At 37.4% G+C, this 120577-nt stretch overlaps 2 protein-coding genes across 5 annotated transcripts; both read left to right on the forward strand.

Annotated features, from left to right (window-relative positions):
- The first annotated feature begins 8708 nt into the window (after positions 1-8708).
- On the forward strand, positions 8709-53501 carry LOC133650704 (HMG box transcription factor BBX). 3 transcript variants are annotated; one of them, XM_062048268.1, is made up of 13 exons: positions 8709-8881; positions 24121-24296; positions 24417-24671; positions 29325-29526; positions 29604-29671; positions 35577-35642; positions 39028-39805; positions 39894-40026; positions 43942-44087; positions 44282-44350; positions 44614-44805; positions 52026-52197; positions 52801-53501. In XM_062048268.1, exons 2-13 carry the CDS (start codon positions 24135-24137, stop codon positions 52877-52879), a joined length of 2322 nt encoding a protein of 773 aa, XP_061904252.1. In that variant the 5' UTR covers positions 8709-8881; positions 24121-24134; the 3' UTR covers positions 52880-53501. The 3 variants fall into 3 exon arrangements, with proteins under 3 accessions (XP_061904252.1, XP_061904251.1, XP_061904250.1); XM_062048267.1 differs by having other exon boundaries at positions 8710-8881; positions 24420-24671; positions 44611-44805; XM_062048266.1 differs by having other exon boundaries at positions 8711-8881; positions 44611-44805.
- Positions 53502-83155: 29654 nt separating this feature from the next.
- vps11 (VPS11 core subunit of CORVET and HOPS complexes) lies at positions 83156-115810 on the forward strand. 2 transcript variants are annotated; one of them, XM_062048269.1, is made up of 16 exons: positions 85701-85896; positions 86176-86324; positions 88991-89126; positions 89217-89380; positions 92110-92357; positions 92556-92751; positions 96015-96166; positions 98485-98671; positions 98788-98931; positions 99985-100185; positions 102890-103051; positions 104650-104783; positions 109912-110114; positions 110232-110403; positions 112644-112866; positions 115431-115810. In XM_062048269.1, the coding sequence occupies exons 1-16, from the start codon at positions 85755-85757 to the stop codon at positions 115593-115595; spliced, it is 2778 nt and encodes a 925-aa protein (XP_061904253.1). In that variant the 5' UTR covers positions 85701-85754; the 3' UTR covers positions 115596-115810. The 2 variants fall into 2 exon arrangements, with proteins under 2 accessions (XP_061904254.1, XP_061904253.1); XM_062048270.1 differs by lacking the exons at positions 85701-85896; positions 86176-86324 and adding an exon at positions 83156-83303.
- Positions 115811-120577: the final 4767 nt, after the last annotated feature.

Raw genomic sequence — 120577 nt, forward strand, 5'->3', positions numbered from 1 at the left:
GGATCAGTGGCAGAAAAAAACCCCAAATGATTATAATGCAGCTTACATAGTACAAACCCCGTTTCCATATGAGTTGGGAAATTGTGTTAGATGTAAATATAAACGGAATACAATGATTTGCAAATCCTTTTCAACCCATATTCAATTGAATGCACTACAAAGACAAGATATTTGATGTTCAAACTCATAAACTTTATTTTTTTTTTGCAAATAATAATTAAATTAGAATTTCATGGCTGTAACACGTGCCAAAGTAGGTGGGAAAGGGCATGTTCACCACTGTGTTACATGGCCTTTCCTTTTAACAACACTCAGTAAACGTTTGGGAACTGAGGAGACACATTTTTTAAGCGTCTCAGGTGGACTTCTTTCCCATTCTTGCTTGATGTACAGCTTAAGTTGTTCAACAGTCCGGGGGTCTCCCTTGTGGTATTTTAGGCTTCATAATGCGCCACACATTTTCAATGGGAGACAGGTCTGGACTACAGGCAGGCCAGTCTAGTACCCCCACTCTTTTACTATGAAGCCACGTTGATGTAACACGTGGCTTGACATTGTCTTGCTGAAATAAGCAGGGGCGTCCATGGTAACGTTGCTTGGATGGCAACATATGTTGCTCCAAAACCTGTATGTACCTTTCAGCATTAATGGCGCCTTCACAGATGTGTAAGTTACCCATGTCTTGGGCACTAATACACCCCCATACCATCACAGATGCTGGCTTTTCAACTTTGCGCCTATAACAATCCGGATGGTTCTTTTCCTCTTTGGTCCGGAGGACACGACGTCCACAGTTTCCAAAAACCATTTGAAATGTGGACTCGTCAGACCACAGAACACTTTTCCACTTTGTGTCAGTCCATCTAAGATGAGCTCAGGCCCAGCAAAGCCGACGGCGTTTCTGGGTGTTGTTGATAAACGGTTTTCGCCTTGCATAGGAGAGTTTTAACTTGCACTTACAGATGTAGCGAGCAACTGTAGTTACTGACAGTGGGTTTCTGAAGTGTTCCTGAGCCCATGTGGTGATATCCTTTACATGCTGATGTCGCTTGTTGATGCAGTACAGCCTGAAGATCCAGATTCTATGAACCCTTTGATGATATTACGGACCGTAGATGGTGAAATCCCTAAATTCCTTGCAATAGCTGGTTGAGAAAGGTTTTTCTTAAACTGTTCAACAATTTGCTCACGCATTTGTTGACAAAGTGATGACCCTCGCCCCATCCTTGTTTGTGAATGACTGAGCATTTCATGGAATCTACTTTTATACCCAATCATGGCACCCACCTGTTCCCAATTTGCCTGTTCACCTGTGGGATGTTCCAAATAAGTGTTTGATGAGCATTCCTCAACTTTATCAGTATTTATTGCCACCTTTCCCAACTTCTTTGTCACGTGTTGTTGGCATCAAATTCTAAAGTTAATGATTATTTGCCAAAAAAAAATCTTTATCAGTTTGAACATCAAATATGTTGTCTTTGTAGCATATTCAACTGAATATGGGTTGAAAATGATTTGCAAATCATTGTATTCCGTTTATATTTACATCTAACATAATTTCCCAACTCATATGGAAACGGGTTTGTACATATATACTTTCATCATGTATATAAAACCTTAACGGAGATGTTTGGATGCTTTTTCAGTGGCTTGATGGGCATAATTTAATGGCTCCCATAGACTCCAATGTAAGCAGACTTTTGATTTAATGTATTTAATATTCAGAATGCATTAAAAAAAATCGATCCTCATGTTTTTCATAATGATTGTGAATGATAGGCAACATTTAAAAATTAAAGTGCAGTTCCCCTTTAAGGTTTAAAATAAATACTGTAAATATATGTATTTCATAACAGGCACATTAAAAATAATATTTAATATTTACATATTTTGATAATTTTGAGCATACTCTGCGCATTAATATAAAAAACGCTTCACAACGTTTTCTTTTTTTCCAACGTCACTCATTATTACTCACTACAGACTTCATGAGAGCCAACAAACAAGATAAAACATCACTTACTGTAAGTGTCTGCTGTAATTAGGATGCCAACTGAATATTGTTATATTCCCATATCAGATGCAAAATTACTCCTAATCCTTGCAAAGAATAGGGGTGTGAAACCAAGTGTCTTTTCATGTCGTTAATTTAGTTTCCAGGTGTAAATTGGCTGTCAAAGTGTTCCAACTTGTCAGAATACGTCCTGGTTCTTCTTCTGTCAAGGTGAGAGGCCTTATTTAGGATCTACAATAAACTTTCACGCTGCTGATTCCGATACGATTAGCCATGAGTGAAATCGGCAGATATCGATACCAATCACATGTATTAATTGTAAATTGTTCAATTTATGTATGTTGAGTGCTGTTGACAGTACAACAGCACAATATGTATACTAGTTCTTAATATTTTTTGTATTACATGCAATTGTTTGAGCAAAACAAAGTTAATAGTACACAAAAAGTAAACAAAAGCAAAAAATACTATCTACAACTCAAAGTCTTTCTGTGTACAGGGAATTATTGAAAATATTTTGAGAAAATAAAATATCAATCTTACTCTAGTATCAATCATATACTGATACTATCCTTCGTGTCGACGTCCCCAATTTCTGGATCGATCCTCCCTCCTCTTACGTGTTGTGTACTGACTGTGACAATGCTGACACACCAACATTAGTTGTTATATTATCCATGCTCTATACTCTTATTAATCTACTTGCTAATCTCCTGTTAATTTTGTACCAAATGTAATATTTTAAGACTAGACATGGGGAGACCCAAAAATAATACGTTACAGTAATCGGGACGAGACGTAACGAACGCATGAATAATGATCTCAGCGTCGGTGGTGGACAAAATGGAACGAATGTTAGTGATATTACGGAGATGAAAGAAGGCTGTTTTAATAATACTCTTAATGTGTGACTCAAATGAGAGAGTTGGGTCGAAGATAATACCCAGATTCTTTACAGAGTCGCTTTGTGTAATTGTTTGGTTGTCAAATGTTAAGGTGGTTTTATTAAATAGTTGCCGGTGTCTAGCAGGACCGATAATCAGCATTTCCGTTTTCTTAGCATCGAGTTGCAAAAAGTTAGCGGACATCCATTGTTTAATTTCATTTAGACACGCCTCCAGGTGACTACAATCCGGCGTGTTGGTCAGCTTTAGGGGTATGTAGAGTTGGGTGTCATCAGCATAACAGTGAAAGCTAACACCGTATTTGCGTATGATGTCACCAAGCGGCAGCATGTAGATGCTGAAGAGTGCAGGGCCAAGAACCGAACCCTGTGGAACTCCGCACGTTACCTTAACATACTCCGAAGTCACATTGTTATGGGAGACGCACTGCATCCTGTCAGTAAGAAAGGAGTTCAACCACGAAAAGGCTAAGTCTGACATACTAACGTGTTTTGATACGTTCTAATAAAATGTTATGATCGACGGTATTGAAAGCAGCGCTAAGATCAAAAAGCAGCAACATGGATGACGCATCAGCATCCATAGTTAGCAATAGATCATTAGTCATTTTTGCGAGGGCTGTCTCCGTAGAGTTATTTGCCCTGAAACCGGACTGAAAGGGTTCACAGAGATTGTTAGACGCTACGTGTTCATTTACCTGCTGTGCAACCATTTTTTCGAGGATTTTCGAGATAAAGGATAGGTGGGTCACCGGCCGATAGTTTACCATGAGGTCAGCGTCGAGGTTAGGTCTTTTGAGCAGAGGATGAATAGCTGCTTTTTTGAATGCTAGGGGAACAGTGTCAGAGGAAAGTGAAAAGTTATTAATATTTAGCACTGATGGTACTAATATTACAAACAGCTCCTTGGTAAGTTTCCCAGAAAGTGGGTCAAGTAAACATAGATAGATAGATAGATAGATAGATAGATAGATAGATAGATAGATAGATAGATAGATAGATAGATAGATAGATAGATAGATAGATAGATAGATAGATAGATAGATAGATAGATAGATAGATAGATAGATAGATAGATAGATAGATAGATAGATAGATAGATAGATAGATAGATAGATAGATAGATAGATAGATAGTACTTTATTGATTCCTTCAGGAGAGTTCCCTCAGGAAATTTACAATTCCAGCAGCAGTGTACAGAATTGAGATTGAATTTAAAAAAGTAAATAATGGGGGTATAAATGAAAACAAAATAGAAAAATATTACAATAGAATAAAAACAAAAAGCATCAATGAGAATATTGTTTATTTTGTCCCATTTACACGTTGCAGGAGTTCCTCTAATGTTACTTCATCAAAAAGAGAGAGATTATTTTGGAGGGCAATATCCATCGTACATACATTCGTATCTGTGTTATTAGAACCTAGTTGTAGCTGGAACGTGTTGTCTTTAATCTCCTTTCTAATGAGTTAAATGTTCTTATTAAATAAATTCATAAAGTTGTCAGCCAAGTGGGTGGAGCTACTGAGAGGAGTCCCTTGTTGGGTTAGCAACGCTACTGTACTGAACAAATATTTAAGATCGTTTTTATTGAGGTAGATGAGAATGGAGTAGTAATTAGTTTTGGCTAAGGTAAGCATGCGTTTATAAGTTATTAAACTATCACTCCATGCTTGATGGAAAACCTCAAGTTTAGTCGCATACCATTTGCGTTCCAGCTTTCTACATTATATTTTAAGAGCTCTAGTTTCTTCTGTAAACCAGGGGGTACGCCTTTTAGAGACCTTTTTTAGCTTTAGCGGTGCTATACTATCAATGTCGTCATGCAAAGCATCGTTTAAGTTCTTAGTGAGGTTATCGATAGAGCCCACATAATTTGGGAATGGCGTCATTACCGAAGGCAGTAGGTCAGCAAGAGTTATAGTTGTGACAACATTAATGTTGCGGCTACTAAAGCAGTGGTTATTTTTAGCTTGTTGACAATGAGCCAGAACTTGGAATTTTATAAGGTAATGATCGGACATTACTTTAGTGTACGGGAGTATCATAACTTTGGAGGTGGTGACACCCCGGACAAGGACTAGATCTATCATATTACCATTGCAATGCATGGGTTCATTTATTATTTGTGTAAGCTATCAATTATAGTCTGGGTCTGATGGGGTATTCATATGGATATTAAAATCCTCATTATAATTATACTATCTGTGTGCGTCTCTGGATCAGCGATAAACTCTGAAAATTCATTGATAAAGTCTGAATAGGGCCCAGGAGGGCGGTAGATAACAGCCAGGTAAAGAGGTAGCTGTGTGACAGACCTCATAGTTGTCAGGCTTGTCACTGACAATTTGTTTATGTTTTGGTTTTTCCTCTGTGTGTTTTATTTCCTGTCAGCGCTCTTATTTTTGTTCAGTTTCCTGCTTGTCTCCCTGAGCACTGTTTCCCCTCAGCTGCGGCTGATTGGCTCCTGACCACACCTGGTGTCAATCAGCCGGCTGCTATTTATACTTGCCTCGCCCTCCAGTCAGGGCTGGAGTATTGTAAGCTACTACCTGTTTGCTGTGAGCTGTTCCTGTTTGCTGGTTCCTGATAGCTATTTGCAGTTTGCTGTCTCCTAGCTCCTTGTTTCTTGGTTTCCTGTTAGCTGTATCCTTTTGGCTGTTAGCTGTTTCCAGTTTTCCTGTTTGCTGGTTCTTGATTCCTGTTTTCCTGCGTTTTCTTTTGGACATTAAATCATGTTTCCTTGCATCCAGCCTGCCGTCTCTGCAGCTTGGGGTTCGTCACCACCAATACGTGACAATAGTAAGCACCTCAAATTATTCATATTTATTACTTAGGTCAGGGATAAGGTTAAGGTTTTCATTGTATTTTAGTGCGACTCCTCCACCCGTTTTAAGGGGATGGGCAATATGTGCATTCATATAGTTAGGAGGCGATGCCTCGTTAAGCGGGAAAATTTAATCTGGTTTGAGACAGGTTTTGCTGAGACCAATGATGTTAAGATTGTTGTCTCTAATGACCGCATTAGCTAATAACGTTTTGGGAGACAATGCTCTGATGTTTTAAAAGCCCATATTATAGGTAGTGGGCTGTTTTGAGGAATTTTTGTTAATGGTATCCGTAGTAGTGATATTAATAACATTATGTTTATTTTGTGTAGTGCGCCTTAAATAATTTTTTATCACATCTAGGAATTGATATGATGAGGACCTTGAGATTATTTGTTTGCTGCTGCGATAGATTGAATGCGTCATAATTGTCCACCTCAGTACAATGGATTTTCACCTCTGGCACAGTCACTTACAGAAAAAACATTATGTGAGTTGTGTATTTTTTTCTACGAGAAATGCCATGTGTGCAGGAATTGCCAAGCCTGGCGATGGTTAGTACTAGCTTAACTGACTCCTCACCCGGACTAAGAGACACTGTAATTGCCTGTGTCCAAGCTTACTCTAGTGTAGTTAGTCAAGCGTGACTCAGCCAGTAATGTATATTCCTAGGTAGAGTGATGGCACCTTCAGGGTGAAAGCCGTCCCTCCTCAGCAAGCCAGGTTTTCCCCAGAAAGAGGGCCAATTATCAATAAACGTTAGTCCCTGTTGTCTACAAAAACGAGCCAGCCACTTGTTAAGCGAGACTAATCTGCTGTACCTCTCATCATTCCCCGTTGCGGGCAGGGGGCCAGATACAAGTACTCGATGCCTGGACATCTTTCTAGCGGGATTAGAAGTCCTAGCTAAATTCCTCTTTGTAATCTCTGACTGTCTCATCCAAGTGTCATTGGAGTGTACAACTATGTTTGCCTAGCTAGTGGTGTAATTAGCCAGTAGTACGTGTTTACCAGTGGTGGGCCGTCAGGGTCAGCAAGGCCTTCTCTGCTGGCCTAACATAACCAGAAATCATGACCATAATTAAAGATAAAATATTTTTTTTATTTACTTTCCCTGAATATCTGCCAGGGGCCTTCAGAATTTACAATGCGGGCGTTCGTGCACTGTAAGTGAACGGGGACATAGACTTGATAGACAATTGCGATAGCCAATCAGATCACAAGTTGTTGATATTAGCCTATCCAAGTAGACTAATGTTAACGAGACTGTGATTGGATACTCACTTGTGATTCCAAAGTGAGTATCCATTCACACGTTGCAATTTAGCAGGAAGCAGGAAGTATTGCGCTGTAGCCATACCGGGATAGCAGAGAAGGAGAACAAAATGTTGATTAGGTGACAGATATATATTTGCAAGGCCATTTTAAAGAAGTTGTATTATATACAATATGTTGAGGGAAATAAATCAAATGGAGCAAAATCACTAAACATTAACAAAAACTATTACTGATTTAAATTTCTAAAGTATTGTAAACAATAACAAAAAACAACCCAAAAAAAGGTTTTGATATAATAAACAATATTGATGTTATCACTGTAGTATGGATCATATACTGATACTGTACTTGGTATCATTACTATCGATATTTGTATCAATCTGCTCACCCCTGTTTACATTCAAGAGCGCTAGCTTAGCGGTTACCATGGCTTTTTAATCCTCCTATCGTGTGTAGTGCAGCATTAGCTATTTTTTGTCCTCTCGTCCTCTAGTGATAATGCTACTTGTAAAAAACATGTTAACGTTTTCCCGCCACGGAAGCGAGAGTTAGTTAATCGCTATATTTTTAGCATGGACGCTACGTTTCGTTTAGGACACGTTTATTTGCTTGTCGCTGTCAAATTTGCGAGACACAGCTTGAATGTGTCATCAAAATACATAACCACGAATATAACTATATTATTAAAAGCTTTATCGTCGGTCAAATTTAAATAATCTTGTAAACATCGTCTGTATTGAACAACCCGATGTTGAGGTCATTGATTACTAATTTATTGTTAAAGTTTATGTTGCGTGCAGTTAAACTAGTTGGAGGTAGTCCTGAAAAAGAAGTGTCCTGATCAATATCATTATTGTAATGCAGTCTTAGTCAATCATTTATCCATCCCTTGTGTGTTGTACCTTTTAATGTCTTTGTAGTCGAGATGATGTGATCTTAGTTTTTTGTCCAGTTCCTTAATGTCTTTGATCACAAGTATCAGATGCTCCTTGATGTGCATGTTTGTTCCTTTCATCTTACATGTCTGTTGTTGCAAAGCTATTTGTGTGTGTGTGTGTGTGTGTGTGTGTGTGTGTGCGCGCGCGCGTGTGCGCGTGCGTGTGCGTGTGTGTGAGTGTGTGTGTGTCTAATAGGTTAGGTTGGACTTTCTTTATTGCACAATAGGGAAATTCTGTGGTTGCGGTGCAGATTTTACACACTTAAAACAAAAAGGTAAAAACTAATAAAAACAATAAAAAAAACTAAAAATGAGTAATAGTAAAATAACACCACTGGGTAGACATATACAAACGATTGCACCGTATATAAAAAATTAAATCAAATTAATGTATAACCTGTTTTTATCATTTCATTCTATCCCTCTAAGTTAGAACAGTTTTAGACTGTTCATATCTTTTTAGGAGGTAAACTTACAAAATGAACAGGGGATCAAATACTTATTTTCCCTCCTGCACTATACTGCCGCCTGTGCTTTGGCCCTTAAAGATGTATTCAAACTTTTTGTTTTCCAAGATGGAATGATTGCAATATTTCTCAAGTATAGCTAAAGGTGGGAATTTATTTAGTTTTTTCTTACGCAAGATCAAAATTATTCATACTCCAATACATACGTATGTACATTTGTACACACAATAAAGGCTATTCAACTGGTATAAATGATTCCGGATGTGTCACGAGCGATGTGGTGGGTTTTAATTTGGTAAGCAATATCCTTACTTCCGGTTATGTCTGTGCTACTCGGTGCAGTTGTGTTGAGCACAGCCCGTACTGAAGAACTGTTAGGTTGTGTCAATAAGTTAAAAAGGTGGACGACACGAATAATGAGAGGCCCTCGCGGTACTTGAACAGGAAAAAAGGTTAGTGAACACATTAAAATAGGCCATGACCCCACAACATTGTCTTTCATTGATTTTCCGTTAAAACACGGTCGCTAATTCATCATCGCCCTCGCAGTTTAATCAACGTGAAAAAAATGGAGATGATGTCCGCCCGATTTTTCGCCGACAACGAATGTGATAGTTTGTGTGCTCCACATTGTGATGTTTCAATCTATTCCCCACCACTGTCCGAAACTATTGTAAAACATCGCACAGCAACTGTTTTTGGTGACATTGTATAACTTACCTTTTCTCTCGGTTCCTGTATGCGTTCCACGTCAAATGTGCAATACATGTAACGCAGCAGCCGCGTAAGTGCGGACATTACAGTGAGTTTTGTTCGCGGATTTTGAAGAATCCCGTCTTGTTATCATTCGATCTCCAAACAGTGACACGTCCAGTTAGCAGGCTGTAGCGTTAGCACGCTAACTAGCTACTTTATTCCTAGTAACACGCCTGTAAACAAATGTTGCCCACCGGTGTGTACACTTTTACAGAATACCCTCGGTTTAATTCATCGGCGCCGATGTTTTTACGCGACGATGGATACATTTCGACGCAGAGTTTGACGGTGTAAAATGTCCATATTAGTTTACTGTACTTGGTTTTTCCTCTTCGCAACCGAAGCAAGATGGACTCTCATCCAGCTTGTCAGTCTTGCCGAAGCGAGCAAACATATAAGCTGAAGAGGACTGTATGTGCAAACATGTCGCAGATTCGTTAAGTCACAAATCCCGGGATGTTACCGAAGAGGAAAAGCTAATATAGATGATGAACTGGGCCAAACATATTACCTTTGATCTCAGTTACTGGAAGTCTCCTAACGCTGTTAAAATATACCTGCGTGAATGACATTCACACAGTTGTTGTAGGGGTTGGGCCTACACGTTATGTTTTGGTCAGACTCAATGAGTGAAGTGAAGCAAAATCAGAATGTTATCAAAATGTCCCACAGATGTTGAACCCGGTGTGATCTTGCACTGTGCAGCCTAATTCAATCTATTCCATGGTGCAGAAAAAGTGACCATGTCATGCCTGACAGTACTCTTTTGTAGATTATGGGTTATCATTGCTGCACGGCCCAAAAGGATAGGCTCTGGCAGTATCGTCTTAATGATGTAAGCAATGCCATTTCTATACACTCAAAGTTGGATATAGTGCCATCCTATATAACGTGACGATCTATATAAAGCGTTCGAGCCGCGGACCCGGGATTTTTTGCCCGTTTCCATCAGGACATCTTCGCAGACATCACGGGCCTGGAAGACCCACCATTTGGACATTGTAAAGATAAAGATACTGCATTTACGGAACATTATTGATTTCGCAAGGTGCCAACTAAATGGACCTTTGAAGCAACGCTCAATAAAAAGCTTCTTTACCTCATAAAGCACCCAGTTTAAACTCATGTATACTTAATCACTAAACTTTCTATTGGACAAACTTAAACATTCTTTCTGTTATTTTTTACGATACCATTTTGTCTATTACTACTTTGATAAACAACACAAAGTTTCAGGATAATGCATGTTTTGTCAAATGTTGTCTTTTTCTATATAAAATTTAGTTTGGGATAATTTTTTGTATTTTTTTTTAAAAGAGAGGGGTATAAAAATAAGGATCTCACGGTCTCAGGTATAATACGATCTGTATTTTTTTGACCAAAACGACCGTGGTATATAAAAGGGAAAAGCACTTTTTTTTGCAATTTTGCCTATCATTCAAAATCCTGAAGACAAGCACACATTTTTCCTTTTCGTATGCACTCTAACTAGTCAATAAATACCAGCAAAAGTCTGCTTACAATGGAGCCTTTTGGGAGTCACCTACTGTATATATTCTGCCTATAAAGCGCTTTAAAAAACATCCAAACTCATCAATGTTTTAACACACTGTAAGTATACATATAATGTAGTAACAGGCACATGAATAATACATGTAATATTTATGTATTTTGCTCAATTTAAGCATACAGCGCCATATCAATTTCACAAATGCATCACAACGTTCACTTTTTCATTCAACAACTTTGAGATGGACAAGCAGTTGAAAATGGGTGGATGGAACAACATTGATTACTACTCACTGCAGACACGAGAGCCAACAAACGTAATTAAACATCACTTACTGTACAATGTCTGGGATGCCGACTGTTAGGATGTTGATATATTCCCGTTTTGATAAAGAATGACTCGCTAAGAAAAATAGGAGTTGAACAAAGCATCTTTTCTGGGCTTTTTCTCCATTTCCGGGTCTAAGTTGGCTGTCAAAGTGTACCAACATCTCATTTTATGTCCACATCATTTTATCAAAAAGGTAAGAGGCATGATTTATAATCTATAATAAACTTTCACAAGCTCCGAGGCAAGAAAGCAGCTCACCAGCTCATGATGTCAATACAGCAGCATAAAGTTAAAGTACCAATGATAGTCAAACACACACTAGGTGTGGTGAAATTATCCTCTGCATTTGACCCATCACCCTTGATCACCCCCTGGGAGGTGAGGGGAGCAGTGAGCAGCAGCAGCGGTGGCCGCACCCAGGAATAATTTTTGGTGATTTAACCCCCAATTCTAACCCTTGATGCTGAGTGCCAAGCAGGGAGGTAATGGGTCCCATTTTTATAGTCTTTGGTATGACTCGGCCGGGGTTTCAACTCACGACCTACCGATCTCAGGGCAGACACTCTAACCACAAGAAGGAAGTTACCTCTCTCTGATCAATGTGTCGCTAAATGTAAGTCTTTAACGTTAGTGCTTATAACAATATATCTAATACTTGGTTAATCTTCAGGTCACGAAATGTAAAAGGAGTATTGTTGCCACTTTTTGGATGGTGATTTATTGGGTTTTTTGGGCGGAATACTGTAGACGCAACGACATCATGTCTTCATGGCTCCCATTCACTCCATTCATTGAAAGCAGGCTTTTATTGAACGTTATTTACGAGTTAGAATGCATTAAACCAAAAATGTTCTTGTCTCATAAGGATTGTGAATTATAGGCAAAATTCCAAAAAAAGAGCAGTTCCCCTTTAAATAGTTTCACCTGGAAGTACTATTGTTATGCATTTAGTTAATGGAGGCAAACATTGACACATTCTCTAAGTTGTCTATGAAAATTGTATTGAATAAACTGGCAATTATAAATGTTCCCATAGTACACATGCGGCTAGGGCTGGTCGATATATCAAAAAAAAAATCACTCTAATTTTTTTCATATGATCCGATCTGGATTAATATCAAAACATTTTTTGTTTGTTTTTTACTACAGGTGCAAAGGTACAGGTAACCCACGCTACGGTCCATACCTGGTTTTAAACCCATTGTTTTTGCTTTTTTTTTTTGGTGCGTTGTGTGGGGTTATAGAGAACAACTTTTTTCCTGTTATTTATTTATTTTTTTTGCTTGTCAACACAAACATTCTACATTAAACACAGTATCATTGGTGTAGTGAATACTATAATACTTTTATTTCAAGTTAACATTTACTAAACAACACTTTCAAATGGTAAATTAATATCTGTATTCTTTAATTACTTGTATACATCTGGGGCCGTACTTATCAAGCTTCTTAGAATTACTCCTAAGAAGTCTGCTAAGAGTTGACTTAAGAGTAAATAAATTCTTCGCTGAAAGCTGCACTTAAAAGTTAGTTATCAAGCGTCTTACTCACACTTTCAGCGAAGTGTAGGACTGAATCTTAAGTGTCACACTCAGAGCTGAATTACGACATTACTATGTGCCGTAAACGGAATTTTAGGTGACGTCATTTCTGTGTCCATAGAAATGACCAATCACGGAAGGGAATCCGTTGTCTAAGAATAAAGAAATATCTTGGAAATATTTAAGTGGACAATGGGAGTGTATATTTTGACAATAAACTACAAAATAATACAAAACAAACTAGTCCCCGCCGGCACTCACGCTACCGCTCCCTCTCTTCTCTCGCCCACACACTCACTGACGTCACTCACCTCACGGCCACACACATACGCTACTCTCATAACATTTTCTTTCCAATTCATTAATTAGGCAACTAATTTGAAAGTGGTGTGGGTGGCTCTATATATACTAGCCCACTGCAGCCACATGCAGAAATCAACAAGGAATCGAAAAGTATTAAATCTGTGACAAAAATAATACCCGCTCTGTCTAAACGATACCGTTTGATCAGCTGCTCGTCATCAAACAAATCCAGGACATCGTTCCGCTCCCTGAACGTTCGGCCACGTCTCTCTCGCCTCAGTGCCATCCCCTGCTGGCAACTCCTAACCACTTAAGACACCTCTGAAGGTCTCTTAAATATCGTGGAGAGTAGGAGTGATTCTTAGACTTAAGAACGTTGATAAAAAACTTTTATTTTTAAATTTGAGAGTAGGACTAAATTTCGCAAATTCTCAGGACTTAAGTGTAAAATGGCACTCTAAGAAGCTTGATAAGTACGGCCCCAGTGCTTCTAACCTGTGCTTTTGCAAGTGCTGACCCATATTGTGGAGCTTTTAAAACTCAAATTCTGTATCTTATATTGAATGAAAATACATTAAAGTGCAGTTTGAATTTGAGGTACTGCAAAAAATGTGTTAAAAAATGTAATCAAATGTAATGATTATAGCAGGATTTTTTAAATTTATTTATCCACAAACAAAAAGAACACAGTGTCTGCAGAGATTTATGCAGACACTTTGTATTCATCAATCAATCAATCAATGTTTATTTATATAGCCCTAAATCACAAGTGTCTCAAAGGGCTGCCTGCACAAGCCACAACGACATCCGCGGTACAGAGCCCACATAAGGGCAAGGAAAAACTCACCCCAGTGGGACGTCGATGTGAATGACTATGAGAAACCTTGGAGAGGACCGCATATGTGGGGAACCCCCCCCCCCCCCCTCTAGGGGAGACCGAAAGCAATGGATGTCGAGTGGGTCTGACATAATATTGTGAAAGTCCAGTCCATACTGGATCTAACATATTAGTGAGAGTCCAGTCCATAGTGGATCATGTACAATCGTGGTCAAAAGTTTACATACACTTGTAAAGAACATAATGTCATGGCTGTCTTGAGTTTGCAATAATTTCTACAACTCTTATTTTTTTGTGATAGAGTGATTGGAGCGCATGCTTATTGGTCACAAAAAATATTCATGAAGTTTGGTTATTTTATGAATTGTGTCTACTGAAAATGTGACCAAATCTGCTGGGTCAAAAGTATACATACAGCAATGTTAATAACGTTTGGTTACATGTCCCTTGGCAAGTTTCATTGCAGTAAGGCGCTTTTGGTAGCCATTCAGTACTGTGGTGTCAAGAGGAGCGGTCAAAAATTCAACCAGAAGCTTGTGCATGGCTACCTAAAGCGCCATATTGCAGTGAAACTTGCCAAGGGACAGGTAAGCAAATATTAACCAAAAATAAGAGTTGTAGAAATTATTGGAAACTCAAGACAGCCATGACGTTATGTTCTTTACAAGTGTATGTAAACTTTTGACCACCACTGTATGCATGCATGCATGTATGCATACATGTATGTATATATATATATATATGTATGTATATATATATATATATGTATATGTATGCATGCATGTATGTATGTGTGTGTATGTATGTATGTATGTATGTATGTATGTATGTATGTATGTATGTATGTATGTATGTATGTATATATATATGTGTATATATATATATATATATATACGTGTGTGTGTGTGTGTGTGTGTGTGTGTGTGTGTGTGTGTGTGTGTGTGTGTGTGTGTGTGTGTGTGTGTGTGTGTGTGTGTGTGTGTGTGTGTGTGTGTGTCCGTGCGTGCGTGCGTGCGTGCGTGCGTGCGTGCGTGCATACATATGTATGTATGTGTGTATACATATGTATGCATGCATGTATGTATACATATGTATGCATGCATATGTATGCATGCATTTATGTATATATGTATGCATGCATATGTATGCATGCATTTATGTATATATGTATGTATACATATGTATGCATGCATGTATGTATATATGTATGTATACATATGTATGCATGCATGTATGTATATATGTATGTATACATATGTATGCATGCATGTATGTATATATGTATGTATACATATGTATGCATGCATGTATGTATATATGTATGTATACATATGTATGCATGCATGTATGTATGTATGCATGTATGTATATATGTATGTATGCATGCATGTATGTATATATGTATGTATGCATGCATGCATGTATGTATATATGTATGTATGCATGCATGCATGCATGTATGTATATATGTATGTATACATATGTATGCATGCATATATGTATATATGTATGCATGCATGTATGTATGTATGCATGCATGCATGTATGTATATATGTATGTATACATATGTATGCATGCATGTATGTATATATGTATGCATGCATGTATGTATGTATGTCTGTATGCATATGTATGCATGCATGTATGTATGTATGTATGCATATGTATATATGCATGTATGTATATATATATATATATATGTATATATATATATATATATATATATATATATATATATATATATATATATATACCAATGTGTATACATATGTATGTATATGTATGTATGTATGCATGCATGTATGTATGTATGTATGTATGTATACATATGTATGCATGCATGCATTTATGTATGTATACATATGTATGCATGCATGCATTTATGTATGTATACATATGTATGCATGCATGCATTTATGTACGTATACATATGTATGTATGCATGCATGTATGTATACATATGTATGCATGCATGTATGTATATATGTATGTATACATATGTATGCATGCATGTATGTATATATGTATGTATACATATGTATGCATGCATGTATGTATGTATACATATGTATGCATGCATGTTTGTATATATGTGTGCATGCATGTATGTATATATGTATGTATACATATGTATGTATATATGTATGTATACATATGTATGCATGCATGTTTATATATATATATGTATGCATGCATGTATGTATATGTATGTATACATATGTATGTATACATATGTATGTATATATGTATGTATACATATGTATGTATATATGTATGTATACATATGTATGTATATATGTATGTATACATATGTATGTATACCAATGTGTATACATATGTATGTATATGTATGTATGTATGCATGCATGTATGTATGTATGTATACATATGTATGCATGCATGCATTTATGTATGTATACATATGTATGCATGCATGCATTTATGTATGTATACATATGTATGCATGCATGCATTTATGTACGTATACATATGTATGTATGCATGCATGTATGTATACATATGTATGCATGCATGTATGTATATATGTATGTATACATATGTATGCATGCATGTATGTATATATGTATGTATACTTATGTATGCATGCATGTATGTATATATGTATGTATACATATGTATGCATGCATGTTTGTATATATGTGTGCATGCATGTATGTATATATGTATGTATACATATGTATGTATATATGTATGTATACATATGTATGCATGCATGTTTATATATATATATATGTATGCATGCATGTATGTATATGTATGTATACATATGTATGTATATATGTATGTATACATATGTATGTATATATGTATGTATACATATGTATGTATATATGTATGTATATATGTATGTATACATATGTATGTATATATGTATGTATACATATGTATGTATATATGTATGTATACATATGTATGTATATATGTATGTATACATATGTATGTATACATATGTATGTATATATGTATGTATACATATGTATGTATATATGTATGTATACATATGTATGCATGTTTGTATACATATGTATGCATGCATGTATGTATATATGTATGTATACATATGTATGCATGCATGTATGTATACATATGTATGCATGCATGTATGTATATATGTATGTATACATATGTATGCATGCATGTATGTATGTATATATGCATGTATGTATATATATATGTATACATATGTATGCATGCATGTATGTATGTATACATATGTATGTATGCGTGCATGCATGTATGCATATGTATGTATGCATGTATACGTATGTATGCATGCATGTATGTATGCATGTATACTTATGTATGCATGCATGTATGTATGCAGGTATACGTATGTATGCATGCATGTATGTATGCATGTATACGTATGTATGCATGCATGTATGTATATATGTATGTATACGTATGTATGCATGCATGTATGTATATATGTATGCATGCATTTATTTCTATATGTATGTATACATATGTATGCATGCATGCATGTATGTATGTATGTATATATGTATGTATACATATGTATGCATGCATGCATGTATATATACATATGTATGTATACACATTTATGCATGCATGCATGCATGTATATATACATATGTATGTATACATATTTATGCATGTATGTATGTATGTATGTATGCATGTATGTGTATATATATATATATATATATGTATGTATACAGTACATATGTATGCATGCATGCATGTATGTGTATGTGTATATGTATGTATACATATGTATGCACTATGCATGCATGTATGTGTATATAAAGTTAAAGTACCAATGATTGTCACACACACACACTAGGTGTGGCGAAATTATTCTCTGCATTTGACCCATCACAACTTGATCACCCCCTGGGAGGTGAGGGGAGCAGTAGCGGTGGCTGCGCCCGGGAATCATTTTTGGTGATTTAACCCCCAATTCCATCCCTTGATGCTGAGTGCCAAGCAGGGAGGTAATGGGTCCCATTTTATATATGCATGCATGTGTGTATATATTAGAGATGCGCGGTTTGCAGACACACCCGCGGGTAATCCGCGGGTCGGGCGGGTGAATGACGAAAAAAATAAATTTTAAATAGATTCGGGCGGATGGCGGTTGAACCAATTCGGAAATATATATACATAGTTAAATGTATAAAGAGAATCCTTCCTATGTGTCCCAGCAACAAGTGCCGCAAGTGAGCGCTCCTTCAGCGCAGCAGGGGCATTTTAGAGAGGGCGCATTTTAGCGGCCAGGTGCTCTCGCCTGCATGAATCCTGGCACTGTAGATGCCATTTTATTCCTGCATAGTGCTAAAAAAAAAAAGTAAGTAGACATACGGTTGGATATGTTAAACGAATTAGTCTACGTTACCTAGGCTATACCAAATAAGCCCATGTCTAACCTATATTGAGTTCGGTCAGCTGAATAATTTTGATGGTTACGTGTTGTTTGGGCGCACTACAATGCAAAGGAATTAAGGCAATTGCGTTGTTTATTGTGTTTTTTTTCTATTGGAGATATACTACTGTGTGTTAATTATTTGGCCTCGCTTTCAAGTGAAGCGCATCTCTGATTGGCTACAATGTAAGGCCATTTAGCCTGCTTAGTTAGTCGCGACCGTCTATTTTCATTATAATTCAATTATTATTATTTATTTAATTTATTTTTGTTTAAATAGGGATGACATACATATGTTGTTGTATAATTTAAGTTTGTGCGCGTGATTGACAGCCTAAGGCTTATGAGGCACATTTTTTTTAAATTTTTTTATTTCAACTTAAAAACATATGAGCTTATGCCTATGCCTACAACATAGGCTATGTGTTCATCTTTATTTTCCTGCTTGTCGTTGACAATGGAGATTTTCTGATATTTTGTCATGGCTGCAGATCAATCAATAATGGTTCATCTTTGTCGCAAAATTTTTCACTGTGCACCCCGCCCTCGTCCCTATTTGAGCACTTTAACGTTAACAAGTTAATATTCATTGAAATAAATTCAGAACATTTTTTTTACCTAACGAAAATATAGGCCTTGTCTTTCTAAAACATTTTTTTAACTTCTTAAAAGCATTGTTCTGCTTGCTGCAACTGCGCACACAAAGTGTGAGGAACGCACTCCTGACAACAATAGTCAACACTTTCTTAATGGAAATGACAATAATATTATAATAATGATAAATACCGCCCGGGTGGCGGGCGGTTGTGGTTTTGATAAAATGTTGGTTCGGGTGTATGGCGGGTGGATGACGACTTTCGTGATGCGGTTGCGGATGAAATAATTGCCTATCCGCGCATCTCTAGTATATATGTATGCATGCATGCATATATGTGTATATATACATATGTATGCATGCATGCATGTATATATGTATGTATACATATTTATGCATGCATGTATATATACATATGTATGTATACATATTTATGCATGCATGTATATATACATATGTATGTATACATATTTATGCATGTATGTATGTATGTATATGTGTATGTATGTATGCATGTATGTGTATATATATGTATGTATACAGTACATATGCATGCATGCATGTATGTGTATATGTATGTATACATATGTATGCACTATGCATGCATGTATGTGTATATAAAGTTAAAGTACCAATGATTGTCACACACACACACTAGGTGTGGCGAAATTATTCTCTGCATTTGACCCATCACAACTTGACCACACCCTGGGAGGTGAGGGGAGCAGTAGCGGAGGCTGCGCCCGGGAATCATTTTTGGTGATTTAACCCCCAATTCCATCCCTTAATGCTGAGTGCCAAGGAGGGAGGTAATGGGTCCCATTTTATATATGCATGCATGTATGTATATATGTATGCATGCATGCATGTATGTGTATATATACATATGTATGCATGCACGCATGTATGTATATATGTATACATATCAGTGTTTCCCATAAACTGTCAAGATACCTGTGGCGGTGGGGGCGTGGCTATGGGCGTGGTCACCTTGACATCATTGATTAATTTGCATAATTTACTACATTGATATGATTTTCTCTAAAAAGGCTAAAAAATGTATACTTACTAATTAATTATAACAGTTTTGTTATAAACGTCCATCCATCCATCCATCCATCAATTTTACAATATAATTACAACACTTTATGTACATATTTATATACAGATTTGAACAATAAGTTATTCACTCAAATATATTTATTAATTGTGGTTCTTTCAAAAAATATATATTATAAAATATAAAAGCTAAAATGTCTCTTAAAGCTCTGCCCCTTTATTTAGTGCATACTAAATAATTTAAAATTAGCCTACTACTACAACCATATTATTTACCAGCAACATAAAGTGAAACCGAGGCAGAGGTGTCCTGCCACAGTCAGTAACAAATAAACAGAAAGCAGTAGTTGTCAAATACAAATAAGGCAACAAGAGAAGTATCCTACACTTCTCTTTTGTAAAGTAATTCTGAACAGCCTATATGGGCATCTACATCAACTATATGATTTGCCTGAGAAGCTGGACAGGACAACAACAAAAAAAAAAATCTATTTGTGGCGGACGTATTTCTTTCGTGGCGGGCCTCCACAAATAAATGAATGTGTGGGAAACACTGCATATGTATGCATGCATGCATGTATGTATATATGTATACGTATGTATGCATGCATGCATGTACCGTATGTATACATATGTATGTATGCATATATGTATGTATATATGTATGTATGCATATATGTATGTATATATGTATGCATACGTATGCATGCATATATGTATGTATATATGTATACATACGTATGCATGCATGTATGTATGTATACATATGTATGTATACATATGTATGTATGTATGCATATATGTATGTATATATGTATGTATGCATATATGTATGTATATATGTATGCATACGTATGCATGCATATATGTATGTATATATGTATACATACGTATGCATGCATATATGTATGTATACATATGTATGTATACATATGTATGTATACATATGTATGTATGTATGCATATATGTATGCATACATATGTATGTATGTATGTATGCATACATATGTATGTATGTATGCATATATGTATGTATATATGTATGCATATATGTATGTATATATGTATGCATATATGTATGTATATATGTATACATATATATGTATACATATGTATGTATATATGTATACATATGTATGTATATATGTATACATATGTATGTATATATGTATACATATGTATGTATATATGTATACATATGTATGTATATATGTATACATATGTATGTATATATATGTATGTATATATATGTATGTATGTATACATATGTATATATGTATACATGTGTATGCATATGTATGTATATAAGTATGCATATGTATGTATATATGTATGCATATGTATATATGTATGCATATGTATGCATATGTATGTATATATGTATACATATGTATGCATATGTATGTATGTATGTATGCATATGTATGCATATGTATGTATGTACTGTATATATGTATACATATGTATGTATGTATGTATATATGTATGTACTGTATATATGTATACAAATGTATGTATGTATGTATGTACGGTATGCATACTGTATATGTATGTATACATATATGTATGTATATATGTATACATATGTATGTATATATATGTATATGTATGTATATATGTATACATATGTATGTATATATATGTATATGTATGTATTCTTTCGTGGCGGGCCTCCACAAATAAATGAATGTGTGGGAAACACTGCATATGTATGCATGCATGCATGTATGTATATATGTATACGTATGTATGCATGCATGCATGTATGTATGCATATATGTATGTATGCATATATGTATGTATATATGTATGCATACGTATGCATGCATATATGTATGTATATATGTATACATACGTATGCATGCATATATGTATGTATACATATGTATGTATACATATGTATGTATGTATGCATATATGTATGCATATATGTATGTATATATGTATGCATATATGTATGCATATATGTATGTATATATGTATGCATATATTTATGTATATATGTATACATATGTATGTATATATGTATACATATGTATGTATATATGTATACATATGTATGTATATATGTATACATATGTATGTATATATGTATACATATGTATGTATATATGTATACATATGTATGTATATATGTATACATATGTATGTATATATATGTATACATATGTATGTATATATATGTATACATATGTATGTATATATATGTATACATATGTATGTATATATATGTATACATATGTATGTATATATATGTATACATATGTATGTATATATGTATACATATGTATGTATATATGTATGTATATATGTATACATATGTATGTATACATATGTATACATATGTATGTATACATATGTATGTATACATATGTATACATATGTATACATATGTATGTATACATATGTATACATATGTATGTATACATATGTATGTATACATATGTATGTATACATATGTATGTATACATATGTATGTATACATATGTATGTATACATATGTATGTATACATATGTATGTATACATACGTATGTATACATATGTATGTATACATATGTATACATATGTATGTATACATATGTATACATATGTATGTATACATATGTATACATATGTATGTATACATATGTATATAGGTATACATGTGTATGCATATGTATGTATATATGTATGCATATGTATATATGTATGCATATGTATGTATATAAGTATACATATGTATGCATATGTATGTATATGTATGTATGTACTGTATATATGTATACATATGTATGTATGTATATATGTATGTACTGTATATATGTATACAAATGTATGTATGTATGTACGGTTTGCATACTGTATATGTATGTATGCATATATGTATGTATATATGTATACATATGTATGTATATATGTATACATATGTATGTATATATGTATACATATGTATGTATATATGTATACATATGTATGTATGCATGCATGTATGTACAGTCGTGGTCAAAAGTTTACATACTCTTGTAAAGAACATAATGTCATGGCTGTCTTGAGTTTCCAATAATTTCTACAACTCTCATTTTTTTGTAATAGAGTGATTGGAGCACACACTTGTTTGTCACAAAAAACATTCATGAAGTTTGGTTCTTTTATGAATTTATTATGGGTCTACTGAAAATGTGACCAAATCTGCTGGGTCAAAAGTATACATACAGCAATGTTAATTTTTGGTTACATGTCCCTTGGCAAGTTTCACTGAAATAAGGCACTTTTGGTAGCCATCCACAAGCTTCTGGTTGAATTTTTGACCACTCCTCTTGACACAATTGGTGCAGTTCAGCTAAATTTGTTGGTTTTCTGACATGGACTTGTTTTTCAACATTGTCCACACGTTTAAGTCAGGACTTTGGGAAGGCCATTCTAAAACCTTGATTCTGGCCTGATTTAGCCATTCCTTTACCAGTTTTGACGTACGTACGTACATACTGCCAACGATGTGAAATCTAATTTCCCCTCAGGGATTAATAAAGTATTTCTGAATCTGAATATATATATATATATATATATATATATATATATATATATATATATATATATATATATATATATATATATATATATATATATATATATATATATATATATATATAGATATATATATAGATATATATATCTATCTATCTATCTATCTATCTATCTATCTATCTATCTATCTATCTATCTATCTATCTATCTATCTATCTATCTATCTATCTATCTATCTATCTATCTATCTATCTATCTATCTATCTATCTATCTATCTATCTATCTATCTATCTATCTATCTATCTATCTATCTATCTATCTATCTATCTATATATATATATATATATATATATATATATATATATATATATATATATATATATATATATATATATATATATATATCACAGATACTGTCTAAATACTTGAAGGTCTGATCATTTGACAGAATGCAGTTACTTAGTAGAGTAACAACCCTGAACCCAAATGTTTTCACCTCCGTATGCATTTGATTTGTGTGTGATATTCAGCATGTTTTAGCTTTTAAACGATTGAGTTAATGCCAAAGATCTCAATTTTGGTCTCATCTATACACTTGACATTCTTCCAAGCAATCTGATACAAATGTTCTCTTCAAGATTTCTGAGTGTCTATCCAGAAAAAAACATTTATAAGATTTTCATAAGAAGATAATTAATAATAAAGGGAACATGTTGTGTAGTCTAACTCCTGATTGAATAGTTAATTGATTTAAAAAGTGTTTCTGGCTAAACATGTCTCTATAGTGTACATGTTGTTATTTTACAGTTTTTGTATGTGCATGGTCTTTTTCTGTTGTTATTAGGTGCGGGAAATACAATGAAGGGTGAAGGAAGGTGTAAGGAGCCACCTGTTGTACGGGAGGTCACTGGAAAGCGACCCAAACGGAAGTGCCTGCAGTGGCATCCACTGCTCTCTAAAAAGGCACTGGATTTCTCTGAGGAGGAAGAAGAAGAAGAGGATGAAGAGGATCTGAAGAAGGTGATTTGTTTTCTCAGACTGATCTACAGTATTTATATTTACTAAACAATCTTTATCAAAAGGAAGTGATTGGCAACATGTTTCAGTTAAGAAAGTATGTCTTCACTGTTGTATGTTCAGCAGGCACTGCTGTGTGACCAGGATATGATGTCTCAAGCCCAAGGTGGAGACACACCAGAGGAAGAAGAAGATTCAAATGAGCAGCGGGCTCGCAGGCCAATGAATGCTTTTCTTCTCTTCTGTAAACGCCATCGTTCCCTTGTGCGACACGAGCACCCTCGTTTGGACAATCGTGGGGCCACCAAGATCCTGGCTGACTGGTGGGCCGTGTTGGAACCCACAGAGAAGCAGAAATACACTGATATGGCCAAAGAGGTAAGCTAACTGGTTGGCCATTTTCTATATATGAAGCAATATGACTGAATGTACTGTACAGTAGTTGCAGAGGTTGGCTGATGAGCCAGCAGATCTAGTGCGTGATGCAGCAGTATCACATGCTAATTGCTGCGTTAGTGTCCAACAATAAGCTGACCGGTACAAAACAGAAGAAACTGAGGGACTTACTACCATTACCGCCTGATTTTCTAGAAGCCATGAAGATGCAGTAATGAAAAAAAAACTAAAGCACACTTCTGGCCATCACAATAAAATCTTTGTGCGTTATATCCTGTCTGACTGCGCTAACAAAAAAAGTGTCTGAGATAAAATAGCGACGATATTTACTGCTATTAGTCGTGTCTCGAGATCTTGCGAGAACATGAAGATACACTTGTAAAGAACATAATGTCATGGCTGTCTTGAGTTTCCAATAATTTCTACAACTCTTACTTTTTTGTGATAGAGTGATTGGAGCACATACTTGTTTGTCACAAAAAAGTATAGTTTGGTTCTTTTATGAATTTATTATGGGTCTACTGAAAATGTGACCAAATCTGCTGGGTCAAAAGTATTCATACAGCAATGGTAATATTTGGTTACATGTCCCTTGGCAAGTTTCACTGCAATAAGGCGCTTTTGGTAGCCATCCACAAGCTTCTGGCAAGCTTTTCGTTGAATTTTTGACCACTCCTCTTGACAAAATTAGTGCAGTTCAGCTAAATGTGTTGGTTTTCTGACATGGACTTGTTTCTTCAGCATTGTCCACACGTTTAAGTCAGGACTTTGGGAAGGCCATTCTAAAACCTTAATTCTAGACTGATTTAGCCATTCTTTTACCACTTTTGATGTGTGTTTGGGGTCATTGTCCTGTTGGAACACCCAACTGCACCCAAGACCCAACCTCCGGGCTGATGATTTTAGGTTGTCCTGAAGAATTTGGAGGTAATCCTCCTTTTTTATTGTCCCATTTACTCTCTGTAAAGCAGCAGTTCAATTGGCAGCAAAACAGGCCCAGAGCATAATACTACCACCACCATGCTTGACGGTAGGATGGTGTTCCTGGGATTAAAGGCCTCACCTTTTCTCCTCCGAACATATTGCTGGGTATTGTGGCCAAACAGCTCAATTTTAGTCTCATCTGACATCATATGGACAAAGATAAGACCTTGTGGAGGAAAGTTCTGTGGTCAGATGAAACAAAAATTGAGCTGTTTGGTCACAACAGTATTGTGCCCTGGGTCTGTTTTGCCGCCATATTGCAGTGAAACTTTCCAAGGGACATGTAACCAAGTATTAACATTGCTGTATGTGTACTTTTGACCCAGCAGATTTGGTCACATTTTCAGTAGACTCATAATAAATTCATAAAAGAACCAAACTTCATGAATGTTTTTTGTGACCAACAAGTATGTGCTCCAAATCACAAAAAAATAAGAGTTGTAGAAATTATTGGAGCCATGATATTATGTCTTTACAAGTATATGTAAACTTTTGACCACAACTGTATTTCTTGTTTAGAGAAAAGCTGTCTCGCGGAGAGAACACAGCCAGAAGTTGTTTTTTTGTTAGTTTAAATAGAAGCATATCTGTCTGGCCGCACACAAATGATTGGAACTGCACATGAAGTGAAACAAACAGAGCTAGGAAACAAACAATTTAGCCTTGAAGTTCACAGAGCCAGAAGCCGCTCTCCTTAATTTGAGGTACACAGCCAACTCATGCCATATTCCAATCATGGATTCCAAGACGTGACAAAAAAACACCCCGGACACACTGTATTGCTTCCCCACTCCAGCAACCCAGAAATATGACGGTACAGCCGAATCGGTGATACACTTAACAGCTGCGTTATCAGAGATGGAGAAGACCACGCAAAGATCTTCAAAATAGACATAAAGTATTTACATATATTCACTCTATATTATACCATTTTTCATTTTTGTTTTTTTGTGGAAACAAGTGCAAAGGTTTTTAAAGACTTCAGAGTGCACCTGCATAGTTTTGTGACACAGACACATTGAAAAATGTTTCCTTGTCCGGTTATATACCTTGTCATAATAGTTTTCTTAAAGCAGGGGCGCTGTCAGGACTATACCTCGCACACTCAACACCTGCGAGGCAGGGGCCCTCGAAATTGTCCCAATTCTACCCCCCTAAACACCGCCCCTGCTTAAAATTAATGTTAAAAATATTTTCTGTTCTTATGAACCCAATATCGTCAAACCCCAAGGTATTGTTTTTTTGCACTTAAAGAAACAATAACTTATAGCAATTTGCAGTTATGGAATTTTGCAGCAGAAGTACACTTTCACTTGCAAGTCTTTTCTTATTTCAAAATGGCATTTTTGAGACTTGAGAAAATCCTTTTACAGTTCAAATTTAAGCGGACCAATTTACAAGTTTGCACTTAAAACCTGTTTATGGTAAAGAAAACACATAAAGTACATTTGTCTTTAGTGAAAGAGTTGAGACACTTTTATTTTTTCTGTGCATAGTCTTATAACCACTTGCAATGTCTACAAAAAGACAAGTGGTAGCTGCATTCAATACCAAATATTTATTTACATGTATTTATCTGAGGACCTAACATGAAACAAAGTAAGTGTTTAGCCAGGCCACTGACAAAAAGGTTGCCACAGCAAAGCAACACACTCAGAGGAAGGACAAATATCCAAGAGCCAGCAAAAAGGTTAAGCGGATCACTGAAAAAGTTGTCAAAAACTGTTGCTTCTGACAACCAGCCCATCTCTGTCATTGAGAATGTGAGTTTTGTTCCCCATCTTTTAGACTGTACTGTATATGGGATATGGATGTGTGATGTTACTACTTTTGAAAAATATTAAAGGGAAGCTGACCATTTAAAGGGGAACTCCACTTATTTGTCTATCATTCACAATCTCTATGTGAAACAAGAACACATAGGGACGGCGTGGCGAAGTTGGTAGAGTGGCAGTGCCAGCAATCGGACGGTTGCTGGTTACTGGGGTTCAATCCCCACCTTCTACCATCCTAGTCACGTCCGTTGTGTCCTTTGGCAAGACACTTCACCCTTGCTCCTGATGGCTGCTGGTTAGCGCCTTGCATGGCAGCTCCCGCCATCAGTGTGAATGTGGAAATACTGTCAAAGCGCTTTGAGTACCTTGAAGGTAGAAAAGCGCTATACAAGTATAACCCATTTATCATTTATTTATGTCTTTCTTTTTTTATGCATTCTAACTCGTAAATAAAAACCAGCAATAGCAACAATGCAGGATTCAGTATGTCTGCCTATAAAGCGCTGTAGAAAATCTCCATCAATGTACACGCTGTAAGTATATACTGTATGTGATAGAGTAACAGGCACATTCATAATAACATTTAATGTTTATGTACTTTACAGATTGATTTCAGACGCACAACGTTCGCTATTTCGTCAACATCAACTACTATTCATGGCAGACTTCATTAAGGTCAAACAAGACTACTTTGGGACAATTGATGATCCAGGACCTTATTTTTTGGGGCCTGAATATACAGTGATTAGCTGCAAGTTTTAGAAGCGAGTAACAAGCAGATCCAGCAAGTACCACTATGGCTAAGTGTTAAACAAGAAATAATAACTCCAAACATAATAAAACAAACACTTAATGTACAATGTCTTCTTTCCGTGGGATGCAGACTGATGGGACGTTTAGATTTCTCAGCACTGAGCTTGAGTCCCCCGACTAGATGATTAATTAATCATAATCCTCACTTCAGACGTTAAAAATAATAATAAAATAAAAAAAGTGGCCGCAAGCGGGCGTCTTTCTCGCAATGTCGGGGTCTAAATTGAATTTCAAAGTTGACCAACTTTTCGACCTATGGCCACAACAACCTTATACTATAGGATAGGATAGGATATACTTTTATTTATCCCCCAATGGTGAAGAGAGATATGATTTATAATCTAGCACAAACTGTCAGCAATCTAAAGGTGATGCAGTAGCTCACCGGCTCAGATGTCAATGGCTGCATGAGCTAGTAACCTTTCTGTGATCAAGGTGCCGTTTTTCTGGGTTAGCTGTTACAATAACAATGTCGCTCATACCTGGTTAATATGAAGGTCATCATATGTAAATGGCTTAATGTCTGTGATTTTGGATGCTTTTTTTGGAGGGCTCTATAGATCACTCTCATTAGCTACATTGTTACCCATCTAGTATGAGTTGGTAACTTTACGAGTTAGAATGCATAAAAAAGAGGAAAAACATGTGTTCTCGTCTCATAAAGGGATTGTGAATGATAGGCGACTTGTCCAGGGTGTACCCCGCCTTCCGCCCGAATGCAGCTGAGATAGGCTCCAGCACCCTCCGCGACCCCAAAATAATAAGCGGTAGAAAATGGATGGATGGAAGTATCTATTTGAGACTTGAAATTGGATCGGATATGAGACCAAAAAATCTGATTGGAATTGGAGGCCATAATTGCTGACTGGGACATCCCTAGTTATACATCCAGCTTTTGTAATGTTTGCAATGCAAAAGAATTGTATGCACAAATCATTATTCAAAATACACTATTCATATACAGTACATATATCTTCATGCTTATTTCGAGGAGGTTTTGTATTAGTTTTTTGGCAGTGACTCTATATTTAATGTTATCCAAACATACTTCTTGTAATTTCAGTACAAAGAGGCCTTCATGAAGGCAAATCCAGACTATAAATGGTGTCCTACCACCAGGAAACCAGTTAAGAGTTCTTCATGTCAAACAGTTTGCACTTCCCGCAAAAAAGTGTGGTCCTGCACATCAAACACATCCAAGGACTCACTCACTGCCAAAAACATGCCCAAAACTGATGTCCCACAGCTGAACTTTGCCATGGCTGGTAGGTACAAACCACATTTGTTTTGTGTGTGTGTATAGAATGAGGCATGTTTTGCTAATGCGATCTGTCATTATCAGATCCTACTAAAATGGGAGGCCTCAGCATGCTGCTGTTAGCTGGAGAACATGCCCTTACAAACAGAGAGGTAAGCTGTTGTTAAAAGTTACCATTTTTTATTTTAGATAGCTTTTTAGAGGGCATGCCAAAGGTATTCAACTAAGGCTTTTCGGGGCCACATTTCCATAAAGCTAAGGACCAGAATATTGGTCTTATTTTGTATATTCCAGAGAACCAGCAATATACTTTTTATTTTGGTCTATTTATTTTGTCAAAGTTACAGGAGCGCTCTGCTGTTTTAAGGACGTTCTGCAAAAAAGATAGTCAAAATCATTTTTATGACAGCACTCTTTAAAGATCTGCTGCAAAAATGTGAGTCTCTCACATGTTTTTTTAAAACTTATGACAAAGACTGGACCTAAAAGAGGACCTTGAGGAACACTACTAGTGTAACTAAAGTTGAATGACTACTGACTGAATCCAAAATAAACAATGTACAACACACCTTAGTTACATAAATCACATTATGAACAAAATAAATGTAACTGTCAAAAAGAGGATTCAAAGGGGTGCCTTGAAGATAGGGCTTGACCAGGGGTGTCAAAAGGTCCGCGAACAGGTTTAATCCTACCCGCGGCCCGAAAGATCAATTTGCTAAATATAAAAATGAGGTGCATTTTTTTTAATGAAAGAAACTGCTGTTCTAAATGTGTCCACTGGATGTCGCAACACTGCCAACACTGTCATCCGTGTTTAATGATAACGTGTCAGCTGACTTTAAGCGCCCTATGGATTGGCTGCCACTACTCCAATCAATGCAGGTGCAAGTTATCAGCTGCTCCTGTTGTGGCTGAAGGCAGACTGTTGCGGTATCAAAGCACGATACCTGCTTTCATTGTAAATTATCCACTCAACGGATAAAATAACGAAATGGTAAGATGCAAAGACTGAAGTCAACTTGACCATCAACTTTTTAGTTAGACTTAGACAAACTTTATTGATCCACAAGGGAAATTGTTCCACACATTAGCTCAGTTACAAAGGATGGAAAGGGGAAGGATGGAAAGGATAATGCACACAAGAGCACAAAAAGAGGGCGAAAACAAAAGGTATAAAGTAGACTAGAAATGTACCATAGTAGCAATATCAAATATAACATATATTTAATATTTACATATTATACTGTATATACAGTATATAATATATACTGATATATTATACTATTATATAATATTTTTATATAATAAATACAATATATAACAAATCCCAATTACCATGTACAATTTTACAGTATATGTAAAAGCTGCAGCAAAAAAAAGGGCAGCATAAAATAGAGAGTAGATATAGCAGGAAATATACATTATAAACAAAGAGAGGTAGCTAACATAGAAGTGGTCAGGTAATGACAGATATCATCTATTGCTGTATGGCGAGTGATTATACAGCTGGAAGGAGTGCGGAATGAAGGAGTTCTTGAATCGACCAATGTGGGAACGAAGCTGAAGGAGTCTTTTGGAGTATGAGCTCCGCTGTCCCTCAATTGCTTGGTGGAGTGAGTGGGCAGGATTGTCCATGATGGCGAGCAGTTTGTCCAGTGTCCTCCTGTCCCCCACTGACACAAACGCCTACAACTGCGTGCCAATAGTTTGGCCAGCTTTTCGGATCAGTTTGTCAATTCGGTTTTAGTCCCTTTTGCTGGTGCTACTCCCCCAACAAACCACTGCAAAGTACAGGGCACTGGCCACGACAGACTGAAAAAAGATTTCCAACAGCTTGCTGCATACATTAAAGGACCTAAGCTTCCTCAGGAAAAATATTCTGCTCATGCCCTTCTTGTATACAGCTTTGCTGTTGTCCTTCCAGTCCAGTCTGCTGTTCAGGTGGACTCCCAGGTACTTGTACTGCCCCACTACTGCCACCTACCGACCCTGGATGTTGATGGGCTCCACAGGGGTCATTTTCTTCTTGATTTCAATGACCAGCTCCTTGGTCTTGTCCACATTAAGGAGCAGATGGTTCGCATGAGACCACTCCACAAAGTCAGCGATCAGTGTCCTGTACTCCAATTCCTGTCCCTCTCCAATACACGCACAGCAAAGTCATCAGAGTATTTCTGCAGGTAACAGGGCCTGGAACTATACCGGAAGTCTGAGGTGTACAATGTGAACAGGAAAGGAGACAGGACAGTCCCCTGTGGAGCACCTACACCACTGACCACAGTATCCGACAGGGGCCTATCAGACAAGTAATCAGTGATCCAGGAGACAATGGATGAACTGACACCCATCCTGAGCAACTTGTCACTCATCAGAATTTGCTGAATTGTGTTAAAGGCACAGGATAAATCAAAGAACATGATCCTCATAGTGCCCCCCCCCCCCCCCCCCACCATCCAGGTGAGAGTGAGCACGATGCAGCAGGTAGATAACAGCATCATCCACCCCTACATGTGGCTGATACGCAAACCGTAGAGGGTCCAGGGAAGGAGCCACCAGGGGTCTCAGCTGAGCCAGCACAAGTCTCTCAAGAGCCTTCATGACATGAGACGTCAGGGCAACCGGTCTGAAGTCATTCAAGCCCGATGGGATGGGCTTCTTGGGCACCAGCACTATGCAGGGTGTTTTCCATAGCGCTGGTATCCTTTCTAAGTAGTTAGAGTTCCATGCAGCGTTTGCAGTTGGTTGAATGCGAGATACGCACCCTGAACTCCATTGTAAAAATGTGTCTTTCTATATTTGTTGTTTGTTCCATTTTATTTTATGCATAAATCTACTATGTTGACATTGGTTAAGTTTGTAGTTATGTTACCTTGATTTTGGCTTTGGTGTCATTTTGATAAATGTTTTGTTTATATTATAATTGTAATATTTGAATGATGATAAATGAATGTGTTGTGGCAGTTGTGGATTTCACCGCAAGGAAACACCTGATTGCTTTTTTTGTTTTTAATGGTGAACTGCCAACATGAGAATCCTGAACAGGAAGTGTTTTAAAGTTTAATGGCTTTGAAAAAACAATGAGACAAGAGTCTAATTTCATTGTTCTTCATGTTTTTTTTTTAAACTGCACCATTTTTTTTCCTCAGAATTTTCAACTAACTCTATGTGTTTTGCCAAGAGGTTTATTTGTAATATGTACACTTTCAGAATGAGCTTGTTCTATTTTTGGCCAAAGTAAGACAAAGAAAACAACCTGAAGTTGTTTTAATGCCATGATTTTACCAATCCGGCCTGCATGGGAATAGATTTTCTTTCATGCGGCCCCTGAGCTAAAATGAGTTTGACACACCTGGGCTGGACAATTAATTGATTTTATATTGTAATCCAATTATTTATGACAGTGTTAAGAAGAATCGAGAAGTATGTGTAGTAATTGTTAAATAATGTTTAAAAACGCTAGTTTGTTAAATATTTATTTTTTCAAAAACCATACCTGTACTTATATTTGTCTCAAAACAAAATTAAAGTCAATTGTAATATTTTAATTGAAAGATTAAAACTATTTGATAGGTAGATAGACTTAGGGCATGATTTGCTAAAGGTTTGCGTGTACTGAAACGCATGCAAACTTTATAGCTCACGCAAAGCTGATATACTCAATGTGTCCAATTTGGATTGTGTCTGTTAAGCAGGGGTCCCCAAACTACAGCCCGCGGGCCGGATCCGGCCCGCCACCGTCCAAAATCTATATATACTGTGTATATATATATTATTTTTTTCTGTCTTTTCTTATCCACTTTGTACCGCTTGCTACTCTCGGTGTCTCCTAGCCGCTCAGGCAAATCATTTTGTCTAAAAATGCATTTTCTCATCGATAACGTGACATCATCGCGCGTGCGGAAAGTGCGCTATATATATCTAATATACAGGTAAAAGCCAGTAAATTAGAATATTTTGAAAAACTTGATTTATTTCAGTAATTGCATTCAAAAGGTGCAACTTGTACATTATATTTATTCATTGCACACAGACTGATGCATTCAAATGTTTATTTCATTTAATTTTGATGATTTGAAGTGGCAACAAATGAAAATCCAAAATTCCGTGTGTCACAAAATTAGAATATTACTTAAGGCTAATACAAAAAAGGGATTTTTAGAAATGTTGGCCAACTGAAAAGTATGAAAATTAAAAATATGAGCATGTACAATACTCAATACTTGGTTGGAGCTCCTTTTGCCTCAATTACTGCGTTAATGCGGCGTGGCATGGAGTCGATGAGTTTCTGGCACTGCTCAGGTGTTATGAGAGCCCAGGTTGCTCTGATAGTGGCCTTCAACTCTTCTGCGTTTTTGGGTCTGGCATTCTGCATCTTCCTTTTCACAATACCCCACAGATTTTCTATGGGGCTAAGGTCAGGGGAGTTGGCGGGCCAATTTAGAACAGAAATACCATGGTCCGTAAACCAGGCACGGGTAGATTTTGCGCTGTGTGCAGGCGCCAAGTCCTGTTGGAACTTGAAATCTCCATCTCCATAGAGCAGGTCAGCAGCAGGAAGCATGAAGTGCTCTAAAACTTGCTGGTAGACGGCTGCGTTGACCCTGGATCTCAGGAAACAGAGTGGACCGACACCAGCAGATGACATGGCACCCCAAACCATCACTGATGGTGGAAACTTTACACTAGACTTCAGGCAACGTGGATCCTGTGCCTCTCCTGTCTTCCTCCAGACTCTGGGACCTCGATTTCCAAAGGAAATGCAAAATTTGCTTTCGTCAGAAAACATGACTTTGGACCACTCAGCAGCAGTCCAGCTCTTTTTTCCAGGGTCAACGCAGCCGTCTACCAGCAAGTTTTAGAGCACTTCATGCTTCCTGCTGCTGACCTGCTCTATGGAGATGGAGATTTCAAGTTCCAACAGGACTTGGCGCCTGCACACAGCGCAAAATCTACCCGTGCCTGGTTTACGGACCATGGTATTTCTGTTCTAAATTGGCCCGCCAACTCCCCTGACCTTAGCCCCATAGAAAATCTGTGGGGTATTGTGAAAAGGAAGATGCAGAATGCCAGACCCAAAAACGCAGAAGAGTTGAAGGCCACTATCAGAGCAACCTGGGCTCTCATAACACTTGAGCAGTGCCAGAAACTCATCGACTCCATGCCACGCCGCATTAACGCAGTAATTGAGGCAAAAGGAGCTCCAACCAAGTATTGAGTATTGTACATGCTCATATTTTTCATTTTCATACTTTTCAGTTGGCCAACATTTCTAAAAATCCCTTTTTTGTATTAGCCTTAAGTAATATTCTAATTTTGTGACACACGGAATTTTGGATTTTCATTTGTTTCCACTTCAAATCATCAAAATTAAATGAAATAAACATTTGAATGCATCAGTCTGTGTGCAATGAATAAATATAATGTACAAGTTACACCTTTTGAATTCAATTACTGAAATAAATCAAGTTTTTCAAAATATTCTAATTTACTGGCTTTTACCTGTATATGTATCTAATATATATATATCTATCTATATATATATATATATATATATATATATGTAATATATATATAAATATATATATCAAATATATAAATATATATATATATATATATATATATATATAAATAATATATATATATATATATATATATATAAATAATATATACATATATAAATAATATATACATATACAGCCCGGCCCCCGGCCAAATTGTTTTAACCAAATGCGGCCTCCGAGTCAAAAAGTTTGGGGACCCCTGCTGTTAAGTGAGCAGAATAAGGCGTGCAATTCATTTTGCGTCTCTGTCTTCAATAACATGCAAAGTATATGCTGATTAGCAAAACTCCCACAATACCCAATGCATATCAATCAATCAAAGTTTACTTATATAGCTCTTAATCACAAATGTCTCAAAGGGCTGCACAAGCCACAACGACATACTTTGCTCAGACCCCACATCAGGGCAAGAAAAAACTGAATCTAATGGGAACAACGAGAAACCTTGGAAGGGACCGCAGATATGCTAAAACATGATATCTTATGTTTACAGTCATCTGTATCTGTGGTGTCAGACAGAAAACCATGCAGACAGTCGGCTCTCTTTCAGCTTGCAGAGGTAAGTTTTTTACCTCAACTTTCTCCTAACGGGGGCATGCAGTATCAAATTCTCTGGTAAAGTTTTTTTCTGATGTGTCTGGTGAATATTGGTTTTCGATCAAGTAATCAAGCACATATCCAAAAAGATACTGCATACAGCAGAGGTGTACGTGGACTTGAGTTATGCCACTTGGACTTGAATCAGATTCGAGTTGCAATTTTGCTGACTTTGGACTAGGCCTGAGCAGTATATCAATTTTATTAATATATTTGAGTTTTGTGTTGCACACGATTTAAATAACAAGTAATCGATTTTTCTCTCCTTTTGCTCCGGCATACTTATCCCCCTTACTTATTTAGTGGCACACATTGAAAAACATGGCTAATGCGAAACATTTGTTCCAAAAAAAAAGAAAAGTGTTGTCAGTACCTTGGTTTTGTGGCAACAGGCTTGGAACAAATGACTGCACACGGCAAATTGTTTAAAAAAGGCAGTAGCACAACAAAGTTATTACTGCATCTGAAACCGAAGTGTCCAGCCAAGTGTGGTATATACATCTCCTTTACGAGGCGAACAGGACCGCAACAACAAAGTCTCGCTAAAAAACAGCTTACAGTGGTAGAATCATTTACAGCAGGTATGTATGATGATCAGTGTTCTGATATAACGTGGCATGATACTTTTGATGTGGTTTCATGTAAACATGACAGCGTCAGAAGCACAGCACGTTCAATGCAGGAAATACAATTTTACTAATGAAAGCAACAACCAGAACAAAACAAGAAAATTAACATGTTAAAAAAAGTAGAAAGAGGCAACACCACACACATCAGACAAGAAATACACGCACACATACACTACTACTATCTACGAGTAAATGAATCAATGATTGAAGTGACAAGCTTCAGCTTGCAATCCAAACAATACCCCCTTTGTGGACCAAAAGATGTGACAACCGTGGAAGCACATTCAATCTCTTTAATAACCAGAACTAACACAATCCAGTGAAAACATTCAACAGAGCTGCTGTAACTACCGACATCCTGCCACTGCTTAGCTAACAAACACAACTGAGTAAATGCTGCTCTGTCTGGGTGCTGACGTCATCACTTGGCAACAGGCACCGCCTTTTAAAGGCACACATGCACACTCGGTTCTAATGTGAAACGTCTTGTCAACTGCACAAGCCACATATTTGAAGATGTTCTTTTAAGTAACACAATTACTTTCCCTAGTAATTAATTACATTCATAAGAGAGTAATTCCTTCAGTAAATCAATTACTTTTTTTTATAAAGTAACAAGAAACTATGATTAAATACTTTTTAAAAGTAATTTTCCAAACACTGATGATGATACCATGTATGATGAGAAAGAAACACAGTGGAGAACACTCACTAAAGCACATCACCAAGATGTGTGAATGAAAAGGTTTACGTTTATCCACTTGATTTACTGAAACTATAGTCTTCTATATGTTTTACTTGATTATTTATTTGCATACAATGTATAATACGTTTTATTTACAGAAGTATTTTATTCAAAGCTGAAGTTTTAGGTTTTCACTTTATTAATCTCTATATTGGAGATCATTTATTTGCATGCAGTGTACAATGCAAAATTTTTGTTCACGGAAGTATTTTATTCAAGACAGAAGTATTGCTTCCCAAATGAAGCTCTTTATTTAGTTAATACATCATAAAAAGCACAATTTATATCTGGTCTAAAAAGAACAACAATATTCAAATTAGAATTTTGCTAAGAGGAAAATGCAGTGTCATTTCAAACTACTCGTTTTTTATCCAAAAAAACCAACTTGTTTGGAATTATGTCTGTCATTAGTATTCAATGTTTTTTAAATTTTTTTATTCAAAGTAGGGGAAATAATCGTAAATCCAATTTTTTTAGAAAAAATCAGAAATTTTATTTTTAGACCATATTGCCCAGGCCTACTTTGGACTCGACTTGAAAGTATCATCAAAGACTTGCAATTGGATTTGGACTTTTACATCACTGACTCGGAACTTGACTCAGATTGTGTTATTACAACTTCATAAGACTTGAGAAATTAGGTGGTTCAGCAAATGTGTCCTGGGCCATAATATACCAATTTTTTTATGAAGACAAACTTGATACAACTATGAAAATCTTCCCCATGTGACAAGTTTGCAGTGCACCATAATCTTCAGGTCATGTCCAAGCAACTGAAAAACAATGTCAAAGATAGCCAACAGTAATGTGCGCGTACTTCTTGTCTCTAAAGTGCATTTTCTCAAGCCAGAAATTCCTTTGCAATTACATTTGACATTAACCGTATACAAGCTGTTGAAAACAGACGAGGAATTGACTACACAATAATTTGTCTAAATTTACTGTACCACAAAATTAGAACACAACACACAAAACAAAGGTAAGTAAAACACACACCAATTACTGCTGTGGTGGGAATAATAAACAATAACTAACAATCAACACATCATAAATCAAAACTTTATACTGTACAATTTGCGATGCAAAGGACAATGGGAAACCAAAACACCCCAGATACGTTAGTGAACGTGCTTGAGCAGCCTGTCATCACGTGTCTATGTGGCGGCCATCTTAGTCAGGGAAACGATCAAATTGAATGCAATGCATGTATAATGAAAATAAATCACAACTTGCTCATTTTTCAAACAATGTTCATGTGGTTTACGTTATTAATGCAAAAAATATTTTAATTTAAGTTCTATTCTTACCGATGAAACTAGGGATGTCCGATAATATCGGACTGCCGATATTATCGGCCAATAAATGCTTTAAAATGTAATATCGGAAATTATCGGTAACTGTTTCAAAAAGTAAAATGTATGACTTTTTAAAACGCCGCTGTGTACACGGACATAGGAAGAAGTATAGAGTGCCAATAAACCTTGAAGGCACTGCCTTTGCGTTCCAGTCCAGTCACACAATATCTACGACTTTTGACACATTTACACGTGAATGCAACGCATAATTGTTCAACAGCCATACAGGTCACACTGAGGGTGACCGTATAAACAACTTTAACACTGTTACAAATATGCGCCACACTGTGAACCCACACCAAACAAGAATGACAAACACATTTCGGGGGAACATCCCTACCGTAACACAACAGAACAAATACCCAGAACCCCTTGCAGAACTAACTCTTCCGGACGCTGCAATATTCGACCTGTCTCGTACCTATTCGAAACTGGACTTGATCTGTCTTATCTTTAGACTTGACTTGACTTGGGGATTAAAGACTTCAGACTTATTTGAGACTTGCAATACATAGTCCCACTTTTGCTAGTAAAACATGAACTTATTATTTAAGATACATTAAAAATACATCTAAATTGCTAGGGGTTTATATAATTGTTTGACTTGTTTCTGTTAAGATGTGTTTAGCATCTGAAGCTGGGAAGATGGACACAGTGGTATCTCAGCCAGGAAAAAGATCGCCTGCAGACTCTTTCCGAGAAACTACAGAAATGCTTTGGGTAAAAGAGGAGAAATTGGACACTGTTGGGTGCCTTGTCTCCTCAAACACAATATCAACTTCCCTCTCTACTACTATGACTAAGAACATTTCCTCCGAACTTCATAGCCAAAATCAATCTGTCGAAAAGAGCAGGATAAAAGAGGAGGTCCTGTTGAATGACAATGACGAAAACATACTTTTCGCCCAAAAAGTCCTCATAAACCAGAGCGATGCACAGTCAAATATTGAAAATGTCTCTTGTAAAATTGAGACGGGGACTAAAGATGTATGGAAGGATTCAGAGGCATTCAAGTCAAAAATCCAGAATGTTTCCAGTGGTGAAAAGTCATGTTGCCCTAAAAAGAAGAGCAAACCCAGGACTAAGACTTCAATCAAAGACCAAGAGGAGCTGGATGATAAAAGTATTTACATGACTCCTGAGGCAGAAATAGAAGAAACAAGTACAGAAAGGACAGAATTTCAGGGCAGCATGGAAAAATGCCAAGAGGTCTCTTTCAGTAGTTTATCTGTGGGGTTTAAAGAAGACGACGATAGAACTGAGGGTTCCGTTGAAGCAGAGTCCAACACAGAGATCCGTGGTGCAAGGAAATCTGAGAGGACCTGTAAAGGTGCCCTGTACAAGACCCTTGTTTCTGAAGGAATGCTGACATCGCTGAGAGCCAATCTTGACCGTGGTAATTTTTTTGTTGTAAGGAATTCATATCCAATGTGTTTACAATTTCTTGTTGAACAATATCAGTGATATGCTTGCTTTATCCCTAGGTAAAAGAGGTGCATTTCGTGCTTCTGAACAAGAAGCAAACTGGGGTGATGATAGCTGGACAGTTCCCCAATTAGCACCTAATAACACCAAGAGACTGAAAAAGGCAAAATCCAAAGATGACTCTTCTCAGGGGTGAGTCCAATCATCCAATTCATAGTGATATGAGTAACATATACACGTCTACACAATTTTTAATCTACTTATTTTTCTTCTTAATCTTATTCCATCAGTTTTTTGTCTGTGGTTTTTCATTTCCATCTGAAAATCACAACATCTCATTCACTACACATATCAATATCAATTTTACATTTTAAAACAGTCACCTTAGTTGGCAGCTAAAGGTTCTTGAGCAGCTAAGGGGGTCCTTCAGGCAGTACACATCAATGTAATGAATTAGTAAGTGAAAATATATGTAAGCCCAAGAACAAGTTTTTTCTTTATCTAAGCCACGATACCTGTTCTGTTAACACGTGCAGCGCTTGCATGCACGCACACACACACACACACACACACACACACACACACACACACACACACACACACACACACACACACACACACACACACACACACACACACACACACACACAGCAGCTAAGCCTGAACAACAACTGTTATTAACAACCCCATCGGACCGTGATGACACTACAATATGACATCTAAACAATAAAACTTTGAATGTTAAGATTATGTAAAAGTTTGACTCCTACCTTGTTTACTTTCCTGACAACTTTCTTAACATTTTGCAGAAACATCAAAGTCAGCTAAAATGCGCCAAACATGGGGAAGTGTGGAAAGAGTGATTTGGATATTACCCATCATGCTTTGTAGTGACATTAGATGGGTGTAATGTTGAATTGGGTATGGTGCTTAGACATTTTTGTGCTCAAGGTTCAGAAATTTTGTGACATTGTGTGGCACATGTCTGTTGACTTAATGTGTTGGTTTTAAATGATTTGCACCAGGGGTAGAAAAGGTTGTTTGGACATATAGATATATGCCATGCTTTTACAATACAGAATACAGTCGGAGCAGGTAGAACTGTAAGGGGGAACTCAAAAGAGGAAGTAATCATATCACGTATTCGATTAGGACACACCAGACTGAACAAACATTGCCTCTTATGAGTAAATATTCATCAGGATTATCTGACAGCAGCAATGAGATAGTCAGTGAAACATTCATTGTGGGATATACAGTAGAGAAATGAGAAAACTAAGAGAGGAAGTAAGAAGACATGGACTGAAGGTGTTTACTCTTAAAAGTGTACTAAGCAGCTACCAGAAAATTTCTAGAAGAGACATCTTTATGGAATATAATTTAGTATGGGAAGGTATATATGTATGTATGTGAGGGAGGGGAAAAAGAGGCAACTCTGGTTCACACTCCAATACAGCAGGCAGCGGTAATGCACCTTTAATGATGAGTGCCCCGCCATAAAACAAGAAGAGGAATATTTGTTATATATTGTACACAGTCATTGAATGAAATTACTTGGCCTGAAGATGTGGATATTTCTGCAGTTAATTAACTTTAATTATATTAAAACAGTATCTGGAGGTGTCCCGCAGGCCAAATTGAGAATGCTGGCTGTAGTTTGGAAACCCATGCACTACTAGTTAACTTCCCAAAAACTAAGGTGATTTTAAGGGTTCCTTTGTCAGATCATATGGTCAATAGCTCTCACCATGAATAAATCATAAAATTTACAGTTGATACATGTGATCATATTGGCTTATCTCCCATATGGATGATCTGTATTGGAATTGACAGCATAAAACCCTAATAAGAACACCCCTAGATGCCACTGTTGAAAAGGAGCCTGTTGAGGTATGTAAACTATGCAAATTAGGGTCTGTCCCCAAAGTAATGTTTTCAAGTGGAAACGGTAAAGCTATGTATCGTTTCAGCCTATTATCCACATGTAAAACTCTTATTCTGAAACAAGAGTTTTTGTGAACGGGTTCTTGTGTGAAAATGTGAGAACGCCGCCTTGTCGTTTTCGTGTGAACAAGGAAGCCACCAGTAGTACTCGAGAATGATGACATCCCGCCCTGTCGCCACCCCGTCGAGGTCAGGCGATCACAAAATAGAGAGGAGGCATGCAACAGGTGTCAACAACAACAACAATGATAAACAAAAAAGATGTGATTGCAATGTTGTTACTACAATTTAGCACAATTGCAACAAAACCATGTCATCATCTACCAGCTGGACATTCAGTAGAGACGCATACACAATAATATTAATACACGTCATATTATTTTAAATACTACCATGATGTCAAGCTGGGGCCACCAGAAGAACGAGTGCTTTGTAAACACTTCGGGTTTGAACGGTTTCTTCAAGTGAATCATTTTAGTACATTGTTTGATTTCTTTGCTTAATACACTCCATAATTTAGCCGTTAACAAAGAACATCCATAGATTAGCCGCACCTTGGTATAAGCCGCGGGGTTCAAAGCTGGGGAAAAAAATTGCGTCTTATATTTTGGAAAATACGGTAGAATGTTTTATCACCTCATTGCAAACACTGTTAGGAAATATGAACGACACACCATCACGAAGATTATGCATCATAACTTAACACATTGAAAGTTACATCATGTTAGCTAGCTCTGATCTAGCATAACAAGTAGCACATCAAGATTTAAGTATGATTAAACATACCAGAGGGCAGCACGGTGGCAGAGGGGTTAGTGCGTCTGCCTCACAATACGAAGGTGCTGAGTAGTCTGGGGTCCAATCCCGGGCTCGGGATCTTTCTGTGTGGAGTTTGCATGTTCTCCCCGTGACTGCGTGGGTTCCCTCCGGGTACTCCGGCTTCCTCCCACCTCCAAAGACATGCACCTGGGGATAGGTTGATTGGCAACACTAAATGGTCCCTAGTGTGTATGTGAATGTGAGTGTGAATGTGAATGTGAATTGTCTGTCTATCTGTGTTGGCCCTGCGATGAGGTGGCGACTTGTCCAGGGTGTACCCCGCCTTCCGCCCGATTGTAGCTGAGATAGGCTCCAGCGCCCCCCGCGACCCCGAAGAGAATAAGCGGTAGAAAATGGATGGATGGATAAACATACCAGAATCAAATCTCTGCTTTAATTGCCTACTCCAAGAGTCAAACTAAAACTGGTATGAGCACATTCGAGGGGAGCTGTAGAATGAGGCAAGTTTTAGTGGATGAAGAATCTTCATCTGTCATATCACTGCTACATTGATTGATAGCCGGTGGCGGTGATTGCCTGCTACTGATCCATCCCCAAGTTTCCGATGCTCAGAATCCCCAACATGTCTGTACTTGTTCCAGACTTTCATTAACTTGTTTGTAAACTGACATGGACTTAAGTGATTTAACTATTGACACGAGGAGGAAGTCCGGTGCTCTGTCTGTGTCTGCTGACAGCGCCAGCTGTGGCGAGGCATTGTATTACATAATATTCACCCAGTGATCATTCTTGATAAGACACCGTGCGAACGCTTTTATTTATTCAACCTGATGCAAAACGAAACTTAAACGTTACTGTAGGAACAGGCCCTTAAAAAATACTTTTATTTACAGCAGCACCGCTGCAATGTACAAGCACTTAAAAAGTCATCAAGTGCGAGTTGACAGGATGGCAGAGGAAGTAAAATGGGTCTTTAAATAATTTTATTTTGTATCTCATGCAGCAACATGCATGAGATACGTGAGTGGTTTAAATACATCCCCTATGCCCCAACAATTGCCACTATACCTCAACATTCATCTTTTAGGCCCAAACATTGTCCAGTTAAAAGTCTGTTTTGTCATACCAAAAAGGGATACTGACTAAGCCATTGATAAACTAGGATCGAACTGGCAAAGTTCCAATCTACTTAATTTTTGCTTATTGTTACATTAATTTTATAATCCAATTGTTGTAATATACTGCAGTCAGAAAAATAAAAAATAAAACATGTATCTGACTCTGCTTAATGAAACTCTGTTAAAAAAATGTCCAGCTGCTCATTGCTGTGTTTCCCCATTGGTTATATGGTCATTAATGTAAACTCTGATCTCACCTTATCAGACAACTTGAAGAAGAATTTGAAAAGAAGTTTAACAGCCTGCCGCAGTATAACCCAAACACATTTGATAAGAAGGGGTTTGTTGTCACAAAGAGGAAGAAGATTGATTGCTCTTCTACCCAGGAGGAAACTTCCAAACCAGGCAAAGGTGAGGAAATGTTTTGAAGATTTTGCTAGTGTTCTCCCAACTCATCCATTGCTCAATTTATAAATGCATATTCTCCACCTTTGTGTTGTTTAGAAGCAGTCTTGTTTTTATTTTGTTATCAGTGACATTTTGTCCATAACATCGCATTTCCATGTTCTTGTTTTGTTTGTTTTCGTTTGGTTGTTCTCTATTAGGACCATCACAGAAAAAGACTTCATTCCACAAGATTATTAGGAAGCACAAACACTCAAAGAAGAAACCAGGTGTAGTAGAAAAATGTAACCTAGAATATTGATGTTGGTATCCCTGTTTAAACATAAAAACATCAAGCAATTGACTTGATTCCAACAGGTTAATTTGTTGCATACTGTCAAATTGTTAGTGTACACAACAATTCCATAATTGTTAACTATCAGTAGTGACCTTGCACCTTGTTCAGAGGATTGAAACACAGTTATTCATTATGAATTACTGCATTTGTGTAGCGGTCAAATGGAAGGTTCTAATGAGCCCCTTTTTACAGCAGTTGGACAGAAGGATTCCACTACATTGATTTCCGTTTCGAAAGACAAATCTTTTGCGGCCAATGCCATGTGCCCAGATGTGCAGGGCACCACAGGTGTGGACATGCTTGTTGGTAGCCAAAAGAGGAAGGCAAGGAAGACTAAGATCACACACTTGCTGCGCATGACAAAAAGCAGTGTATCTCTGTTTGAGGGTAAGTGTTATGGTAATTACTGTTTTAAATCTTCCATCATCTCACCTGCCTTACTGCATGTTCCTAATTGTCTAAGGAGCTTAGACCACACAAGGTTGTATGCGAACTCCACAGAGATGCTCCAAAATAGAACTCTGAATCTTCAGATAGTGAGGCCGACTTGCTAACCACGAGGGCAGCGTGCGGCCGTAGTATTAGTAGGGATGCGACGATTATAGATTTTGGCTGTACGATTATAATCACGTTTTCAAGATTGCCTCGATTATTATGCATTGAATAATTTCCCAACAAAATTTATACTGTCGGAAATATCAAAATTCATCCAAAATCAAATTCCCCCAATCCAAATAATAACATAACAGTGCGAAATAATGAATACATTTATTAATTAATTGTACCATTAAAGTAATACTAATACACTCAAGTGTTATTGTCATCTGCTGTCATCCAAGCCTGTTTATTCATTTTGGATAATCTATTTCGAATTGGGACAAGCGGTAGAAAAATGGATACATGGCTATTTCATGCTATTTTAATAATAACTGGTCCACACATAATTAGATCCCATGACATATTTTTGTCATGTTAGTGTTTTACATTTGCTATATTAACTTATAATGACTATTGTTTATTCAACACAAACCGGAAGAAGCAATCTCTAACGTTAAATTGTCATTGAATGAACCCTTTGACAGGAGTCCCTGTTGCTGTTTTTTAACCTGAACTGACTCAATGCTAAACTACTGATTGTAATTGACAATATTTATATTTTCTTTACCAACATAATTCTTCATGAAGTAACTTGCCACTGACCTAATTTACTCGGTTATTATGTCTTACCTTCCATTACCTCCCTGCTTGGCACTCAGCATCAAGGGTTGGAATTGGGGGTTAAATCACCAAAAATGATTCCCGGGCGTGGCCACCGGTGCTGCTCACTGCTCCCCTCAACTCCCAGGGGGTGAGGGTCATGGGTCAAATGCAGAGGATAATCTCACCACACCTAGTGTGACAATCATTGCTACTTTTTTTTTTTAACTTTGATGTGTAAAGCTACACTAAATTAAACGTGTAGACTTTTTCTCCACAACTTTCTTTTGGCAAGCTTTACAAATGGGTGAGCCGTCGCCTTCAATTACTTCCTTGTCATTTTTTAAGTACCGTGGAACTTTTATTTATGAACCCATAAGTCATAGTAGTAATAGTTTAAAACAAGCCATTTTTAACCCAGTCAAAATATTTTGACTGGCTTCCAGAGATTCTACTGCATGTCATACAAGTGGTAAAACAGTTGCTCACTAGTGCACTACAATGGGACCTTTGACCTTGCTGCACACCCTGGCAATAATATTTGGAAGATTTGGAGTTTCAGGCAGACACATTCACAAACACTTAAAGCCATCGTGGTTTGCACTGCCTCACTGTTGGCTGATCCAGGTTGAAATCTGTTGTGGAACATCTTTGTAGAGTTTGCATGTTCTGTAAGCTTATTTGTGGGTTGGCAATACTATGGAGAGAAATTGGGGTCATTTAATGCAAAAGATTTGCAAACAAAACTTTTTTTTTTTAACCAAAGTATTTGTTTTGTTTACAAATCCAAAAAATATTTTAATGAAACAATATGTTTCAGTTTACATTTCTTAAAGTTTTGATGGTGTCTTCTTTTTTAGTTGTAAATCCTTTTTTTTAAATGACGAATCCTGTTTTGTTTGCTAATCGACTTTCAATCTTGTCGACGGGACCTTCTTTAAACAATATGTTACTTCCACACTAATGAGATTTGAGGCCTGTAATATGAAGCAGGATTTCTCTTTATCCAGAATAAATGTGATGATTTAAATCAGGATATGCAGTGCTAGATCCCGGTTATCCTAAGGCAGGATACATCACCGCAGTAATTTATGCGTTGGAGTTAACGTGTACCTGAAAACAAGGTTAGAGTCAATAAAAGTACCGCCCACTGACCAATAATAGATCAGACCCAATAAAAGCTTCGCCCACTGGTTGTCTCTGAAAAGGACCTTACCGTTCATTGACAGTTTGTGCACATCAGCGCAAATAGTCATACAGCAAGAATTAAAAACAAGGATTTGCTAGGATTGGGCGAATCATTTTGATTTCCACCATGATTTTCATGAGAAAAGTTGAAGACTGTTTGAGGGATTGTCTCATGTTTCTCATCTCGGGTCGTCGTATGTTTACAATGACACATGATGAACAGCCCATAAAATGACAATTGTTTGCTTTTTTTAAATTTTTATTTTTGTATTTAACATATCCATCATCTATTCCGTTGTTCCTGTCAATAATGCTGTACCATTAAAAATTACACATTTATTAATGCTCAGGAGGCTATACACTATTGGGTGCCGAATGTAAAAGTTCAGTCTCACTTTTCTCGCAGATATATTTCTCACATTTAGCTCACTTTTTTCACTTTTAACTCTTCTTACATTTAACACACTTTTCTCACACTTAACACACGTTTCTCACTTTTAGCTCATATCTTAAATTTAATGAGCGTAAAATGTTAAATCTAAATGTTTATTCTAAATATAAATCTTAAATCTAAATGTTAAACCTAAATGTAAAGCTAAATGGCAAATCTAAATCTTAAATGATATCTTAAACCTAAATGTGACTGTTAAATGTTAAATCTAAATGTTGAATTTATATCTTAAATCTAAATGTGAGCGCTAAATCTTAAATCCAAACCTAAATGTTAAACTTAAGTATAAATGTTGAATCTGAATATTAAATCTAAATCTTCATTGTAAATCTTCAATCTAAATGTGAGCGCTAAATGTTAAATCTAAACCCAAATGTTACATTTTAATTTTAAATCAAAATTTTAAATGTAATTGTGAGCTCTAAATCTCACAATGAATATTCATAGAATATCAATATTCCATCAATCTTAGCCGCAAAACCTCGCCCACATCTCTGCCTCTCAGTGCACGACACTCCTACATCTTTCGTACTGCAGAAGAAATAAACATGAGAGATCGTTAATGACAAATTAATGCCAATGAAGTTTAAACATTTTTTGCATAAAGACAAGACGCTTAAACATCTAATCGCTTCACTTCAGTGTTTGACAATGATTGGAATTGATTGTTACACCGAGGCAGTCTACATGAACACACCTATTTCTATTTGTATGTGCCATTCATCATTTCGCTGCTCTGTTACTTCATGATTGTGTCAGATCTGAACATTACATTGCTGTAAACAACGCGATCATGTTGTGAAATTGTGACGCCAGCTGATGGCTAGCTTTGGATTGGTTCTAAAGAATATGTCTTAATTGTGAGATTTACATTCAACATTTATATTTACATTTAACATTTAGGTTTAGATGTAACATTTCGATTTAACATTTCGATTTACATTTAGATTTAGATTTAACATTTCGATTTAACATTCCATTTAATGTTTTGATTTAAAAATTAGATTTACCATTTAGATTTAAGATTTAGTTTTAGATATTAGATTTTAGATTCAAATTCAGATTCAACATTTAGATACAATATTTAGAGCAGTGGTTCTTACCTTTTTGGAGGTACCGAACCCAACCAGTTTCATATGCGCATTCACCGAACCCTTCTTTAGTTAAAAATTTTAAAAAATTCAAATTCAAGGCAAAGTTATATGTTTTTTTACTGGTGCACAAAATGAACCGTGCATGAACATCACCTTGTTTAAAGAACAAAACCAACACAGTGCATGAACTCACAATAAATTACACACCTGCAAATCAGTGTGACTTCTGCTGTTGCCTTTGAGAGACCAGTTCAGATATGCGTGGCTTCACCTTGGCAAGTGCCACTCTCATGTCATTTTAAATGATAAATGATAAAATAAAATAATGTATTTATTTTCATAGCAAAGTCTGTTCCTTTTTCTTCGTTTTCCACCCAGACATACAATACTAGTACACAGCTCATGAAAAACAATATTTTGTGTTATTGTCATTGTAAATGGGCCAAAACACTTATATTAGAAAATAATCTTATTGGAATGACAGCTGTCATTTGATTATAATAATACAACATTTAATTTGTTATTTAGTCAGGTTTGGGACAGGTGTGCTGCTGGTGTGGCCACAGTGCATGTGCGTGTCTGACGTCGCTCACATGTGCTCCACTGAATGCTCAAGGAGTTTTTGCGTTTGCTCACGCATATTGAAAATTAGAGGGAACATTGTTTGAGGGTATCCATGATACGCCGATAGGGAGACGTTTTTATTTACACAATGAGTCGGGTGTGTATTGACCTCCGCGGCGGAAGCTTCGCCGAACCCCTGAGGCCGACTCACCGAACGCCTAGGGTTCGATCGAACCCAGGTTAAGAACCACTGATTTAGAGTCAACATTTAACTTAAATATGATGAAAATGAACTAAATGTGAGAAAAGTGAGCTAAATATGAGAAATATATCTGCTAGATAAAGTGTGACTGAACTTTTACATTCGGCACCTCATAATACACTACTGCCTTCTAATGCCTTGGAATTGCAACTGCATGCAAAGCTGCTGCTGTATGTGACACCTTGTTTTTCTGACAGCCTTCACTCCTGCATTCAGAACTTTAAATATGTTTCCAACAGCATATGTTTGCATTTGTCATATTCATTGTAATACATTATTATTTCCAAGTAAGGTAAATTGCTTTGCTGGTCGTCTGCTGCTAACCCCTGCCACTTTTGTGTGAACGCGCTCATGGCAAAACTAAAAAATCCTGACTTGACTTATCAAGTTATTATCCATATTTGTAGTACAGATAATCCCACATATTGAAGGATTGACTTTGTCAAACAAAGAAGAGATACTGGACAACTTCAGTTTGATTCGACATCCATTGTTTGATTTCATTTTGACACACCACCAGGTGACTATAATCTGGCGTGTTGGTCAGCTTTAGGGGCATGTAAAGTTGGGTGTCATTAACATAACAGTGAAAGCTAGCGCCGTATTTGCGTATGATGTCACCAAGCAGCGGCATATAGATGCTGAAGAGTGCAGGGCCAAGAACCGAACCGCACGTTACCTTAACATACTCCGAGATCACATTGTTATGGGAGACTCATTGCATTCTGTCAGTAAGATAGGAGTTAAACCAAGAAAAGGCTAAGTCTGGCATACATTGATACGTGCTAATAGAATGTTATGATCGATGGTATCAAAAGCAGCGCTGAGATCAAGTAGCAGCAACATGGATGACGCATCAGCATCCATAGTTAGCAATAGATCATTAGTCATTTTTGCGAGGGCAGTCTCAGTAGAGTAACTTGCCCTGAAACGAGACTGAAAGTGTTTACAGAGATAGTTAGATGCTAAGTATTCATTTAGCCGCTGTGCAACAATGTTTTCATGTATTTTCGAGATAAAGGGAAGGTGGGACACCGGCCGGTTGTTTACCATGAGGTCAGAATCGAGGTTAGGTTTTTTGAGCAGAGGGTGAATAACCGCTGTTTTGAATGCTAGGAAAACAGTGCCAGAGGAAAGTGATAAGTTAATATTTCGCACTGATGGTCCTAATATTACAAACAGCTTCTTGATAAGTTTCCCCGGAAGTGGGTCAAGTAAACATGTTTGTTTTGTCTCATTTACAAGTCACAAGAGTTCCTCTAATGTTATTTCTTCAAAAAGAGAGATTATTTTGGAGCTCAATATCTGTCGTATATACAGTACATTCGTATCTGTGTTAATAGAACCCAATTGGAGCTGGGATGCGCTATCTTTAATCTTCTTTTCTAATTAGTTAAATTTGTGCAAATTTGTACATTATGCAAAGAATTGCATAATGTCATCAGCCGAGTGGGTGGATCTACTGGGAGGTACTTCCGTGTACAGGAGTACCATAACTTTGGAGGTGGTGACAAGGACTACATCTATCGTATTACCGTTGCGATTCGTGGGTTCATTTATCATTTGTATAAGACCACCGCTATCAATTATAGTCTGGAGCGCCACGCACAGAGGGTCTGACGGGGTATTCATATGGATATTAAAATCCCACATGATAATTATATTATCTGCGTGTGTCACTAGATTAGCAACAAACTCTGAACATTTGCTGATAAAGTCTGAATAGGGCCTAGGGGGGCGATAGATAACAGCGACCCCTTAAGGCAACGGGCAATATATGCACTCGTATAGTTAAGAGGCGATGCCTCGTTAAGTGGAAAAAATTAATCTGGTTTTAGCCAAGTTCCACTGAGACCATTAATGTTAAGATTGTTGTTTCTAATGACCTCATTAACTAATAGCGCTTTGGGAGGCAACGATCTGATGTTTAAAAGCCCATATTATAGGTAGCGGGCTGTTTTGAGGTATTTTTGTTGATGGTATCCGTAGTACTGATATTAATAACGTTAAGTCTATTTCGCGTGCTGCGCCTTGAATTATTTTGATCACACTAGGAATTGATATGGTGGGGAATTTGAGATTATTTGCTTGGTGCTGCAACAGATTTAGGGCTTCATACTTTGCTACCTCAGTAAAATGCATGTTTCTAGCACAGCCACTACAGAACAAACATTGTGTGAGTCATGTATTATTCTACGAGAAATGCTATATGTGCAGAATTTTCCAGCCTGGCGCTGGTTAGTTCTAGCTTAACTGACTCTTCACCCGGGCTAACAGTTGCTATGTGCCTGTGTCCGAGCTTGCACTAGTGTAGTAGGAATCAATGTTTTTAGATTGAGTGATGGCGCTATTTGGTTAGGGTGAAGGCCGTCCCTCCTGAGCAAGCTCGATTTGCCCCAGAAAGAGGGACAATTATCAATAAAGGTTAGTTCTCTACATAAACTAGCCAGCCACTTGTTAAGCGAGACTAATCTGCTATACCTCTCATTATTGCCTCTCTTTTGTTTATTTGCACTATAAGCGGGAAAGGTTGTTTGGCATTTGCTACATACTGTATAAATTTATGTGACACGGTTGTTGCCTAACATTACTCACATTTGCCTACAGAGGAGGTTACGCATGCAGTGGATCATCTTAAATGTTATCTAAAATAATTTTGAGGCGTCCTGTGGGCCAGATTTTAAGGATGGACGCGCCGGCCATAATTTGGACACCCCTGGACTAAAATGTTGCAGGCAGACTGTAAAAAAACATACTGACCCAATGCTATATTAGCATGCTTTAAGTAATTCATTGTCAAGAGTTTTCTGATTTACTTAAATTTTTTTCAATGCCCATGACAAAATTGCAGATCGAAACCAGGTGCAGGAGAAGAAGCCATTACCCCAACTGACTTTATGCCATGAACAAGGATGCTACAATAATTCGAGACCGGCGGAGATGAGCTCTGAAACTCATGAGCTACCGGCCTTCTTCAGTCTAGCTGCACTTGCTGAAGTAGCAGCCATGGAAAACGTTCACAGGTAGAACGCGGCCCCGCCTAGCCTCTATAGAATTGTCACAGCTTAATAAAATTGACTCCTGACATTTTAACATCCCCTTAATATAAATTATTACAATATGAATATGAATTAGTGCTGTCAAATGATTATTGTATTCAGATTAATCATGATTAATCACAGGTTATTACTTATTTGCATAATTAAATTAACTTAGAAAAAAAGGCCCCAATATTTGGACACAAATGCAATTTTACTGTCAGAATGTCATACAAGAAAATTATTTAAATGTTTTACATTACTGCATGTAATTTATCTGCTCGACACTTGCTAACAGTTTAATCAAAAGTCTCATTGGAGTTTATTTTGAAGTGAAATTTGCCAGCAAGCACACAAGTCGGAATCTCCTCACAAATCTTTGCACTGGCGTTCACTGAGTGTATAGCAACCTGCTTTTAGGTAACTGTTAAGGTAAAGGAGCATGTACAGTCAAAATAAATTGCGTGATTAATCTGCCATGATTAATGCGATATTGTTTTGTGACTAATCACACAAGTATTTTGGCAGCCCTCCAGTAAAGTAAATATTCTGCAACTCACCTTCTAATCAGTTTGTGTCCTGTTTCAGAGGCCAGAAGGGCTTGGCTGAGAATCAGAAGAGGGAGCTAGCCCAGACTCCTGTCCTCATCTTTTGTGCCGATCAGTGAAACTTTGCTGCTGTTGAAGAAAGCTACATGGACCATGGCAGCATATTTTTGTATTTGGCGAACCTGCTTTTTAAGGAATTTCATGTATGAATTCCGGTGAGATTTGGTTCTTGGTGTGGAAAGTGATCCTGTACTTTTTCTTGACCAACCTTATTCCTCCTCTCCACTCTCTGTGGTTCCTCAAAGCCTTTGGAAAAGGTAAAATACCTTTCTGAACTCCTTACACCTTTAGATACTCTAACTGGGTCTGTGGAAGAGCAACGCCGTACGATGGTTGCATTCAGATATTGTCAGGGTTTTATTTTTAACGTCGCCTTTATGAAGGTCAGAGGTTGTTTTTTAAAACCGAATGCAAGTAAAAAAGACTTTATGAGTGAAGGTTTTGTTATTTTTTTACCTCACACGAGCTTCTTTAACAGAATGAGATGCTCCCTTCAATGCTACTGTTTTAACCCTCAAAGAATGGTGATGATGGATACACCTACTAGTTTTGTCTTTAGGTACACTAATATATGATGTACTTTAAATATGAAGGAACTTTAGTTGACTATTTGAAATATATGATATGTACATACTGTAAGTCAGAATGCTGTCACGATAAAAAAAAAATTGTACACCTGCACATACTGTGTGCATTTAAATGGCAGTTATTTATTGTTCAAGATGTTGGGGACCCTCCTGTTCTCTGTTTAAATGATTACCTTGCCCCCAACAACATGGCCTACTTACAGTAGAGACAGTAACCTGCTTGTGATGCAGAAAGTGATATTATAGCTTTATTGCTCATATTCACTATATTCCGAAGTGTTTTGCATTGCAGGGTTTGTGTAAACATTTTTGAATAGTGTAATGCATATTTTGTCAATATTCAATATTATTCCACTTTGTGTAGCATTTAGAGAGACAAATCAATTGTGTTTAAATTAGAGTAAGCATCATTGTTGGTTTGTTTATTGTATAAACCTTGCACTAATGTGTTGCTCCAGGTAATCTTAAAAAGGTGATAAAATCCCTTGTCTGAACCAGACAGTGTTTTTATGCCACATCCAGTCTCATATCTGCAACCAGACACAACCTTCCACATTATACACCAGTGGTTAGGTACCACTGGAGTAGAAAGTCGATATTTTGTGTTTTTAGTTGTTTTGTACTTAGACCAGCTGGATCAAAATTCTCATTTGATGCATACATGTCTTGTGTATTCCCAACATCAGATCTAATAGAAAAAGGTATTGAATGTAGGGCTGGGCGATAAAACGATTAAAAAAATATACTGTATATCGCAAAATAATTTTTCCACAATACAACTACAAGACAATTTCGATAGAGCGACAAACTACGGGATTATTCCGATTATAGATGAGTGAGATTGGTCAATACTGATACAGATCACATGCATTAACTGTAAATTTGTCAATTTATATGTGAGTGCTCTTGACAGTTTAACACTATTGAAACATATTCCTTATTCTCTTTTGTTACATACAATTGTTTGAGCAAAACAAAGTCAATTGTACAAAATAACTAAACAAATTCAAAAACTACTATTTGTCACTCATTCAAATCATTTTCGCCCCCAAAGTGTTCCTGTGTCCAGGGAATTATTCTGTAAATTTGTAATAAATAAAAAAAATCACACTCACCACTATAGTATTGATCGTGTACTGATATTACCCTTGATGTCAACACCACCAATTTATGAGTCGATCCACCCTCTTACATGTCGTGTACTTCTGGCCGTGACAATGCTGACACACCCAGCAGTTGTTGTAAATATCCTGTCTCTAACTCCTATTAATCTATTTCTCAATTTCCTTTTAACAGCTGTTTACTTTCTTCTGCAAGTGGTTCCATTTTCACTTTTTAAACTTTACAAAACACCTATTTATTCCGTTGGCTTAACAACTAGCAATTTAGCTTATAATGTCTAATAACATGTTTAACCCCATCCTAATGCTTGATAACGATACTTAAAATATTAAGAAATGCCATTTATCTGCTTTAATAGAGATTATTATTATTAATTTAGGGTAGTGTCGCCACACTATCAGGGCTGCCTAGTTTCAGAAAATGACAAGAATGAGGCTTTAATGTCATGATGCATTTGAAAATAAAAGTGGCCTTTTTTTAATACTTTGAGACACTTGTGATTTAGGGCTATATAAATAAACATTGATTGATTGAATACAGATTTGCTCTTTTTTAACATTGATTTATACTTGGGACTAGGGATGTCCGATAATATCGGCCTGCCGATATTATCGGCCGATAAATGCGTTAAAATGTAATATCGGAAATTATCGGTATCGGTTTTTTTATTATCTGTATCGTTTTTTTAAATTTTATTTTATTTATTTTTTATTAAATCAACATAAAAAACACAAGATACACTTACAATTAGTGCACCAACCCAAAAAACCTCCCTCCCCCCATTTCTTTCAATATTCTGGTTCCTACATTATATATCAATATATATCAATACAGTCTGCAAGGGATACAGTCTGTAAGCACACATGATTGTGCGTGCTGCTGGTCCACTAATAGTACTAACCTTTAACAGTTAATTTTACTCATTTTCATTAATTACTAGTTTCTATGTAACTGTTTTTATATTGTTTTACTTTCTTTTTTATTCAAGAAAATGTTTTTAATTTAGTTATCTTATTTTAATATTTTTTTTAAAAAGTACCTTATCTTCACCATACATGGAGGTCCAAATTAGGCATAGTAATGTGTTAATTCCACGACTGCATATATCGGTTGATATCCGTATCGGTTGATATCGTTATCGGTAATTAAAGAGTTGGACAATATCGGAATATCAGATATCGGCAAAAAGCCATTATCGGACATCCCTACTTGGGACTGATGTCCTCACCTCCAGCAGCTCTCCCTGCACTGTGGCCTCCTAATTAACCAGAAATTAGAAATTGAAATCATCTCCATTGTTTCTCATTTTCTGCCTCTGTGTTCTCAATTTGTATCTCTTCTACATCTCTGTCCTCAATCTCTTCTGTTCTCTCTTCATCTTCCAGTGTTGCCAACTCCTCAGTAAGGAAACTAGAAATTGACTGTCATAAAAGTTGTTAGATGATAGATGCATACTTGCCAACCTTGAGACCTCCGAATTCAGGAGATTGGGGGGGGGGGGGGGGGGGGGGGGTTGAGGTGGGCGGGGGCGGAGTGGGCGGGAGTGGGATTAAGGGGGAGGAGTATATTTATAGCTAGAATTCACTGAAATTGAAGTATTTCTTATATATATGTGTGTGTGTGTGTGTGTATGTATATATATATATATATATATATGAAAACACAGTTGTTCTACTAACTGTACTGTACTTTCTGCTTACTTAAAAAAAACAAAAAAACACTTACCTTTCACTATTTGAGTAGCCTTTGTTCTGCCATTTGAGTACTGGCGAGCAATCTCTGAATCCGGGAACATAACCTTCACGGATTTGTTGAAAACATCCGCAAATGAGAATGGGATGTTGATTGCAGCTATCAGCATAGCCATCTTTGTCTCGGGCCATGACTGTCTCTTCTTCGTTCTTCTGCTTCGTCTCTGTTATGTTTTTGGACATTACTACTTGCCGTAGTTTTGAAACAATGCATGATGGGAATCCGGATGTTGTGTGTCAGTGTATTAACGTGCCGGCTGGAATAAACATGCTGAGAAATAGCTCCGTGCCTGCCTACTTTATGGGTTATAGATAAACCTATGGATAACGGAGACATATATAATAGTCTCCTTTTCAGGTGAGAGAGGACGCTAAAGGCAGTGCCTTTAAGGCACGCCCCCAATATTGCTGTCTGGCTGGAAATCGGGAGAAATTCGGGAGAATGGTTGTCCCCGGAGATTTTCGGGAGAGGCACTGAAATTCGGGAGTCTCCTGGAAAATTCGGGAGGGTTGGCAAGTATGCATCATTGGCTCATTAGCACAATTGATTACAATGGATGCTGTTAGAGAGAGAAATAACAGTGGGAGACATAAAAAGTGAATTTAAAAAATGCAAATTATGACTAGAACTGCAAATGAATTTTCTTCTGTTGACTCTTAGTTTAGTTGTTTTTTCTTTGTTCTACATCATTAAATGTTAGAGTATCAAATTTCATAAAAAGACTGAAGGGTTGTGATATTCACGAACGAACCAAATTGTATTGACTGGCTCATTAATATGAACGATAGGTTTGTTTTTATTTGAAGCGTGACAGTGATGATACATTTACATTAATCTCACACTTTAAACCAAGGCATAAACAGTGGCAGCTTTGCACAGAGTGGATATGTGTCTCCTCTCTGCTCTGACTAGAATTAAACTTTATTGTCATTGCACTTAAAACACATTCCGTTGTACTTTTCAGTACCAGTTGTCTTAAGAGCAGGTATCCAGTAGACTGTGGACCGCCTGTGAGGAAAAGCTCAGCTTCCGCTTGTACGCTGAGGACATATTACATCCAAAATAAGTCGCTAGATTTGTCGCCAGTTGCTTTTGAGAAAGAAAGTCACTAAGGGGAGTAGGAAAGATACAAAATTTAGTGAGAAAGTCGCCAATTTGACAACTTTGTGCTAAAGTGTATGTGAAAGATAGAGACGACAAGACCTGCCTAACGTTGCTTCTGATTGGTTTACATTGCCTGGTGCCTTCTGTGTTTGTCTAGATTTAGGCATAAAAACGTATAGATTGGTCTGAGATTGGTTATTTTGGTCGATCAATCAGTTCGAACTACGACATGTCGCAAGGAAAAAAAGTGTATTATTATGAAAAAAATAAATATAGATTAGTGAATGGAAGAAATGTTGCGTGTGGCATGAGAATGGGTTGAATTGCGTGACACTCACACTCAAAGCATGAGCGCATGCGTCGATCTAGACGGCCGCTGCTGCAGTTCGCTCCATCTTTGTCTTCGCTTTGTACTTTTTAATATTTTTACATTTACTCTACATTTACTTTCTATCTAGTCGTGCCCTTCTAAACATGCAGTTTAGAAGTGTTTTGTTCGTCCTACTGACGGTGGGGACGCTACTGAAGAGCTCAGACGGACAACAGTGGAGAGGCTCCTTTTATCTACACCAGGGAACAGTTGTTAGCGACACCAGTTATTAGCATCCAGCTAACGGACCCGGCGCTAACTAACCAGATCCCGGAGGAGCTAAAAAGGACTTATGGAGGTGCTCGTGGCTGTCGAGGGAGACGCTCGAGACAGAAGAGGGCTGAAGCGAGGAGGGAGAGAAGGAGATATAAACCATATCTTCCTTCCGTCGTCATGGGTAACGTGCGGTCTCTGGCAAATAAAATGGATGAGTTGTCGGTGCTTGCCGCTAGTCGGAAAGAATATTGTGAGTGTAGCCCAATGTGTTTTACCGAGACGTGGCTGCACGACGATGTTACGGATAGTAACGTCTCTATAAACGGGTTTCAAACGGTGCGCGTTGACCGGGACCGAACCAACGGCAAGCGGAAAGGAGGGGGGCTTGCTTTGTTTATTAACAAGAAATATTGCCATCCCGGTCATATCACAATAAAAGAGCGCCACTGTGACCCGAATATAGAGATGTTAGCTGTAGGACTCAGACCATGTTATTTGCCCAGGGAGATTCCGCATGCTATCGCGGTGGCAGTATACATCCCCCCCTCTGCTAACGCTGCAGCTGCCAGTGACATCATCCACAGCTCGATAGCCAGACTACAAACCAAGCACCCGAAAGCTCTCATACTCATCTCGGTAGATTTTACCCATGTTACTATGGACAAATCACTACCCAACTTCACTCAGTATGTCAGCTGCCACACCAGAGGAAATAAGATCCTGGACATGCTGTACGCAAACATCAAGGATGCGTATAGCTCCATACCACTACCAGAGCTGGGCCGGTCAGACCACAACCTTGTTTACCTCAACCCCTGTTATGTGCCTCTGGTCAAAAAACAGCCTATGACCAAAGAAACAGTGAGAAGGTGGTCAGAAGAGGTCCAAGAGACACTACAGGGCTGTTTTGAGGTAACTGACTGGCAGGTGCTCATGGAGCCTCATGGAGAGGACATTGACAGGCTCACAGAGTGCATCACAGACTATCAACTTCTGTGTTGACTTAAATGTCCCATCAAGGACGGTCACCTGCTACCCAAACAACAAGCCGTGGGTGACCAAGGGCATCAAAGCCCTACTGAATGAGAAGAAGAGGGCATTCAATGCTGGTAACAGGGAGGCGGTGAAAAGAGTTCAGGGGCTGCTGCAGACCAAACTCAGGGAGGCCAAGGAGAACTGGAAGGGAAGCTGAAGGACAACAACATGAAGGCGGTTTGGAGAGGTATGCAGACCATCACCGGCCTCAAACCGTCGGGGGGTAGGAGGGTGGACGGAGACAAAGAGAGGGTCAATGAACTAAACCAGTTCTTTAACAGGTTTGACACAGTGGTTTGGACAGTTTCACAACATCCAAAAGCTCAAAAAAGAGAGAGAGTACCTTACCTTTTGACAGCCACCTCACAGTGCAGTGCAGCGGCAGGTCATCTGGAAGCCCTTGGTCCAGCTCAGCGATAAGATTCCTGAATTGCTTGTGGTTAAGTGCATGTGTGCGGATGTAGTTGACGATTTCCAACACGGGCTTCATGACGTTGTCTAAATTCAATGATTTAGACACGAGTTACTCCCTGTGGATAATGCAGTGGAAATTCCAAAACTCTGGAAATGTTTCGTCAGCTTTGCACAGCCCCACAAGCCCATTCACAGATCCGATCATGGCTGGTGCTCCATCTGTAGCTATTGCAGTTAGTTTCCGTATGGGCAGATTTGCTTTTGCAAATGCAGCCATCATTGTTTCTTTCACATCTATGCCACAGGTTCTGACTTTTAATGGCACAATATCAAGGAGTTCTTCTTTTATCATCAATCAATCAATCAATGTTTATTTATATAGCCCTAAATCACAAGTGTCTCAAAGGGCTGTTTATCACACAATCGTTTGACACAGACCGTGCAAATATTACCAACTGAGGCTTGTCTTGTATGTCACAACTCTCATCCAATGCGACACTAAAATACTCACATGCTTGAAGGTCAGAGTGCAACTGTGATTCAATAGCCGTGTTAATGTCCAATATTCTGCATTCAACAGTGTGGTGGGACAGTTGGACTTCTGATACCCTATAGTTTGTCGTCTTCAGGAGACAAGATTTCAAAAGCGTCACTGAGGCATTTTTTAACAAAGTCCCCTTCATTTTATGGCTTTTTAGCCTGTGCAATGTTCCAAGCCAGTTGATATGATGCAAGCGTTATGGTCTCGGAGTGCTTCGTAAATTTTGGAAAAACTGTTTCTGCTTTTGGCCCTGCGATGAGGTGGCAACTTGTCCAGGGTGTACGCCGCCTTCCGCCCAAATGCAGCTGAGATAGGCTCCAGCACCCCCCGCGACCCCAAAAGGGACAAGCGGTAGAAAATGGGTGGATGGATGTTTCTGCTTTTCTGCCTGACTTTTCAAAGTGGCCAACTTGTGCTTGCGAAGTTCTGTCCCTTTTGGAAATTCCTGGTCGATGTTAGCTTGGAGTGAGCTAAAGTGACGCTGAAGATTTGAAGCTTTGAAATGACGCCTGACATATAAGGCAGAATGGCTTGCCATTACGTTCAACAAAAAAATATAAACTCTCCCACACTGTTAAAATGTCCTGTGTTCTTCAGGGTTTTTTTTCCTGCCATTTTGAGAGCGAATTTGTCACAAATTGTTTACTACTGTGATCTCACGGACATGCACGTTTGACGTCACTCAAACCGGCTTTGGCTTCTTCTTCTTCTTATGTGCAACTCAAACCGGCTTAAGCCGGGCGAAAAAAGTAATCCGAGTATTGTAATCCAAGTATTTCCTTTTTTTTTCGTGATGATCACGATCACGGCCGATATAGAAGAGGCCGCGTGTTGAACGCCACAGTGTTTTACAAGCTAGATTTTGAGCAAACAGCCTCTTTGTACTGAGCGGAAGTCAATGAAGCGGCCGTGTGTCTCGGTCGTGCTGCATTTTGGGAAATGTAGTGTTTTTCGTCCCGGCGAACGCCAGGGACAGTAGATATACTACAGTACAGTAACACGGCAACGTGGGCCTCCGACATCAAAGAGTTTGTCGCGTCTACACCTCGTAGGCACTAATAGATTTTTTTATTTATTTTTTATTGATAGAGTTAAGAGCCACATGAAACCAGCCAAAGAGCTGCACGAGGCTCGCGAGCCGCAGTTTGGCCAGCCCTGGTCTAGAGAGAAAATAATATACCAACAACTGTTGGTGTCAGCATTGTCAGTCAGTACACAACACGTAAGAGGGAGGATTGATCCATAAATTAATGGTGTTGATACCAATGATAGTATCACTATACAGTCGATACTAGAGTAGTTAGGTAGATATTTTTATTTTCTTAAAATATATATATATTTTGTTAATGTTTACCAATTCAGAAAATATATGCCTGTACACAGAAGGACTTTGAGAGCAAAAACCAAATGATATAAATGAGTCGTAGGTAGTAGTTTTTGCTTATGTTTACTTATTGTGTAATATTGGCTTTGTTTTGCTCAAACAATTGTATGTAATACGATAGATTAAGGAACTACTTTAAATATTGTGTTGACATTGTTACACTGTCATACTCAGAATAAATGCATTTGAAAAATTCACAGGTAATGCATGTGACGGATATCGATGAATTGGCTTACTGTAAGCCAGTAATACATAAATCGTGATCGGTGTTGGTATCAACCGATGTCCCTCATGGATGATCAGAATCGGCAGAGTAAATTCTTGATCGGAACATCCCTAGTTTAAATATATGCACCCTCTTTATTCTTCTGAAATGGTCGTATCATGTTGTTCAGTACATCTGTTACCATTAACCCGTCAGAAAATATATTAAGTAAAAAATACTTGATGTCTTCAACATGTTACCTTTTAGGAATGTGCCTTTTAAAGCAGTGATTTCATTCAAAGCGTGATAAATGTTGATATTGTTTTACTTTTCCATATTGCCCAGCTCTAATTGAATATGATTGCACATACACCCTGAACTGTCACCATTTAGTCGCAGGGTGCATACAGAAACAGACAACCATTAACACGGTCATTGAGTAGGGACTGAATCCACGCTACCGGCACAGCAGTCGACCACTATACTAGTAGCAAAATACCTCTTTTTTTGCCTATCTTCCACTGAAGAAGTGGAAAGTCTGCAGGGTGACCACTGGTACAAATGTGTTGGCCTACTTTGAGAGAGAAAAAAAACAAAACACATTTAAAAAAAAAAAAAATGTTTTGAAGATGTTTTTAACATTGTCTATGGATGTTTTCATTCATCCAGGTAGATCAGACCAATTTAAGTCTGTCAGTATGAACTGATGAAGTCTGCTCCGATGAGAGGCAAAACAAAACGTCTTCTAAGACAAAATAAACAGTCCAGTTGTGATTGATTGAATGCCCCGATAAGCCTTCCAACAATGTATTTTTTGTGGTTTACATGGTAAGGAATCTGTCCAGGCAGAATCCAACTCTTATTTTCTTCTCAGATTTTTCTTTTTGAATGATGTATTACAGTGGCGTGCCGTCACTAGAGGCAGGGGAGGCACGGCCTCACCTGCCATCATGGAAAGAAAAAAAAAAGTAAAAAGAAAAAATAATAATTAAATTGTTATATGTATCCAGTGATTATACTAAAGTTATTTTCCATTTAACTTCACCAGTTTTAGATTATTTTTATTTTTATTTTCACATTTGCCGTTCAAATACTGAGAAGAGACGGTGCGGTGATCAGCAGCCAGTTGAGGCACGTCACTGATTTGTGCCTCAACATGGATTGTGCGCAATGACTCGGCTAAATGCTGGCCTGCTGTGCAGTGAGACCGTATTGCTATATGAATTATATTATACATTTCCATAGTTTAGTTAGCTGAGGTATATAATGTACAGTGTATTTTGTCAACAACTGTATGTGTATAACGTATTTCTTGTGCTGAGCGATCATAAAACTGGAGGCTCGTCTCATAACCCCGCCTCCTGGTGCCAAGCACTTCCGCCGCAGAATGCACCCCCGACGGGAGCGCCGCGGCCACACCAACCAAAGCCCACACCCAAACCCTCCACGTGCAAGACCGAATCCACCCAAAAAAAGTCACTTAACAAGAAGCCAAAAAGTGCAAAAACAACAATGCTTGCGCGGCGCGCCGTAGGGGCCGTGAACAGGGACACAACATTAGGTACACCTGCAGACGGCAGCGCGGATTTCATATTTCATTCATTCACAACTCTTCCAACATGAACACCACTGCTCCCGCACTTATAAGTAAAGGTAAGACCATAATAACGTTTTTTTTTATTAAATGTGCTTTTTTTGTGTGGATGCTACAGTTTGTAAGTGTAAAGTTAAGTTAAAGTACCAATGATTGTCACACACACAATAGGTGTGGTGAAATGTGTCCTCTGCATTTGACCCATCCCTTGTTCACCCCCTGGGAGGTGAGGGGAGCAGTGGGCAGCAGCGGCGCTGTGCCCGGGAATAATTTTTGGTGATTTAACCCCCAATTCCAACCCTTGATGCTGAGTGCCAAGCAGGGAAGAATGCTGGTATGAGCTTTTAAACACAACCCGTTAACTGCTGCCAATCACATGGTGAATAAGATACTCTTTAGGGTTCATATGTTTGTAAATCTGACTGTGATGAAGTCAGTGCCTCACCAGACATGAACCTCACCGCACGCCACTGATGTATTATTAGTTTACAGTAAGCTACTTACTGCTATCTCTCCTGTCTCAGGCCGCACAAAGACAGACACAGGCTACCCCTCCATTTCCCCTGCCTTCCTTGCGCTCACCCAATTCTCAGTCAGAACTTTGCGTTGACGCGTTCACTGCCTTACAGTAAGTCGTAAAATATAAAACTACTTATACAATAAGAAGGTTAAAGAGCTGTGATTTGCTAACCCTTGCACTACACTAGGGCTATTGCCTGCACGGGGGCCAAATCCAGAACAGGAATGATACCATGCTGGCCCCGAGGTTCCGTTCAAATCTTGGGGGACAAACATTTTTGTAGCAGATTCCTAAAAACACAAGAGTGCTCAGTTTTATAGAAGATCTTGAACCACAGTAATCCTATGGGAAGAAACTTGCATTGATATTTTAACCTTGTTAGCAAACATTGAACACTGGGGTCCAAACTTGAGATGTATATAACTGAGGCATTCCTCAAAGCACCCCTTTAAGTCCTCTTCTTTTTGGCTATATGTTAACTTCACATACACTCAGTAGTAATTTGTTCAACGTCATTAGTTATATTAGTAGTGTTCCTCATGGTTCAAAATTAGGTCTTCTATTTTTCATTATTTGAGCTATTCAACTGGTGTCCCGTGTGTTCAGTTCAAACTTGTAAGAGACTCACAATTTCGCAACAAATTCTTAAAATCACTTCTGTGCTGTCATAGAGATGTTCTATTATAGTAGAGCGCCCCTGTACCTCTGACAAAACAAATAGACCAAACTCAAACGTTGAGAGAAAATGCTGGGTCTACGGAATATACAAACTAAAAACAATACTGATGGAAGAAATCCATTTGATTCAGTCCCATCAGTAAACACTTATATTTACAATGTGTTTATAATGACAGTAGTTACTAAGTATCTTTGTTCACTTCATTAAGATCGACACAAAGGATCAAGTGTATTGTTCTCAGCCAGTGATTCTCAATCGTTTTTCACCAAAACTTAGCTCTCCAAGTACCACCATAATGACCAACATTAAAATACAGTAGCATAGTACGCCTTAGTATTCATTATAAACAAGGCACAGGTGTTATTTAACAAGTATATTTCATATTTTTGGCCACTATACCATTACACAAAGTTTGAACAGTATCACTGTGTTCGAATATAAGAAAATAAAACACTACTTTAATTAAGTGATTCTTTGGCGTACCACCACATGGAGCCCGCGTACTACAGTTTGAGGATAACTGTTCTCAGCACTTTATCCTGTGAAGCCCAAGGCTGCAGTGGTTCTTTGAATTTGTCCATAAACTCTCATATATTATCTGTAATGTTTCCAATGGGAGTTAATCTGATATATTGTGTGTTTTAAATGCCATATATACATATACGCTGCAGATGTACCGCCTTACAAAGTCTTTCCAGAATTATTTGGTAGGTTTATTTTAACTACGGATACTAATTAATCTGTATTTGATCCCCAAGCAAAATGTGTACTTGGTGGGGGAAACTGTCACACATCTCATGGGGATTTTAGTCGCTCCTCTTTACAAATACTCTCCTGGTGGTCCTGGAGGTTTTGCACAACGGTCGCTTGGCAACTTGGAAGTTTTCGGCTCCTTCCATGGATTTTCACTGGGAACCTCATGTTTTTCTTTTGAGCCTCTCCTTTGTGTTGGGTCAATGTCATTCTAGAAGATGACCCATCTTCAGTGTTCTGGCTAAGCCCAATATATTTTCATCCATTATTCTATGTTACGTTATGTTATGTCTTGGTCTTTGCCCAAAAGTAACTAAATGTTTGCTTAAAGAAATTGGATTTGACAGCTGGCCAAAGAAAAGGGAATTGCATTTTTTTTTTTTAATCAAGCATAGCAGTTGCAGTTTGTTTAGGTAACAATATCACTCTTTCAATGGGAATAGGACTGCCTCAGATTTTGATGTGAAACAAAAAAATAAAAGAGCACCACTGAATGGTTCTAATATCCAGTATTTGCACCTTATTATCCAAACCAATATAGTATGGCTAAAATATGTCATTTTACCTACTCTTAAAAATTGTGTTCACTTTGTGAGAAATAAAATTAACTTGTATGAAATAGCCATAAATTGTTATAAAACCTTTTCACATTTTATACGTTCAAAAGAGCTTTATATAAAGTCGAAAAGACTAAATACATTTCCTGAAATGACTAAATTTGCCTTTTTGCTAGTGTCGTCTTCTTGGGCTATGTTCACACTGCAGGTTAATTGCGATTTGTACATACTTGCCATGTATCTGATTTTTTCCATGTCAATGTGCAAGGGGCGCAGCATCAAATTCTGGGCCCCTGAACACCAGTGTTGGGACTAATGCGTTACAAAGTAACGCGTTACTGTAACGCCGTTAGTTTCGGCGGTAACTAGTAATCTAACGCGTTATTTTTTTATATTCAGTAACTCAGTTACCGTTACTACATGATGCGTTACTGCGTTATTTTACGTTATTTTTTTATGTAGTATCGGCTAGAAACAGAAGCGCTGCGGTGTCGTTCTTCTGAATCTTCCTCTGTCACACGCCGGAGAGAAGAAAAGAGCCGTGTGTGTGTGTGTCTGGGTGTGGGTGTGGGGGGGAGGGACACACGTATAAATATATATATAAATATATATATATATATAAAACAAAACAAAAAGGTTGTTCGCATGCACGTTCAGTCCACACACAGTGTGGTCATGGCGAGCGGAGTAACGGAGGAGCTTGAACGCCGCGCGCCATTTAATCGGTGTGTTTATAGGAGCAGACTCAGTTGTGCAAGACGAGGCTTTTAAACACATGCTGAACGTGCTTGAGCCACGTTACGACATCCCGTCGCGCACCCACTTCAGCGATAAGATTGTGCCAGATCTTTATGAGCAGGAGAAGAAAAAAGTTGTGGATGAACTATCCAGAGCATCATCTGTTGTGCTCACGACAGACTGGTGGACGTCCAGGGGAACTATAAGCGCTCACTTCATCACAGCAGACTGGCAGATGAGAAGACACGCCCCCTCTACGAGAGTCACCTTGCACAGGTACTGACACAAGCAGTGGAGGAATGGAAGATAAAGATTTCCCAGTCACAAGTGATGATGCCAAAAATCACATAAATGCAGTGAATGAGGCAGGACTGGGACCACAGTTAGGTGCTTTGCACATGTAGTGAATTTGGCATCACATCTCAGTCAATAGGATGGATCAGGAAGGAGGTTTCCTAGCACAACAGCTGCTCATGTACTTAAGACAAAGCAAGAAATGCTAAAGCTGCCTACTCATAAAGCTCATACATGATGTCCCAACGAAGTGGAACTCCACTTATGATATGTTGGAGCAGCAGGCAGCTATATACTCTGCATTGACCCACAACACCCTGAAGAAAAATGTCAACATCATCAACCTGTCTGATGATGATGTGAGAGTGGCAGAGGAGGTCCTCCAGGTGCTTAACCCCCTCAAAAGTGTTACATCTCTACTGAGCACTGAAACTTCACCATCTGTGTCAATGATCCCTGCCACTGAAAACAAGGATTGTACAATCCATGACTCCAAGTGTGGAAGACAGCAGCATCAGGCTTTATTTCACTATCTATGTTTCAAGGAAGATGATGTGCCTTCTTATGTTGCACTTTAAGTCGTTTTTTATTAATGGTCATTGGTCCAAGTTTAAAGAAAGGAGAAATGCCTTTTTATGTTGCACTGTTTTTCATTAATTATGTTAAAATGAAAATAAAAATGCATGTCAAGTTGATCAACAGATTGTATTATTCTCCAGTGCAATAACAGTATTGTAATGAAGGCTAAAAGGGCATTAATGGGAGCTTTAAAAAAAAAAAAAAAGTAACTAAATATTTACTTTTCACAGTAACGCATTACTTTTTGATGTAAGTAACTGAGTTAGTAACTGAGTTACTTTTGAAATTAAGTAACTAGTAATTGTAACTAGTTACTGGTTTTCAGTAACTAACCCAACACTGCTGAACACAAGACTCCAAAAGGGCCCCCTCACCCTAAACCCAACGTCACCGCCCCATACACACAAACTTGGTATGTTTACATGCACTGAAAAACTTTATTAGGGTGTTGGCATTGTTTCAAGATGGGATTAACATATCTAGAACATACTGTATTTAGATAAACATATCATTTGCTTATGTTTTGGGGAAAGAAAGTGTTTTGTTTTTTTACAAAAAAGTGCCAACAAATGAAATATAAAGTGGCCAGAATACAAATTTAAATAATCTTATAACCTCCAATTATTCATTTACGTAAATATGACCATAAACCTGTCGAGTTGTCCTTAATATAACGACGTAAAGTAGAGATGAGCTGATGCACATATACTATGATTTTTGGATAATACTAATCATTATTATTATTAGTGGATTTCCTGGGAGTTAAGTCTCCACCTGTCTTTTAAAACTAGTGATGCCTTTGTTCTAACTTTGATCAAGAGTCTTTGAATGCACCACAGTCATGTGCAAAAGGGACACTTGTACATAATTTTCTCATATGCTGCCACAGATACATGTATTTAATCTTTTTCTACTACCTCACCCTTGTTCCAAAATGTTATGTGTGAATGCTTAACGGTGAGCTTTGATGACGTTATGACGTCTTTGTTTAGTGAAGTGTGCCAAGTTAAGTTTGCCTTTATCCAGGTGGAACGAACAAAGTTGTAATTTTGATATGGGGTGAACTTAGTTTTTAACCTTCTTAATTTGATTCAAGCAACCTTATTATTAAACTGTCACGGCTATACTCATTTTATATTGATGTTTATGAAGTCTTTTTTTATTATATATTTAAATAGCAAAAAGAAAAAAAACATCAAACTTTACAGACAGATAAGCCCACCCCCTTTGCTTCCTTCAAAGCCGCTGTCAATGTTAACAGTAGAATTCTGCATTTTCCAAATCCGACTCAGGCCTCTTGATGTGGATATAAATCCGATACGTAGCTGAAGCGACCGCAGTCGGAATGACCGTGTCACTTTCATCCGAATTATATGTTATCAAAAAGCGATATAAACGTCATAATTATTTGCCAACATAGACGGTCATGAAAATTATATGTAGTAACATAAATAGTAGACAAATGAGCATAAAACAGGCCAAAAAAATGTATTAGCACTTACGTAAAAGTCCCACCACTCCTGGCTGTGAACTCACGTCGAAGCAAATGCCCACCACACAGTTTTTACCCTCTTCCTTCTTAATCTACACCAAATAATTCAGTTGACTGAGGTTGAACACATTACTTGAAATTATGTGTAGCATGCATGTACATCACAATACGAAGGTCCTGCGTTCGATCCTGGGTGCGGGATCTTTCTGTGTGGAATTTGCATGTTCTCCCCGTGACTGCGTGGGTTCCCTCCGGGTACTCCGGCTTCCTCCCACCTCCAAAGACATGCACACTAAATTTGCCCTAGTGTGTGAATGTTAGTGTGAACGTTGTCTGTCTATCTGTGTTGGCCCTGTGATGAGGTGGCGACTTGTCCAGGGTGTACCCCGCCTTCCGCCCAAAGCAGCTGAGATAGGCTCCAGCACCCCCCACGACCCCGAACGGGATAAGCGGTTAAAATGGATGGATGGACGTATGAGGTCGTTTCGGTATTTTGGAAAAAAATCTGTTTCCAGTAAACATTCCAAAACGTTGCATATATTTTAGGTAGTGTCAACATCTTAATAAAAAGATCGGATTTAACAAAAAATCTGATTTGGGCATCAACCCTGCAGTGTTAGCATAGCCTTGAATGTAGTCATTATTTTTGTAATGCAATTTTGATTGTACTGTGCTATGCTAATTAGAAGGTGTGCAGTTTGACATGTTTTGCAGAGAGATAGCTGTAGAGGTGTAAGGGGTTTCAAATGCACTGGACTCGTCTTTATGCCTGGTCAGTTTCAATGACAGTGACATGAGTACAACATTATTTATCACACTTTTTAATAGGTTTAGTAAAATAAATAAAAAAATAGATCAAGTGGCATGAAGATGTATTTACAGTGCATCCGGAAAGTATTCACAGCGCTTCAGTTTTTCCACATTTTGTTATTGTACAGCCTTATTCCAAAATTGAATAAATACATTTGTGTCTTCAAAAATGACAATGTTAGTTGTTGTTTTTTTACTTTTGTTGATATATTTGGCAGCAATTACAGCCTTAAGTCTTTTTGAAGACAATTCCACAACCTTGGCACGCCCATCTTTGGGCATTCCTCTTTGCAGCACCTCTCAAGCTCCATCAGGATGGAGATTTTCACCCAGGATGTCTCTTAGTCTAGTCAGGAAGGTGACCAAGAACCTGATGGTCACTCTGTCAGAGCTACAGCATTCCTCTGTGGAGAGAGGAGAACCTTCCAGAAGGACAACCATCTCTGCAGCAATCCACCAATCAGGCCTGTATGGTATAGTGACCATGAGCAATTTCTTAGTAAAACGTTTGCTAAAATACAGCTGAAAGACTTTGACCATGAGAAGCAAAATTATCCAGTCTGATGAGACAAAGATTGAACTCTTTGTCGTGAATGCCAGGCGTCATGTTTGGAGGACACCAGGGACCAATCATCACCAGGCCAATACCATCCCTACAGTGAAGCATGGTGTTGGCAGCATCATGCTGTGGGGATGATTTTCAGCGGCGGGAATTGAGAGACTAGTCAGGATAGAGGGAAAGATGAATGCAGCAATGAACAGAGACTTCCTGGATAAAAAACAATGCTTCGCATCCAACCTGATGGAGCTTGAGAGGTGCGGCAAAGAGGAATGGGCGAAGCTGCCCAAAGATAGGTGTGCCAAGCTTGTATCGTATTCAAAAAGACTTGAGGCTGTAATTTCTGCCAAAGGTGCATCAAGAAAGTATTGAGCAAAGGCTGTGAATACTTATGTGATTTTTTTTTTTTTTTTTTTTTTTAAGTTTTTAAGATCGCAACGACCACCCTGCGTCCAGACCTCGTCCTATGGTCTGAAACCTGCCATATTGTCTATATCATTGAACTGACAGTCCCGTGGGAGGATGCCATCGAAGAAGCATATGAACGCAAGAAGCTGCGGTACTCCAACCTTGCAGCTGAGGCACAGGACAGAGGCTGGAGGGTAAGGGTGCGCCCAGTGGAGGTGGGCTGTAGGGGCTTTGTAGCTAGCACAACAGCAAAGCTCCTTAGGGAGGTTGGAGTCAGGGGGCAGGCTCACAGACAGGCCATTAAAGAGCTGGCCAACACAGCAGAGAGGACGAGCCATTGGTTGTGGTTGAGGAGGAGTGACACCAGCTGGGCTGCTAAGGCTAACACCTAATGGGACACACACACCCAGGGATTTGATCACCCTGGGGTGGGCCCTTCCTCAGCAGAGGGTGTCTTGTGGTAAGCCGGGCCGAAACACCCCGTGACGCTGGGGCACACAACTGAAGATGTGTCCCAATGGTGGAAAAGCCTCCCAGCAGTGTCACCTAGCCTCACTTAGGTATGCGGTCAGGTGCAAGCCTGGCTCAGGGAAGAGGACGCCCCTGCCATGCAGAGTCCCCAGGGATTGTACCAACTAGTCTTTTCAACAAATTATGTAAAAATGTTTTTTTTTTAAACATTTTCCCATTGTCATAATGATGTATTGTATGTAGAATTTTGAGGACAAAAATGAATTTATTGTAATTTGGATTAAGGCTGTAAAAAAAACTGTAGAAAAAGTGAAGCGATGTGAATACGTTTCGGATGCACTGTATACCTCTTGAACTTGTCCACATTTTCTCACATTATGACGTCAAAGACCAACCCTAAGCATAACAGTTGTGAAATAGAAAGAAATTGGTACAGTTTTCTTAGCTTTTTATGGAGGTGTGACTTTGACAACTATTTCACCCCCTGAATAAGTACTTTGTAGAACCACCTTTTCCTGCAATTATATCTGCAAGTCTTTCGGGTTATGTCTCTAGTAGTCAGTCCCGCCGAGATTTCGCAGACTTTTTTTGTGGTTATTAATGCCTAAAATGCCCGATTTTGTGACAGCCCTTTAAAAAAATTGCAATATTTTGAGGCATATTTTTTTTCCAGTATGGTTACATCCGCTTGGGAGTTTATGAATTTGTAATCAGTGTTATAAAGGTTTTTTGTTATCCTAAACTGAAAATGCACGATTTCAACAAATCTAACAAAATATGCTTCATAAATGAAATTTTACATTCGGCACCCTGTAGTTATCCATCATCGTAATCCGCTAATCCCACACTTTCAATGTTTGACGTTAAATTAAACCGGAGAACAAAGAAGAGATCCTGGATAACCAAAAACTTAATTTGTAATACAGGCCCCTGGGCTCTAAATTTATTAGAAGTGATGTGATACTGCTGTTTTATCAAATCTGAAAATGTATCATGTGATATCGCTCAGTATACAGGACAAATGTCATTTCTTTCGGTAGTTGCCTCCAAGCCCAGGCCTGCGGACCGATATCAGACCACAAAGACATTTGTTTGAAATTACATCCATTTTATTTAATGTCTGTTCGGATATTTTATTTCAAATCCCCACTTCCACCGGTGCTTTACAATATCGCACTTGATTGCCTGCGGTTACGATGAGCTAACATAATGAGTTGCAAGAAAACAAGGACAGGGTCCAACATAATCTGCCCTAAAGTGAGTTTATTTTAGTGTGATAATACTGTAGTAATCATTGTGATGCACATAATCCGTTTTCCCCGCTTTATTCATGTGATGAATAGCTAGGTTAAAAAGGTTGGGGACCACTGTGCTACAGGATTGTAGCTCAATATATGGGATAAAACGAGATAGCAACCTGGTTGTGGTTATATTTTTAACTTCTTTCAAACATGCATACAGTGACAATATGGTACATCACATATTCCAATTTCTCATTACATGTCCAAAAAGGTGAAGCAAGAAGCAAAGTTTCTGAGTATGTATGTATGTACTTTTTTTGACAACTTAAAAATGTTTTGACATAGTAATCTTCCTAGCTGACACCTTTTTGATGATCCGTTAATAAATGCAGTCTTGCCTTACTTAACCCTGCTTCTTGAGAAACTTACCAACTCTCGTCACTTTACCTGAGCTCAAATTGTCTGTCATTACACGGTTTGCTGATGCAACTGTTATTCCTTTTAACACTCTCTGCTGATAATTATTACTTGTTGATTAAACACTTATTAAAATGGCATCTGTTGTATATGTGTGAAGAGTTTCTTTTTTTTGGAACTTTTGTCACTTGCATTGAACAGTAAGAATTTACCTTAAATGTGACTTTTAATTTTGTAAATTACAATAGTGTGACTCTTATGTTAAAATCCTGTAATTCACACTTAAAATAAACAGTTATTGTTGTAGCTTGAACAGAAATGTTCACTTGTATAGGGCTCAATTTATGTGACAACACCAATCCGGAAGAGGACAGCACAGCAATGCAGGCTCAGGTGGAACTCACCGGGAATTGACCTCTCCCCTGAAATGTAGCTCTTTTCACTGGTAAAGGTAATGATCCTTCTGCAGGTTCACACACACAAACTGTATTACCACTTTTACTTCCTCTAATTAGTCATGTTTGATGTCTTGTCGGCCTGAGCCGAGGACCTCACTTAACAATGCAATCTGTACTGTGTTTATTTATCAGCTGGTTTTTTTGCAAGTTCAATGTCAATAAATCAATCAATGTTTATTTATATAGCCCTAAATCAAAGTGTCTCAAAGGGCTGCACAAGCCACAACGACATCCTCGGCTCTGATCCCACATCGGGGCAAGGAAAAACTCAACCCAATGGGACAATGAGAAACTTTGGAGGGGACCGCAGATGTGGGGACCCCACCACTGGGCGACCGGTGCAATGGACGTCGAGTGGATCTAGCATAATATTGTGAGAGTCCAGTCCATAGTGGATCTAACATAATAGTGAGAGTCCAGTCCATAGTGGGACCAGCAGGAGACCATCCCGAGTGGAGACAGGTCAGCAGCACAGAGCTATCCCCAACCGATGCACAGGCGAGCGGTCCACTCCGGGTCCCGACTTTGGACAGCCAGCGCTTCATCCGTGGCCACCGAACCTGTGCCCCCGCCTCCACGAAGGAGAGGGGGGCAGAGCAGAAAAGATACGGCAGATCAACTGGTCTAAAAGGAGTGTCAATTTAAAGGCTAGAGTATACAAATGAGTTTTAAGATGGGACTTAAATGCTTCTACTGAGGTAGCATCTCTAACTTTTACCGGGAGGGCATTCCATAGTATTGGAGCCCGAATAGAAAACGCTCTATAGCCCGCAGACTTTTTTGGGCTCTGGGAAAACTAATGAGCTGGAGTTCTTTGAACGCAGATTTCTTGCCGGGACATATGGTACAATACAAGCGGCAAGATAGGATGGAGCTAGACCGTGTAGTATTTTATACGTAAGTAGTAAAACATTAAAGTCACATCTTAAGTGCACAGGAAGCCAGTGCATGTGAGCCAGTAAAGGCGTAATATGATCAAACTTTCTTGTTCTTGTCAAAAGTCTTGCAGCCGCATTTTGTACCAACTGTAATCTTTTCATGCTGGACATAGGGAGACCCGAAAATAATAGGTTACAGTAATCGAGAGGAGACATAACGAACGCTTAAATAATGATCTCAGCGTCGCTAGTGGACAAAATGGAACACATTTTAGCGATATTACGGAGTTGCAAATGAAATCCCTCTTTTGTTCACTTATGTGAAAGACTGTATTCCTTTTATAAGTGCTGGACTCCACCCATATTTTTTGTTGAACAGTCAAAAGTCGGGTCGTCTAGAGGATTCCAAAATCATTTATTTAAAACTGATCACAGGGAAATGGTACAGCATTGGTCTCATTCCCGCAAAACCGTTGTGAATTGCTCAGGTAAACATCACGAGCAGAATAAAGAGGAGACGCTTGAGTGGTTCCATCCATCGATTGGGGGATTTTTTTGGCAGATGTGTGGCTGATTAAAATGAATATAATTTAAAAATAATAATATCTGATGCTAGTTCCTCCCTTTCACGATTTTAACCTTTGTACAATTATTTAGATATTGAAGAACAGCTTGGACGGTCATAGAAATTGTTTTTTAAACATACCAGGCAGGCCTGTAGGTCAAAGAGGCAGCTGCACATTTGTGTGTGCTTAATCAAACAGTTTGAAGTCAAGTGACATTCAAAACAAATGACTGTATGTGTATACTTGCTATAATATTCCAACAAAAGTATCTCAAATAATCACCTTATAGCAGCTAGATTGACATAATGTGACGTGATACGGACACCTAGTGACTAGTCAGTGTACACTAAGATCATCACAATCGTTTTTTACTGTCTTTAACCGACTGGGGCATTCATAATTTGATAGCAGTTAAATCCCACCAGGACGAATAAGTCCTCAGGGAGTTAAGAGTGTATAGAAAATTGTTGGATTCATATTTTTTCTACTTTTTTTTTTGCTCAGTTCATCAATTTAAAAAAATAGTTGTGTTTATTTTAATTTGTTTTAACCCATTATAATTAATTATGTCGACGTTGACACAGCGAGGAAACAAGGTAAACTCGCATTCTTTGTGGGCGCCAAAGTGTTCATAGACAGGAAGGAGTTTGAAGGTAAAATGTCGACCATGTGTGATTAAGGCTAAAGAACAGGAAAATGTGATAAGGTGCTAAAAACAGCATGTCTTTGTTTAACAGATTGAACCTGTATTATAATCATTATTTATTTTTTCCTTTTCTCTCGTCTATTTCATTTTGTTCATTCAATGTAAAGTATTTAAGTCTTGGGGTCGGACAGACTTTGCTACCGGGCTGCACAGAAACATTAAATAAAGTATAAACGACCGCATTTTCTCTGTCTTAACTTTCGCCTGTCCCATTAGATACGCCAGTAAACTTGTTCATAGATTTATAATAAAACTCCTGATAGAAAGTTATACCATTTCTTGTATTTGTTATACACTGCAAAAAAAATTATGCACAATTTACGGTAAAATACTGGGCGGGGGTTGCTGGAGCCTATTCCAGCTGCACTCAGGTGGAAGGCGGGCTACATTCTGGACAAGTCGCCACCTCATCACAGGGCCAACACAGATAGACAACATTCACACTCACATAAAACACATTACATGCAAAGGGAGATATTAATCGACAACTGGAGGGCCATAACTTTAATAAACAATGACTCCAAACTGTTTTCTATTCATTTCGCGAATAATTAAAACATTCCTGAATGGGATTATTGAGGACTGCTGATTAAGCCTTGTGAATGGGAGACACACTAGTAATAATATTAAGTTGGTTTTAGGTATCTATCGACTACAGTGAATTCCTAAATTTAAATGGTGTCATTCTTTGTGTTAATTCGATACAATAGAACACTCCTTTTTTTTTGAGCTGTTGGAAATATTTGGCTTTGAAGAGTATTGGAAAAAGGTAATTCACCTCATGTATAACAACTGTAAGAGTTCCATTAAATTGCGTTAGGGAACCACTTCCCGTTTCAACATCAACCGAGGACTTAAACAAGGTGACCATATCGCTTCCTGCCTGTTTCTGTTGGTAATGCAGGCTATCGCCACTTACAGCCACCCAGACCCAGCTGTAGAAAAACATCTGGGGGGGGATTCATTTTTTTCAGGGGGGCACCTGCCAAAAATTGGCCATGGGCTGAAACTGCACTGCTGGTACTTTGTCTGTCCACTCAACTGATTACTACATGTAAGTCAAAACACTTATATTCTTGGTTATTGTAACAATATGTGTTTGAAATTATTTAAGCCTTTATCGTGTTAAAAAAAATGAAAGAGTTGGCCATTTCTATGATATTAATGAGATCGTAAAGGAATGTTATAGACTTAGACTGAGACTTAGGCAAACTTTAATGATCCACAAGGGAAATTATTCAACACAGTAGCTCAGTTACAATAATGGAAAGTGTAAGGATGGAAAGGACAATGCAGGTATAAATAGACTAATATAGCGATAAAAAATCTAACATTATATACGAATATATACATAATATGTGTACAGTATATTATACATACAGATATATTATATTATGTCTATAACATATATACAATATATACCAATGACCATGTACAATATTACAGTATATACAGTATATGTGACAGCAGCAGCATAAAATAGAGAGTAGATCCAGCAGAAAATAGAAGTAGGTAACATAAGGTGTCAGGTAATAGGCAGATATCATCTATTGCTATATGGCGAGTGATTATACAGCTGGGTGGAGTGTGGAATGAAGGAGTTCTTGAATCGCACAGTGCAGGAAGGAGGCTAAAGGAGCCTGTTGGAGTATGAGCTCCGTTATTGATTCGATGTTGATGTGCTAAAAACGTTTTCTTGTTTAAAAGCTACATACAATATTAATTGTTCTATGTTCAAGCATAAATTAAATATTAATATAGTGTATGGATGTTTTCATTAAATCAATGTATTCTTGCCTGCCAAAAAGTGATTCAAAGTAGTATTTTGATATTGACACATCTCATCTGTGTGAGTGATGGCTGATGGGCAAGCTACTTGGAAAAGATTGTTTATTGAGTATGTCATAGTCAGCTCCGCATCATACTGTACATGTAGTACAAAATATGCATACATATCTCCAGTGAACAGTATTTTGCTCAATGGCAATATTATTATTTCACAAAAAATAAAATACAATTTAATTAAGAAAAGAAAAAAATTCAATTAAATCAAACATATCTCAAAAGGGTAATGGGAAGAAGTATAAATTTGTTGAATCCCCCCACCTTTTTGCGTAGTTATTTAAACTAATATCCAGTTTCCTCGGAACCACATTTTATCACGTTCATCTGGATCCACATAACTCAATTTGCCCAGAACAATGTGCTTACAATTCTCAATATATCATATAAGTCATTCATACTCATATTGAAAATAAGCCTACACCACACTATACCGAACCAAAATATTAGATGTGTACAATTTCTTAAAATGCTCAATGTTTGAACAGTGTTTGAGTTTATCACCCAAGCTGTTCCATGTTTTCACCCCACAAACTGAGACACAAAAACTTTTCCTTGTGCTAAGTGCTAAAGCGTGACTATTTTTTGCCATTCCTCTGAGTTTATACCTATGTATATTAAAATGTTGTAAGCTAAGCTACAAGTTATTTTCCATTAAATGTAGCTAAGCTACGGGGGAAGCTATCCCCGGAGAATTGTAGCCAGCTACACGGCAAGCTACATTTATCGACATTTATATCTTTGGGCCCACATGTATAATATCAAAGTTAATGTAACTGAGAGTGTACAAATGGACCCAATAAGGGTCCATTACTATTAACTATCTGTCATTTAGCTGGGGACACCCTGCAACTACCTCTACGGGTTCCTGCACCTCACTGTATGACTTTATTTAGTTTGCCTTTTCTTTGGCCCATCCCTAAAATGTTATTAATGTTCTAATGTAAAAAACAGCATCTATCTCAGGCCTGGGCAATTATTTTGACTCGGGGGGCCAAATTTAGAGAAAAAAATGTGTCTGGGGGCCGGTATATCTGATTTTTAGGAACACTAATACAAAATCTTACAATAATGTCTGATTGATAGCTAAAAACGTTATGACAGACCGCCTTAAAAACGGAATGGAATTTTAAATTTGTTTACTGAATGAGACACTCATAATGTACATGAAAATAAAGAATGTGGGTTTTACGATATTAACTATGACCGATAAAACACTGAATATTGACAACATATGAACGTCACAAACGCTCTCGATTGACATATTTTACAATCAAGCAAAACGCAATAAAAATGCAACAAACACAGCAAAATATGAAAACGAAAACGAACCCACTTACTTGACTTGACTTGACTTTATTAATTCATGCTTGCAGTGGAGCCAGGGCCCCACTGAAAAAACAGCTGAACTTTACAATGAATATCAAACAAACAAAAATTAAAAAATTAAAAGAACAGACAGTATTTTATATAAAAAAAACATTTTCAGGGCAACAGTAGCATGGAAACTATTAGCATTCTGGTATATGACTGTATTACTTATTTAATTTACAATCTGATACATCACTAAGCTTTAGAAGTTTGTTGTAAAAATCTCCTTCCGTGTCTGTCCCTGACACCCAAATTTCAGGCTGGCCGCTCTGGAAACACTCTATGGAAACGCTCCCCACCCACACTGCTTGGTGCCTCGTCTGAGCTGCTGTGACGTAGATTACCATAGTAACTAGTATATCATGCATAAGCGCAGATTCCAACCATTGAAATACTTTTTATAGTTTCAAGACTTACGGTAATTTGAAAACATCACTGCAAATCATAATGGCAGCTACAGTTTCCATCTTAAAGATTTAAAAAAATATTTGGAAATGTCCGGTGAGCCAGACTGAAATTTGTCCAAGTCTGATCTATTTATATCTTGAAAAACAACAATGACTTGTGTTTTGGGGAACAATTGTTAATGGTTATGTGCAGTAAACCTTTTTATGAACTCAACTCACCTTAATGTGTGTTCCTAAATTTGTGTTGGACGTCTTAGATGATGAGAGCAGTTATGATTTTGATTTACAGAGTAAGCAACTAAAAACTAAGGTTTCAGGCATTGTTCTCTCTAAACACACACATTTGTCTAAATATGGCCAAGAACACGCATTATTGTGGGTTTCCTGCACATCATCTTCATCACTAAAGGAAAAATCTAATCTCTGCCATTTTCAAGTATGTTTCTTTTCTTTTTTTTAGTTGTCAGCTTGAATAAATACATTCATGAAGATGTACTCACATCCATATTTCACAAGGGTCTTCTGGTGGAATAACCTCCCCTCGTTGGGTAAAATGGACACTGGAAGGTGTCCACATCTATTCTGGCCACTTGTGGTGTTTGTTCGTCACAAAACATTGTTTTGCTCTGTAAGAGGACAAAAGTGAAAGTTTGGCATTTGAAATGATTTCCTCCTCAAACAAGCAACAATGAGCTGAATTGTTGTCAACCTACACAATCAAGATGGACATATTAAAATAATCATTGAAACAAATGATTCAATGTTTAAAAGAGGTTAACAACACTGACCTACTTTTCTAAGACGCAATACAAACCACTTTTAAACAAAGACTTTTTATTTTGGATCCAACTTTTTTACAGGTATATCCTACATGTCTATGACAAAATACTGACGGCATAAATGTCAAACATTAATCCTCCACCTCCATGCAGTTCAAATATATACATTTTATGGTGACTCTTTAGACAGAACAAGTATAACGTTTGTTTTGAGCCAAACACAATAAACAACAAAACGTGATTCTCGCAGAAATAAACATGTTCACATTGTTTCATATCAGGTAACGACACAGACAAAATAAAACCACATCATATCGTTAATTTACTGAGCCTTAACCTAAAGGCTTAGTGGCCACATGCGTGGACAGCACCTTTTAGCTCTTATTTCCAAAATTGTGTACACTACTGAATTGTGGTCTAATGGCCGCTTATGTCAGGGGTGTCCAAAGTGCGGCCATTTGCGGCCCGCAGGTATTTTTTTAACGGCCCCACGGCACATTCTAAAAATACAATGAAAAAACAAAACAAAACATAAAAAGTGGTATAAAAGAGCAAACAGGTGAAATGTAGCAAGAAAATGTTGCATTATTTACTCTAATAACACAAAGCTGCCATGCAGGCTGTTTCTTTCTTTAAAAAATAATAATAAATCAAAATCAATGTTATTATGAATTATTGACCTATTCAAGGCTCCATTTACTTCACATTAAATATTCCACTTTGAGATATTTTGGGGGGGAAATGTTGCATATTTTTTGGTTGCCATTTAAAAAACAAAGTTTTTTAAAGAAGGGCCTAAAAAGAACAAACAAAAAATATAAACAACAATAAAACTTATAATTGATGGATAGATCTGAAGTTGATCTTGAGACTATTGTTGTAAAAGTTTTAAAAAATGTTGGATTTATTTTTTTAAACTTTACTGAGCAGTACACTTTTGGATCCCCAATAATTTTAGTGGGACTTTTTTTTTTAAGTGTCATTGCTCAAAAAAAATAATGAATTAAAATCAATGTTGTTATGAGTTGTTGATCTTTTTAAGACTCCAATTATTATATAACCTCAAATATTCCACTTTAAAACACTTAAACAACTTGCACTGAGCCTAGTCTATAAAATCCGCTACACCTCCCTGATACCGAAGTACATGTCAAACTACTTCCTTAACGTAAATGACCGCCATAACCACAACACCAGGGGGAGCTCCACTAACCACATTAAACCCAGATTCCGAACTAACAAAGGTCTTAACTCATTCTCTTTCTATGCCACATCAATGTGGAATGCGCTCCCAACAGGTATAAAAGAAAGGTCATCTCTATCCTCCTTCAAAACCGCAAGAAAAGTTAACCTCCAGGCAGCTACAACCCTAAACTAACACCCTCCCCGGATTGCTAATAATCAAATGTAAACAATCAAATGCAGATACTTTTTCTTATGCCTTCTGATCTCTCTCTCTCTCTCTCTCTCTCTCTCTCTCTCTCTCTCTCTCTCTCTCTCTCTCTCTCTCTCTCTCTCCACTCTCCACTACTTGATGTCCATATGCCCCCCACGCCCCCTCCACACCCCTGATTGTAAATAATGTAAATAATTCAATGTGATTATCTTGTGTGATGACTGTATTATGATGATAGTATATATCTGTATCATAAATCAATTTAAGTGGACCCCGACTTAAACAAGTTCAAAAACTTATTCGGGTGTTACCATTTAGTGGTCAATTGTACGGAATATGTACTTCGCTGTGCAACCTACTAATACAAGTCTCAATCAAAAAAAAAATTTATTGGGGGAAAATATTGCATATTTTGTGTTTTTTTCCATAAAAAAACACAGTTTTCCTTGACAAAAATGGCATACAACTTAAATCTTTAAAAGCGTTATATTGACATATAGACCTAATGTTGATCTAGAGATTTAAACCTTGAATAATAATAATAATAATAATAATAATAATAATAATAATAATAATAATAATACTAATGACACATTTGTAATATTTTTTTTGACCAAAACCTTTTGGGGTCCCCAGGATCAAGTCTAAGTGGAGGCCTAAATGTATCTTTTTTATACATATATTGTATTGGTTTTTAAAATAAAAAATATCAAAAGGGCCCCTGCTTGCTTTGATTTTTCAATGTGCGGCCCTCAGTGGAAAACGTTTGGACACCCCTGACTTATGTGGACACTTATACTGCTATCTGGTGGTGTCAGAAGAGTATAACATACAATGGAATTTGGAAAAAAAAAAGTGTAAAAATAAGAATTAGCATGTCACTAAACATGAAGTACACGTTTGTATGGACTAAGTACATCATATCAAAAGATGATTCTTGGTTTTTATTCTAGCTAGGGTCCAATAAGCCCAAATAGCAAAGAGAAATAAAAAAAAGCATGTAAACAAACAGCTTGGGCCTTAAGAGGTTAAGTCATATATTGCAGTCTAATTGCATCTTTCTACCATAAATAGTTTGTTTATAGTTGATGAATTATTATCGTTTATAAATCATACGTTATTAAATATGTATTAATTAGTTGCCAAATTGCTGGTGACCAGTACTAATTTGCAATTCTCACTTAATTAAAATGCGCAAACACGCAATACATTCAACGACCGAAATAATAACCATAAACTGTTTGATTATTCATCATATTTCTTCCACGTTTGGATACGTTCAATTTAGTACACGCATAACTGTTGTATCGTGATCCAAGATGGTTAACCATCTTGGATCACGTTACAAAGTCAGTATGTCCACTCTCACGTTGTCAACTTGTCAGCGCCACGGAGATCAAATTTGACATATTCATAAATGATGGTGGCATGGAAATGTTTGTCAATATTATGCTCCAAGCAAAATAAAATTCTACAGAAATGTCGATTTATGAAAGTAAAACCTACATTTTCTAATTGGCTTAATAATTTAAAATGATAAATTAAATCTTGGAAAATTATTAAAAATACAAAAGCCCTTAAATTGATTTCGTTAGTGCAGAAATTCAATGTGACTTAGATTAGCCTTTTTTTGTCTGTTTGAATTTTGTATCTTATCCTCATTTTATTACTATTATTTATTGTTATTTGTATATTCTATACCCCCCGCGACCCCAAAAGGGACAAGCGGTAGAAAATGGATGGATGGATGTATATTCTATTTGTATTTGCTTTAGTTTTCTTTCCTTTACATGTTTTGCGAAATACAGTATTTGCTCAACCTGATTGGATGTTTGAAATTGCTGAGATTTGTTGAAAGTGTCTTGGTTTTTATGTACATTGAGAATATATTTTTGTATGTACATTGTTCAATAAAAAAATAAAATAAAAATTAAAAAAAAGCATAAAATATGTCAGCGCCACGGTGGGCGTTCCATTAGGACGGGCTTCATTTCCGGTGTCGTCACCCCTGTGGGCAGAACAAAAAGTGTTTCCGGCAGCTCGACCCTTCCCTTCTGGAGAAAGTGACGTAAAATGTGCGCATGCTTGGTCCGATGGTGTCTTCCGGTAGCGACAGTCATATGATCATAGACATCTTATAAGTAGACGCAGCATTGGCTACTGTGACGCGAGAAATTCGGCCGCTATCTTGAAGTGGTGATGAGGAGCCGGCGAGCAGCCTAAACTGACAGTTGACAGGTAGAAAACAAAGATGGTGTTCAGCGTTTTCCTGCTCAAATGAGCGGACTGTTGAAAATAGGAATCGGGGGATTACTTTTCACAAGTAACATTTAACATTAACGTACTATTGGTTGTATTTAGTGAAAAGAATATTGCCACAGAGTTGAGAAGGAGCAAATATCTTCAATAGTACTGAAATCGTAGCCGCTAGTATGACCATAATAGAATTGCTTGTCAATTAAATTAATTAAATTAAAAAATGTCATACTTGAATACAGAATTAGGTTTTATTCTGAATCCAGTGAAACAGATTGGTGGTTTTAGCTGATATAAAGAACTTAAGCTGTACATCAAGCAAGAATGGGAAAGAATTCCACCTGAGAAGCTTAAAAAATGTGTCTCCTCAGTTCCCAAACGTTTACTGAGTGTTGTTAAAAGGAAAGGCCATGTAACACAGTGGTGAACATGCCCTTTCCCAACTACTTTGGCACGTGTTGCAGCCATGAAATTATAAGTTAATTATTATTTGAAAAAAAAATAAATAAAGTTTAAGAGTTTGAACATCAAATATCTTGTCTTTGTAGTGCATTCAATAGAATACGGGTTGAAAAGGATTTGCAAATCATTGTATTCCGTTTATATTTACATCTAACGCAATTTCCCAACTCATATGGAAACAGGGTTTGTACATTGTTTATGTAGGATATAAGCATGTATATATAACTAGGGATGATACTCGAAACCGGTTTTCCCGGTTGTTCGATAAGACAAGAACCGAGTCCTCGGACTCGAATCCCTTTTTGAGAACCGGTACCCGTTATCGAGACCACTATAGTAAAGAAAATAGTTGGTTCTTTATTCGAATCCCTCGGAACGAATCCCGACCAGAAATGCTCCGCGTGACATCACAAGAAATGGCGTCACGTAGCTCAGACATTAGGCGCAGAAAGCGAAAGCAGGAAAAAAATGGACGGGAAAAAGCGCTCCAAGGTGTAATAAAGTTCAAAACAAAATGTATAATCCAATGAATCACTTTACTGAGAGATTTGAGCAGGGTACAAACACATGACGAACACTTTTACGACCAACCGGAAACATAGCAACCAGGCTAGCAACGCACCTCCTTTACGGCAGCTGTCGCAACGTTCTGAAAGCAACCGCAGCACATACATATATATATACAACATATATCTCCCTTTTTTAACTTTTGTTTTTCTTTCCTTGTAAACAAAACAAAATCACACTGTATATGTGTTGTTTGTCTAATTATAAATAATGCAGACGAGGCGTGTTGGCTGAGTTCTTGACGTTTACTTTCACGGGTGACGACATGCAACACTTTTCGGGGCTACCGCGCATGCTCGTCATTCCCGTTGCATGTTGGGTAGTGTAGTTGTTATATTCCCTGGCCTAGCTCATCACATCTTCCCCCCTATAAAGAAATAATGTTAACTAAATAAAGTGTATTTCTTTTTTTAGCTTTAACTTTTCATTTTTTAGCATTGTAACCACATTTGCAAACAACTTTTCTCTTCATAGAATTTTCTTTCAATAAAGAAATAAAGTGCAAAAATGTCAAGCATCATAACAAACAGTTATGTCAAATAGCAGCAGAAGTGCACTTTTTGGAGAGCTGTATTATTTTCAGTTTTGTGCCCAAGGTACTGATTTAATTACTATTTAACACTATATTATTATTTATACACCTATAATGATCACAGAGACAGGTTGTTTTTGTGTTACTGTATATATTTGTTTTTATGAAAAATCCCACTTAATATACTTTGGGTAACAACAGTCAATATTTATTTATTTTATTTTATTTTTTTAGGGGGGTAACAGTCAATATTTATTTATTTTTTTAGATTAAATTGTTTTCTAATATAATAAAAGTGAGCTTTTGTTAAACCAAATATTGTGGGTTTTTTTTCCATATACAACAACCTATCTGGACTCGATAAGAGAATCGATAAGGAATCGGTTCGATAAGACGATTCGATAATAGACCCGAACTCGATAATTTCTTATCAAACATCATCCCTATATATAACCCAATCATAATGTTTCTTGAATTTAAAAATAGCTGACCGTTTTTTCCCCCCTTCTCTGGGATTATATTCCCAGTTTTGATCTTGGACGTCTGGTCACTTACAGCATATAAGAATATGATATTACTGTTAAGCTAATCATGAATAATAAAACATGTGTCCTTTATCATAGCTACACGTATGACAAAAAAACTTCGTGAAAATCAGTGGTATTCAGTGAGGTAAAATGAATTAAATGCGCTGACAGTTCATTGCTCCTGCTAAATGAATTGCACTGTGTGGAGCGGATCACCACTCCAAGATGGCGGCCCCGCGTCTCGTCAGCGCCAGTAGGCAGTAGCGCTCGATGCTGCATCTACTTATAAGATGTCTATAATTGTCACATGATCGCAGTCACTCTTTACCCGGAAACGTCAAAACAATGGCAGCGTACCTGCAGTGGAGAAAATTCGCATTTTTCGACAAAGACGAAGTATTGGATCGATTAGATCATGGGAAAAACTTTGATCTCCCCAAAGGAATATCTGCTTGCGACACTGGACGTGGTCATATTGTCCTTGGAGATATCCTTCAACTGTTTGGTTTGCATGTTCGGCTAATATTATGCTAGGCTGGATGCTATTTAAACCTAAAGCGATACGAAGAGACACAGTAGTGGTTGAGGTTTTATTATGAAACTCTTGTTGCAAATTAATCAAGGCGACTAGTCGAATCTATTTAGCGCAGTTTAGTACTTATTTTCTCGTGGTGTCAAATATTCATTGCTGCATGTTACATATGGTATAACCCAGCTAAATGTGCACGTACTGCAAATCTATCTGTTGTCCTTAGCCACATTTTACATATGGATGGCAACATCTGGCTTTTAATGCGGTCATTGCAGCTGTCAACTTTCCAGGCGTACAAGTTGCGAGTAACACATCTCTTCCAACTGAAACAACACAGTATCCTTGTAACAGTGGGACAGGACGAACACGGAATTAACCCCCTTGTGAGTATGGTGTTTTGGAAGAAGTCGGCATGGCGTCTAGAGCAGCGGTTCTCAATTTTTTTTCACAAAGTACCACCTCTGAAAACACTTGGCTTTCCAAGTGCCTCCCTAATGACCAACTTAAAAAAACAAAACAAAAAACAGTAGCGCAGTAGGCCTAAGTATTCATTAAAAACAAGGCAGACGTTTTATTCAACAAGTATATTTAGTATTTTTGGCCACACAATGAACAAACATTATCATCAATCATCAATCAATCAATGTTAATTATATACCGGTAGCTCTAAATCACAAGTGTCTCAAATGGCTGCACAAGTCACAACGGCATCCTCGGTTCAGATCCCACATCAGGGCAAGGAAAAACTCAACCCAATGGGACAATGAGAAACCTTGGAAAGGACCGTAGATGTCAAGTGGATCTAGCATAATATTGTGAGAGTCCAGTCCATAGTGAATCTAAAATAATAGTGAGAGTCCAGTCCATAGTGGGGCCAGCAGGAGACCATCCCGAGCGGAGACGGGTCAGCAGCGCAGAGATGTCTCCAACCGATGCACAGGCGAGCGGTCCACCCCGGGTCCCGACTTTGGACCACCAGCGCTTCATCCGTGGCCACCGAACCTGTGCCCCCCCCCTCCACAAAGGAGAGGGGGGCAGAGCAGAAAATAAAATAAACGGCAGATCAACTGGTCTAAAAGGGGGGTCTATTTAAAGGCTAGAGTATACAAATGAGTTTTAAGATGGGACTTAAATTCTTCTACTGAGGTAGCATCTCTAACTGTTACCGGGAGGGCATTCCATAGTACTGGAGCCTGAATAGAAAACGCTCTATAGCCCGCAGACTTTTTTTGGGCTCTGGGAATCACTAATAAGCCATAGTTCTTTGAACACAGATTTCTTGCCGGGACATATGGTACAATAAAATCGACAAGATAGGATGGAGCTAGACCGTGCAGTATTTTATACGTAAGTAGTAAAACATTAAAGTCACATTTTAAGTGCACAGGAAGTGCAGGTGAGCCAGTATAGGCATAATATGATCAAACTTTATTGTTCTTGTCAAAAATCTAGCAGCCGCATTTTGTACCAACTGTAATCTTTTAATGCTGGACATAGGGAGACCCGAAAATAGTACGTTACAGTAATCGAGACGAGACGTAACAAACGCATGAATAATGATCTCAGCGTCGCTGGTGGACAAAATGGAACAAATTTTAGCGATACTATGGAGATGAAAGAAGGCCGTTTTCAACCATGTTGCTTCATATACAGTACATATTTACAGACTTCTCTGGCATACCACTAGATAGAGCACGCGTACCTAAGTTTAAGAATCACTGCCTCGTCTAAGGAAAATATTGATATATTAAAATACCACCGCCATTCATATATGCTGTAAATATGTTTGTTTGTGCTGTTAAGGCTTTTCAGTCATTTAAAAATGCATTTTCTAGCCAGTGACGACACGCTGCCCAACTTCCGGGTCCGAGTCTTACTAGATTTGTCTCAAACGTTTGTCAGAACATACATGTGTGCTAGGGTTGCGCAACATATAAGATGTACGTTAAACATTATATACATTTGGATTTTGATAGAGCAAAATAAATTACTTTTCTTACAAGTAGCTTTATCACTGGAGGACTAGAGGACAAGAAGTCGCTAACCAAGCTGCACTGCACACCATAGGAGGATACAAGAAGCCATGCGAATTTCTAAGCTGGAGCTCATGAATGTAAGCAGTGTATAGTCGATACTATAGCGATTAGATCAATATTTTTTATCATCACCAAATCGCTTTCGGTTGTTTTTTTGTTATTGTTTACAGGACTTTAGGACTTTATGCAAGAAGCCATGCTAACCGCTAAGCTAATGTAAACAGAGGTGGGCGGCCCATTGATACAAATATCGTCAGTAACAATACCAAGTATAGTATCATTATATGGTTGATACCACAGTGATTGGATCAATATTTTTTCTTATCACAAAATAGTATTTTTTGGTCATTTTCTGTTATTGTTAACAGGACTTTAGGACTTTAAATCAGAACCAATAGTAGTTTTTTGCTTATGTTTAGTTAGTTATTTTTCACAAGTGAACTTAATTTGCTCAGAATATTGTATGTAGTAAAATAAAATAAATTCAATATTTTATTGATAGTGTTGGACAGCCATCCTGTGTATTGTTTTTATATTTGTGATCAAAAAATTAGTCAGTCCATGATGTTCCAACAGAAATAAACCAGAAATTAACGTTAAATTAGCAAGTGAATTAACAATTGTTCTGATAAAATAATAGAACTGGAAATGACGCTATATGTTACTGCATACGTCAACAGCTAAATTAGGAGGCTTGGTAACCCATTTTGAAATGGTTCTCTTATCACTGATGTGCCAGATAATATACGGCAATAGACATCGTTATCGCAGGAGGCTGCAATATATATGGCAATATAGATTTTAGGCCATATTTAGGCTCCACGCGGTGTAGTGGAGCCTTTGCGAGTAAATAACTGTGACGTTTTTAATCACGGCTAATAGTAAAACCGGTAAATCGTCAACACAAAGTGCGTGGCTGTTCAACTTCCTCAATTAATTAGAAGGCTTTAAAGTTAACAGTACGGAATGGTAAAAAACATACTACCTCTTATTACAAGTTGATTGTTTAACAGGTAAAGGTGTGGAATTTAGACAAAAGAGACAGCGGGAATCCTCTCTGCACAAGAATCTTTCCTGCAATTCCAGGCAACAAACCAGCAGAAGTCTCTTGCCTCAGTGTACATGAGAACCTCAACTTCATGGCCATTGGTATGTGGCCAAGAAACACTTGTTTTCATGCTTGCATCAGTTTAGTAGCTTTCTCGCTGCAACTCAAATTGATTGTGTGTTTCTTACAAGGTTTCACAGATGGCAGTGTGGTTCTAACCAAAGGTGACATCACTCGGGATCGTCATAGTAAAACTCTGACTTTGCATGAAGGAACCATCCCAGTCACAGGTCTTGCTTTCCGCCAAGTTGCAAAAGTCACGCACCTGTTTGTTGCTACTCTTGAGAAAGTCCATGTAAGTATGAGAGCTGCTAAAACATGTCCACTGTTATCCTTACGACATGCTAGGGCTGCACAAAAAATCATAAAAAGAAAATTGTGATTCCTGTTGATGATATCTCGCAATCTCACTTCTAAGTGACAATTGTTTTGATTTTACTTGAAGGGGAACTATGATGCTTTTATTCTGCATTTAACACACTTATTTGAGGTACAGAAAGACATGCACCTGGGGATAGGTTGATTGGCAACACTAAATTGTCCCTGGTGTATGAATGTGAGTGTGAATGTTGTCTGTCTATCTGTGTTGGCCCTGCGATGAAGTGGCGACTTGTCCAGGGTGTACCCCGCCCTGCGCCCGAAGGCAGGTGGGATAGGTTCCAGCTATGGATGGATAAATGGATGGAGGGATAATATATATTGGATAGGCTTTTTAGTAAATGTTGCTCCACAGCCACATTAATAACCCACTTTCTGGGTGTTACTACAGGCGATTTGTTTGTGGAAACGTTCCCTTTTGATTGTAATTAAAACCCTCCATTGCCCGCCCTCTCCGAAAATATCAGAATTTATCTTTCAAAAATGTACATTATTAATTATGTAATATCACACACACGATTCACTTGATCCACTTAGCACAGAGCGCATGTGTAGAATGTTGCACATGATTGGCGACTGCACAAGTCTCGCCCTCATCTGTCAACTGTCACGAGGCGTATGATAAACAAAAACAACGTCAGACCTCGTTTTGCCACCTGGGAAAAAAAATACACCTTAAGATGTTCAATATTTTTTTAATGTTAAAGTTTGCACATGATGGAGCTGTCCAAAGTTAAAGTTTACAGAAATAAGAGTATTTTATTTTTTGTTTGCTTATTTATTTAGTATAACAAAGTTATTTACCTTCCAATTACAGTACAATGGTGAACAATTCTACAGTAATGAGAAATGAAAGTGTGTATCATTTTAGATAGTTAGTTGCATTGTTATTATATATTATGATTACATTATAAACACTGTATGGTTTTAATCGGTTATTTCTTTAGTTTAAGAGCATGATGTAGACCAGGGGTGCCCAACCTTTTTTGCAGGCGAGCTGCTTTTCAAATGACCAAGTTGAGGGTATCTACCTCGTTTATATATATAATTTATATTTAGAGATGTCTGATAATGTCGGACTGCCGATATTATCGGCCGATAAATGCTTTAAAATATGATATCGGAAATTATCGGTATCTGTTTCAAAAAGTAAAATTTATGACTTTTTAAAATGCCGCTGTACGGAGTGGTACACGGGCATAGGGAGAAGTACAGAGTGCCAATAAACCTTAAAGGCACTGCCTTCGCGTGCCGGCCCAATCACATAATATCTACGGCTTTTCACACACACAAGTGAATGCACTGCATACTTGGTCAACAGCCATACATGTCACAATGAGGGTGACCGTATAAACAACTTTAACACTGTTACAAATATGCGCCACACTGTGAACCCACACCAAACAAGAATGACAAACACATTTCGGGAGAACATCCGCACCGTAACACAACATAAACACAACAGAACAAATACCCAGAACCCCTTGCAGCAGTAACTCTTCCGGGACGCTACAATATACACCCCCCGCTACCCTCACATCAAAGTGGTTGGTTTTTGGCACCTTATTTGTCCAGCTTCCATCGTCGTTTTTTTTACACATTACAAGGAATACATTGGAGGCTAACTTCGTAGCTTCCTAGCTTGTGCACGCCAGCTTTCTGAGACTCTTATTTTGTTAGCGCAGGCAGGATGAAACAGCGCTTTTATTGTGAAGATAGGAACTGTGCAGTCGGTCTTTAGCGTTTTGAAGGCAGGTATGGCGCGAGAGTCTGTTGAAATAAAAAGTGTTTCTCACCTTCCTGTAGATAATTTTTTTCTTAATAATGATTTTGCAGCAGCCGGTGTCATCTCACAAGATCCTTGGGTGCGGTGAATGTCAATCAAGTGACGTCTTGGTGAATATTGATGATCGCTAATTTTTAGGTCTATATTTTTAATGCCTAGCTGGCAATCGACTGACACACCCTCCGCGATCGACCGGTCGCTCGCAATTGACGTAATGGGCACCCCTGATGTACACAAAAGCTCTGAGTCTGTTTGCATAAAGCCAAACATTTTTTGAGTACATGATTACATATTGTTCTAATGTCAACGTGTGACACCTTCTGAACAGGAATATGTCAATTGACAGTCTAAAACTAACATGTCTTTCTTTTTTCGCAGTTCTATGCATTTTTATGTATAAAATGTAAAATTAATCATAATCGCAATTTTGATGAGAAAAATTGCAGTTAGGTTTTTCTCAAAATCGTGCAGCCCTCCATAGGTGACAACATTACTGAGGGAGGGAGCATGCCCTGTAATTTTGGATTAAGTGGATTACTTTGTGAAATATTTTGAGTGTATTATTAAATTATCCATTCATCAATTTTCTACCGCTTGTCCCTCACGGGGTAGCGGGGGGTGCAGGAGCCTATACCATCTGCACTTGGGTAGAAGGCGGGGTACACCCTGGATAAGTTTAGTAAATTAATAATATTATTATTACATTAACATTTTAAAAATATATATCATAGTTACAACTAAGACGTGATTTATATTTCTCAAGGACTTCAAATTGTGCAGTCATGTGACTTGCTAATTATTCTTGACAATAGTAGTGTTGCAATAATGCTGATATCCACCACCTTCTCTTTCTTGTTTAGTGCTACACCCTGTCTAGCAAAGAGTATCCAAAAGTAGAGCTGGATACACACGGGTGTGCTCTTCGCTGCTCCTCCCTCACAGATCCCTCGCAGGATTCTCAGTTTATAGTGGCGGGAGATGAATGTGTGTATTTGTACCAGCCAGACGAACGAGGGCCCTGCTTTGCCTTCGATGGAACCAAACTTTTGGCCCACTGGCATCGAGGATATCTTTTCTTACTTACAAGGAATACAAAGTCACCCAACAAGTAAGAACACTGAACGATGAAAATTAAGTGCAATTATTCATACAATTATTAGAGCAATAGCTAATCCTGTGTAAAATAACCATTAATAATTCTCACCCCTTTCTGATGTCACCTTATTTCTTGTCATTGTTCACTTAAATCAATGTTGCGAGTCATGTATTTTTTTCAATCAGGTTACTGTGTTAATGCCCTACACAGGTTTGGAAGCAGGGAAAGCTCTCCATCAGACAAACAGCTTCTGACCATCTACGACTTGGACAACAAGTTCATTGCCTTTAGTGCCTCATTTAACGATGTCATTGATGTCGTGGCTGAGTGGGGCTCCTTCTATATCCTCACCAGAGATGGTAAAATGTATGTTCTTCAGGAGAAGGACACACAGACCAAACTTGAGGTAATGTTTGTGGATAGCCTGATTACCTCAGGTTTTTAGAATTAAACAGTTGTACAATAGCCGTAGTAGTAATAGTTGGAGAAAAAAAAAAAATCAGATCAGAGGAGACCTTTTGTTACCATTCTCACAAATTGCTCACTGTTAATTTTTTTTGTCTCTGCCTCATGTTTCCCCTTAGTTAAAAGCTTTGGGGTTACAGGTGGTGAGAGTTGAGACTGTGGGTCAGGTACATGCAATCAGGGGAGCCAGAGTCATGTTGAAAAATAAAAACTCAAATAATGATAACATTACATAAATATTAGTATTTATTTATTGAACTGTCATAAATGTATTTACTATACGATTCCAATCGTTTTTTTTTTACTTTTTCTTAAGTAAAAATGGCTGAATTTGCACATTTCTTAAAAAAAAACAGGGTAGAATACCATGATGTGGCTGCCGTGAGTCTGTCCTCTTTGCTTAGGGCCCTATTCTGTCGTTTTTATGCGCTATTAACCGTACTCTTATTCGTATTCTACCATCCAGCCTGCAGACTCGTCTACTCCACGTAAGTTAGGCAAAAGTGCTTAAGGGGATACAGTGCATCCGTAAAGTATTCACAGCGCTTCGCATTTTCCACATTTTGTTATGTTATAGCCTTAATCCAGAATGGAATAAATACATTTTTGTCCTCAAAATTCCACACACAATACCCCATAATGACAATGTGAATTTCTTCTCTTTTTTTTTAATTGGCAAATGTATTAAACATTTTCAATTAAAAAATCACAATTGCATAAGTATTCACAGTGTTTGCTCGATACTTTTTTGATGCATCTTTGGCAGCAATTACAGTCTCAAGTCTTTTTGAATACGATGCCACTAGCTTGGCACGCCTATCTTTAGGCAGTTTTGCCCATTCCTCTTTGCAGCACCTCTCAAGTTCAATCAGGTTGGATGGGAAGTGTTGGTTTTCATCCAGGATGTCTTTGTACATTGCTGCATTCATCTTAGTTTAGTCAGGGAAGTGACCCAAGAACTCGATTGCCACTCTGTCAGAGCTACAGAATTCTTCTGTGGAGAGAAGAGAACCTTCCAGAAGGACAACCATCTCTGCAACAATCCATCAATCAGACCTGTGTGGTAGAGTGGCCAGACGGAAACCATTTCTTCATGTAAAGTATGCCAAAATGCGTCTGAAAGAATCTCAGACCATCCATCCATCCAACTTCTTCTGCTTATCCAAGGTTAGGCCGCGGGAGCAGTAGCCTAAGAAGGGAAGCCCAGACTTCCCTCTCCCGAGGCGTTTCTAGGCTAGCCGGGAGAAAAAGTATTTCCAACGCGTCCTGGGTCTTCCCCGTGGCCTCCTACCAGTCAGACGTGCCCTAAGCTTCTCCCCAGAGAGGCGTCGGGGGAGCATCCTGACCACCTCCTCTGGCTCCTCTTGATGTGGAGGAGCAGTGGCTTTACTCTGAGCTCGTTCTGAATGACAGAGCTTCTCACCTTATCCCTAAGGGAGAGTCTCGCCACCCTACGAAAACAACTCATTTCGGCCGCTTGTACCCGTGATCTTGTCCTTTCGGTCATAACCCAAAACTCATGACCATAGGTGAGGATGGAAACAAAGATCGACCGGTAAATTGAGGGCTTTGCCTTCCGGCTCAGCTCCTTCTTCACCACGACGGATCGACGCAGAGTCCACATCACTGCAGACGCCGCACCGATCCTCTTGTCGATCTCACGATCCACTCTTCCCTCACTCGTGAACAAGACTTTGAGGTACTTGAACTCCTCCACTTGGGGCAAGATCTCCTCCCCAACCTAGGGATGACACTTCACCCTTTCCGGGCGAGAACTATGGACTCGTACTTGGAGGTGCTTATTCTCATTCCAGTTGCTTCACACTCGACTGTGAACCGATCCAGTGAGAACTGAAGGTCCTGGCCAGATGAAGTCATCAGGACCACATCATCTGCAAAAAGTAGAGACCTAATCCTACAGCCACCAAACTGGATCCCCTCAACGCCCTGACTGCGCCTAGAAATTCTGTCGATAAGTTATGAACAAAATCGGTGACAAAGGGCAGCCCTGGCGGAGTCCAACTCTCACTGGAAACGGATCCAACTTACTGCCGACACTATAAACCAAGCTCTGGCACTGATCATACAGGGAGCGGACTGCCACAATTAGACGGTCCCATACCCCATACTATCTGTACTTCCACGACCAAGACGAAAACCACACTGTTCCTCCTGATCCGAGGTTCGACTATCTGGCGTAACCTCCTCTCCAGTACACCTAAATAGACCTTACCGGGAAGGCTGAGGAGCCTCTCGTGTTTTTAGGAATTTGCTAAGGAGTGTGATCCCACAATAGTAGGAACACACCCTCCGGTTCCTCTTCTTAAAGAGAGGAACCACCGGTCTGTCAATCCAGAGGCACCGCCCCTGATGTCCACGCAGTGCTGCAGAGTCTTGTCAACAAAGACAGCCCCACATCATCCAGAGCCTTAAGGAACTCAGGGCAGATCGAATCCACCCCCGGAGCCCTGACACAGAGGAGTTTTTTTTAACTATCATGACAACCTCAGCCCCAGAAGTAGGAGAGCCCACCACAGATTCCCTAGGCACTGCAACCGCATAGGAAGACGTGGAGGTGGGATTGAGGAGGTCTTCGATTTAATCCCTCCACCGATCCACAACGTCCTGCATTGTGTTCCATAGCACACCATCCCCACCATATACGGTGTTGACAGTACACTGCTTCCCCCTCCTGAGGCGGCGGATGGTGATCCAGAATCGCTTCGACAAATTAATGCAGCAATTTACGGAGACATCCTGGATGAAAACCAACGCTTCTCTTCCAACCTGATGGAGCTTCAGAGGTGCTGCAAAGAGGAATGGTTAACCAAAATGAAATAAAACAATTACATTGTTATTATGAGGTAATGTCGGTACAATTTTAATGACAAAAATACATGTATTCCATTTCGCAATAAGGCTGTAACATAACACATGGGAAAAGTGAAGCGCTGTGAAAACTTTCCGGATGCACTGTATTTATTATTTATGATTTTCTTTTCTACATATAAAACACTACCATGTGATCTACATGTAGTGGTGGTTTTTTGGTCAACATTTTGCATAGATTATGTTTTACAGACCATTTTCCAGCCACTTTCTGACTGTTTCTTTAGAATGTGCCGTTTTATGGGCGGTCTTAAATACGTGCCTCTCTAATATAATGGTACAGAAAACTCTGAAACCAATTGTCTTTCTTTGCAGATGCTGTTTAAGAAGAATTTGTTTGTAATGGCCATAAACCTAGCAAAAAGCCAGCACCTGGACAGTGATGGTTTATCAGAGATTTTCAGACAGTATGGCGATCACCTCTACCTTAAGGGAGACCATGATGGTGCTATTCAGCAGTACATTCGGTAATTTTATCAATCGTCATGTCAATTGTGCTTAGTAGTGGTAATCTGTGTTGAGTGCCCCCCCCCCCATTTATATATATTTTTTCTTTTTCACCAAATATTGTAGAACATTGGGTGTCAAAATTGTTTTCATTGCGGGCCACATTGCAGAGGGCTGCTAGTAACAGTGAACACATATGAATATAAATGTTTAAGGGCCTCATTATATTATTACACAATTTATTATGCATTTGGTTATTAGATTTTTTTAACGTACAATTTGATGAGGGCTGTCAAAAATAAGTTAATCACAAAATAATTGCAATAATCATGTATATACACAGGTTTGATCCCGCAATTTTTTTTACCCCGAAGCTTAACTGTGGATTTATACCTGAAAGGTGGTACAGGTTGTATACGGTCAGTGATCAGGTCAATTCAGTGCAAAGATGAGTAAAGAGACAATTGTCACTCCAAAAAACCCTGACTGGACACTATACAAAACTGTTACTAAGTTTTGAGAAAATAAATGAAGTTTATTTATGTAGCCTCAAATATATTTATCTTTAAATGACATTGACAATGAATGCCATTCTGACCATAAAATTGTATTTGTGTCCAAATGCTGGGACCAAAATTGTTCAAGCTTTATTTAAACGGCATTTGTAAAGTTACAAAGGACTTACAGTTAGTACTATTTGCTGATGACACAACTGCGTTTTGTTCAAGAGAGAACACACAGAAGCTAATACAAATATTAATAAAAGAAATTAACTAATTAAAAAGATGGTTTGACAAAAACAGACTATCCTTCAATCTCATTAAAACAAAAATAATGCTACTTGGTAACATGAGGCGAGAAAGTCAAACACAAAAAGAAATAGAGTAGACATTGAAAGGATTTTTGGGTGTAAAAATAGATGATAAAATGAACTGGAAATCTCAGGTAAAAATATACAACATAAAGTAGCAAAAAACACGTTATTAATGAATTTTAAAAAAAATGTATTGGATCAAATACCACTCCATATTCTCTACAGCTCACTGGTGTTTCCATATCTGAGTTATTGTGTAGAAATAAGGGGAAACAACTACAAATCCGCATTTCATTCAGTAACGGTGTTACAAAAAAGGTAGATTAGAATAATACATAATGTTGGATATAGACAACATACAAACCATTTATTTATTGAATCTAAAATATTGAAATTCAATGATTTGGTGCATTTGCAAACAGCCACAATTATGTTAAAGCAAACTATAACCTGCTACCCAAGAATGTACAACAATTCTTCTCAACAAAAGAGGAAAAATATAACCTTAGAGAAAAATCAAATTTATAACATTTGTATGCATGTACAACACTTAAGACCTTGAGCATATTCGTAAATGGAATTCATTTATGGAATGGATTACACAAGGAAATCAAACAAAGCACTAATGTGATTCAGTTTAAGAGACTGTTCAAACTACAAGTGTTCTCAAAGTATAAAGAAGAACAATTATGATTAACATCCTGAACCAAAAAGAAAAAAATAGAAAATGTCATTCATCTCCTAGTTAAACTATAAATTACTTAACTTTTTATATGTGAGAACTTTAAATATTGTGTGTATGTTTATATGTCTAATATTTATTTAACTTTTTAATATTTGTTTACTTTCTTATTGTATATTAATGTATTTATTTATTCACTGTTCTCTTACAAATATAAAACAAAAAAATGGGATAAAACTGATATGATATGAAAAGGGGTAGGATAAATTAAACTCTGTTTCTTCCTACTCCTTTTTGGACATCCTGTAATGAAACAACTGGAAATATGTAATGCATTACATTGTAATATTGTATGCATGCTCGAAATAAACCGAAACTGACTGTCTGACTGAAATATTTTTAAGTTTATTTAAATTAAGCAAGCAAGCATTAGCCTGTGATTAATCATGAATAATCCCTCTTCAAAAGTGTGATTCCTCTGTTTAAAAAATAAAATAAAAAAAATCATTTGACATTGATGCATAACTTCCTTTTAAAATTGTAAGTCAAGGTGACAAGCAGATATTTAAGTATTTATTTGTATTTTTACAAAACAATTGTAATACGGTATCATACACTATTTGTTGCATGTTTAGATAATACATGCAATTGTATGCAGTACATACAATTTTTTTTCGTTAAAATAAAAAGAACAAATACATTTAATAAGAAAGATGAAGTACTTCATCAATGCTTTGAGAGGCCACATAAAATGATGTGGGGGAGTTTGACACCTGTTCTGTAGACGTATAAATTAAATGCATTACATATACATTATAATAATTCCTCTTTGCATTTCTCAGTACAATTGGAAAACTGGAGCCATCTTACGTCATTCGGAAATTTTTGGATGCACAGAGAATCCACAACCTGACATCTTACCTACAAGCATTGCACAGGCAGTCACTGGCCAATGCAGACCACACCACACTACTGCTGAACTGTTACACCAAGCTGAAGGACAGTTGTAAGCTGGAAGAGTTCATTAAGGTAAATAAAAACGGAAGCAGCACAGTCTAAATGTGTTGTAGTTACAGGAAATGAGAGCTTAAACTTGTATTTTGTATTGTTCCTAATTGTGTTCTCATGTGCTGTATTTTAAATAGAGCAGTGAAAGCGAGGTTCATTTTGATGTTGAGATTGCTATTAAGGTTCTACGACAGGCTGGCTACCACAGCCACGCTGTTTTCTTGGCAGAAAAGCACATGCACCATGAATGGTATTTGAAGATTCAACTCGAAGATCTCAAGGTAAAATAGACTTGATTATTAATCGAAATTATCACAGTATTAAAGTGTCGTTTATAGCTACATTTACAGGTTTGTGGTACATGAAGTGTATATGAGCTGTGTTTCGTACTCATGCAAAGATTTACAATAAAAATAAGAAACACTGTATACGAGGCCCATTTAACTGGTGGCCCGGGGTCCAATTCCGGCCCGGGAATAACACCATACCCTGCCCCTAGTTCAGTTCAAAACAAACATTAATGCAGCAAATTCCGAAAAGCACTAAAGTGCTCCTGGTGTATAGAGGAACCACTGTAAACACATTGGCAGATCCATGCGTTGACATTTTCATGGTACCTGACCAGCAAACATAGAACACTAGAGTCCAAACTTGTGATTTACAACTAAGGCATACCTCAAGGCAACCCTTTAAGTCCTCTGCTTTTTGGCAGTTGCATTTTTTTGTAATATGACTTATGTAACTAAAGTATTGCAGTAGCTTGTTTACTTCACAGGCAGTCTGTTCAACTTCTTCTGTTATATTAGTAATGTTCCTCAAGGTTCCATTTTAGGTCCTCTCTTTTTCATCATTTGGGCTGATGAACTGGTGACCCACGAGTTAGTAAAAAAAAAACTTGTGAGACACTCAAATGTTTAAAAACATTAGAGTGATGTCATAGAGATGATCTTTGACAAGCTTTTTTTTGCAGACAATTTAAACAGACCAAAAATCAAAGGGCTGGTGTAGAGTATGCTGGTTCTCTAGGATATGCAAAATAAGACTAATAGTGAAGGGAGACGTCCAGCCCCCCCCCGGTCCTTAGCTTTCTGGAAATGTGGCCACCAAAATAATTTAATTGAAGACCCTGTTGTATACTAATACTTGCAAATAATATTTTTAGGAATGAGTCTTACCAGCAGGCTACGTACATTCTGATTGATTTTCCTACTCTTTGTATAACTAGTAAATATGTTACATTGCATGCGAATCTAATGTGTACAGCCACACAGGTTTTTTTTACTTGGTATGTGTTGCTCAGTTACTTATTTATCATATTTCCTTTCCAAACGCAGAACTATGAGGAAGGGCTGCGTTACATCGGACGTCTTCCTTTTGAACAAGCTGAAAGCAACATGAAGCGATATGGCAAGACATTGATGCATCACATTCCTGAAGGTACAACCATGCTTCTGAAGGGGTTATGCACAAACTACCAACCAAGTGGTGACACCGCTGAAACAGACAGACAGTTGGAGAAAAAACAGCTCAAAAAGGTCTGTGTGCACTTTTCAGTTTGCGCTCGCATCAATGAAAATTTGATTTCAAACAGATTGCTGGGAAATTAAGGGTAAAAAAAACATGAATAAAAAATAACTGATTTTACAAATGTCCATAATACCTTATGTTGTGTTAATTTCAACGACATAACACTCTGACTCTGACATCTGACTGTTCGCACCCCCACGCCCCTTATCTCTCTCTCTTCTTTACAATGCTACTGAAAACTACTGTCAGCCCGCACATCAATGCACTTTTTATGCCGCTATGCAGCTCCAACAAAATCTGAATGACATGTATAACTTGTGTTGTTATGACAATGACAGTAAAGGAATTGATTGATTGATTGATTGATTTCTAAACTATTGTAACTCACTTTCAAGTTTTTGAAACTTGCCTCTTTCATAACGACATGACACTGTTTTTGAGTTAGCTTGCTTTGAACTCCCCCAGTAAGGTTACGTTGCTGCGTTGCCCTGCGTGTTTTTGAAGTAAGATGAAATAAAACATGTCAATTCCTTTTTGTTCAAATCACATACATGCAGAAGTCTCAAAACTTGATAACAAACATTCCGAATAAAATACTGTACCGGTACTCGATCACTGTAAATATTTAATTAGTGGTGTTAAATTATAAAAAGATACATTTTTAATTAATCACTATCCATACGTGTGATTAATCTGATTAATCAGTAAATTATATGCCTGCATAATTTAAATAAACTTAAAAAATATTTTTTGACAAATACAGTTTACGTAATTGTCAGAATGTCGAACACAAAATGTTTTACTAAATATAATTTATTTATTTGCTCAAAACAGTTTTATCTGAAGTCCCATATAAGTATAAATGTATAAAATTTAAATTTGGCACTGAGCACATCAGTGGGCTTCTCCTCATCCATCTTTGGACTAACGGATAGTGCATTCGGAAAGTATTCAGAGCGCTTCACTTTTCCACATTTTATTCTCTTACAGCCTTGTTCCAAAATGGAATACATTTATTTTTTCCCGGTATCCTGACTAGTCTCCCAGTTCCTGCCACTGACAAACATGCCCACAGCATGATGCTGCAACTACATTCTTAAAGTAATCTTACTTACCTCATCATATGAAATATGACTTACTTCACCAATTATTATTATTAAATGATTATTATTATTTATTTATTTATTTTTATTGTGATTACTTATGGAGTTTATTGTGAACAGGAAGTGAACAAAAAGTTTTAGCAACTGTTATGTAAAGAAAAGGGGTAGGATTAAATAAGCTCTGCTTCTTCCTACTCCTTTTCGAACATGTTGAAAAGAGAAACTGGAAATTGTGATGTATCATGTTGTATGTTTGCATGTTCGAAATAAACTCAAACTCAAACTATACTTCATTGTAAGGATAGTATTGGCCTGATGGTGCTGCTGCCTGGTTTCCTCCAAACATGATTCTTGGCATTCACACCAAGGAGTTCAAACGTTGTCTCATCAGACTGGATAATTTTGTTTCTTATGGTCGGACAGTATTTCAGGTGCATTTTAGCAAACTTTTTACTAAAAAATGCCTGCTGTCTGGCCACTTTATCATACAGGCCTGATTGGCAGAATGCTGCAAAGATGTTGTCCTTCTGGAAGGTTCTCCACTCTCCACAGAATAATTTTGTAGCTCTGACAGAGTGACCATCGGGTTCTTGGTCACCTCCCTGACTAGACTAAGATGAATGCAGCAATGTACAGAGACATCCTGTCTGAAAACCAACGCTTCTTGTCCAACCTGATGGATCAAAATAATTCAATGTGATTATCTTGTGTGATGACTGTATTATGATGATAGTATATATCTGATTGTATATATCTGTATCATGAATCAAATTAAGTGGACCCCGACTTAAACAAGTTGAAAAACTTATTCGGGTGTTACCATTTAGTGGTCAGTTGTACGGAATATGTACTTCACTCTGCAACCTACTAATAAAAGTCTCAATCAATCAATAAATCTTGAGAGGTTCTGCAAAGATGAATGGGCAAAACTGCCCAAAGATAGATGTGTCAAGCTTGTGGCATTATATTCAAAAAGACTTAGGGCTGTAATTGTTGCCAAAGGTGCATCAACAAAGAATTGAGCAATAGCTGTGAATACTTATATACATGTAATTTTTTTAGTTTTATAAAATTTGCAATAACACTTTTCCCATTGTCATAATGGGGTATTGTCTGTAAAACTTTGAGAACAACAATTATTTTTTTTCCATTTTGGAACAAGGCTGTAGTATTATAACATTTGGAAAAAATGAAGCGCTGTGAATACAGTACTTTCCGTATGCACTGTATGTGATGCATTAACCTGATCACTGACCGTAACCACCCACACTGCCTTCCAGGTAACCATCCGTGGTTAAAATAGAGGAACATGAGCGGTCAAAATAAATTTGGTAATTAATCTGCGCATATACATAATTAATGTGATCATGTTTTGTAATTAATCACAATAGTTAACTCGTCAAATATGACAGCCCTAATCATTTTATGTAAATGAACTTCAATCTAATATTGTAATATAAACCAGTAAATCACAATAGGGGTAAATATTAACAATACCTTTTTACACCCACCCCACACTGAATTTGCTTCTTTGCCCAATTTCTATATTTATGTTTCCTTTTTTTTGTCACCTGTTTAATTCTTTTTACATTTTTTGTTTTGTTTTCAGGCCAATTCTGAGGAATTCATCCCAATTTTTGCCAACAACCCCAGAGAACTCAAAGCCTATCTAGAGCATATGATTGAGGTGGATTCCCGTTCTCCTCAAGGGGTTTATGACACACTGCTTGAGCTCCGACTGCAAGACTGGGCACATGAACAACACCCTGAGGTCTGAGGAGTATTTTATTTTCTATTTATTGTCTTCCTTTAAATTACTTAACACACAGACATAATTATATAAATAGCTGGCAACATAAGTGAGTACTATGATAATTATCTTGTCTGCAAACAAGCCTGGTGTGGATAGCGCCATGATCTGGAGCTGGAAGAGTGCCGTCGGCACTGGGAAGCTGTGGTTCATTTAGGGTAAAAGAGAATTGCACAGCTCTGTGGAATTCCATGCCCATAACGATGGTGCTCATAAAATTCATTGACACTTTGGCCACAACAATTTATCTTAGGTGTTCTTGTGTTGCCAGCTATGGATACAATAATTGCTAAGTTATTGTTATTAAATGGTTATTTTCACAGGACTCTAAATATTTTTCAAGCTGTACGCTCTGAACTATTAATTGATTAACTGAGTTGAGTTGGTAAAGAGTTAGATAAACGTGAATATATACAAACGTGTCACTTACAATTAGTAAGTGCCCCTGTCAAGGCCTTCATTCGGTGACTATTTAGCGTTTCAGATTGCTTCTTACTGTCTTTGTTGAATAAACTATAGCAGTGGTTTTCAAACTTGTTTCACCGAGTACCACCTCAGAAAACACTTAGCTCTCCAAGTACCACCATAATGACTAACATTAAAATACAGTTGCAGAGTAGGCCTAAATATTCATTTAAAACAAGACAGGTTTTATTTAACAAGTATATTTAATAGTTTTGGCCACTGTAACATTACAAACAGTTTGAACAGTAACACTGTGTTTGAATATTTAATTAAGTGATTCGTTGGCATACCACTAAATGAAGCCTGTGTACTAAACTATAGGAATTGAAAGTTAACATAACAAGTGTAAAACACTAATATAACAGTAGAATAACAGCACTGTACAATGGAATCTAATTATTCTGGTTATTATTCAAATTAAAATAGATTTTTTTTTTTAAATGAATAGGCTTGGATGACTGTTGATGACTAACACTTTGTATTAGTTTATTAGTCTTATTTTTATTATATAATTATTAATAGATTAATTAATTTATTATTACTACATTTTGTTTATATTTGTCATTTTGTAGTAAAGCATGCTAAATTAGTCCAGAATTCCAGTGATTAGGAGCACTCAACAAAAACGGTAGGCAATGAAAAAAAGTAGTTGTCTAGTGTAAAAAAATAGCGATATAGCGACCTCGCACAATATTTAACCTTACTATACAATTATTGATTCATTCTTGCCGTGTACTGTTTTTTTTTTGTTGTTGTTTTTGTTTTTACTATAAACTTCCTTCATCATTTCTCCTGAGTGAGTCAAGTCACTGTTTTACATGTACACTTTGGCTTTTTTAGTGTGGCTGTATCTAAGCTGGATAAGTATGTAATGTATTTGTGATGTGTATTAAAAGCATTATATCAATAATATTTTATCGGTTTAGTAAACCGTTTATCGTATAGTAAGGTACCCTGAGATAACCAGCCTGGGGTAACCTGTACATTACAGTGGACATTTGGAAGTTGGAAAGAAAAAAAAAGTTTGGTATAATAATTTATGTTTGGTATACAATGTAGCTTATTGATTATCTTATTTTTTTAAATTTTGGCAGAAAAAAAAGATCCTGCAAAATGAAGCCTTGTTACTATTGAGGAGCGACAACACTGTGTTTGATAAAGCCCTGGTCCTCTGTCAGATGCACAATTTCAAAGAGGGCGTCCTTTACCTGTATGAGAAGGGCAAACTGTAAGTAAATATCTGCATTTTTTTTTAACAACCATAACATTTCATACATTATCTGTATGCTTTTTCCCCAACTTTCTCTTCCAAAATAGAAAGTAAAAAAAAGCACTTTTTAAAGGCATTTATTATGCAAAACCAACATTTCTTACCGTTGGTATGTGCTTGTGTTTATTTGTGATCTGCATAAGTGAAAAATCAAATCAAATTATGAAGGCAAGTTGAAGATATTTAAAAAACAATCATCCAAACGAGCCGTTTGGAATTTGCACAATTTGTGACGTTTTCCCCATTGTTGGCGTCGACGGATACCTCTATCTGTCGTTGTGGCTTGTACAGCCCTTTGAGACACTTGTGATTCAGGGCTATATAAATAAACATTGATTGATTGATTGATTGATATACAGTATATGTTAAAATTTTATCCGAAAAGCTGCGTGAGCCCGCCATTTTAGTCCGACATACTTGTCAATAAGCTCCTTATTTTTCTCTTATTTTCTTGTTGTGGCTCGTACATGCACAGGCATCCTCGGCTGTTGCTATTTCTAATACAAACTAGCGTATAGTTCTAACTTATAATTGTCAATAGACTCAATATGGAAGCGCTATAAACTAAAGCAAGGCTGACTGGGAGAAGACACTCAAAGTGGAGGCATGTAAATAAAACAGCGCATCCTGAAGAGACAGTCAGAAAGCGGCTTTAAGATGGTCTGTAAAACATAATCTATGCAAAATATCGACCAAAAAACCACTATTACATGTTATGTAGATCAAGGGAAGTGTTGTAAATGTAGAAATTATAATATTACCCCATTAACATGTTGATTGCTCCCACATTGGTGGGACATCAGAGTGACAACCAGATTTATATTGTACAGTATAATTACATCTCCTGTAGGGTTTCTAATGTATCGATACTCTGATACCAACATGCAAAAAATTACATAAATACCTGCTTTTTCCAGTTTTGTTTTTTCTTTCTGTCTTTTTCTTCGAGCTATTTCGCTATCTTAGAAAAAAATTGAGCCAGTGTTTCCCATATATTTATTTATTTATTTGTGTCAGCCTGCAGCAAATGAAGATTCGGTGCTTTCGTTTCTTCCTCGCTCATTAACAAATTATAATGGAACTGTGGGGTATGCATCGTAACTTCCATCGTACGCTTCACAGCACACCTAATACACACCTGCTTCACCAGAGAATGATGCACTAGAAGAAATCCATCTGTGTTGCCACAGAGAAGGAAGTGACGGATTGCAGTGTGTCTTACGTCATGCATTTATTCGCTAATAAAATACAAGCAGTCATGAAAGTATTTGCCCCGCAAGTGAGAACACAGATCTGCTACCACAAGCCTAGGGAATGTGCTTTACATGTGCAGAAAACCTACATAACGTTCATCACTACTAAAAGTGCAAAGCAGACACAGTTTAGAGACACTATTACGTCGTTTGAAAACACTTTGCCTTCCTGATAAAACGGCGCTATTTTTTATGGACCCGTGGCACATTGTAGAAATAAAATGAACAAAATAAAATTGCGCAAAAAGGAATTATGTAATGAAAAAAAACTGAAATGTTGATACTAATAAAGAAGAAAACACAAAGATTTTTCTCTAAATATATGTTTTTATTTATTTTTTATTGGCATTTTTCATTACAAATTACATGATGGTGTCACACTACCACCATAATGAAAGAAAATTAAGAACAATATTGTTTGTTTTCTTTACTTGAATGCTCCACGCCAGGCCTGGAATTTGGTCATTTTAGGGGCATGGCCACTTGTCCTTTTGTGTCGTTAGGCCTGGGCGATATGTCCTAAAAATAAAATCCCCGATTTTTTTCACCAAAATTTGATTTACGATTTTTCCGATTTTTTTTCCCCCTCCGTTTAAAACAAAAACATTGAATACAAATGAAAGAGATAATTCAAAACAAGTTTTGCTTTTATTTAATTAAAAACTAGTAGTTTTGAAATAACACTGCACACACTGCATCTTACTCTTAGCATTTCATTTGTATAATGTTATTTTTAGACCAGATATAAATTGTACTTTTTATGGAATCATTTTCAAATAATTTAATTAAGAGCTTCCCTTGGGAAGCACTACTTATACTTGAGTAGAATATGTTTGTTAAATAAAATGTAGCATTGCACATTTTGCATGCTAATAAACAATCTTCAACATTGAGAACAATAAAGTGCGAACTTCAAACTTCTGTCTTGAATAACATACGTCTGTAAATAATTATGTAGTATTAAACATTGTGTCCAAATAAATAATGACGGAAAACATTGAGAGGACTGTAGTTTGTTTCATTAAGCTGATGAAGTAAATGCAGCCTTTTTCATTCACACATCTTGGCGGTGTGCAGAGCAACTGCTTCAGTGATCGCTCTACACCAGTGGTTCTTAACCTTGTTGGAGGTACCGAACCCCGCCCCACCGGCCCTGTTGCCGGTGGGGCGGGGGCGGTCTTCCCGTCCGGTTGCGGGGGGTCTCCGGGCCCCTCGGGCGGGGCGTCCCGCCTTTCTGTCCGTGTGGGGTGTGGTCTCTCGCTGGCTTGGGGTCTGGCTGCCCCCTGTTTTTCTCGTGCCTTGTCCTCTGCCGAGTGCGTCTGTCTGCAGCCTGCTGCTGGCCCTTGTGGGCGGCACGGTGGGCCAGGCTCTGGGGTTCCTGTCGCTGTCCGGCTTGGCTGCGTGGGGGCGGTGGCCCCTGGTTCCCTGGGCACCACACCTACTGTTTGTGGGATGGGTTCTCGGAGAGGCTGGGGCCGTACTCTGGCTCCCGCACACACTGGGAGTCAAATGTATTGTACATGCAAATTCACATATACTCACACACATACATACAGACATACATAGGTACCTACGCTCCCACATACATATACAAATAAATACAGTACATATTTACACACTCAAAGTTCGTACATCCACACGCACATTCATTATACAAACATACTGTATACACATACTGTACATATACATTCACTGTAAAAACATACATATACACATACTGTACATATACACTCACTGTAAAAACATACATATACACATACTGTACATATACATTCACTGTACAAACACACACATACTACACATACATTCACTGTACAAACACACATATACATATACTGTACATATACATTCACTGTACAAACACACATTTACACATACTGTACATATACATTCACTGTTCAAACACACATACTGTATACACATACTGTACATATACATTCGCTGTACACACATATACACATACTGTACATATACATTCACTGTACAAGCACACATACACATACTGTACATATACAAGTACATATGCACACATACACTCATGCACATAATCACGTTTCATCAAACATATATTAACGTTGTTGCCCTAGGGTAAACTGGGTATAACACATGGCACACTGACAAAGCTTAACCTATTGTTACTATAACAATCTACAAGGTTAAGGTTGCTTCTCTTTCTTCCCCTCCATTTTTCTGCATTCTTTCGTATCTCAAGTTATCATTACGTATATGTATTGTTGCATTTGAACAATTGTATTGTTGATAATAAAGGTAAAGTACTGGTATTGTTTATTATCAATAGCACTATTTCTATTGGTATTCATATTGCTCCATTTTTAGTGTAATGATGCTCATTGTCATTTCTGTATTTTTTTTTTTAATTTTCGCTAACTGCTTATTTGCTATTACTTTTACCATCATATTTGTACATGTCGTATTTGCTGATGTTGCTCTGTTGTTGTTGTTGTGTTTGCTGTTGTTGTTTTTGTCTCTCTGTCTAATCCCCCTCTTGTCCCCACAATTCCCCCCTCTGTCTTCCTTTTTCTCTCTTTCTATCCCCTCCTGCTCCGGCCCGGCTGCACCAAATGATAATATAAATACATTTAATAAAGTCAAAATACAAGTAAGGCAACAAGAGAAGTATCCTACACTTCTCTTTTGTAAAGTAAATCTGAACAGCCGATATGGGCATCTACATCTGCTATATGATTTGCCCGAGAAGCTGGGCAGGACATTATAAAAAAAAAAAAAGTATGAACAGTGTGTAACATATTGTATGTTGAGAAATTTTCTTATGCTTTCACAAATGTATCAAACATTCTTACCTTAGCTTATCCGACTTCTTCATTCAATGCCGTGGGCTTTGAAGAGTCGGACATGTTCACAAATCCGGATTACAGGCTGCTGGGTGCGTTGGCCCGGTGATTCTTTGTGCTGTTTAACACTGTGCTCTGTGTGGGACTTTGGCGGTTCATACAAGGCAGAATTAAACCCACCACTGGTCAAAGAAGCGGTAATGACATGAAAATCGCGCAGAGTAAAAGATATGTCTGTCAGGGCATCACGGCCAATGTGGCCGTGGCGCATTTCATTTTTCGAGGGGCACACGGCCAAACAGAGGGGCAACAAGAAGCCATGGCGGTTCTGGTCGCCGTGAAATTCCTGTCCTGCTCCACGCCACTACTGATCGTTTTTTAATGTAAAATATTTGACTATTGTTGTTATTTATGACATTATTTTGCAAGCACAGTATTGTTTTGATGTACTTGGAGGCTATAGGCCATTGCTGTTCTTTCTTTGAATGTATAGTTACCGTTTGGCAGCTGATTCTGCTATTTAAATTCTGTGCAAAAAGATGTTGAAGCATAGTGATCTTTAATACTTGACAGTTGGAAACATCTATCCATCCGTCCATTTTTTACCGATTGTCTCTCCCAGGTCAGTTTTCAACAAAAGTAAAGAATTTAAAAGTACATGGGTCAAGTTTTTAGGTATCGAAAACCGTGGACATTTCAGAAAACATGTTATCATTACAACCTTAATTACCTCTCACTGTACGGTTACAAGTTTCATTAATTTAAAAAAATCAAGTGCAGCCAAACTTGGAGAATTAATTCTGAAATTATGAGCAGATTGATTAGCTGGATTACAAATTAAAGGTGTAGCATTTAGTCACAGAGTGATTGACGCACTGACATGTTTTAAAGTAGGGGTGTCCCAATATAAATGTTTCTCTTCTGATAAAACCTCTGTGCTGTAACCCACAAGACTGTACAAATTGTCTTGGATAGTCTCAAAACTAAGCAGGTTTGTGTTCATGCTTGTTTTTTCTGCAGATACCAGCAGATTATGCACTATCACATGCAGAATGAGGTGTATGACAAAGTGGTAGAGGCTTGTAAATGTTATGGGGACCAGGAAGGTTGTCTGTGGGAACAAGCTCTGGGATACTTTGCAAGAAAAGAAGAAGACTGCAAGGCATACATCAGTGAAGTTTTGCATCACATTGACCAGAACAACTTGATGCCTCCTTTACTTGGTAATTTGCGTTCCTCAGTAAAAATTGCAAAATTATACTTGTTTGTTAACTTCAAGATTAACAAAATGAATGGGGAAGAGAATTTCATCTTGTTTTTTTGTATGTATTTATTTATAGTAGTGCAAACACTAGCACACAACTCTACAGCAACCCTCTCGGTCATCAAAGACTACCTAATCAATAAGATGCAAAGAGAAAGCGAACAAATTGAAGACGATGAACGTAAAATCCACCAATATCGTGAGGAAACTGCCCACCTGCGCTCTGAGATCCAGGACCTTAAGACAAGGTGGGTTGACATGAATTGGCTAATGGGAAATTCCCAAATACTTTATTCCATCTTGATTGTGTGATTTCTTGGAGAGAGATTTATATTTTTTTATTGTTAGGTTACATGTATAGGTACACTCTTGGAAAATCCAAATTATTGAATGTAGTGTAAGTATTTACAGTGGCAGAAATAATTATTTGATCCCTCACTGATTTTGTAAGTATGCCTACTGACAACAAAATCTGACTAATCCTGTGGAATTCTGGCTTCCCACAGACAAGTCCTCTCACTTTAAAAAAGTACTCCTCATCTCAACTTGTTACCTGTATGAAATACATCTGACCACAGAATCAGTCAATCAGATATCTACCTCTCCATCAAAAGCAAGACCACAGAACTGTCTAAGGACATCCGGAAAAAGACTAGACTTTTACAAGGCCAGAATGGGCGACAAAACCCAATAAGAAGCCGAGTCAGAAGGAGACAACTGCAATGATTAGAAAATAGAAGAGATACAAAACGCCTGTCAATCTCCCTTGGTCTAGGGCTCCACACAAGATTTCATGAGGTATCAATGATCACAAAAAAAAATGAGGGATCAGTCCAGAACTCGACAGGAGGGGCTTGTGAATGACCTCAAAGCAGCTGGTAACACACTACGCCCTAATGGATTAAAATCCTGCAGCGCCTATAATCCTGCTGTAGTTTACCAATAGACACCTGAATGATTGGGAGTAGGTCATGTCATCAGATGAGACCCAAATCGAGCTCTTTCAAATCAATTTGATTTGTCGTGTTTGGAGAAAGAGGAATTCGCCCTTTGACTACCAAGAACAACATCACCACCGTCAAGCATGAAGGTGGAAGCATCATGCTTTGGGAGTGTTTATTTGCTAAAGGGACAGTTTAACTTCACTGCATCGAGGGACGAATGGATGGGGCCTTGTACTGTCAAATCCTGGCTGACAACCTCCTTTCTCAGCAAAGCATAAAATGGGAAATGGATGGGTCTTTCAGCATAGCAATGACAAGACATACAGTCAAGGCAACAAAGTTGTCCTTCAAGAAAAAACACATTCTGGTCATCGAGTGGCCTAGTCAGTCTCCAGACCTAAATCTGACAGAACATTTATGGCGGTAGCGGAAGCTTTGAGTTGTTCAGCGGCAGCCTCAAACTTTAAGGATTTTGAGAAGACCTGCAGAGAGAAGTGGTCTAAAATTCCTCCTGAGATGTGTGCAACCCTGGTAATACCTATTGCAAACAAGTTTTTTTTTATAGGGGATCAAATACTTAAATCAATCACCGAATTACAAAATAATTTAAATATTTTATTAAGATATTATTTTTCTCGATGTTACATTAAACCTACCATTAGAAATATAGACCATCCATTTCTTTGTCAGTGAGTGAACCTACAAAATGAATGTCAGTATAACTGCTGAAATTACATATGATGAAATAGCAACAATATCTGGCTTAGTACTACTTAAAAATTATGTGAATGATACCCAATCTTGTAAGCGTTTGAGTAATTGTTATGCATTAATTTACAAGAATTATAGTATGTTGTGTTAGCAATGACCAATGACATACAATGTTTTGAATTGTATGCAACCTTGGTGAGTTAGTCATCAAAAACATTCCTTTTTTGCTCTATAAGAAAAAGCCTTAAAGGTGCTGTTTGCAACTTCCTCACAGTAACATTTTTCAAAGCAAAAAAATATAACAAGACCACCACCAGCAATCTTATGTTACCATTAGTGGTTGAACAAAACACATTTGTTTGACAATTGTCTATATTTTTCAAAATTACAAAGTTTATGTAATAAAACTCTTTTACCGTCCCGAATAAAATGATTGATGTTAACGGCGGTCTCTCACCCGGTCTCGTCAACACGTACACGCAGAAGCAACAAACAATTTGCAGTCATGTAGTTGTTAATATAGTTGATACATTCAACGACAGCTAACACTAGCTATCCAAATTGCTATTATTAGCTAACAACACCTAAAGCTCATGCGCATGCATGTGTTACATACGTTCGTAATTACGTCATTACGTACGAGAAGCTGTGAGAGAGGGGGATATACTGGCGCCCTCTAGGCATTTGTGTAAATGTTGCAAACAGCCCTTTACGGTGAGGCGCAAGTAAGGATTCAAGTGTGGTCTGGTTGCTACTGTTTGACAAACTATGTTCATGATGCACATGCAAGTCAGGAACTGACTACTTGAATCAAAATCAATATTTCCACACAGTGCAAAAATCTTCCAGAAGACAAAGTGTAACATGTGCAACAGTCCACTGGAGCTCCCATCCGTCCATTTCCTGTGTAGCCACTCCTTCCACCAACACTGCTTTGAAAGTTATGCAGAGAGCGAAGCTGAGTGCCCAACGTGTACTCCAGAAAACCGCAAAGTCATGGACATGCTGCGTGCTCAGGACCAGAAGCGAGACCTGCATGACCACTTCAACAGACAGGTAGTAACACCATTATATCAGACCTATAGTGTAATGTTAAAAATAAGTTTTAAAAAAAGTGGACAATAGGTTGTATTCACGTGACGTCACATCCGGCTTATTAACTATGCAGGGCTTGAAGTGGTGGGCCAGCGAGCGCCTGTTGTCACAGCGTTCTGGGCGGCATTTTGCCAAACTCAAAGAAAATTGCCCCAGCTTACGTTGTTTTATGCTGTTAGAACCATTCAAATTGCAAAAAGGATAAAAGTTTCTTCAGAGTTCCTTGAGGGGTAATCAAGAAGAGCGAAAGAGTGCAAGATTTTACAAAAAACGACGAGAAAAATGGCACGCACTCCAGACCAAGGGAGTCAAAGAACAGACGGGTTTGAAGTGATCACTTCGTTAAAGGTTTGTTTGATATACTTTTAACGTTTTGTATTTCCCATTTTAGTATTATCTTGATATTATTTGTGTTTTATTTTGTTTCAGAGTTCTTAAAACGCATTTTTGCTACAAGTTTTTCGTAAACCACTAACTCAGCCAGTCTATATAAAAGAAACCAAATGTGAGCAAAACCTAAAATAGTTCAGCTTTTACCATAGGCAGCAATTATGAATTAAGCTTTTTAATACACACTGTATACAACGTTGTGATCCATAGTTTTATCTTGATAAAGACAGAGGAAAACACTTGTACTTGTAAACGGTGCTTGCAACAACGACAAGGCAACAAACATGGCTGTAGACACAATGTAAAATCATGAAACGCAACCTTACCCGACCCGAGCAAAAACATGCATGATTTATCCGGGAGAATCTTTATACCAATTTCCTTGTCCCAGCCACACAAAGAAGTTGTAGACCTCCATGCTTTTCCACGCTTTCATCTGCTGCCGTGTAGAATGACGTCTGCAGCACCGGATAGTTTGACATGTCTGGGAACTAAAGGATAATCCTTGACATCACTTGACAAATCTTTTTTTGATAACGTGTAGGGATGCATTCCATTGCATAGTTTGACTTTTTTGCTTCTGTATACTTTTAGTGGTAAGATCTTAGCCCCTTGTGTACTTAGATAGTTCGCACTGTCATCGTGTTGGTTTGATGGCCAACCACTTCCTTACCTTTTGTTCAAAAGTCACCTGAGCGAATACAACCTATAGTACCTAAACCGTGAATAATCACCTAAATTGTTCTGGGGGGCACACTTCTACAAAGTTTGAGGACCACGGTGCAGACATCTCCCTTCACCCTATTAGTTTTTTTTTTGTAAATTCCGGTGAACCAATTGAAATAAATAGATATTTTTATTTTCTCAGAGTCACAGGAGCGCTCTGCTGTTTTTAAGGGCCTTATGCAATAATGTGAGTCTCTGATAAGTTTTTTTTTGACTGAACTCGTGGGCCACCAGTTGAATAACTCAAATGATTAAAAAAAGAGAAAACTACTGCTAGTATAAACAAAGTTGAACATACTGACTACATCCTAAGTAAACAAGCTACAGCAACAGCTTAATTACATAAATCACATGAAAGAAAATGTGTAACTGCCAAAAAGAAGAAACTTTTGCCATGTGGAACACCTCCAGTTATGTAAATGACAAGTTCGCACCCCAGTGTTCAATGTTTGCTAGCAAGGTTAACATATCAATGCAAGGCTCTGCCAATGTGTTCGAGTGGTCCAAGTTCTTCTATAAAACAGGAGCACTCTCGTGTTTTTAGGAATTTGCTACAAAAATGTTTGTCTCCTAAATTTAAAAACTGAATCTGGAAGCAAGTATGGTATTAATCCTTGGCCGGATTTGGTCCCCAGGCCGTCAGTTAAATATACCTAACCTTAACTTAATCTTGTGTATTGTCACCAAGACAAGTTACGTTATATTTGACTTGCATCTATTATATTACTTTCCTATTTCACAGTCCAAATAAACTAAATACTAATATAATATATATATATATATGACATATATATATATTGTGACTCAAATCTGAAGTCTCTGTCTTGAATGCAGTTACCTCCATTGTTGAGAGCAATGCATTAAAAAAGTATTGCAATTTTAATGACTGTTCAGACCCTTCAAGATTATGCGATGTCCTGATTGCGGAAATTCACTCAAATTCAACAAATCTTTGCTAATTATTCGCGGCTTTGCATCATTGTCCAATACCTGCAACTTCCCTGCACATTTTGGTCAATCAAGATCATTTCACCAATCCCAATTTGTCTCAGACCAGCAATATATATATATATATATATATATATATATATATATATATATATATATATATATATATATATATATATATATATATATATATTCTACAGAGCGCTCATGTAACTGACAAAACAAATAGACCTAAATCAAATGTCTACTGTTGAGGACGCTGGTTTTCCGGAATATACAAAATGAGACTAATAATTAAGGGAGAAGTCTGGTCCCCAGATCCTTAGCTTTCTGAAAATGTGGCCACCAATCCAATTTAGTTGAATATCCCTGTCATACTGGTTTAACTACAATGTGTATTTTACTTTTGCACTGAGTGAATAGTGTTGGAGTAATAAAAAAAAAATTACTTTGTTTTTCAGCTACGCAGCTGTCATGATGGATTTTCTGTTGTGGCTGACTACTTTGGCCGAGGAGTTTTTAACAAACTAACTCTTCTTACGGACCCACCTGGCAGCAAACCTGTTGGTAATCTAGAAGTCGGTCTACAGAGAGACCTTCTCATCCGCACCAAGAGGAACTGCTAGAAAATATCTTTGGGGTCTGAATCATGTTTGTGTTAATGTCCAGGTCACAGATAATGATGTAATCAACCATGTCTTGCTGCATAGCACATTACTTTATTATCAATGATCTATTCTACCTGCGATGGACTCACTTGTCTACCCTGGGTTATGATTCACTAACTACATATTTTAGACTAAGGAAGACCTCTGAACATTAAACCCTCTCAGAACTGCAATTAGAAATGTGACTTGTGTTTGCCTGTAATCTGCACTAACCAGCCACAACACCATGACCATGTGCACATCGAACAGAATCAAATACAAGCTCTGTATAAACCAATCTGCCTTATCGTGCTTTTTTTTTTTTTTTTTATGTATACATTTAACAATGACTATTTACCTGGTCATAGTTAGATTTTAAGTGGTGTAGAACTGCATGATCTGTTTTAGCATTTCAACTTGTGTAGCTAATTGTAAGAGTATGCAAAAACATGTCAATCACTAGTGAACTTGTTGCAATATACATTGTGAGGATTAAAACTGTCTTGTTCTTGTTTGGCTTTTTATATTTTATTCAGGGCCTTTTAAATTGTATGAGCCAAACACTCATCAAATGAAAAAAAAATGTCCCACAATATTTATCTATTTACCAACTAAAACATTTTGTTGATTTTCCTCTTATTTTGATAATTGTAATTATACAACATATGGGCATATATAACATATAAAACACTGGGCAAATATTTAATGGAAATAAACATAGTTTTCAATGTAATGGTATAACCTAATTACCATATTATGTACTACACAAGTCTTTCAAGACAAAAGTCAATAGTGCAAAATAACCACAAAAACAATCTACAATGTAGCAAAAATATAAATGTGTAAACAATTATTATACTACTATGATTTGTGAAACCTATAGTATATTTGTAATCATCGACTGTGGGCAAAATCTAACAAATCAGATTTGACTATGAAAATCCTGAGTCAAGGCCTAAATTGTATTATTTTGTTTTTTGTTTTATTTTTTAAATTTGTATTCAAATATTTTATTATTTAATGACTTATTTTATTTTAAGGCATTTTATTGCAATGATGCTGTAGTACACTGACAAGCAACATTGAAACACTGATTGCCAACTCTGATACTGATTGTCAATGCTGATCAATTTTACTTAAAATGTCAATATGATTAAATCATTTTGTGAATTTGCTTATGATTATGATTTAAAAAAGTATGCAAATATTTAATAAAAATAAAAAATGTTAACCAAATACAACAATATAACTTAGAAAAATAAAATACTGACCTTTTGCGTTCTACACTTAATTGTTTAAGAAAAAAAACAACTTGCGCAAAATAACAGAGAAAATCAACAATGAAACAATAAAAATACAAATGTGTAATCATTAATTCTAACACTATGGTTTGTGAAACCTATATTTTATTTGTAATCGTCAACTGTAAGCAAAAGCAAACAAATCAGATCGAACTATAATAATCTTAAATCAAACCTTAAATTGTATTACATTTTTCTTTTCTTTTTTATAATTTGATCAAATATTTTCTTTAATGACTTATTTTATTTTAAGGCCTCCCATTCAATCAATGATACTGTAGCATGCTGAACATCAACAATATAAACACTATTCAAAGACATATTAAAAGCGACATAATCAAAATAAATCTGCAATCAAACAGTGGGGGATCAATGATCTGATTGATCATGAATAAAAAATTGCAATATATATTTGTTGATAACAGATAATGTCAGTATAGTTCAACATTATATTTCATACAACACCACATAATCTTTGTCCGAATTAGTTAATTTATTTCCGATTTGAATGGTCAAGATTACTCAGCATATGTATATTTAATTTTGGTACAAAAACACCCTCCATACACGTGGACCAATCACAGCAGGATGCGTCAGCCTGAAGGGCGGGCGTTAAATGTAGGGCGGTTGTTCACTGCAATGCCTTTCATCAAAACCACCGAGTTGCTCATCGGATGCTATGCGGAGTCCTTCCAAAATAAGAGTTTGACAATGTTACATAATTCCAGGACAAGAAACATTCCACCCCGTTTTGGAACAGGTATCACTTGTACTATCAATACATAGTCAATCGAAATATGTAAATAATGTAAATAAAATTATCACTTGGTCACGATATAGTTTATCATAATAATAGGTAAGTATTTTAGAAAAGCTACTTTAACTGAAGTATTTGCTTTAAAAATTGAATCTTATATTAGCAATCATGAACGTTTTAATACACGTTTGTTCCACTACATAAATGTTTTTTTTAAATTATTAAATTAACATAAACAACACAAGATACGTTTACAATTAGTGCACCAACCCAAAAACCCTCCCTCCCCCTCCCTTCACCTCATTCTCACTTATTCTCACTCATTCACACAAAAGGGTTGTTTCCTTTTGTTATTAATATTCTTGTTCCTACAATTAATATCAATACAGTCTGCAAGGGATACAGTGAAGCACATTGTGCATGCTGCTGGTCCACTAATAGTACTAACCTTTAACAGTTAATTTTACTCATTTTCATTAATTACAAGTTTCTATGTAACTGTTTTTATTTTATTTTAGTTAATTTTTTGTTCAAGAAAATGTTTATTTTTATTTTTTATTTTAGTTTTTTTTTTAGTTTTTATTTATTTAAATAAAGGACGTTATCTTCACCAGACCAGGTTGTCAATGAAATTAGATTGTTTAAAAGGATTCTTAAAACCAGGTCCAGTCCAGATCATGTCCAGGTCGGGCTCAGCAACACACACACCTTCATTTATGTACACTCCAATTAGGGAACACAACAACAAATTGCATATAATCTATAAACAAAATTACATTTTCAGACTAAGCATTTGAGAACTTCCCATCTATTTTTATATTTTTTGGCATCAGTATCGGTTTCAACAATATAACTTTCTAAAGTTAAAAAATGCTGAATAAATGTTTTAAAGAAAGTAATACTAAGTGAATATCTATTTTTGGCCTTAAAAAATAAACCTTTTACCGAGTACTATAATTAAATTGACTAAATCATGACTGTCAATGAACTCTCCTAAAGTAACAGAAACCACATCAAGCTTCATAAATATGGAAATAGAATTGTCTCACATCAACTTATATCATACTTGCCAACCCTCCCGTTTTTAGCGGGAGAATCCCGTTATTCAGCGCCTCTCCCGACAACCTCCCGGCAGAGATTTTCTCCCGACAAACTCCCGGTATTCAGCCGGAGCTGGAGGCCACGCCCCCTCCAGCTCAATGCGGACCTGAGACTGAGTGGGGACAGCCTATTCTCACGTCCGCTTTACCACAATATAAATACGCTTGCAAGTTCCAAAACGAATGGAAACAAGAATTTCAGTTCATCCAGGACAGTTCGAAGGGGGAGGTGTATGTTGCCTGTAAATATGTAGAACAGACTTCTCCATTGAACACGGTGGCCGAAATGATTTCTCAGTCATGAACAGAGAAGTTAAACAGGACAATACTGCCCTCTAATGGATAGATAATTCAAGTATTTCTTTTATGTAAATAAAATAAATATATATATATAGCTAGAATTCACTGAAAGTCAAGTATTTCATATATATATATATATATATATATATATATATATATATATATATATAATATATATATATATATATATATATATATATGAAATACTCGAGTTGGTGAATTCTAGCGGTAAATAACCACGCCCCCAACCACGCCCGCCCCCCCTACCCCCCACCTCCCGATATTGGAGGTCTCAAGGTTGGCAAGTATGACTTATATATATCAATATGATATTAATACATATGCATTTTTTAATAAAGATACAACTACAAATGTGATATATAAATACATAAATAATTTGTATAAATAAGCGCATATTTGTAAATATATTTTTGAGATTTGAAAATATATACAAATTAAATTTATAAATATAAAAATGTGACATACAAATAAATCAAGAATTTGTATAAATAAACGTGTATTTGTAAATATATTTTTGAGATTTGAATATAAATATGCTTGATTTTGTATTTGTATTTGTATTGAATTTGCATATGTGGATCGCTTTTTTGCTTTTGTGTCGATGAGACATTCCTCCTATAAACCAGATGCACAAATAAATGTGACCTACTCACTCCCCTGAACAACCAGCAGAGGGCACTGCAGCCAGAGTGGTCTGGGTCACAGAGCATTATATGCATTATATGCAAAATGCCCGAAGTTCTCTGCACAAAAACAATCCACGTCTTTACAGAGAGAACGCACAACGGGCCTGAGCTAGCTAACGTTAGTGTTGTATTAGCTAATGCTAATTTATCCAGTTAATCTGAAAGACCGTGCTAACTGCTTATGTTATTGTATCAATGCCGTTTAATGACCTTGTCCCGATGTAGATACTGATCTCTTTTCAGTGCAATGTGTGGCTCTGGCTGCAGTGCCCTCTGCTGGTTGTTCAGGGGAGTGTGTAGGTCACATTTATTTGTGCATCTGGTTTGTGGGAGGAATGTCTCATCGACACAAAAGCAAAAAAGCGATCCACATATGCAAATTCAATACAAATACAAATACAAAATCAAGCATATTTGTATTAAAATCTCAAAAATATATTTACAAATACGTTTATTTATACAAATGCTTGATTTATTTGTATGTCACATTTTTATATTTATACATTTCATTTGTATATATTTTCAAATCTCAAAAATATATTTAAAAATACGTTTATTCATACAAATTCTTGATTTATTTGTATGTCACATTTTTATATGTATACATTTTATTTGTATATATTTTCAAATCTAAAACATATATTTACAAATATGCGTTTATTTATACAAATTAGTTATTTATTTGTATATCACATTTGTATATTTATTAATATATGCATATGTATTAATATCATATTGATATATATAAGTTGATGTGAGACAATTCTACTTCCATACATAAACAAATCAATCCTTA

The sequence above is a fragment of the Entelurus aequoreus genome, linkage group LG05 (assembly GCF_033978785.1).
Source record: "Entelurus aequoreus isolate RoL-2023_Sb linkage group LG05, RoL_Eaeq_v1.1, whole genome shotgun sequence".
In the NCBI taxonomy this organism is placed as follows: Eukaryota; Metazoa; Chordata; class Actinopteri; order Syngnathiformes; family Syngnathidae; genus Entelurus; species Entelurus aequoreus.

What these genes read in the sequence shown, in the direction of transcription:
- LOC133650704 (XM_062048266.1), top strand. Translation starts at nt 24,135, where the DNA reads ATGAAGGGTGAAGGAAGGTGTAAGGAGCCACCTGTTGTACGGGAGGTC. An exon ending in ACACTGATATGGCCAAAGAG is followed by an intron (nt 24,672 to 29,324) that starts GTAAGCTAACTG and finishes TTGTAATTTCAG; the next exon opens with TACAAAGAGGCCTTCATGAA. An exon ending in ATGCCCTTACAAACAGAGAG is followed by an intron (nt 29,672 to 35,576) that starts GTAAGCTGTTGT and finishes TTATGTTTACAG; the next exon opens with TCATCTGTATCTGTGGTGTC.
- vps11 (XM_062048269.1), top strand. Translation starts at nt 85,755, where the DNA reads ATGGCAGCGTACCTGCAGTGGAGAAAATTCGCATTTTTCGACAAAGAC. An exon ending in CCTCAACTTCATGGCCATTG is followed by an intron (nt 89,127 to 89,216) that starts GTATGTGGCCAA and finishes GTTTCTTACAAG; the next exon opens with GTTTCACAGATGGCAGTGTG. An exon ending in AGCTGGAAGAGTTCATTAAG is followed by an intron (nt 98,672 to 98,787) that starts GTAAATAAAAAC and finishes TATTTTAAATAG; the next exon opens with AGCAGTGAAAGCGAGGTTCA.